Source organism: Taudactylus pleione, unplaced genomic scaffold (genome assembly GCF_031769625.1).
Source record: "Taudactylus pleione unplaced genomic scaffold, aTauple2 ptg000366l, whole genome shotgun sequence".
In the NCBI taxonomy this organism is placed as follows: domain Eukaryota; kingdom Metazoa; phylum Chordata; class Amphibia; order Anura; family Myobatrachidae; genus Taudactylus; species Taudactylus pleione.
Window position 1 is genome coordinate 3,580,908 of NW_028284767.1, and position 127,931 is coordinate 3,708,838.

General features: G+C 43.5%; 1 protein-coding gene across 1 annotated transcript; it reads left to right on the plus strand.

The window, feature by feature from the left end:
* Positions 1–16,982: 16,982 nt before the first annotated feature.
* Positions 16,983–105,926, plus strand: IZUMO1 (izumo sperm-oocyte fusion 1). Its single transcript, XM_088444475.1, has 12 exons — positions 16,983–17,217; positions 18,544–18,618; positions 43,017–43,100; positions 49,068–49,088; positions 60,889–60,903; positions 63,766–63,849; positions 69,372–69,422; positions 73,800–73,874; positions 86,459–86,559; positions 98,798–98,942; positions 103,581–103,752; positions 105,821–105,926. Exons 1-12 carry the CDS (start codon positions 16,983–16,985, stop codon positions 105,915–105,917), a joined length of 1,155 nt encoding a protein of 384 aa, XP_088300601.1. The 3' UTR covers positions 105,918–105,926.
* The last annotated feature ends 22,005 nt before the right edge of the window (positions 105,927–127,931 follow it).

The window sequence follows — 127,931 nt, forward strand, 5'->3', positions numbered from 1 at the left end:
ATAATAATTTGCAAGACTTCAAAAGCATTGGTAACATCGAGTACAATCTGAGCCTAATGCACATTTGCACAAGATCAGACCTTACTCAGAAATTGCTAACCTTCCAGTACGCAATGAGAGCTCAAGCTGCTTATGCCATCGCAGTGGATAATTTATGCACACCCCCGCAACGGCTTTCAAATGCACTGGCATGCTGCGTTTCTCTGACCATCCCCCGTCACCTCCCCCAAATGGTACTTCCTGTCAATCACTCTGCGATGGCTCTGTGCAGTCCCGATCGCAGTGACTGGTTTGTACACTGCGATGCATACACATGCACAGTACACAACAATCGGCTGTCTGCATACGCTGTTGCAGTTGCGATCCAACCTGAATCAGGCCCAATGTCAGGAGTGGTTGACAGAGAGGAGGCATGGCCAAACCAGGGAGGTGTGATCAGACCCCCTCCATGAAAAGATTAAATAAATAGCATCCTGGGCGCTGGTGTCCAGGGGGTGGGGGAGCAATCACGACCCCCCGCATATAACGCTGGGAGAGAGAGAGAACTTACTGACTGAGCCTTTCTCCCTAGCCCAGCACACAGTGTGACAGCAGCATGTGTGCTGGGCTGGGGAGAGAGGTTGCTGCAGCAGTAGCCACTCCTCCTCTCTCTCCCTGCTGAACTAAGTAGGGGCATCGAGGAAGGGAGCGGGGGGCTGGCAGCAGGACCCAGGCCCCTCCAACAGGCCCGTGTAAATAGTACCCGCTCACCTCCCTCTCAGCACCCCTGATTGGTACCTGTGGGCAATGAGTCCAATGTGCTGTGGTGTGTAGCTGGTGTGCAAAAGCAGTAGGTAGTGAGAACAGGAGGGAGGAGGGTACATTGCGCGTGCCATACACACTGCATGATATGGTATGTGGCGGTACTATGTATCTTTACATGCTGCATGTAACAGCACCACATCATTCATTGTATCGTCTCATCTGCCATGCAGAACAATAGATGGGACGATGTAATGAACAACTGACGTGAACAACAGATCCGGCACAGTATAAACACTGGCCCTGATTCAGAGCCGGACGCTCTGAATCAGGGCATTTTTTTTTTTTGGAGCGGCCTACCCACCTACCCACAGCTATTGCAAGCGGCCAGGATAATGGTTGCGATGGTCAAGACCATCGCAACCATCGGGATTGCGATGAGACCCTTGTGGTAGGGTCTCGTGGCCGCAAGCCCCAGAGAGCTTCTGGCTCTAATAGAGCCGGAAGCTCTCTCACTGACATCACTGGTGATGTCAGTGTGGCCGCCCACAAACGGCAGGCGTTCGCATGGGAACGCCTCCGTTTGTGAAGCCACCCCCACGCCACGCCTCCAAAACGGTGCGAGCTGTCGATCAAAATCGCCAGCCGCCCCCATTTGGTGCGGGACCCGGAGCAACTGAGCGCCTGTCGATAGCCGGGTCTCGCGCATGCGCACGTCAGAGCCGGCGTGCGCATGCGCAGTGGCCTAACATCGACCCGCTCGCAAGCGCATTGCGCTCCCGAGCGGGTCTGAATCAGGCCCACTATACGATGTGTACGATATATCGTAAAATACAAAATATAGTGTGTGCCCAGCTTTAGAATGTACAGGTTGCATCCCTTATGCTATTTGGATATATGAGGCTGCCTCATTATTTCTGTGTCCCTGTCAGCGCTGGTAGGCATTTATCCTGAATTAATTTAGGTGGCAGGAGTAGAACTCCATGTAAATGAGTGAAGAGTTTACACAAGTGTCTCTGCTATGGAGTTGCCTCCTCCAACTCTTCAGCTGCACCTCCGTCCCACCTTGAAGAATACCTTATAAAGGATGGTATAGGGGCTGGTATCTAGGCAGGCCCCCTTTTGCCAGGACCTCCCCCCCTATCCTTTGTCACCATTCCCTGCTGGGTCTATCGTGTCAGCACAGCTGTACTGGAGCCAATCTCCACCCCTCTGCTATACCGCATGCTCCAGCTTCAGCTCCCTCACATCGCCGCAGCTTCCTCTCTCAGGGGGCGGGCTCTACTCGAATCGCTTGATTCAGAGCCGGACGCTCTGACCAGAGCGCTCGCTCTGAATCAGGGGCTTCCTACCTAAAATTGGAGCGGCCTCTTGGACGCTCGCATAGCTGTGGGTTACCACCCACAGCTTATGCGAGCGTCCATGATGATGGTCGCGATGGTCAAGACCATCGCAACCATCGGGCTTGTGACGAGACCCTGCGGTAGGGTCTCGCTGCCGCAAGCACTGGAGTGGTTTTGGCTCTATCAGAGCCAAAATCACTCCCACTGACATCACTAGTGATGTCAGTGGGGCCGGACCCAGACGGGAGGCGTTCCCATGGGAACGCCTCCGTCTGGCAGCCACGCCCCCGGCACGCCCACCAAAGGGGGCGTGCTGTCACTCACCATCGACAGCACGCCCCCTTTGGTGTGAGACCCGGAGCAACAGCTTGGCTGTCGCTATCCGGGTCTCGCGCATGCGCACCATGGAGCTCCCTCCGTTGTGCGCATGCGCATTTGGGTACCATCGACCCGCTTGCGAGCGTCCTGCGCTCGCGAGCGGGTCTGAATGAGACCCTGAGTCCGTGTACAGAAGCGTGATCAGGTCGGATGGATCGGAAGTGTAGGGGGTGGAGCTGTCAGCGACTCACTCTGAGTCGCGCTGCTACTGCCAGAGCTCGGAGGAGTGCACTGACTCAGAAGAGTCAGTGCAGAACCTTGATCTGCAGTGCTGGGGGGCGGAGCTATCAGCGATTCATTCAGGATTCCCCGTCGCTCGCCGGGTCTCGCGCATGCGCACGACGGAGCTCCCTCCATCGTGTGCATGCGCACTTAGGCACCATCGACCCGCTTGCGAGCGTACAGCACTCGCGAGCGGGTCAGAATCAGGCCCTCAGTCCCTCTTCGCTGATCAGGAACACCTCTTCTGGTCTGGCGTTTCGGCACTGCTCTACCTCAGTGAGGGAGCGCACCCATAACTCTCTTCACTAACAGATACCTCCAGGGCCAAAACTAGGAGTTTTGTCACCCGGGGCAAGGCAGTATTTGTCATCCAATTGGCTTGCTACCAGCGCCACAAGCAGTCACATTATAATGACGGCAGATGGCGGGGTGTCTCTAAGGGGGAATCAGTATGGTTCAAATCCCAACGCCGGAGGCCCAGAAGTGAAGATCCCGACAGGGTAAGTAAATTAATTAACCCTAACCCTCTCTCCCCCCCCACCTAATCCTCCTTTAGGGGTGCCTAACCCTCCCTGTAAGTGCCTAAATCTAACCCTCCTGGGGGGGTGCCTAACCCTCCCCCCCCCAGGGTTGCCTAATCCTAACCCCCCCTTCCCATAGACTAACCCTCCCTGGGGGGTACCTGACCCTAAGACCGCCCCGGGAGCCCCTTACCTAACCCTCCCCCCCCCCCGCTGTTGTCCGCACCTGCTGCACGGCTTACCTTCATTCGGTATACCGGGCATTGGGATAATGATAGGTGTCGGGATTTTGATGCCTATCATTAGACCCATGCCAGGATTTGACAGTCGGGAAGCCGGCGGTCGGCATTTCGACCGTCGGCTTCCTGACTACATACCCTCTAAGGGCTGTGGGCAGCTGCAGGTGCAGTGGTGCAACTTCAAATCCACTCCTGCTTCAACTCGGCCTCCCTCGGCAGCACACGTGCCCCATTACATTCTTCGCCCAGGCACGTGCCCCCTTAGCTCCCCCCCTTAGTGGCTGCCCTGGATACCTCACCAACTGTAAACTGCCCACTGCCTGGCTTCCTGCTCAGTATTTTATAGCAGAGCGATGAGCCTGCTCTCTCCCACTCAGGGCTCATGGAAGTTATTTCTCACTGCACGCTGGGGTTTGTAGAAAAGTCTCTGTCACTTTCTCTGCTCAGGTCACTATAGTTTTGTTCATTTCTTATGTACAATGGCACCATAATACATTTAATATACAGTACAGTAGATGTCATTAAAATAAAAGACAATACATTTATATTATACCTAAATGTACTTTCTCTCTGCCTCTTTTCCATAACCCCTATTATGTGGATGGGGGTTACATTTGTTTGTATTATGAATTGATTTTATGCAAATCGCTACACAGTGGTAGTAAGCCTAATTAAAGATAGCTAGGACCATTATATATATACCCACCTCTATTCTATGTAGCTAGAGGGGACACAGACTGACTGTTCAAGGGGGAGGAGTCTTCTGAAACATGTAGCAAAGGAACTTCTTAGAGAGGTTATCCCTGATTAGCATATATAATAGTGGGACAGCCATAGAAGTACCCAAGGCTTTGTGCATATGTTACAGAATGTAGGGCCTGATTCACAGATGTGCTCTAATGCCGCCGCTGCTACTGCTGAGGAAAAATATGCAAATGCCGCAGCCGTCAGGATTTTTACTGGATTTACAGGATTTTTTGCAAGTCCAAGCATCTGCGTACAAAGACGCAGCATCAACTATAGATCTTTTGATTATCACGGTTCTCCATACTACTATGAACAGTGGCGGCTCCAGAGGTGGGGCTGCAGCACAGTCCAAAATTCAAATAGGGGAACTGCACCAACTGCCAGTGAGTCCCGGCCAGTGATGTTTGGCAGCGTTTGAAAAGGCAGTTGGTGTAACTCCCCTATTTGAATTTTGGACTGTGCTGCAGCCCCACCTCTGGAGCTGCCACTGCCTATGATTACTCAGAATAGCCGCAGGAAATGAGATGCAGGAGCCATATTTTACTGCATACAGGATCGCAAAAATGGGCTGTGACACGCCTCGAAAACTCATGCAACACGACTGCATTCTGTGCCACCGTTCCCCGATACCTTCCACACACGCTCCCTCTCTGTCAATTACACTGCGAGTATAAAAGGCGCTACGGGCAACTACGGTAATGTACCTTGACGAATGTGATGTACGATTTAGACACATGCGTAAATCACTGATAATCGCTCAACTACGCAAACATCGGCATTATGTACTTTTCTGAATCAGGCCCGTACTGTGATTTGCACTTCTGATAATCAGTAATCTTTTAAGTTGATATTTTGGAAACCCCCTGTCTTCCCTATCCAGCACACTCAATGTTTACGTACAAATATCAGAAATCTGAAAACCAGCTAAATGCAGAGAAGCAAAATGCATTTGAACCTACTGTACTGTATATCTCCCACATGTGAGACGGTGTAGTTCCTATGCCAGTGCAGCTGGACTGTCCTGTGCTTCCCACAATGCTGAGTTTGTGTAGTTTCTGCAGTGTGTGCACAGGGCCACCTGAGAGCGGGCTTGTGAGGGGTGACGGGTCTCTGTATGGGCTTGTGAGGGCCACAACCACACACCCCTCTAGTACACTACAGACATTGCCAAGTCCCATGAAGTGGCCCTGTCCCCAGTACCATGCCCCGCCCAGTGTCTTGGCCACCTGTGTCTGCGCTTAACTATTCATATATTTCTGTTATTTGAAAGGAGGTTAATTCTGAGTGAATTTATTAAGTCTTTGAGGTCGAGTAGACGAAAGCTGCTGTTAGCAGAACCCCTATGTACTAAACTCCGATAGAGCAAAGCTTTTCGGAGTTTAGCCCCTGTAGTTTACACCACTGCAGATTGTGTAAAGTGCTTTAAGACTATGGAGGCACCAGGGGCAGGAGAGAGATCTTTCAATCCCTCTTCTGCAGCCCCTGGCCGTCTCAGGAAGCTGACTCTGTGTGCATGCCATGTCAGCTTCCACCGGAGAAGTCTTTCACTTCTGTGAAAGACTTCCACATAATGCCGGGATATAATTAGCAGGGAAAGTGGTTACCGCAACCGCTGTCCCTGCGAGTTCCCCTTTGTACATACAGTAGTGGGGATATTTACATAAAAAATTACAATATCCCTTGCGAGATGGATACATAATTATCGTGACAGTACCGCGATTGTTAGTAAATAGACCCCGAATACTATTTATTTCTCTGTATACAATATTATTTGCCATATTTAAGTAAAACATATACTGTTTCTGTTCCATTTATATTGGGATACTGGAATTAGGTATAGAGCATGTTAAACACAAACTAGTTTAAACTTAACACATACTGTACCCAAACATTGCATAACCAACAAAAACCTTTGCATATTTATACAGAGGGATAGGATCCTTCTCTTCTGGCGTGTAACTACCGTGGGTGCAGGGGGCGTGGTTGCTATGGGGCCATAGCGCCTCCAAGGCCCGCCTCCCTCTGCAACCAGATCACCTTAGTGGAATTACAAGAAGAGAAGCCACTGATGATCTGTGCAGCAAACTGCCTTTTAGTAACAGGCACACTGCAGCCTGTGACTAGGAAGCAGGTAAATGCACGGATCATCAGCCCTGCCGGCCCCTCTCCTCTGATACATCTCTCACTCACAGAACAGATGCTGGGAGGAGGCGTGGATCCCCGGACCACGGCCACGCTTCCTCCCAGCTTCACTGAGAACTAGGGATGGACAGAGCGACTCACAGCACTGAGTTGAGACACATGGCTCAACTCAGTGAAGTGTCTCGAGACAGTGTCTCGAGACCCGCCTCTTTAGAGCTTTAGGAAGCAGAGGTGCCAGCGACTCTGAATGAATCGCTGATAGCTCCGCCCCCCAGCAGCCCAGCACTGCAGATCAAGGTTCTGCACTGACTCTTCTGAGTCATTGCACTCCTCCGAGCTCTGGCAGTAGCAGCGCGACTCAGAGTGAGTCGCTGACAGCTCCACCCCCTACACTTCCGATCCATCCGACCTGATCACGCTTCTGTACACGGACTCAGGGTCTCATTCAGACCCGCTCGCGAGCGCAGGACGCTCGCAAGCGGGTCGATGGTACCCAAATGCGCATGCGCACAACAGAGGGAGCTCCGTGGTGCGCATGCGCGAGACCCGGATAGCGACAGCCAAGCTGTCGCTCCGGGTCTCGCACCAAAGGGGGCGTGCTATCGATGGTGACTGACAGCACGCCCCCTTTGGTGGGTGTGCCGGGGGCGTGGCTGCCAGACAGAGGCGTTCCCATGGGAACGCCTACCGTCTGGGTCCGGCCCCACTGACATCACTAGTGATGTCAGTGGGAGTGATTTTGGCTCTGATAGAGCCAAAACCACTCCAGGGCTTGCGGCAGCGAGACCCTACCGCAGGGTCTCGTCGCAAGCCCGATGGTCGCGATGGTCTTGACCATCGCGACCATCATCATGGACGCTCGCATAAGCTGTGGGTGGTAACCCACAGCTATGCGAGCGTCCAAAAGGCCGCTCCAAATTTAAATAGGACGGCCCTGATTCAGAGCAAGCGCTCTGGTCAGAGCGTCCGGCTCTGAATCAGGGCCTCAGTGCAGAAGTATGGTCAGGTGGGTCGGATCAGTAGTGTAGGGGGTGGAGCTGCCACTGATTCAGGCTCCCACTGACAGAGAGGCTAGGGAGGTGGGTGTCTCGACACACCAAACAGTGAGTGACTCTAATCATTCGAACATCTGAATGATTCGAGTCATTGTGTTGAGACACTCACTCACTAGCCATCTCTAGTGAGAATAGATGGACTGGAGCGGTGCGCCGGGATCAGGAGGTAAGTATGCGGGGCTAAAGGGTGGGGCATGGGGCTGAATTGGGACGACGGGGGCATAGCTAGACCTATGGGTGCCCTGCGGAAATGTTGCTATGGGGCCCCCATACCTCTGTTTATGCTCCTGCTTATATTACCACTGCTAGCCATATACAGTACATTGGGATAGAAGGAGAGCGCTACCTCACTCCAGTAATTTAAGATATTTATCTTGCTGGACCAATGGTGAATGATAAGTCTAGTGCTAAACTAGAAGCTGGAGCTGTCGTAGAGCTAGGTTTTAGCAGATAAATTACAGCTAAATTAGTAACTTTATCAGCTAAATTGCAGCCCAGGAGCATCAGTGAGGGGTCCTGTATAATGTATATTGCTCAATAACAAGATAGATCAAGCCCCTTGTTTCCATTTTCTGTGACTGTGCAGTTATGTTTAATTACCTTTAGCCTCCTGACTGCTTTTCTGTCTACTAAAACATGTTCTGAAATGTGCAATGTCTGCATAATAATATATTAATAATTTAAGCTCATCAAACCTCAGATCCTATGCTATATCAGACTAATTGGAGTTTGGGCATATAAGGGTCTGGAAATGAACTTGCGTGCCAAATGCTGAATGTTCAAGAAATATAAAGAAACAATTGCTAATTATTTTTAACTAAAAAATTTTATTAAATTTGTTTCAAATTCAACTGTAGACAACAAATTATATAACAAACGAAAAAATAAATTGAATACATTTACAGGGTGCAGTGTATTTTGTCGACATTCATCATGTTCACATTGCTGTAATGTCGGCGTGCAGCATGTTGACATGCTTGGCATGTCGACATACATCATTGCTACACTGATAAAATGTTGTCGACAAAACACCCCTTGTGGTCTAGTGGTAACTTACCTGGTACGATGGGTTTAGTGGCTCCAGCAGTGTCTTCCAGGGCCAGTGGTGTTGTCCTTTATGACTTCTGGCATATCCTGTGGCACTTCTGGTGGGAAGTATGGCTAACCCTAAAGCTCCCCCTAGTACCTTACCATTACCATACCCTCCCCTCCCGGTGGCTAAACCTTAATCCTCCCCCTAGTGCCAACCGGAATCGGTATGAAATACTGCCGAACGCATGGCCGGCGGTTCAATTCCTGGCAGCGGCAGCCCGATACTGGAACAGATCCCGGCAGCGGCAGCCCGACAGCGCTGGAAATCCCGATCGTCGTAAGGTAAGTAATGACTAACCTAACCCCCCTAACCCTAACCCTCCTTAGGGGTGCCTAACCCTAATCCCCCCTGTAAGTGCCTAACCCTAACCCCCCCTTCCCCGCTGCCTAAACTAAGTCCGACGAGGGGGTGCCTAACCCTAACCCTCCCTCCCCCTAGCCTAACCCTAACCCTCCAGGGGGGGTGCCTAACCCTAAGTCCCCCCCTGGTGCACTAAACCTAACCCTCCCCCCCCCCGCAGCTGTCCGCTTGCGGCGCCCGCATCAGTGAAATGAGCGGCGTCTACATCTAGACACCGGGCATTTCACCCTCGCTGGGATATGACAGTTGGGAAGCCGGCTGTCGGTATAATGTCAGCCAGCTTCCCAATTGCATCCCGTGCCAACCATACCCTCACCTCCCGCAGGCTAATAATGCTCCCCCTAGTGCTTTACCCTCATCTCCTGCAGGTTAACCCTATTCCTCCCCCTAGTGCTTTACCATACCCTCACCTCCCGCAGGCTAACTCTAGCACTCCCTCTAGTGCCTTACCATACCATCACCTCCCGCAGGCTAACTCTAAACCTCCCCCTAGTGCCTTACCATACCCTCACCTCCTGCAGGCTAATGCAAATGCTCCCCCTAGTGCCTTACCATACCCTCACCTCCCACAGGCTAACTCTAATGCTCCCCCTAGTGCCTTACTAATACTATACCATCACCTCCAGCTGGAAAGAGAATTTGACCAATATAGAAAAAGAGATTTCAGAACTGACATCATTAATAAACCCCTACCGTGAGTCAAACGAATATAAGGAATTAGAGAGAGAAATGGATATTAGAATTATACGAAAAGAAAAAGAAATAATCCTAAGAAAACAGAATAAATATTTGAGAGATAGTAATTATCCCTCTGAACAAAAAGACCCAGAACTAGATGATCTGAGTGAGAAAAGTTATGAAGAAATTAGAACACCGCCTGTTTGCCCTATACACTTCCGAACCCCAATCTCAAAGAACATCAATAAAAGAAAAAGGTATAGGTCACCTAGGAGACATTCATATAATAATGGATCTGGACTAGTTTCAAATAGACAGACCCATTTTAGAGATAGGGACATAGTGAAATCCAGGTATCCCACATATTGGGAAAAGAACAGACATTTCGGTAATAAAATTGATCATTACAGAGAAGATAGGGGTCGTTTTTATCCTACACCTGAAAGAAGGAAAACTTATAATAGAGAAAGACAAGTGGGGAATGACCGATGGACTGGATCAAACAGATATGAAGTACTAAGGAATGAAGATTTTTTAGAATTGAGTGGGAGGAGACACAGGAAAAGATAAACATTGCCCCTACCAAAAAGAAAAGAACACATAGAGGTAAAAGAGGGAAGGGTTCTGGTAAACTTAAAAATAGGAATAAAAAGATTAACCAACGATAATAAATCAAAAGAGGAGACTACAAAAATATTTAATTTAAGTAGCCATCAGCTTGATGAAGATGAAAAGAACGTTTTGAGTAAAGGATTAAAATTTGCTCCGGTAAATAAACTTAATAAATTCAAAGCTTATATCGATATACAGAAATTTGTACGCAAACTGTCCTTGAAAAAATATTTTATTAGTCAAAAAAAAGAGTTCTTAGAGAAAGAGATTAATCACTTCAAACCTAAGTCGACCTTTTTTGCTTTTTTGAAAGACTCCATCCATTTTCTCCTGCATAATAACTTTTTCTGGTTTCAAGGTCAGTACTACATTCAAAACAAAGGGACTGCGATGGGGAGCAAATTTGCCCCATCGTATGCGAACCTTTTTATGGGATGGTGGGAGGACATATATGTATGGAATGATAATCCTTTTAAACAATTTTTATCTATATGGATACGTTTTATAGACGATATTTTTTTTTATATGGACTGGGCCAGAGGACATTTTAGAAGATTTCTGTGAAAAACTGAATAGTAATACTTTTAATATTTCATTAACTTTTTTTAAACATAAACAAGAGATTAATTTTTTAGACCTTACTATTTATAAAATTCAGGACAAGATTGCAACCAGGAACTACACGAAACCTACTGATAGTAACGCTTACATTAATTATAATAGTCATCATCACCCCAACTGGTTGAGAAATATTCCCAAAGGTCAGATACAACGTTTACGCAGAAATTGCACAACAGTGTTTGAGACACAAGCACAGGAATTAAAAAATAAATGTATTAAGAAGGGATATGATACAACACAAATTGAGGCTACTATAGAAAGCTTCAAAGATATATCACAAGATACCCTTTTAGAATACAAAAAAGATAGTAAGACAAATAATAACCCAGTACCTATGGCATTCATTACGACTTTTAATACCCATCACAAAAGTGTGGAGCACATTTTTAGACGGAATTGGCATATTTTAAAACAGGATCCTATTTAAAAAGAGATCATTCAAGAAAACCCAAGATTTATATATAGAAGAGCGCCAAATTTTAAAAATTGTCTGGTTAAAAGCGCAATACCTGATTAAAAGAGTGGCAGGATAAAAACGAAAGGGTTCCACAGATGTGGAATATGTAGTATTTGTAGGACTCACACAACCCAACCATCCAAAGTGGAAGAATATACTTCGAGAACGACCAAAAAGGTTTTTATGATTAACGAATTTATCACATGCAATACAACAAATTGTGTATATATAATAGAATGTGAGTGTGGTCTTCAATACATAGGGAGGATCACAAGAAAATTGAGAGAAAGATGGATGGAGCATTTAAGAAATATCAAAAAAGATTTTGAAAACCACTCCCTATCGCAACATTTCAAAGAAAAACATTCATGTTTAACTAGTGGTATTAGATCTATGATGGGTATTAAAAAAGTGGAGAACCACTGGAGATCAAAGGGTGTAGAAACTTCATTAGCAAAAACAGAAATGAAGTTAATATATGACATGAAAACCCTAATACCAGACGGTCTGAATAACGATTTCGAATTAAAATGGTTTCTTTAATAAAATATTTTTAGGAACCCCCTGTAGTATCCCAGTCAGTATGGCTTGATCGCCACTAGCGTTCCCGCAGGGTGACTAAGTTATCGATGATTAGGATCTGGAAGGGATATGTATAATAGAAGTCTGTTATTTATTTTTAGACGCCTGTATTTATTTATAGCTTATTTGCACATTGTATCATATTCTCCTTTTAAAAAAAATCTATTTATCCTATTTTTATATTGTTAACGTATTTGATATATTTATTTAGGTTTAAAAAGATGTTCTCATTCACTGGACATTATAACCTACAATAAATGCACTTTATAATGTTATTTACACAATAGAGGGACCATATAAATTGTTATTGATTTAGCTGCTTTATTACTTATAAGGTACCATTTCTGTTATGATACCCTCTGATCCTCTCTGTACTGAGTAGATCCATGCATAGAAACCAATGCAGTAATATTAGATATAAGAAATAATGATAAAAGAGACGCTGTTTGTACATTTGAAAAGGTGGAACGCATTTGCGGATGTCCACCTATTTGTGCGGGACCTCCTGGTAGCATCGAGTGGAACGCAACACGTATATCATGTTGAGACTTCTGGCGGCTTCAGCAGAAGTAATAGGGAGGTCGCCTTGTGACACTGCCTCCGGCGGAAACAGCGGCAATGCGTTCCATGATAATGGAATGCATAGCGTGTAAGGAGCCCTCAGTGCAGTAGGTTAATAAGGAGGTCATGACGTCACCTCCGGCGGAAGCAGCGGGCATGTGTTCCAAGTGAATGGAACGCATAGCCCCGTTTGTACACACCCACACAGACAATTAGTAAAAAATAAATGTTACTTTACTTCACATGGTGGAATCCATATTGTGATCTTTTTGAGGTGCTGTTATATGCTGAAGAAGTTCTTTTAAAGAAGCTATCCCGATAACTAGGAAAAGTTTTAATTGGAGGATCTAAGAAAGCAGTTTTCACTGTTCACTAAGGAATTTCAAAGAAACCAGTTTTCACTGTTCTTGGGAAACTGATATTTATATGTTATCTATGTGACTTTCTATTTAAAGTGTTCTTTACTACAGTAATTACATTCCCTATATCTCCTAAAGGGAGCGCTGGCATTTTCATTTACTTTCTAACGCTCCCCCTAGTGCAGGGATGGGGATCCTCAGACCTGGAGGCCAGATAAGGCCCCCGGAATCATTTGGTCTGGCCTTCTGAGCTTTTTTCTGCTAGCCTCATTTGGCTAGCAGGGTGCCTAGAATAGCACTACAGTATGCAGCAGTGCCGCCAGGAGCGTCCTTAGAACACTTCAAATGGTCACATCACTGCCCTTACAGCTCCTGAAGCATCCTCAGGATGCTCTGGGCATTGCTGTTTTCATCAGCGATTGTACCCCGCCCCTGTAACATCACACGCAGGGGGTGTGGCCTGCACCAGGCCAACAAATAATGTTATATATATATATATATCAAAATGGCCCTCAGCAGAAAAAAAAATCCCCACCCCTGCCCTAGTGCCTTACCATACCATCATCTCCAGCAGATTAACTCTAACTCTCCCCCTAGTGCCTTATCATACCCTCATCTCCCGCAGACTATCCCTAATTCTCCCCCTAGTGCCTTATCATACCCTCATCTCCCGCAGACTATCCCTAATTCTCCCCCTAGTGCCGTTCCATACCCTCATCTTCTGCAGACTATCTCTATTCCCCCTAGTGCCTTACCATACCATCACCTCCTGCAGACTAACCCTAATCCCCCTAGTGCCTTACCATACCATCACCTCCTGCAGACTAACCCTAATCCCCCTAGTGCCTTACCATACCATCACCTCCTGCAGACTAACCCTAATACCCCTAGTGCCTTACCATACCATCACCTCCTGCAGACTAACCCTAATCCCCCTAGTGCCTTACCATACCATCGCCTCCTGCAGACTAACCCTAATACCCCTAGTGCCTTACCATACCCTCATCTCCAGCAGGCTAACTCTAATGCTCCCCCTAGAGCCTTACTAATACTATACCATCACCTCCAGCAGGCTAACTTTAATGCTCCCCCTAGTGCCTTACCATACTATCACCTCCTGCAGACTAACCCTAATCCCCCTAGTGCCTTACCATACCCTCATCTCCAGCAGGCTAACTTTAACTCTCCCCTTAGTGCCTTATCATACTATCAACTCCTGCAGACTAACCCTATACCCTCATCTCCAGCAGGCTAACTCTAACACTCCCCCTAGTGCCTTACTAATACTATACCATCACCTCCAGCAAGCTAACTTTAACGTTCCCCCTAGTACCTTACCATACCATCACCTCCTGCAGACTAACCCTAATCCCCCTAGTGCTTTACCATACCATCACCTCCTGCAGACTAACCCTAATCCCCCTAGTGCCTTACCATACCATCACCTCCTGCAGACTAACCCTAATCCCCCTAGTGCCTTACCATACCATCACCTCCTGCAGACTAACCCTAATACCCCTAGTGCCTTACCATACCATCACCTCCTGCAGACTAACCCTAATCCCCCTAGTGCCTTACCATACCATCACCTCCTGCAGACTAACCCTAATCCCCCTAGTGCCTTACCATACCATCACCTCCTGCAGACTAACCCTAATACCCCTAGTGCCTTACCATACCATCACCTCCTGCAGACTAACCCTAATCCCCCTAGTGCCTTACCATACCATCACCTCCTGCAGACTAACCCTAATACCCCTAGTGCCTTACCATACCCTCATCTCCAGCAGGCTAACTCTAATGCTCCCCCTAGAGCCTTACTAATACTATACCATCACCTCCAGCAGGCTAACTTTAATGCTCCCCCTAGTGCCTTACCATACTATCACCTCCTGCAGACTAACCCTAATCCCCCTAGTGCCTTACCATACCCTCATCTCCAGCAGGCTAACTTTAACTCTCCCCTTAGTGCCTTATCATACTATCAACTCCTGCAGACTAACCCTATACCCTCATCTCCAGCAGGCTAACTCTAACACTCCCCCTAGTGCCTTACTAATACTATACCATCACCTCCAGCAAGCTAACTTTAACGTTCCCCCTAGTACCTTACCATACCATCACCTCCTGCAGACTAACCCTAATCCCCCTAGTGCTTTACCATACCATCACCTCCTGCAGACTAACCCTAATCCCCCTAGTGCCTTACCATACCCTCATCTCCAGCAGGATAACTCTAATGCTCCCCCTAGAGCCTTACTAATACTATACCATCACCTCCAGCAGGCTAACTTTAATGCTCCCCCTAGTGCCTTACCATACTATCACCTCCTGCAGACTAACCCTAATCCCCCTAGTGCCTTACCATACCCTCATCTCCAGCAGGCTAACTTTAACTCTCCCCTTAGTGCCTTATCATACTATCAACTCCTGCAGACTAACCCTATACCCTCATCTCCAGCAGGCTAACTCTAACGCTCCCCCTAGTGCCTTACTAATACTATGCCATCACCTCCAGCAAGCTAACTTTAACGTTCCCCCTAGTGCCTTACCATACTATCACCTCCTGCAGACTAACCCTAATCCCCCTAGTGCTTTACCATACCATCACCTCCTGCAGACTAACCCTAATCCCCCTAGTGCCTTACCATACCCTCATCTCCAGCAGACTAACCCTAATCCACCTAGTGCCTTACCATACCCTCATCTCCAGCAGGATAACTCTAATGCTCCCCCTAGTGCCTTACTAATACTATACCGTCACCTCCAGCAGGCTAACTTTAATTCTCCCCCTAGTGCCTTACCATACCCTCATATCCCGCAGACTATCCCTAAATCCCCCTAGTGAGTTACCTATACCATCACCTCCTGCAGACTAACCCTAATCCCCCTACTGCCTTACCATACCCTCATCTCCAGCAGGATACCTCTAACACTCCCCCTAGTGCCTTACCATACCCTCATCTCCCGCAGACTATCCCTAATTCTCCCCCTAGTGCCTAACCCTCCCCTCCTACATTATAACACTCAATTGCTGCTGCTTAATCCTAACCCTCTGGTCACTGCAGAATGTTGACATTTCACATGTCGAAATTGTGACTATATTGACATTCTGCAGATGCTGACATTTCAACATTATGAGTGTCCAGTGTCGGACTGGGGCATAAAGGACCCACCAGGGGAATGCAGTGATAGTGGACCATACTTATGGGTGTGGCCAGCCTTCAATGGGGGTGTGGCCAGCCTTCAAAGAGGCTTGGCTAACCATTAGAGAGTGCATGTGCTGGGCACCTTGTAAAAAAATAATAAAATATATATATATTAAATTCTGCTGGTGCATGCTAGATAATGTACCTAATTAATAACAGCAATGACCATAATCCTGTGCAGGAAAATGAAACATAAGTATAATGTATAATTCAAGTGCACAGTCTTGAACCTGATCCCTAGAGGAGAGGGGTGGGCCTTCAGGAGTGGGGCCCACCAGGGGTTTCCCCTGTACCCCTGTGGGCCAGTCCAACACTGTGAGTGTCAACATTGTGAATATCTCCATTTGTATTCTAAAGAACGTTTTATACAGGTTCTGTGTTATCAGACGGATGTAGTGTAGGGAGATCTTCTGTACTTTGGAGCACAATATTATTAAAATATACTAAAGTACATTTTGAATGTCCCTTGTCTTTCTCCACACACAATTCCTGGCATTCCCCTTTTTCTATATTGTTTAACATATTACCTCATAGGCATTGTATGCATAAACATGTGTTCATTATTTATGTGTGTGTGGGTGTGTGATTATCAAAGCTTAGTGAGAGATAAAGTGAAGATAGATAAAGTACCAACTAATTAGCTCCTACAGTAACTGTCATTTTCCAAACACAGCCTGGGAAATGACAGTTAGAAGCTCACTGATTAGCACTTTATCTCTTTTGGAAGTTTTGGGATAACATGTCTCAGAAGAAGAGATTTTATTTTATATACTATGAAAACATCTTTTAAATCCAATTGAAAAAATACTTTGCGGAAAAGAGAACTTGTGTACATTTATAACAGCTGTATCAGAAACAGAGAGCACGTTTGTGATGTAACAGTGATGTCACAAACATAGAATGCTTCCCACTAGACTGTACATTCTATTGTATTGGACACGAGGAATATGAAACAGTAACAGGATGATTTCATGTTCAACAACTGCCGTATCCGCAACATGCTGTCAGTGAAAACTAAACCCCGTCCGGAATATGGAAATACAGGAAACTGAATGAGCAAGGATGTCAGGAACATTACAGAAAATAACATGGAGCGCACTCCTTTTTCTGGTGCTCTTCTGTACTCAGAGTTTGTGCTGTTTGAAATGTGACAGTACAGCAAAAGGCATAATGCAAACCTTTAACTATATGGTGAAAAATGAACACGGGGAAGATGAAGAAGCATATATAAAACTTAAAAGATTTGTATCTGCTACTTCCAAAAAATTAATGGAAGAGATTGATGGAATGTTTCTAGGTAATTGGAATATTTTTGCATTGCCAAATGTATAGTGAACATGCTTTTACACATGTTCTCCAATGTGTGCCACCTTTTATTTTTATTACCGTAAATGGATTTGTGGTGATCAGATTGCAAATAGTTACTATTTTAAGCTTGTTTTATAAGGCATTTTAGAAGGCCACACTTCTGCCTTAAGCTGGGTACAGACCTATACAATTATCAGTCTGTTCACCCGATGATTGTACAGGTGTGTATGTAGGAGTGTTAGCTGATAATGGCTTAAAATGTTCATGCAGGATTTTTTCTGTCCCATGCGAGTTCTTTAGAGCACTGGTAAAGCTCTCCAGTATGACAGGAAAACACCATTTCTATAGCTACAGTATATGACTACATACAGGTCATCATTCAACAGTGCACTGCTAAACGCAGATCCCTGCTGATCGAGAATCTGCGCAGGCGCCTGACCCATTTTGCGCATGTGCAGAACGGGTCTGCGATCCCACACGGAGACTGTCAGCAGACTGTCGGTGATTGACAGTCTGCTGCCGTTTGTGGGTGGGGAGGGGGCGGCGATGACCTCCATTTCTCTAAACAAAGGCGTGTCGCCGCTGTTTGGAGGGATGGAAGAATCCAAGATCTCTGTCAGCAGAAGGAGATTTCCTGGCTTCTTCCTCTCATCTGCGGCGGCCGGCTGCATGACCCCATGGGTCACCTTAGCCGGCTGATGTTCCGCAGATTAATCGATGCTGTGTTGGACAACGCAGCTCGGGTAAGTAATGCAGCAGGAGGTGTGATGCTTCCTGTGCATTAGCATATCTGCACAGACGGAATTGCAAAGCTGCTTGCGAGCAGTTCCGTCTGAATCTGAATCAGGCCCACAGTACGCTATAGAATGCTATTTTTTCTGGCTGATAAAGAGCATGTTTGAGCCAACATGGAAAATTCTTATACCTATAGTATTTGGCACCTCATCTGCGCATGCAGCAAAGGTCCTACATGTCCTAATTCGGTTTTGCGTAGGATTTATTTGTACAATTTTTTTGATTTAGGCAATTTATTACAATTTAAAAAACGGTTTGTGACAAAGAACTGCAAATTGTTTCTTGCTCCAGAATATAGCATTAAGTTGTACACACTAAACAATACTTTTCTTTTCTCAGCGTAATTGTTGGTAGAAGAAGGAAAAAAATCTAAGTTTTGGGGGGCTAAGGGCCTTTGTCATTACTGGATGTTTTTCTCACACACACCAAATGGGAAAAACATTTGTCATTTTAAAAACTTTTCTGCCTTTTGTTACCAAATCAGTTTAACTTATCTTTTGCATTTCATATTTTTCCACAGATCAGCAGGCTATTTTTGAAATTACATCGGCATACAAACAGTGTGTGGAACTGATTGAATCCGGCAACTATAAAGGTATTTATATCTACATACTGTATGTTTATTTGTGACTGAGGAATTCGGCAATTCTTCTATTGTTATTTATAGCAGTGTGGAGAAGAGTCCCGGTGCTGGGACCAAGTATAGGAGCCCAACGCAGGAAGAGCAGCAACAGCGGCGGCATTGTATGGGGACACATCTCTGATCGGCACTGGGATGGAGCCTTGGGTCCTGATGCGGCGGCAGTTTAAATTTGTCACCGGTCGCCAGCCAATCCCGGCCATGTACCGGTTGCTAATCAAAAGAAGCTATTGTGTTTGACTCACTGCCGGTACCAAATTCAAAAGGATGCCACTGCTTATGATTGTCTGTAGGTCTGTGAGCCGCAGGCAGCACCAAATTCAAAAGGCTGCTTCTTTTGATCGGCTTCCATTCGGTAAGCCACGAAGTTTAAACTGCGGCCGCATCTGCCCTGGTGGCGGGACCTGATGCTCTGTCCCAGTGCCAAATGGAGTTGTATCCCCGCACAATGCTGCCACTGTTGCTGCATGGTGTGAAAGGTGCAGAGGGTGAGAGAGGGAAGAAGTTAGTGAGAGTTGCAGGGGGTGAGATAGGGAAGCAGGCAGTGAGAAGTGTGGGGAGATGAAAGAGGGAAGCAAACAGTGAGAGGTGCAGGGGGTGAGAGGGAAGCAGACAGTGAGAGGTGAGGGTGAAAGAGGGAAGTAGTAGGTGAAAGGTTCAGGGGGTGAGAGAGGGAAGCAGTAGGTGAAAGGTTCAGGGGGTGAGAGAGGGAAGCAGGCAGTGAGAGGTGCAGGAAGTGAGGGAAGCAGGCAGTGAGGGTGCAGGGGGTGAGAGGTGCAGGAAGTGAGGGAAGCAGGCAGTGAGGGTGCAGGGGGTGAGAGAGGGAAGCAGGCAGTGAGAGGTGCAGGAAGTGAGAGAAGCAGGCAGTGAGGGTGCAGGGGGTGAGAGAGGGAAGCAGGCAGTGAGAGGTGCAGGAAGTGAGGGTGCAGGAGGTGAGATGATAGCAGGCAGTGAGGGTGCAGGGGTGAGATGGAAGCAGGGGCTGAAAGGGTAGCACAGATTGAAAGGTGCAGGGGCTAATTAAAGGAAATAGAGACGCAGGTGATCAGACACAAAGGAGAGCATGTGGGCACTAAGAAGGTTACCAGGGATGAAGATATGGGCACATGAGGGGGCTGAGAGACAAAGGAAACAGATAAGAGGAAGTAGAAGACACATATGGAAGACATAAGAGAGGTGAGCAAAGCTTATTCTACTAAAAGCATTTAAAATGAATCTTCTATTATCATATCTCACTTTATCAAATTCCCTAAAGCTTCAGGGTGGTGGATTGATTCAGTTTTCCTTACTGCCACTTCTAAATTCCCCGTTTGAGAAGTGATTAATAGTAAAAATGTGTTCAAATTTCACATCAGGCAGTGGTTACACATACAGTACACATACAGGACTGGATGCACTATACTGAAAGTCAAACCTAGCCACAATCATAAACCCGGAAGACTGCAAAGGACAGCTCTTATCGGAAAAGCTCAAATGTACCTGCATACGACATTACTATATGTGATCAGTGGAGGGATACATCACATCCAAAGTGTGATGCTTGATGCATCCTGTCCAAAGTGTTATAATCCACTTATTCAATCCAATCCGATAATGTTTTTATTGTGTAATGAAATAATGTGTGTGGGTCATCCATATTGGACAAATGCATTAGGTGGAACATTTCCAGTATAACAATGATACAATTTCCCAGATTGCACAGGCACTGAAGAATATATTTCTATTGCTCTTTCATTTACATTTTTGTGATGTAATCATTTATTTTTTTATATTCATGATCTGTTTAAAACTAATCAGATTTAAAACAGTCCGGCTGTAACATGTGTTCCTCCATTGTATATGGAAGTCACTGTAAGGAGATGCAATATATACTGTATAACCAGCAGATGATAGATAATAATACAATAAAAAAGGGCAGGAAAGTGCGGGCCCATATTTTTGAAAGGCCACAGGAGCCAGGCCTGGGAAAACAGATTATCAAGGCTGGCACAGGGGTAACATTTTTTTATTATTATTTACAGATTAGAAGCTATTAACAGTGGTTTATGGGATAAAATTAGAGATGTGCGGGTTCCGTTGTACTCGGTTCTTTTCGCCAAAATTATCACAAGTTCTGATTAGTTCAGATTTATTTTATTGGCTATCCACAACACGTGATAGCCAATAGCCAATAAAATGCAGGTTTTGAGATCCGAACATATCTGAGTAAATCCGAGTAAAAACGTGTAAAACCGAACCCGCACATCTCTAGATAATATATCAAGTTACCTATGTTACACATTCCGGACACATTAAAGGTTTGTACTAAGGAGAGATGGGTTCCAGTCAGTGGATAGACATGTAAAAGGTCAACAATGTCTAGATAGACAACAGATGTTCCACAGGCAATAGGTCGACAGGGACAAAAAGGTGAACACAGAAAAGGTCAACATGGATGAAGGTCAGCAGGTACAAAAGACACGTTTGATTGTTTTTTTTAGGGTTAGGCACTTACCAGAGGGTTAGTGTAGGGCACTAGAAGGGACGATTAGGGTTAGGCATTTACCCTGACGGCTAGGGTTAGGCACCAGGAGGGAGGGTTATGGTTAGGCACCAAGGTAGTGGCAGATCCAGGGGGGGCGATCAGGGTGATCTCCCCCCTAACCGTAACAGAGAGTCACAGCCACCGCAGTGTAAGTCTTGTATTGATGCTGCAGTGGTGCAGCTTCGCCTCCGGGCAGATTGGTGAGCTGAGGCCAGCCGGCAACGTACAGTCAGCCCAGCATGAGGAACTGGCAGTGGCACCCGGCCGGAGCAGGACGACACCCCCCCATCCCAGCTCCTCAGTCTCTTGGAGGCGGACCCTGCACACAGAGGACCTCATTCAGAGTCGGTCGTTGCAGCCGTACGGTCATGTGGCCAACGACCGTAAACAAAGTGCCGCCCATTCGTTAGCACTGCACCTCCTCTAGCTACTGACTGATCTGATCGAACGAACGAAACAATCGTAGTCAGGCGCTGTCATTCGTTGTATGCTAATTATGTTCTGATGTTTGCGGCCGTATGTGTTGTTTGGATGGTCACATGTCATGTTTTCATGGACTATCGATCAGCTTGTTATGAGCTTGTTGTCAGTTATCTAATTAATAGTGTTTAACTCTTGCTGTTCTTTAAAACGAGTTTTTTATCATGTGTCAATAAACTTTATTGTTCATTTCGTTGTTGTTTTCTCCGTTCTCTTTTTTTTCACACAATTTTAAAAACAAAGTAAGATTTATTATCTGTGAGTGTACTGTTGATAAGTGTGTTATATTTAAAAATACATGTGCATTTTGCGTTAGGATCATTTGCACTCTTATGTTTGCAATTGCACACTGCGCGTTGTAGCCAATCAAATGTGACCTTATTTTTCGGGCCACATGATTAAAGGATTGGCCCATAGTGTTTTATTTAGGACACTGTAAATATTTTAGCCAATCATCTTTTTTGTACCCCATGTATATTTCATGTTTTCTGCAAAATCGGCCATTGCCATCATGAGAGCCGCGGCCTTTACCAGGAGAGAGTTGCTTGTCCTGGTAAATATCCTGGACAGGCGGATTACGAACGCTGTGCCGCCCATTTCCAACCTCATAAAGCGGGCGGCGTATGCGGAGGTGAAGCGAGCCCTCCGATCTGCGGGTTACCAGCGCAATATTGCGCAATTAGAAAGGCGCTGGTCTGACCTGCGCCGCCGGTCGCCTGCACTCCTGATGAATTTGCGGGTGCAACTATGCAGACGTAAGTATGCGTTTGTTTAACAGTAATCATTAGTGGACTGTTAAAAATGTATGTTCCTTTGCCAATTATTTTAGTCAATGTTAAAAAACCCTCCTGTATGTTGTCCCTATAGTCCTGAATGTGTAAAGTGTACTTGTATTGTGTAGCCGAAATTCAAAACTAATATTTCTTTTTTTTATGTTTACATTTTCTAAGCACAGCGGAGAAAGAGAAAGGCACGCAGAATGCAAAGAAATGCATGTGGCAACCTGCAGCCCTCACCTTCAGCATCTCCTCAACCCAGCCCTCCCTCCCCAGCACCATACTCCCCCAGTAACCCTTCCTCCCTCTTCCAATCCTCCCCGAGTATTCCTCCCTCCCCTGCCCACTCATCCCAAATTTCACAAATATCCCCTCCCTTGGATCTTCCCTGCTCCATTTCCCCTTCCACCATTCCCCCAATTCCCGAATATTCCCCTTCTCCGGAAGTATCTCCGCCGACATCTGTGGTTGTGTCCGACCACTCTGATGGTATGTTTTTGTTTTTTTTATTATATTTGTGAGTGTTGTTGTTATCCATGTATTTCTACAAATTTGTTACCGTTTATTTTTTTAAAAAAGAAATCAGTATGGGGGTCCAAATCATTGCGCAGTAATGCTGTTTTTCACAATTACGACCTTAGGTTTTGTGCCTGGGCCTTTTTTTTTTAGTGTGGACCACAAAAATATAGGTTTTGTGGCCTTAAAAAATGTTTTGTATTTTTAGTAAATAATGATTACATTAGGATTAGTATTTTACAATGTAAAAAAACATGTCACACAACTTGGCAAGGTGCTAGGAACCAGACTACCCTTGTTGATGTTGTGTACACTGTGTTTAAAATGTACTAACATGTAACTTCATTAGGAAAAGTGATGTTTGCCGTAGCAAACAAACACATTGTATTTTAGGATTATCAAGAACATTCTAGAAGTGAATACGTGCATTGTGTTTTAAGGATATGGCCATCATGACTTAAGAATACACCTCCCATTATTTTTAACATCATCATAGTGGTTTTTAGCTTATGCCACATAGTTAGGGTTTCAAATTATTTTAACAACATAAAAGTATAAACCTATTAATAATGTTGTGTGGCTGATACATTCAAACACACCGTAACATCATTGTGTTTAACCACTTTTTGGTACATTGAATAATGTGTAATGTTCAAATGTTTGTAATTTTAATGAAGTATTTAATCCAAACAAAAAAATTTTTGTCCACAGATCTAACCCACATCCTGAGGAAAATAAGGGAGGAGCTTAGAGACACATCTGGCTATTTAATGCAGGCCTACTGCTGCCTCCAAAGAATTGTGGGGCGTTTGGAGGATTTTTAGTTATTTTGTTTACATATTTTTGCATTTTTCTTAAAAAAAAAAAACATTAAAGTTTTTGTGTTTCAAACATTTGTCCTCTTTTTTGCCACACATTAAAGTGTGTAATTCTGCATTTTACAAACTTTTTTAACAAAGGTGGGTGCCTTTCCATAGTGTAAGAACTGCAAAAATGTATTAGTAAACCTTAAGAACATTTGCAGTAATGTTGTATATTTATTATTTAGGGGTTGGCATACATTATCCACCTCAAAATGGCTTTCATTTTGTTTTAAAAAAAAAACCACCATTTGTATTTAATTGAAAACATTTATTAAATAACAAACATGTTGCCAACAGGCTTTTACTCGTAAAAATAATTTCATAACAGATTCACACATAACAAATGTCCTCAGGGTTTGGCCAAATAAAACATCTGGCTTAGTCAAACATAAACAACTATAGTAAAAAACAAACAGATTTTTGAATGGGAAACATACAAATTGGTTGGTAGGAAAAGAAAACAAAAGAAAAAGGTACACATTAAAATACATTTGCAAAAAGTGTTTTGTTTTAAAAAAAAAAAATATTCCTACCTAAAAAAACGTGAAACAACATAATCGCGTCTAGACCCCCCGACAGCATCACAACACCTTCCTCCAAGGGGCCATCCTCTGGCAAGTTCTCCTCTGGCTGCATGGGTACTCGACTCCTTATTGCAATGTTGTGTAAAATCCCACACAGGACCACAATGCGAGAAACCATATCCGGCGAGTACATGAGTGCACCACCAGAGTGATGAAGACACCGGAACTGGCCCTTTAAAAGGCCGATAACAGTGCTCCACCACCTGCCTGGTGGCAGTAAACATGGCATTATAGTGAGCTTGGGGCCCTGGTGTGGGAGTCAAATAAGGAGTCAGCAGCCAGGGCGTGCAAGGATATCCACTGTCACCTGATGGAAATGGGACACCAAAAGATACATATATTTACCATGAAAACATGTTTACACTATTACTAGAGATACATACTGGATTTTTACTTACCAAGAATCCACGCGTCACCAGCTTGCAGTGTGCTTAATTTTGGCCAAATCCCTGAATGCTGGATCACATACGCATCATGGCTGTAGCCTGGGAATTTGGCATTCAGGGAGAGGATCTGGAGGGAGGCATCACAAGCACCATTACATTTAGGGAATTGAAATGTTTTCGGTTCCTATATATTTGTTCCCTGCATGCAGGGGGCTGAAGTGCTATGTGAGTGCCATCCACTACCCCTATGATGTGTGGAAAGCCTGCAATTTCAAAAAACTTCTGCTTTACCACATCAAGGGCTTACTAATAAAATGTGCTAGATGATTGAAAAATGCATCTAGCACATGCCTCAGGATCCGTAAAAATGAGGGCTGGGAGAGGCCACCCACCAGCCCCAAGTGGTTTAGAAGGACCCTGAGGTGCAGAAATGTAACACCGCCAACAACTGTGTAAGTGGTGAGATTGCTGTTGGAATGTGAATCTGACTTTCTAGATCATTCTTTATTATTGAAAGAGTGTCTAGGATAATATTTGGAGGCAGGCGATAAGTGGTTACAACCACATCATCAGGCATTCCAAAAAGGGTGACATGTGTTCTATATATCTTGGCCCTTGCACGCCTCCTATGCCTATGCCCAGGAGGAGGCTGAGGAAGGTTGGTGGGGGGCAACATGGCCACTATTAGCTGTCCAACATCGCTCTGTAAAGTTAAATTTATATTTAAAATTGGTTCTACAGAGTGTTTTGTGATTATTTGTTCAAAAATACTTAGCTTTATAATAATGGTGCATATTCTTACAGGGTTGGGCAGTGCCATCTTCGGAAATCCCTACATGTGTATTTATTGTATGGTTGTTTTTTTATGGAAGACAACATTTTTTGAAATTTTTTTAGTCCAAACAAATATTACTACTATTATTGTTAAAGCAAAGCTTAACTTTAAAATTGGGCAATATGAATTGTTTTTACATGTACGAATTTACATTTACCAAATAGAAAAAATAACATTATTACAATAAAAAAAATAAAAAAAACATAATTGTAGGTTTGAATAGACACTTACCTGATTCAAGTACAAAATGGACTGTTAAACACCTTTAATAAATTAAAAAAAAAAAAAATTAGTAACAAAATTTTTTATTTGTTTAGGATTGTAGAACAAAATGAAAATAAACCAAAAATGCAGTAGGCTGCCACACTTACTTGAGTCTTCTAATCAGGTTGTTTATTTAAGGCTACAAAAGCCCAGCCACCCAAACAGAACAAGTAGCCGGCTCAAACACAACAAGTAATGGGGTTTTTTAACTGTCTGCACCAACCAAAATTTAAAAAAAAAAACCACCACCAAAAAAAGAACACTATAAAAAAACCACCACCAAAAAAAGAACACTATAAAAAAACCACCACCAAAAATAAAGGAACACAAAAAACCCCCACCAAAAATAAAGGGAAAAAAAACACCCACCAAAAATAAAGGAACAAAAAAAACACCCACCAAAAATAAAGGAACAAAAAAAAAACCCACAACCAAAAGAAATTACCAAAAAAAAAAAACAACAACCAACACACAAACAACACACACAAGCAACACTCAAACAACTCACAAGCACCTCTCAAACAACTCACACGAGCAACACTCAAACAACTCACACAAGCAACACTCAAACAACTCACACAAGCACCTCTCAAACAACTCACACAAGCACCTCTTAAACAGCTCACGCAAGCACCTCTCAAACAACTCACACAAGCACCTCTCAAACAACTCACACAAGCACCTCTTAAACAACTCACACAAGCACCTCTCAAACAACTCCAAACAATGTAACCACTAACAATCCCATCCTGTACAACAAAACACTCCAACTACAACCCACAAGTAAGGGAACATTTGGCTGCTTTGCCTTAAATAAAGAAATGAAACACCAATTATTGAATCATTTAGGAAAGGTGTGCATTTGTAGTTAGGCAAATAAGGATGCACGGGTAACCAATCCAGGGATGCGCTCACATCTAGCACAACCCACACAGTAATTATGGAATGCAGGAAAGGTGTGCATTTGTAGTTAGGCAAATAAGGGTGCATGGGTAACCCATCCAGGGATGCGATCACATCTAGCACAATCCACGTAGTAATTACGGAATGCAGGAAAGGTGTGCATTTGTAGTTAGGCAAATAAGGATGCACGGGTAACCAATCCAGGGATGCGATCACATCTATTAAAAAGTCTGCACAAGCAGTATTCTTCATACTCTCTCACAGGTTAGCAGAATGTCAAGCAAGGAGCATGGCGAGCAGAGGCCAACTGAGCCAGGTAAGTGCGAATCACATTTTTTCGACAACACAAGAACTGTTCATATTTCCCTTAAAAAATGTTTATTATTTTATCTAATTGAAACAATGTTCTAGGTGCTGGAAATCAAATTCCACCAGTAGAGGAGGAGGAGGTGGGCCCAAGCAGGCCAAGGCCAAGAAACCCTCAGTTTTCACGGATCGAGCTTGAGACATTGGTGACCATGACAATGGAGAACCTTGTCAATGCCCCAAGAAATATGGGGGCTGGAGCCAAAGACAGGATTTGGGAGGAGATATCCAGGGCTGTTAATGCTGTGGGGACAACCTATAGAACCATGAAAGTCATATGATATTGTGAGTGTACTGAAGTCAAAAACGAGATCTTAATTAAATAAACTAACCCTTAAAAAATGCAACATCACATTGTCACATGGACCGATTTCAATTACCAGTTGAAGAGGAAGCTACGGAGTAGGGTGGACCATGCTGTGGGGACAGGTGGTGGTCCCATCCCTGAGGAGCTGACGTTGACGAGGTTGGAGAAGTTGGCTCAGGGATGTGTGACGGAAGAGGAGATAGTCGGCGTGTCCACTATGGACACTGACATGGCCGACTTCAACGCTCCACATGTACAAGAAGGTAAATATTTTTTGGAAGCAAAAAAGTATAAAGCTCAAACGTGTATGCATTTTTTTTTTGTAAAAAATACTAATGTTTTTTTTATATAATTCCAGACTCAGAGGAGGTAGTGCCTGCTCCTGAGGTCAGGTCTGGGTCCAGCACAGAGGGAGACTAAGCAGGGGAGGATCCAAGTACTCCATCTGGGGACCCTGTGGAGTCTACTCCAGGGCAACCATCAGACCGAGCAGTGCCTCTCCTCACCAGGTTGGTCTCCTAAACTCAGGAGAACAGATGTGTTCTTCTGAGGATGGAGACCACTCTGGTGAGGGTGGCGGTGGCCCTGGACACCATTGCTGGGGCCCTAGATCGTTTAGCCAATACCCAGGAGCAGGCCAACCCACCTGCCATGATGGAGCGAGGCTCCCTTCCTCCCAGGACCACCACCTCTGGCAGCCCAACAGCCACCCCCGCAAGTATGGAGAGCCCTATGCCTAGGCCAGAGGAAATCCCATCTACCTCTGGCAAGGCCAGCCGGCGTGTTACACGCCGGTCGGCTGTCCGTAGCTTACCTCTTCCTCCGAGCCGGGCCAAACGATGAAAGTAGCAGTGGATATCTCCTCCCTCACCTGTTGTCCAGTCCCCATATTTCTTGTCACCAATGTCCGCTCTTTTTTTTTTTTTTTTTAATAAAATTATGTTTTTTTTTTATTATTATTTAATTATATACAAATGTTGCTGTAACAATTATTTTAAAAATTGTGCTGAAAGGCAAATTTCCAAAAAATAAATAAAATTTATACCAAAAATGTCTATCTTTAACTATATCAATGTATAAAAGGTTTAAAAAGTGTGGTATCTGAAAAGGCTGCAACGCAAAACACAATGCTAGATGTTTTAAAAACTGTTTTACAAAAAAAAGGTTTAAAAAGCACAAATAAACATCTGTGTTACGAATTTCCAAATGCACACGCAAGTGAAATGAGTTACAAGGTAATTAGCAGTGTTAATAGTTACAATGCAGCAATCTTAGCTGCTTGGTTTGTGTGGTTCCAAATCGAAACATCGCAGGTAACATCAGATTAACGATTGTACTGTTGTGGCTTACGGACGCTTCTTGCCTACCTTAGCCTGGACAATCATCCTGTTCGTAGAGTGACGTTTTCATGCATCCGCAATTCTTGGTCGTACGAAGCAGGTAATTTATGCACTCCCCTAAAACACCTGGAAACGCTGAAGAACGCCTCAGTTTGCAGACCACCACCCCCGTATACTCCCACAAATGGTCTTACCTGTCAATCAACTTTAGCAATCCACTTCCATGTCGGAAGCCCTACGACCGTCAGTATTTTTTATCGGTAGACCTCGTACGCACATGCGCACTGCTAGCCATGCGCAGGCGCAGAAAGAAAAACATCGTATGCATACGACCTTGCGGCCGCAACAACCGACTCTGAATGAGGTCCAGAATCTCTGGAAGGTGGGAACAGCACAGGAAGAGTGGCTGCCGGATGGGCTGGCCAGGTAGCTGGTGGCAGTAGCTAGATGTCACTCACCCCCAAATGCTCTGTTACACTGCAGTCGCAGCATACGGCGGACGCCGGGCGAACGCTCTGTTAGGCTGCGCAATGCTGGTTGGTTAATGGCTCCGGCCATCCACCAATCACAGTGGTGGGATGTATTCACACACTGATTGGTGCATGTCTGGAAGTATCCACCAATCAGAATGCAGGAGCTGTAGGCATCAAGACTCAAGAGCAACACTCAAGATGGCCACACACATAGCGATATTTTACCCAATCTGTCCGATTCCAACACATTGGAACAACAGATCGTGTAAAATATGGCCAAATCTTGAGTAAATCGTGAGTCCCCACTCACGATCACGATACAATGCGCGTACCCACTGGTCGCACATCGCATCGTCAGATCTGCCGTGCAGTAGGGCAGATCTGACAATCTAGGACACGATGCACTGTGAGACTGGATGCAGGAGAGATCGTATGAAGATTGGACACCAAATTGTGTGCAGATCGTGTTCCGAGCTGCCGGGGAGAGTTTTAAGGGAAATCGTACACATCGGCTGATCGTGTGCAGATCGCTATGTATGTGGGCACCTTGAGAGATGGTGGGTCTAACCAAAAGCAGCCAGGTGAGGATTAGCGATTTAAACATTCTGATATTTAACAAGAGGTGAGGAGAAAGTGCAGGGTTTTTAATCAGTGAGTGGGGATATTGCATATTTGGGTTATGTTTTTCAATGATGGATGATAAATTTAGGGTATGATTTTTATGAGTGAGTGGGTACTGGGGAGGCAGATCTATGGTATACATTTTAATAAGGGAGATGAACTCTGATTTGGGGTGTGATTTCTATTGTGGGAACATGGGTATGTGTGTGTGTGTATATATATATATATATATATATATATATATATATAATATAATGTGTTATATAGCTTAAGGGCATATATATGGAAACCCCTCCCTACAAAAGCTGCATTTGCCCCTGGGTAGCTTTGCCTTCCTCTCCCTCTCCTGCCGGAGTCCTACTGCGCCCATTCCAGCTCCTCTCAGTGAGGGGAGCGAAGAGCAGGAATGGGCGCAGCAGGACTCCAGTAGCAGAGTGAGAGGTAGGCTTTCTTTCCCGGCCAGGTTGTTGAGGTAATTCAGAGCTGTCCCTGACACCGCCATGCAGTAAAAGCTGCCAAGTCCTCCAAATTGTCGAAACTAGATTATTGGCTGTGACAAGATCAGTTTAAAATTGAATCGCAGCGACACCACCTTGCGACTGCCCACAAGACGCCATTTTGCCAAATGGCCGCCTAAGCGCCATTTTAGATAAACTCACACTTTAGTACATGTGGCGATAATACTATTAGCATCATGCAAATGCATCTCTGACCATCGCCATAAGTTACGGCGATTCACCAGAAGCCTATTTCATTACTTTACATATTATAAAGGATATATATTTCAGAAATGGCTTTACAGTATGCCAAAATTGATTGCATTAGCTGAATAAAGCAAATGGCTACATGACAACTAGCTTGTGTAGATAAGCTTCCTGGACAGTATCTGCCCTCACTACAGGTGGTCTGGCTCGAATACACACCTACATTAGCAGGCTTCCTGCAAGGACATGATTTCAAAGACTAGAGTGTCATCTTAGGTCTGTCGCTTGTAGCTGGGCTATTTGCATTTCACACAAGAGACTGGGAGAATAAAGAGTTTTTCTTTTGAAGCCTGGGACAGGTAGGGGGGACTGCTGACAGAGTGGGCATGTGGAACTATCTGGCTCAGCGTGTCACACTGCTAAGATGTTCACTTAGTGAGAGTTAAGTGCACCCTTCCTCATACACACATTAATACGTCTTTATATCAAACCCCGAATACTCACACATTACATATTCACACATAAGGTTTAATAAGCTTTAAAGTATATGATTTAAGTTGGTTCAGTTAGTTTAAATGCTGAGAAATAAAGATATTTGATAACTAAGGTTTTATACATGCTAAACAAGTCGTGTTTGGTTTCGTACTGATGCGTACTCTTTTTACAGTATTCCGGTGTTATCGGTGGGGAGATCGCATCATGCATTCCCAACTTATGGACCGCAGAGGCTACAAGCAACAAAATGTATATTTCATGAACTGTTAGGATGTTACAGGGGTCGGGAAGGGAAAGACCCCCAGCTGTTAGAGGCAGGGAGAGTCTATTTGAACCAGCCTTTTAAATGCTCTGTAACAGATGCTTCTCCCCTGGGAACCAATGACATCAGCAACAAACTTCTCTATTGTCCTGTCTATTCTTGGGGGGTATAAATATGTGTGCTCAAATGCTGGGTTCTTAGTCTTCCTGCTGAATGCTGAATGACGAGGGGTCTCTTGCTGATGCCTATGTTCGGGTCCGGAAGCGCTGCGTATGTATACTGTACTTGGGTCTGTATAATTCCTTTTGCACCTAAATTGTGTCTGGATCAATTGCGTGTAACTGTCTGAACTTTTACTTGAATAACACTTGGGCTTTGGAACCACAGGTTCAAGGTCTAAGTCTTTATTTACTGTATGACTGCGTACGCAAATTAGCGTCATCCTTAGAGGTTTATAGGAAGGATTTTAGAAGGTACAGGCAGGGGTATATAGAGGTTCATTTTAATATCGTTAAAATATTGATGATATGACTGAACGTAACATCTTTAGGGGTCTATGGGCCTAATTCAGACACGCTAGTGAGTGCTGAGCTCCGTCATGCGCATGCGCGAGACCCGCATAGCGACAGCCAAGCTGTCGCTATGGGTCTCACACCAAAGGGGGCGTGCTGTCGATGGTGAGTGACAGCACGCTCCCTTTGGTGTTCGTGCCGGGGGCGTTGCTGCCCAGACGGAGGCGTTCCCATGGGAACGCCTACCGTCTGGGACCGGCCCACTGACATCACTAGTGATGTCAGTGGGAGTGCTTTGGCTCTGATAGAGCCAAAAGCACTCCTGGGCTTGCGGCAGCGAGACCCTACCGCAGGGTCTCGCCGCAAGCCCGATGGTCGCGATGGTCTTGACCATCGCGACCATCTTTTTGGCCGCTCGCATAAGCTGTGGGCGGTCACCCACAGCTATGCGAGCGGCCAGGAGGCCGCTCCATTTTTAGGTAGGAGGGCCCTGATTCAGAGCGAGCTCTCTGGTCAGAGCGTCCGGCTCTGAATCAGGCCCTATGTACTAAGCAGTGATAAGAGACCGAGTGAAAAGTGATAAGTCAGTGATAAGGTGCCAGCCAATCAGCTCCCAACTGCCATCTCACAGGTTGCGTTTGAAAAATTACAGTTGGGAGCTGATTGGCTGGCACCTTATCACTTTCTTATCACTTTTCACTCTGTCTCCTAACACTGCCTAGTACATAGACCCCTTAGTGAGACACAAAAGGACACACACAGAACAACTATACAGTATGTTTTATATAAGAATTATCGCGTGCTGATGGGATAAGAAACATGAGGATGTTCCCACGATAGATGTACTGATGTTGTATAAGCTTCATCCCTCTCCACAATAGATGATACAAATTTCTGTACCCCAGTGAGGACAAAAATAAGAACTGAGTTAAGCAGAATGGTGACAGCCTAGAATGAGTAGTCTGGGAGAGTTGGGACTCAATATCGGAGGGGGCAAGACTGGAAGTGAGAGGAGATATGAGTAGAGAGTGTAGGAGCCAGGATTAATTTCTAAACTGCCCCCCCTAAAAAAAATGTCTAGATCCGCCCCTGCACCAAGGGGAGGGTTAGAGTAAAGCTTAGGGTAAGAAAAAAAAACAACGTGTCGACCTTTTCTGTGTCAATCTTTTGTCCCTGTAGACCTATTGCCTGTCAAATATCTGTTGTTTATCTGTTATACCAAACCCAGAGGCATATACCTAAAAGAGCAAACAGGGACTATGGGGCAGTTCTGAAATTTGGCCTATGAGAGCAAAACATGTGAATCCAGGTCTGGTAGTAGTGTGCCCCCAATGGGCCAGTCTGAGGCAATGGCCTCTGGTAGCAGACTTTGGAGAGCAGTACAATATGCTGTAGGGAACATTATTAAACATGTAGATTAAAGTGAAAATATAGGTTTTTTGTTACTTAATAATTCTTGTATACAGTTGGTTGCATAATGCATGGACAATGTGCCATTTTCACAAGTCTCATAGATTTTGGACCAATTTGGTTTAAATCATCCAAATTCTGTGACAAAGTGACACTTTTAGACTGCACCTCGACCCGGGTCGAGCCGCCTCAACACAGCAATTACCCGGGTTATTTTGGAGATGTGAAAGGGGCATAAGAGAGACGGCTAGTAACTGGAAAGCTGGTGCTATTCCTCAGGTGCACTCAGCAACTACTGAGTACAGTATACATGGGTTGTTAATAAATAAGATCAGTATCAATATATATATATATATATATATATAAATATATATATATAAGGACAGTCAATTCTCAGTGAAGTGTTTTATATATATATATATATATATATATATATATATTTTTTTTTTTTTTTTTTTTTGACACTCTGTTCTGCAGAGCATACAACATGCATTGCATCTAGGGGTGAGCGGGTTCGGATTTCTGAAATCCGAACCCCCCCGATCTGAGGCCGATCCGAATCAGGCTCGACTTTTCCCGCCTGACTCGGATCTGAAATCGAGGCAAAACGTCATCATCCCGCCTTCCGGGTCTCGCGGTTTTGGATCCTATATAAGGTACCCGCGTCGGCGCCATTTTCTCACTCGGCTGTGGACAGTGAAGAGGGAGGGTGGGAGTTAGGGCTGGCTAGGCTGTGTAGTGTAGTATTGTAGTGTAGTGTAGTGTTGTGCTGTGCTGTGTTGCGCTGTGCTGCTGTTGTCCATAGGGGATGTTGATTGACAGCACGCCCCCTTTGGTGGGCGTGCCGGGGGCGTGCCTGCCAGACGGAGGCATTCCCAAGGGAACGCCTACCGTCAGAAGCCGGCCCTACTGACATCACTAGTGATGTCAGTGGGAGTGATTTTGGCTCTGATAGAGCCAAAATCACTCCTGGCCTTGCCTTTGAGAAACTCAACCGCAGGCTTCTGCTCGCAGTGGCGATGGTCGCGATGGTCAAGACCATCGCGACCATCATCCTGCATGCTCATATATGCTGTGGGTGGTGACCCACAGCTATTTGAGCGTCCAGGAGGACGCTCCATATTTATGGAGGTGGGCCCTGATTCAGAGAGAGCGCTCTGGTCAGAGCGTCCGGCTCTGAATCAGGGCCTGTGTGCGCAGTAGCGGCACGTGCATCAACAAAGTAGTGCCAAGCGTGCGGCTGTGTCATAAGTAAAGGGCCGGCTGGCTTGACCGTTAAAGGGTCCTGTAACCCCCAAAGTACACTCCAAACAAAATAAAAAAATATTTTCTGTGTTTGTGAATTGTGTGCGCAGTAGCCGCACATGCATCAACAAAGTAGTGCCAAGCGTGCGCCTGTGTCATAAGTAAAGGGCCGGCTGGCTTGACCCGTGAAAGGGTGCTGTAACCCCCAAAGTACACTCCAAACAAAATAAAAAAATATTTTCTGTGTTTGTGAATTGTGTGCGCAGTAGCCGCACGTGCATCAACAAAGTAGTGCCAAGCGTGCGCCTGTGTCATAAGTAAAGGGCCGGCTGGCTTGTCCGTTAAAGGGTGCAGTAACCCCCAAAGTACACTCCAAACAAAATAAAAAAATATTTTCTGCGTTTGTGTGCGCCTTAGCCGCACGTATATATCAATATAACATAAATGGAGGACCAAACTTTCTTCGATATAAATAAAATAGGGAAAGAATAAGAACCACTTCCTCCTAGTGCTGTTGCTGCTGCTCTGGAGTTGTTCAAAATCCCAGAGAGGAAGTAGGAACACCACTACTTTTACTAAACAATTGACCCTCCAACAGTCCCTAGCGAGGAGGATGAAGTACGACAGCAGTCATCCTGCAGCAAAATGTATAACTGAGGCTTTGACTGCTATGTTGGTGTTAGACGTGCGTCCGGTATCCGCCATTAGTGCAGTGGGATTTAGACAATTGATGGAGGCAGTGTGTCCCCGGTACCAAATCCCGTCTAGATTCCACCTGCATCCTTAAAGCAGCAGCGACAAGCGTGTGTCTGTTAAAGGGTGGTGTAACTCTCAAAGTGCGCTCCACAAACAATAAAAAAATTCTTCTTTTTTTTCTGTCTTTGTGAATTGTATGGGCTGTAGCCGCACCTGCATCCTCAAAGCAGCAGCGACAAGCGTGCGTCTGTCTGTTAAAGGGTGGTGTAACCCTCAAAGTGTGCTCCACAAACAATAAAAAATTCTTTTTTTCCTGTCTTTGTGAATTGTGTGCACTGTAGCTGCACGTGCATCAACAAAGGAGCAGCGCCAAGCGTGCACCTGTGTCCCATAAGTCTGTTAAAGGGTGGTGTAACCCCCAAAGTGCTCCAAAAAATAAAAAACATTATTTTTTCTGTGTTTGTGACTTGTGTGTGATGTAACCGCACGTGCATCAACACAGTAGCAGCGCCAAGCGTGCGCCTGTGTCATAAGTCAAGGGCCGGTTTGGACATCTGGTCCGGACTGAAGGACGTGCCAACAATTTCTGACAAGTCTACTGTCACTGCATATGATACTGTCCTCAAAGCAGCAGCGACAAGCGTGCGTCTGTCTGTTAAAGGGTGGTGTTACCCCCAAAGTGCGCTCCAACAAAATAAAATAATATTTTTTTCTGTGTTTGTGTGTGAAATGTATGCGCAGTAGCCGCACCTGCATCCTCAAAGCAGCAGCGACAAGCGTGCATCTGTCTGTTAAAGGGTGGTGTAACCCTCAAAGTGCGCTCCACAAAAAATAAAAAATTCTTTTTTTTCTGTCTTTGTGAATTGTGTGGGCTGTAGCCGCACTTGCATCCTCAAAACAGCAACGACAAGCATGCGTCTGTCTGTTAAAGGATTACATCGGTGACAGCATCCAAGTAGGCATGTCAGACAGTCCGTACCTGTACTGGCAGGAAAAAGAGGCAATTTGGAGGTCCCTGTACAAACTGGCTCTATTTTACCTGAGTTACCCCCCCTCCAGTGTGTACTCCGAAAGAGTGTTTAGTGCAGCCGGGAACCTTGTCAGCGAAAGGCGTAGGAGGTTGCTTCCACAAAATGTGGAGATGATGTTCATAAAATGAATTATCAACTCTTCCAGGGAGACCAGCCTCCAGAACGTACAGAGGGACCTGTGGTTGTGGATTCCAGCGGGGAAGAATTAATACTCTGTGAGGATGAGGATGTACACAACACTGAAGAGAGTGAGGAATCGGTGGATGAGGAGGATGAGGACGACATCTTGCCTCCGTAGAGCCAGTTTGTGCAGGGACAGATTAATTGCCAGCTTGTTTTGTGGGGGCCCAAACGAACCAATCATTTCAGCCACAGTCATGTGGCAGACCCTGGCGCTGAAATGTTTGGTTTGTTAAAGTGTGCATGTCCTGTTTATACAACATAAGGGTGGGTGGGAGAGCCCAAGGACAATTCCATCTTGCACCTCTTTTTTTTCTTTGAATTATGTACTGTTTGGGGCCTAGTTTTTCAAACTGCCATCCTGTGTGCCACTGCAGTGTCACTCCTAGATGGACCACGTGTTTGTGCCGCCCACTCATATCTCTTAGCATAGTCATCCAGCTACCTCGGTGCAACCTTTTGGACATAAAAACACTATTGTGAGGTGTGAGGTGTTCAGAATAGACTGGAAATGAGTGGAAATTAAGGTTATTGAGGTTAATAATATCATAGGAGCAGAAAAACACACAAATTCTGTGATTTTAGCTGTTTTTTTGCTTTTTTTTAAAAAAATACAGATCCAAAACACAAAACCCAGAACCCAAAACACGGAAGGGTGGTTTTGGCAAAACCAATCCAGATCCAAAACACAAAGAAAGATCCGGATCCAAAACCAAAACAAAAAACACGAAAAGTGCCCGGTGCACACCCCTAATTGCATCTATCATACTCCGTTGGTATGTGGGATACTTGGGCCATTACTTGGGGTGTGAGTGGCCCCTGTGGGTCTCACAGTTGCTGCCTCTTGGCACCTGCATTTAGCACTGCTGCAGAGCTGCTTGGAGCATCCAGACTGCATCTTGCAGAGTCGCCCAGGGCGTCCAGCAGTGCTTTACTTCCTGGTGCCAGTGGCCCATAGAGCACTGCTCCGACACTGTTGAATGCTCTGTTGCATGATAAGATATGTACTTTTATTTTGTGGTTCCTTTATTTCAATTAATTTTATACATGTGGGTCTCATGATGAAGTGATTGTTGATAATAACCACTTCTCTTATTTATTGGGGGTCAGGGGAAGTAATAGTGAGGGTAGAACAAAGAAGTATTCACAATAAATTATTTACAGACCAATGTAAGTTATACACAGTTGTTTTGCGTTAATAAAATTATCTGATAAATTACAATATTAATATTTAATTCTAACAATTCAAATTCCATTAAATAATTTAATTACTCTCATTAACAACCTTTCTATTAGCCTAAGCCTTAAGAATAAATTGCATACACATTTAGTTCTTCATTATATTAAACTATTACTTTCAAATTAGGCCATGTTTTAGTCCAGAACAATCACCATTACTTTTCACTATTCATTGAACTATGGTTTGAAGGATAATGGCTCTAACTCTTGAGTCCATTTCCTAGCTATTTTGGAGTCGTACAATTGCTTTCATTGTCTTTACTATTTTCTAATTAATGTAAGTTATCTCTTTGCTTTTTCCACATGGGTGTCACCGAGGCCCTAACTAGGGGTGTGTGACCAGTGCCGCCGTACAGAGGGGCTGATTCAGACCCGTTGCGAGCGCTAAGCGCTCGCATGAGGGCCGATGTTTGCCCCCTGCGCATGCGCCGCCTCCGGTGTGCGCATGCGCGAGACCCGACCAGCGACGGGCGCTCCGTCACTACGGGTCTCGCACCAAAACGGGGCGGCTGTCGATTGTGATTGACAGCTCACCCCGTTTTGGAGGCGGGCAGGGGGGGTGGCTACACAAACGGAGGCGTTCCTGAAGGAACGCCTGCCGTTTGTACCAGTGATGTCAGTGGTGAGCTTCCTGCTCTGTTTAGAGCAGGAAGCTCACTGGGGCTTACAGGAATGAGACCCTACCACAAGGGTCTCGTCGCAAGCCCAGACCATCACCTGGCCGTTCGCAAAATCTGTGGGTGGTCACCCACAGCTTAGCGAGTGGCCAGGAGGCCGGCGCCATAAAAAAAAAACGCCCTGATTCAGAGCGAGCACTCTGAAAGAGCGTCCGGATCTGAATCAGGGCCAGAGTACAGTGGCACTGTTCGGTGGCACTGTTGTTGCCCCTTGCTGCCCCATGGCCCTTGCTTCTGGCTAGCAGGGTGCATGGAACGACATCCAGCAGCCAGTAACCCTGCAGATGCTACAGACAGGCACCCTATTGTGTATATAGCTGCAGCGCCATGCTTTTGGGTGCTGGCTGGCCCCGCCCCCTATGTGCAATGTCATGATGTCATGCGCAAAGGGGGTGGGGCAAGCACAGGGCACATTAAAGCCCTGGTATGGCACTGGGTGCCCCAATCCTACCTAAAGCTCTCTGTTCCTCACATCCAGCCTCTTTCCTAGGGGCATATTTATTAATTATCGAATTTTAAACTCAATAACTATAATTTCTTACTGCTGGAATTCACAAATTATGTAACTCCCAAATGTATTAAATTACGGTACACATGTAGGGACAGAAGCTCCGGAATGAGTCCGTCCTTGCGATGTGTAAGAAGTGAACGCTAATGTTGTCGTTTCTCTATAGGGATGCTGCTGCGCTTCTGCACATACATGGTCTGCTGACCACACATGCATGCTGGCCATTGCTGGGGAGGGTTCCTGCGGCCATCTGTAGCCCATAGTATACAGTGACTAGTGCCATCTGAAGACGGTGTTAGTCATCGGGACCTAGCTCTTGGAATGCATTCTGGAGCTTGGTAAATCCGTCTGCCTAGCAGCCTCTGCTGTTGGAAACGGGACCATGGCAGATTCTGGAGTATCTGCTGCAGTGCTTCCATGTTACATTTGGAGGATCCTGCGTAAACGGGTGTTTTGGGGGGATATCCCACATATATATTATTTGATAAATAGTCCTGTCACATCCACCTTTGACATAATGGCAAATATGCCCTATTCTTGCCCAAGATGCAACCAAATCTCTTATACATTCTTTCTTCATCTCACAATTTGACTATTACAGCCTCCTCTTACAGCCATTAACTTCACCCATCTATCCCTGCTTTAATCCACCTTAAATGTCACAGCAAGATTGAAATCCCTCTCGTGTCGCTTCACATCCCCACCCTTCTGCAAGTCTCTACACTGGGTCTCCGTGTCCTTCATAATCTAATTCAAAATAATCACTCTTACCTGGAAAGAACATAGCAACAACTCCTAAGTCTGTCCTCAAATGACCCTCCTCTGGCCTTCTTAAATCTACCTTTGACCAGTGTCATGCCTTGACTCTGGTAACCACCTTTGACTTTCATCTGCAAGACTTCTCCCATGATGCTAACCACTTATGGAATTCCCTATCACACCCACTTAGACTCTCCCACACCCTTCAAATCTTTAAATGCTTTCTGAAAACCCATCTCCTTATTAGAGCCTATCCTACTACCACCTGTACTAATGCACCCAATACATCTGTCCTGCTTTACAGGCAGAGTCACACTCACTCCTCTCTTCAGCCGGTATTTTCATGTCATAATAATAATAATAATAATAATAATAATAATATTCTGCCAAACATTTTTGTTAGCCTCTTCAGTCAGTTCATCGTTAGATTTCTTCACTGTGCTAATATAACAGATGTTTGGGCTAGAACCGAGGACACATAAACGTCTAGTCAGGGATAGAGGGGTTAATAAAGTTAAAGCTGTTTGTTTTTGTTTAACAGTGGGTGGGCAGATGTGATAGGATGAGAGGTTATTGGGCGTGTTATGTGAGAGGGTGTGGGGAATCTACTGTTGTAAAATCTGGCTCTTTGAATTTGATCTCCCACCCACCTTCCCCTATTGTGTCTTGTGTCAGCTTTATTTCATAGCAGGGAAAGACCGGCAATATTGAAGCGTCCTTCTTGCGGCAGAATGAGCGGTACGCACCCCTTCAATGCACTGGTTAGGCTGATTTCACCCTATTGGGGTCAGCGGCACCTCTCGACCGAGCAAGCTGTATGGTGCATCGGCATGGGTGTCGGAGGCACAGTTTAAAGCACATCTATGAAACATTGCTACACAGCAGTGGCAGAAATGAAAAGTAGTGCACCCACCCAGTGGGGTACGGCCAGCAGAATCACAGTACTTGTTTACATAGTGGGCTACAGCCCAAGGAGTCACAGTGCACAATCTTATTCACATTCCATCACATAGTGCCCCTGATTCACATTACACCATAAAGTAGTGTCTCTTATTTATGTTACGACACACAGTAGTGCCCCTTTTACACAATGCCCACAGTAGTGACCCTTTTACACAATGCCCACAGTAGTGACCCTTATACACAAAGCCCACAGTAGTAATGCCCCTTATACAATACCCACAGTAGTAGTGCCACTTATACAATGCCCCCAGCAGTGGTGTCCCTTACACAATGCCCCCAGTAGTGGTGCCCCCTATGCAGTCACCTTAGTAGTAGGGCCCCCTATGCAGTGCCCCAGTAGTAGTATGCCCCCCAGTATTATGCCCCCCATTAGCATGCCCCCAGTAGTATGCCCCCCAGTCGTATGCCCCCAGTAGCAGGCCCCCAGTAGTAGTGCCACCATTAGCAGGCCCCCAGTAGTAGTGCCCCCATTAGCAGGCCCCCAGTAGTAGTGCCCCCATTAGCAGGCCCCCATTAGCATGCCCCAAGTAGTATGCCCCCCAGTAGTATGCCACCCAGTAGCAGTGCCCCCAGTAGTAGTGCCCCCATTAACATGCCCCCAGTAGTAGTGCCCCCATTAGCATGCCCCCAGTAGTGGTATGCCACCCATTAGCAGGCCCCCAGTAGTAGTATGCCCCCCATGGCAGGCCCCCAGTAGTAGTATGCTCCCCCTTAGCAGGCCCCCAGTAGTAGTATGTCCTCCATTAGCAGGCCCCCAGTAGTAGTATGCCCCCCCTTAGCAGGCCCCCAGTAGTAGTAGTGCACCCATTAGCAGGCCCCCAGTAGTAGTATGCCCCCCCTTAGCCGGCCCCAAGTAATAGTATACCACCCGCTAGCAGGCCCCCAGTAGTAGTAGTGCCCCCCCTTAGCAGGCCCCCAGTAGTAGTATGCCCCCCATTAGCAGGCCCCCACTTAGCAGGCCCCCAGTAGTAGTAGTATGACCCCCAGTAATGCCCCCTTACACACACACACATAAAAAAAAAAATCTTACCTGACTCCCCGCCACCGTCCGCTCTGCTCTGCTGTATAACGTGCGAAGGGAGCCGGAAGATGGAGCTCATGAGTGAGCTCCAACCGGTTCCCTCCGTGCAGCAGCCAATGAGAGTCTGTGTGACTCTCATTGGCTGCTATTACAAACACACAGCTGCCGCTGGCGGCTGTGTGTTTGATCTTTGTAGGGCAGACCGCTATCACAGCAGTCTGCCCTACACTAGTGGAGCCCTGACGTCGGATTCTCTTGCGAGAATCCGACATCAGGAGACTGTGGCTCGGCCTCGAACAGGGATCCGAGTCAGGCATCCCCGAACATTGGGGACTCGGATCCCCAATGTTCGGAGCGGTTCGGATTCCACAGAATCCGAACCACTCATCTCTACTTGCTTTGAAACGGATAGTTGGCCCTTGCGAGTTTTAAGATCACACTTGCCCTTGTCTGGGATAGTTGGCCCTTGTAAGTTGTGATATCCTTTTGGCCTAAGACAAGTGAACGCTTGTTGTTTGCCGGTCATTCTACTGCCACCATACCTACCATTGTAACTAAAATAAGCTGACCACTTATTTTTAAAAGGCATAACTTGGTCTCGTGTGTTTATTTTAGTTACATTTTGTTTAAGTTTATGGGTCACATCTATTATCTGACGATAGAAAGTTTAATTACTAATCATTGAATGCTCTCATCTCTTTACCCTCATATTATTTTATAGCAAACATAACTCACTTGTTTTCACACCCCGATAAGGTGCTATCAAAAATAAGCGAATATCATTATATAAACATCACAGGAAAATAACGTTTGAAATTACTACCAGGATAGTGTCAGACTGGGGCGTGAAGGGCCCACCAGGAAAATGCAATGGGGTGGGCCCACTGGAGGTCAGATTCAATCCTATAATGCAGGGGACAGGGGTCTGCTTGTCAGACAAGTTTAGCAGCAGGGCAGTAACTAGCTATGGGTGGCCGATGCCACCACATAGAGCGCAGAGCTCTGTGGGTGGCACTGCCGCTCACCCACGGTCCCTGTATCTGGCTAGCAGGATGCCTGGATCTGTACCCTACAGCTAGAATCGCAGCTACAGTGCCACTCGGCATCCCGAGGATGCTCTGGGCAGCGCTGGTGTTCCGGTTGCTGGGTGCCCCGTCCCACCCCATGGCATGATTGTCATGACGTCATGCGCTGAGGAGGCGTGCCCGGCACCAGACGCCATGCCTCAAAGTTGCAGCGCTGTTCAGCAGCATTTCCTGGTGCCGTTATCAGTGGGCTCCATTCTCAAAATTTTAATACAGTTATTAGAATGGATATTCCACCCACTGACCACCAATGATTCTTATTACACTGCCTACAGAGATGTACACTATGGCTGATGACCTTTTAAAATATCATCTTTTGTGATTCTAGGTGCCCAATTTATGAGCATAATAGGAACACAGTTCAAGCGACTTAAAGAAAAATTCACAGGTATTCTTGCAAAGTTCAGTAAAAGTAAGTGAGACATTAATATACCAAAACATTGTGGAATTAAACATTATAGTAGTATCTTGCTTTTATTTAGATAGCACATTTCCTTGTTAGAACTTAAATAATATTAAATTATTGCAAAGGGCGAGTCAACCAGTTGCTGCTCTGGGTGTGGTATGAAAAGTCAACATTCCGATTGTCGACATGGACATTAGGTCAACAAATAATGTGACGACATTCACAAATGTCGACCTGATCAAAATGTTGGCATTTAACCAGAATGTCACCATATCGTTTTTTTCATAAATACGGTTTGCATGGAAACCGAACACGCACATCTCTAATTTTAACCTTGTTCACTTTTGTGAATGCTGACATTTTGCTTGTCGACCTTTGCTTGTTGACAATCTGACTGTTGACATTCAGAACCTGTTGACATTCTAGTATCGACATTACAACTGTTGACATTCTGAACGGATACCGCTGTTCTATGTAATCATTCAAAATAGTCCTTGTCACCTCTCTGTGGGGTCTATTTACTAAGCAGTGTTAGGAGACAGAGGGGCCTATTTACTAAGCAGTGTTAGGAGACAATCAGCTTCCAACTGTCATATCACAGGCTGTGTTTGAAAAATGACAATTGGGAGCTGATTGGCTGGCACCTTATTACTTCCTTATAACTTTTCACTCTGTCTCCTAACACTGCTTAGTAAATAGACCCAGAGTGAAAAGTGATAAAGTGCCAGGCAATCAGATCCCAACTGTAATTCTTCAAACACAGCCTGTGAGATGGCACTTAGGAGTGGATTGGCTGGTACCTTATCTCATTTCACTTTGTCTCCTAACACTGCTTAGTAAATAGACCCCTGTATGTTTTTGAACTGTTTGAGAAAAATGGAATACTCAAAGAAAAACCACAGAATCATGGAGAGAGCACACAAACTCCACACAGATAGGTCCCTGGTTGGAATTGAATCCCCGACCCTAGCATAAGACAGCAATGGTAACCAATGTCATACGCGCACGCAAGGGGGGGTTCTGAGTACCCAGAAACCCCCCCTGCCCGCTGATCAGTAAGTGTAGTGCGCACCGCAGTTTGAGTGGTCCGCACTACACAGTAACGGGCACACCGCCGCCAGCGACGGGTAGTACACTCGTACTACCCGGTGGCTTTGTGTTTATTTTAGCAGCCAATGAGATTCAGGCAGACTCTCATTGGCTGCTGCTTCCACTGCCGGACATGGCCTGGAGTTCACTCATGAGCTCCGCCTTCCGGCTCCCGTAGTGGGTGATGGGAGAGCTGTCATTATGTCTCTCCCATAGTGCAGAGTGGGCCGGGAGGACAGAGGAGCGGACAGTGGCAGGCGCTGGGATTCAGGTAAGTATTTTTTTCTTTTTTTTTTCTTTGTCCTATATATGTGAGGGGCACTGCATAGGACAGCCATTGTTGGACTGATACAGGAAGGGCCCACTAGGGAATGCAGTGGTAGGGGCCCAAGTTAAGGGGTATGGCCAGCCACAAGAGGAGCTGTGGCCAGGAACAACAGAGTGACTTGGACCTCCATTAGAGAGCACATGCAAAGAATAGAGCCCCTTCATAAAAGAGGGGACAGGGGTTTGGCAGGAAGGCTAATCTTGGTGTAGTTTCCTTAGAAAAAAAAACAAGCACTTAAGTTCTTCCATGATCTAGCCCCACCCCTAGAAAGAGGTGGGTCCTTCAGGCAGTGGTGCCCACTGGGGATTTTCCCTGTACCCCTGTGGGCCAGTCCAACCTTGGGGGGCACTACTGGTGGCACTGTATAAGGGGCACCACTGGGGGCACTGCATAGAGGGGACCACTACTGGGGGCACTGCATAGGGGGAACCACTACTGGGGGCACTGTATACGGGCCACTACTGGGGGCACAGCATAGGGGGACCACTACTGGTGACACTACATAGGGGGGCACTGTATATGGGGCACTGCATAAAGGGGCACTACTGGGGGCACTGTATAAGGGGCACTACTGGGGCACTGTATAAGGGGCACTACTGGGGGCACTGTAAAGGAGGCACTTGGGGCACTGCATAGGGGGACCAGTACTAGGGGCATTGTATAAAGGGCACTACTGGGGGAGGGGAGTCTTTAATAAATCATGCGGCCTGTATTTATTTGCCTGCTGCAATCATGTTTTTTAGTGACAGAGGTGCGTGTGTGTCTGTGTGTGTCAGTCAGTGTGTGTGTACCACGTCATGGGCTGAGTGGTTTATTTAACTATAGTGGTCCTGAATCCTTTGTAAGCTGTTTCTATCTATCTACTGTGTATATATATATATCATATGTACTTTGGTCTGATGAGTCCAAATTTGAGATTTTTGGTTCCAGCCACCGTGTCTTTGTGAGACGCAGAGAAGGTGAGTGGATGGCTTCTGCATGTGTGGTTACCACTGTGAAGCATGGAGAAGGAGGTGTGATGGTGTGGGGGGTGCTTTGTTGGTGACACTGTTGGTGATTTATTCAAAATTCAAGGCACACTTAACCAGCATGGTTACCACAGCATTCTGCAGCGCCGTGCCATCCCATCTGGTTTGCGCTTACTGGGATCATCATTTGTTTTTCAACAAGACAATGACCCCAAACACAGGCTATGTAAGGGCTACTTGACCAAGAAGGAAAGTGATGGAGTGCTGCGTCAGATGACCTGGCCTCCACAATTACCCGAACTAATCCCAATTGAGCTGGTATGGGATAAGTTGGACCGCAGAGTGAAGGAAAAGCAGCCAACAAGTGCTCAGCACCTCTGGGGACTCCTTCAAGACTGTTGGAAAACCATTCCAGGAGACTACCTCATGAAGCTGATTGAGAGAATGCCAAGAGTGTGCAAAGCTGTCATCCAAGCAAAAGGGGGCTACTTTGAGGAATCTATAATACAAAACCTATTTTAATTTGTTTAACACTTTTTTGTTTACAACATAATTCCATATGTGTTCTTTTACAATTTTAATATATTCAGTATTCATCTACTATGTTGAAAATAATTTACATAAAAAAAAACCATTGAATGAGAAGGTGTTTCCAAACTTTTGACTGGTACTATATATATATATATATATATATATATATATACATATATATACAGTCAGGTGCATAAATATTGGGACATTGACAGAATTTTCACATTTTGGCCTCTATTCACCACCACAATGGCTTTGAAATGAAACAAACAAGATGTGCTTTAACTGCAGACTTTCAGATTTAATTTGAGGGTAATTACATCCAAATCAGGTGAACGGTGCAGGAATTACAATGGTTTCTATATGTGCCTCCCACTTTTTAAGGGGCCAAAAGTAATGGGACAAACTAAACAATCCTAAATCTAACTTTCACTTTTTAATACTTTGTTGCAAATCCTTTGCAGGCAATTATAGCCTGAAGTCTGGAATGCATAGACATCACCAGATGCTGGGTTTCATCCCTGGTGATGCTCTGCCAGGCCTCTACTACAAATGTCTTAAGTTCCTGCTTGTTCTTGGGGCATTTTCCCTTCAGTTTTGTCTTCATCAAGTGAAATGCATGCTCAATCGGATTCAGGTCAGGGGATTGACTTGGCCATTGCATAACATTCCACTTTTTTGCCTTAAAAAATGCTTTGGTTGCTTTTGCAGTATGCTTCGGGTCATTGTCCATCTGCACTGTGAAGCAGCGTCCAATGAGTTCTGAAGCATTTGACTGAATATGAACATATAATATTGCCCGAAACACTTCAGAATTCATTCTGCTGCTTTTGTCAGCAGTCACATCATCAATAAATACAAGGGAACCAGTTCCATTGGCAGCCATACATGCCCACACCATGACACTACCACCACCATGCTTCACTGATGAGGTGGTATGTTTTGGATCATGAGCAGTTCCTTTCCTTCTCCATAATCTTCTCTTCCCATCACTCTGGTACAAGTTGATCTTTGTCTCATCTGTCCATAGGATGTTGTTCCAGAACTGTAATGGCTTTTTTAGATGTTGTTTGGTAAACTCTAATCTGGTCTTCCTTCCAATGGTTTACATCTTGTGGTGGACCCTCTATATTCAATCTTGTGAAGTCTTCTCTTGATTGTTGACTTTGACACATATACACCTACCTCCTGGAGAGTGTTCTTGATTTGGCCAACTGTTGTGAAGGGGTTTTTCTTCACCAGGGATATAATTCTTCTGTCATCAACCACAGTTGTTTTCCGTGGTCTTCCGGGTCTTTTGGTGTTGCTGAGCTCTACGGCGCATTCTTTCTTTTTAAGAATGTTCCAAACAGTTGATTTGGCCACACCTAATGTTTTTGTTATCTCTCTGATGGGTCTGTTTTGATTTTTCAGCCTAATGATGGCTTGCTTCACTGATAGTGACAGCTCTTTGGATCTCATATTGAGAATCGACAGCAACTGATTTCAAATGCAAATGTCACACCTAGAATCAACCCCAGACCTTTTACCTGCTTAATTGATAATGAAATAATGAGGGAATAGCCCACACCTGTCCATGAAATAGCTTTTGAGTTGATAGTCCCATTACTTTTGGCCCCTTAAAAAGTGGGAGGCACATATAGAAACTGTTGTAAATCCTACACCGTTCACCTGAATTGGATGTAATTACCCTCAACTTAAATCTGAAAGTCTGCAGTTAAAGCACATCTTGTTTGTTTCATTTCAAAGCCATTGTGGTGGTGAATAGAGGCCAAAATCTGAGAATTCTGTCAATGTCCCAATATTTATGCACCTGACTGTATATATATGTATATAGAACAAAGGTGCGGCACTCGAGGCATTAATAAATAATTCAATCACAGGCCATTGGCTATATCAATGTTTCAGTTGTTGTCAACATTTTTTCCTGACGACAGTTTACAACAACTTGATATAGCCAATGGCCTGTGATTGAATTATTTATTAATGCCTCGAGTGCCGCACCTTTGTTCTATATGTACTTATCTCTGTGAGGGCACCAGCTCCGGGTTGCTTTCTTCTTTTTTGGAGTGCCAAACCTTTAGTTTATATATATATATATATATATATATATATATACACACCATATATATATATATATAATTATATTACATTGTATATGTGTTTTTGGTCACATTGTATTTGTGTTATTTGGTAACCGTGGTGATTACCATGGTAACTGTTGAATGGGAGGATGTGATGTCACTACTGGCTCTGTGGACTTCCGGGTTGGAGCCAGGAAGTGATGTCGCGGTGCAGCATGGTATCTAACTGCTCTATATATGTTTGGTAAGTGTAACATGTTTGTATGTGTTTTATGCTTGAAAAAAGCGCTAATAAAAGGCGCTGAAACGTTGCAGACAGCATCTTCTCACATTTGGTCGTCTTTTACACGGAGTGCCGCCCTGTGGAGAATATATATATATATATATATGTATTTATATATTTTTTTTTTTGTGGCTAGATGTTTTTTATTGGTTCGGTAACCAGGGATTTGGAAACCCTCCAGCAATCACAGAATGTAGAGATTGCATTGGCAGAACTTTCAGTTTATGTAAAACAACCAGTTATGCAGCAATATTTGTTTTATCTAATGCAACTTTGTTCATCACTAGCAACATCCTTGGCACAAACGCTACCTTACTCCCACCCTAAAGTAACCACCTACAATTACCTCAACTGCCAAACTGCAATCAGGTCGCTGTTCCTGGTAACTAGAGATGTCTTTTGGTTTTGGATCCGGATTCTTCTTTGTGTTTTGGTTTAGATTTTGGTTCTATATTTAAAAACAACCAAACAGCTAAAGTGATGTAATTTTGATATGTAAACATGGAATCCAAAACCCGAGTTCTGTTTTAAAATCTGAGTTCCAAACCGCGGGAATATCCAAACCGGGACTCTGTGCCCCTAAATTCAGTTGTTGATGAATCTCTGGGAACCGAACCCGCACATCTCTATTAGTAACATATATGTTTCTGTACTCTATTGTTTTTCTAATGGTATTGCATTCCTTTTTAGGAGTCTGTCCAAACAAGAAAGGTAGGCTTACATACTGTAGACATTGTTAGTTTAGTACATGTTTCAGCAAAATTCTGTTTTAATTCTTTTTTTGGGTGATTGTTGGTCAGAAGTAGATTTGTTTTAGTAATTATTTAAGGGACTAATGTTGAGTTTGAATGCATTTATGAAACACGATCACTACAGTTTATGTACACTAGTATATGCAAGACAGGTACAGGCCTGCACCAGTAGCATATGTACCAGGTTTACATCAGGCACTTCTCAGATACACTTACTGTACAGTATATACCCATTGTTTTTATTTTTTTACAGAGAAATAAGCAGTTGGTTATATGTTTCAATAAAAAAAAAAATTACAAATGCAAAAAATATAATTTTCCTGTACAAAAAAATTCTTGCTAAAAGAAGCTGCCAACATCATTTAATATATGCACGGCAGCACGGTCAATGAAAAATAGCACCTACAGTATTAGCTTTAGCAGTTAATCCTCAATTAGCCAATCAGAAGTGGTTATCTAGTGCTGGCAACTGTCCTTATCCTTCTTAGCATGTATCTGCAGCAGCCCTCGGGTACCCGCAATTGGTACTGCTTGGCAGGCATATGTACGTTTCTATGTAGGTCTGTATCTATTCGCAGTTATGTGAAGACACAGTTACTGTACTCTGCCCATGATAGAGCATTCCTTCCCTCCTCTGTTCTGCCTCTACAGTTGCAAGCAAGTGCAAGCATCAGATGCGAGCAAATCTGCATACATACATATATGTGTGACCTGTTTTGTTGGCATGCACAGTCGCAGAACCAGTTTGGGTATTTAACATTTCACAGCCTGACGTATGTCCAACTCAGCATCAATCCCCCCTAAGGGTCTGATTTGGAGCTGCATTCAAGTCTATTTTGTGGGTGGATCTTGTGATTTTTTTCGCTGAATGCATGCGTCCAAACTAAGTATACACAACATAGAGCAACTACCTGTGATTGAAGTGTTGTGAGGGTGTGTTGTGAGCATGCGAGGGGGAATTGCAGGCTATTCAGAGGTGAGCATACACAGAGATCTGTCTGAAGGATCTTTCGCACAAAGGATAGGGCTTGTACAAATGTACTGTACACTGGGCCAGATTCAGAGCCGCTCGTTCGCTCCGGATGATGTTCGCACAACTGCGCATGCATATGGGTCGTAATGCGCATGCGCCAACCAGTCAGTGCGATCGGAAATCGAGCACTCGCCAAATAGCGAGTGCCTGCTAATTTGAGTGACAGGATGAGGCGTTTGTGGGTGGTAACAGGGGAAGGTGCTCGAAAACGTGGAGTGGAGATCCGAACGCAGGCGTGCCAAACGGTCAAAACGGGCGTTTTAGGGTGTGAATAATTAACAAAGCAGCGTCATCGACCACGTCACTTGGTTGTCTCTTAGCCTGAACTGTTCGCATGATTGCGGTAGGATAAACCTACCACAAGCACTGCGAGCAGTTCAGATGCCTTTCGATGTACTCGATTAATCAAATAAATAGCGGAGATGACGTAGGATGCGAGCGGCCAGGGGGCGTCTTTACAAAATAGCGAGCGCATGTTTCGTTCGCTCGCTCAGACATAGAGACGTCAACAGACCGCAAAGAGCGAGCGCTCAATTTAAATAGCCGGCCCCTTTTTCTGACTGAGCGAGCGCAAATAGCGTCCGGCTCTGAATCAGGCCCACTGATCGCTATTTTCACAAGAGGATGTACAGTATAGGGGTGGTTGAGCCGCATAGATGCAGCCAGCTCTGAATACGGCAAAATATCTACATTTATTGTTAGAGGTGCGCTCTGAGCTGCCTTTGTTTACTTAGAGTAGCTGCCAGACACTAGGACCCAGCGGCCCTCCATTGAGGAACGACCTTCCGAAATGCGCTTTCTGTGCATTTTCATTCCTCTGGCATCCTGAGTGTACAGATGTGCCCATGAGTATCCCATATAACGGGAAGCCTCACGGAGACCCTAACTCCACTGTATCACCACCGCAGTACATTATATAGACCCCGCTCCTGCCATCACTGTGAATAAGACAGTAAACAGTGTGCACATACCCAGCACACCACAATACCCAGCATAACCCTAAAGCTCCTGGCTGCAACTGGGAACCCCTTAGAACCTGTACCTGCTGTTAACCCTGTGTTATCCTGCTACCTGTTTCTACCTGGTTAATAAACCACCCTCTGGTTAAGTCACCTGCAGTGTGGACTAACCTCCATTTGCACACAGCTGCCACCTTCCACGGTAGTGTTTGCCAAGAATTAATGCCCAGCGTGCAAGTCGGCCACACATGCAGCCGGCTTGTGAGCAGCTGGAAATCATGCCATAAGTCGTGAGGTGCAGCATTCACACATTCCACCAAATAAATGTAATTAGCAGTAAATATGTATTATTATAAAATAGTCTACACTAGATCACATATAGATCAGGCTGCTTAGCTATTTTCTTGTTGCAAGCATTCTTCAACTACTGAGTTTGTCATTTGTCATCGGTCTTATTTAATCTCTCTGGTAAATGATGTACAATACAATAATATGATAGAAGAACAACAACAAAAGTAAGGGAAGCAGCCATTATAATCACCATAACCTTCTAAAGAACGTTATTACCAAACTTAAATCTGTGAAAATACTTAGCACTATCTTGACACAATGGGGCCTCCTTATAGTTTCTTCCTGTAAGTGGCAAAGACAAGTAAGCATAAACAAAACATAGAAAAAAAAGAGAAAGATCGAACAGCGCTAATAGTAATAATAGAATTAATACCAATCTAAATATACTGAGTAGCTCCAAATCTAATGAGAATACACTTAGATGTTATACATACTGAAATATAACAAATGATATAGTATAAGTAACTCCCTTAATTAGAATCCAATACGGCTTGGTTCATAATATAAACATTTAATAATAATAATAAAATAGTGCATAAAAATAATAATAACAATCACAAAGTGTTAAAAAACAGCAGCACATAGAGTAATGATATTCCGGCATAAAAATGGATGAGTTAACTCAATTCATAAGAGTCTCTGGTCCATGTAATCCATTAAAAATGTGGGAATCAAATAGTATTATCACAATGTCACAAAAGAAATAGCAACCTGCATGGAAAGAAACGGAGTCAAGGTAGGGGCAATCCGGACGATTATCCAGCAATGTTTGATATATTACCAGCCCGCAGAGATGATCCTGTTTGTGGCTTATCCAGTTAGCCAAAAGGGGCCGCAGCTTTAATGGAAAACGGTGGTAAAGATGTATGGTGCTGGTCCGGAACTTCCCAAATACGTTTCCAATTCGATCCTGATATTCTGAGGTGCTAATAGGTCCTGGGGTGCTAAACACGTTTCGTTGTGGAAACCCCCCACAACTTCGTCAGGAGCTCAATAAGGCAATCCTCTCAGTATGGGGTTTAAATACCCTATTAGTGATTGCAAAATTAGTGCAGCTGTACACACCCTATTTGGTCTGAACCAAGCCGTATATAGATTCATATAGATTACTATGCACATAATCTAGGAGAACTTGAATAAACATAGAGAGCATATTTCGTTCTTATTATACAAAAGTAATATAATTCTTACAAAGTCAATTGCATACGTGCGCTCCAATACTTCCGGGTCACGTGACTCAGATGTTAAAATGTAGTCACGGGAACCACCGAAAGTAATAGCCAATGATTTAGGCATGTCAGCTGTCACATGGTGCAAACACACTCGGCGTACGTCTGCATCAGGACTGCCAGATGGTGGCAGTCACGTGATGTAAACATACCAACGTCATTAGCTGCATCAGCGGTCACGTGTCTCCACATGCCGCTCGGCATCTATCTATCTCGGGGACCACCCAGTTGCCCGCGGTCATGTGATATCAACACACCTGACGTCATGAATTCATGTATTAGTTCTAAAGAAAAATCCACTAATAAATTACTTTTCTTATCCATTATTCTAAATAAGAGGGAAACCAATTCAATGCCCTATTACTCAATAATGGTAAACTATCCATTCATAAAGAAGATCGGAACCGGCTAAATAACATATCCCCCTAAAAATATTAACATACAGAGGTGATTCCTATTTATAACGAACCCATGTAATAAATAAATAAATAAATAAATAAATTAAGTTATTAAACATATAACAATTTAAAGAAACCTGATAATCTAAATAAATATTAATAATGGGTGGGTTAGTTCTACTCCTGCATAGACATAAATATAGGGTCTTGAATAAGGAATGATGTGAAATACAGGTGAAAAGAGAGATGGAAATCGGTGATGGACACCCTGTCTGTCTGTTCAAACTCATTGGTTAAGCAGGAACTAAAAGATGGAATTAAATTCCACTGATTCATTTAAACCACCCGGGTATAGTGAATTCAGTTTAAACATCCAGTAGACCTCTTGTCTACATAATATCCTAAATCTGTCTCCACCCCTAGACGTTGTATTAATGGACTCGAGTCCAACTATCATTAAAGTCTGAGGATCTCTATTATGCTTATTTAAGAAATGTCAAGTTAAACTGTGTGTTCTCACACCTTTAATGATATTACGACAATGTTCCATGAACCTCGTTTTAAGTGATCTCGTGGTGCGGCCCACATATTTCAGACCGCAACCACAGGTAATGAGATAAACAATATAAGATGTATCACAGTTCATAAAACTAACCAGCGTGTAAGTGTCCTGGTCTGTGCCTAAAGGGATAGTGGTTGTTTTCTTATGTGTATGTGTACACATCGTACATCTCCCTTTTCCACACCGGTGGAAACCCGGAGGTCTAATTGGTAGCCACTGTTCTCTATGTTCAGAGAACTGAGTCTCTGATATATTCTTTTTATCGGTCTTTAAATAACTAGGGGCTAGAATACATTTTAGGGATTTGTTCTTCCTGTATATCACAGCCGGTTTAGAGGGTAAAACATTCCTTAGGATGTTATCTTGTTGTAAAATTCTATAGTTTCTGAAGATAATCTCCCTAATTTCCTTATGCTTGTTGTTAAATTTGCATATAAACGGTACATTACTTCTGTTGAATGACTTTTCTTTATTACAATACGAATCTTTTTCATTAGGGTATAGTAGATATAATCTCTCTAGCTTCGAGACTTCTCTAAGGCTTTCTTCAAGATATGTGGGGGGTAACCCCTTCTCTCAAAGGAGGTAACCATTTCGGATGCTTGTGTTTGAAAAGCTTCCAAAGTGGAGCAATTTCTCCGTAGGCGCATCAGCTGCCCCTTGGGGATGTTACTTTTCCAAGGCTGGTAGTAAGCGCTTTTAAAATGTAGGTATGATTGTGTATCCACTTGTTTGGTAAAGTTGGAAGTATGAATAATACCATCACGGACCTCAAGGGTCACATCCAGGAAGTCCATACGTGACGGATGATATTGATAAGTGAAGGAAAGATTAAAGTGATTAGTATTGAGAGACAAAGCAAAATCAGAAGCAGAAGATAGATCCCCATCCCAAATAAAAAATAGATCGTCAATGTAACGGCCATAGAAAACCAGGTTTGCAGCAAACCCGCTCCCCCACACAAGGTGGTCCTCGAACTCTCCCATGTATAGGTTCGCGTAGCTCGGTGCAAACCTGGTCCCCATGGCCGTCCCCATGACTTGAAGATAAAAAGTGTTTTGAAACAAAAAATAATTGTGAGAAAGAATAAAGGAAATGGAATCTAAGATAAAGTCCCTATGGTACGGTAATAGGTCGTCATCTCGGGACAAGCAGGCAGAAATATTGGCAATGCCAAACTGATGTGGAATATGCGTATAAAGAGCCTTAACATCCATAGTTAGGAAGGCATAGGAAGACTTCCATTGAAAAGACTGAATGCGTTGGAGAAAATGAGTCGTGTCCCGAAGATGCGAACAAAGAGCCGGAACATAGGGCTGAAGAAAGGTGTCAATGTAAAATGATAAATTTGAGGTAAGTGAGTTAATGCCCGAAATGATGGGGCGTCCTGGAGGTGAATCAAGAGTTTTATGAATTTTGGGGAGGTGGTAATAGATAGAGATCACCGGGTGTGGATTGAAAATAAACCGATGGACTTCCCTAGATATGACCCCATTGGTCAGCGCTGCATCCAGAAGGATCTTAATCTCCGAGAGAAAAGCAGTGGTCAGGTTGTAGGAGAGGACCTCATAAAATGAACGGTCGCCCAACTGATTAAGGGCCTCCTTCAAATAATCGGCCCTATCCTTTACAACCAACCCCCCCCTTGTCTGCCTTTTTGATGACAATGGAGGTATCCTCAGTAAGTATCTTGAGGGCTCTTCTTTCCTTTCTAGAGAGATTTGATGGTGGTCTAGTAGTCAGAGATCTTGAACATAATGATTTATAAACAAAACATAGTCTAGCAATTCTAAATGGTACTGATACTCTGGTGCTTTCCAAAATCTGCAACAAGAGTCCCCATCGACATATGGAAGATATATCGGTCACCTTCACGCCCTCCTGTTGCAATTCTTACTAGATTACCGAGGTCTTAGGGTCCATAACAGATTCTTTGTCAGCATGGTAATTACTTGCATTACTTCTCCCGATTCTGTCTTTGCTGTACCAAGAAAAGAGATGGACTGATAGTGTAGCTCTGTTTGACATCCAAAACAACGGTTTATCCCAATTGCACTCACATACAATTCTTAAAATATAAGCAAGTAAACATGACATAATAAAAGTCCTGTACTAGATTCAGAGATGGACGCTCTAGCATAGGTGCTGCATCTTTGTACGCTGCAACTGTGTTAAAATATGCAAAAGCCGCAGGTGGCGTCTTAAGTTAAAAGACACCCACTGCCAGCTTCTCTGAACTATTGCTGCATCTGAAGATGCAGCCATCGGATCAACTGCAGGAACATCGGACATCTTAGTGACTCAGGACGTCTGGCAAATTTAGGCTACTGGGGCCAGTGAAGCTTCATCCAAGGACGCAACCACTGGCTTCGGCATGCAGAGAAAATGGGGCCAACACTCCCCCGATTTCTGGAATGCTCCCTGTCACCACTCCGTCACCGAGCCCAAGTGCCAGCAACATGTCCATCATCCTGTGGCTTTGGGGTGCTGAGACAGATGTCGCAGAAAGTGATTTTCACCTGCGCAGTGCGGCTTCTGCATATGCGCAGATCTGCAAACATCAGAGAACTACATAAATATCTGAATTAGGCTCTACGATACCAGAGCTACTACCAGATCCAGCAAAGAAAAGGAGCCTCCATGAATAGTAAGTGCAGGTCTCAGACAGGAGTACTGCGAGGATGACTCCCGTTTCTGGATGGTATTTTTCTGATTATGGAATTGGCAACAAATGGATAATCAGGTCCCATCACGCTCAGTGCGTTTCAATTTTGTTCTTCAGAAGTGAATATCAGCTCCTAAAATGAACCATGTGTTGATTCAATGCTTTTGGATGGGAAGTGCTGTACCTGTAACTTTGCAATTAGCTTCATAGACTTCCAATCTCGTGCCCATGTGCAGAGCCCTACACACCTCACAGAGGTTTCCTAGACCACATTGATAGTATCTGTGCCCTGGTTTATGCAGAGTGTATTTGCACCTGCTATCTGGATTTCCATTTGTTGAAATTCCATTAGATTTAGATTTTGAAAATGACCAGTCAGTCAATGAATCCAACTGAGTAACAAACAGTTTTAACAAGAGAAAGTACAAAACCCGTTGCTCAGACTACAGTGAGGGGACTGAGTAGGCCCAGAGGCGGATTTAGACCTCATGGGGCCCTAAGCAAGACACCAGTTTGGGACTCCCCTTCCTCAAACAATCCCTAACACTGTATTTTTGTTTCCAATTTATTCCCTTTACATTATTTGTCATCTTTCTTCCTTATACTCAGCTTTCTAAAAATGTTCCCAATTCACCAAGACCCTAGTTTAGCAATTGTAGAGGATTAGATAGTGGTCACTGTAGGATTTTTTTAGGGCAGGGGCGCTGAATACAGAGGAAGACACATCTGTGCACACCAAAGCAAAACCATAATTACACATTTAGGTGCCCTGTGTACATAAAGAGCATTGGTGCCCCCATCCACAATTAAAGAAGGGAGAGCGTGCGCCAAAGCCATGCGCCGAAACCCCCCCAAAAACACAGGCGTGATCTCGCTGGGAAGGGCCGTGACCACACAATAGCACCACCAATTAAAAATATGCCACACATTAGTGCCCCTCACATTACACCACGCAGTAGTGGCCCTTAGTCACATTACACTGCATAGTAGTGGCCCTTAGTCACATTACACTGCACAGTAGTGTCCCTTAGTCACATTACACCACGCAGTAGTGGCCCTTAGTCACATTACACCACACAGTAGTGGCCCTTAGTCACATTACACTGCACAGTAGTGTCCCTTAGTCACATTACACCACACAGTGGTGTCCCTTATTCACGTTACGGCATACAGTAGTACCCCTTATTCACATTACACCACATAGTAGTGTCCATTCATGTTATGCCCCCAACGGCGGCAACATGTCTCCTTTTTGGGAAATGAAGGCTGTCGCAGCCCTGTCCACACCAACAGGCACAAGAAGACTGTCAATCACTGACAGTCAGCTGACCCTCTGTATACGATCATGCAGGACCTGTGCACTGCTGAATGAGGGCCTCTGACAAAGTGTGAAAGCTACAAAGTGTTTCTAAGTGGCATTTTTAAGAAGCTTTTCACTTTTAAATCATAATTTATAATGAAAGTACAACAACACAGCTTTTTGCTGCTAGAGTTACCAATGACAAAGGCAGACAAAATCCAATACAAATTGTCTTTACAATGATATCCTCATTACACAATCTCCCAGTCAAGGGCATCTTAAGAGAGGAGGGGGCCTGTGTGCATTCCTCTCTCCCCGGCGGCCGGCAGATGACTGACGCGGCTGTCCGGCCACTGCAGCATCAGTAGACTCTGGGCACCAGAGTGTGCCCAGAGTCTACTGCGCATGTACAGATTGCCGGGGAAATGCCATGGCCTCCATTTCCCAGCGATTTCCTCACTGCACATGCACAAAACGCCGGAAAAATATGGCCATTTTCCATCATTTTGAGTAGCGCTGAGAACCCCGACACGGTGATTGCATGCTGAACAATAAAGATTACTACCCAGCAAGTAGGATGGGTTACATCTTACATAGTTCTTGGTAAGACCCGCTTGGTAAGACCCGCTCTCCGCACAAACTACACTACCACTAACCCTGCTCCCGCTCTCTGCTTACACTGCACCACCACCATACCTCACAACTGTCTCGCATGCCCCGCAGTGGGGGGAAGTTGGGGAGAGCACAAACCGCTGCTCTGCACAGCAGAGCAGCGGGTGTGCAGGAGGAGAACAGCTGCCGTGCGCATGCATACGGCATCTGTTTTCTTGTTAACGGACTGCCTCGGGGCTGCCCAGTGTCTCAGAGAGTGCTGGGCATGCCCCCAAAGTGGCGAAAACGGGGAAGCCGCAAGGCTCCGCCCCGGTTTCAGTAGGCTCCACCCCTTTTGCACAAGTGCTATGTCCCATTCCTTGGGAGGTTAAAATGTTGGGAGGCATGCTACCACTAACCCTACTCCCGCTCCCACCACACTCTAAACTACCCTTACCCTGCTCTGGCTCCAAGCTCCAACTACACTACTCCTAACCTTACTACCACTAACCCTGCTCTGGCTGCCTCCACACACACTACCACTAACCATGCTCCCTCTTCCCGCTCACAGTACACTACCCCTAACCCTGCTCCCACTCTCTGCACACACTATACTACCCCTAACCCTCCTCCTGCTTCCCGCTCACATGACACTACCCCTAACCCTGCTGCTACCACTCTCTACACTACCCCTAAACCTGCTCCCTCTCCCGCACACACTACATCTAACCCTACTCCCCCTCCCTACACACACTACACTACCCCTAACCATGTTCCCACTCCCCACTCACACAATACACCTACTCCTGCTATTTTATTTCAATAAGTGCCCCTCCTCGCAACCGACCCCCTGTTTAATCAGTGGAAGTACAGTATTTGGAGGTTGAGGTGGAAGAAGTAACAGGAAGTGAGAGGTCTTGAAATTAGGTTACACCACCAACCTGTTAACAGAGCTGGGTTAGAAAGCACATAAAAGAGGGATATATGTACCAGAGGATAGTTTCAGCTAGGGTGGGCGTGAGGAGAGGGGAGAGGGGGGCTGTGGGGGGGGGGTGATCGGCCGCAAGGAGGGGAGAGGGGAGGCCACAGGATTGGCCGTGAGGGGGGGGTGATGACACAGGGCTTACCTTTTATTTCCACAATGTGTCCTCTCTGGTCACACCCACCTTGCCTTCTAGCTTACATCTCAGCTCCTCCTTTCCTCTGTGCGTAAGACGTCACACGCAGCACACAGTGCAGAGGAGAGGACACAGTGAGCCATCAGACAGAGTGGCATCCTGCTGCTGTCAAACGTGCTGACAGTCAGCCGGTGCTAGTAATTTATAATGCAGGCCTCTATTAGATAACCCTATCAGCGGGCCCCCTGGGACCCGCCGGGCCCTAAACAGCCGCGGAAACCTGATTTACTAACCTATACTAATGCCAGACCATAGGACTAATGTGTACATTTACCCTTGTGAATAGAGTGCCTGGTTCAGAGTTGTACGCTGTTGCCGCTGTTGCTGCGTCTGTCTACGCAGCTGAGGAATGTATTGAGACGCCCACCTGCAGCTTTGCAAATTCAAGCATCTCTGTACAAAGACGCAGCATCGGTCCATTCAATTATCGCAGTTCTGCGTAACCTATGGCTACTCAGAATGGACATGGGAACTCAGACGCCGGACCAATTTTTCTTCTGTATCAGATCGCAGCCGCAGGACGTGACATGCCCCCCAAAATGCTCGCGACATGCCTGCGTTCCTTGCTACCACTTCTATCACACTGCAAGTAAAAAGTCACAGTGAGCGACTATGGTAATGTACATTGACACAAGTGCAGTGTGACTTAGACGCATGTGCGGTTTAATGATAATCGCTCAACCCTGTAAATATCAGCATAGCATACATCTCTGTATCAGACCCTCTGTCTAGAGCAGTGATTCCCAACCTCAGTCCTCAAGGCACACTAACAGTCCTGGTTTTAGTGATATCCATGATGAAGCACAGATGGTTAAATCAAATAACTAAGGTACTAATTAAGTCACCTGTGCTCAACTATGGCTATCCTAAAAACCTGGACTGTTAGTGTGCCTTGAGGACCGTGGTTGGGAATCCCTGGTCTAGAGCACAGATTTTCAAAATCGGTCCTCAGGACCCCAACAGTGCATGTTTTCCAGATCTCCTTACAGAATCACAAGTGAAATAATTAGCTACATTTGTGGATCTTTAAAAATGTGTCAGTGAGTAATGATTACACCTGTGCACCTGCTGGGTGATCTGCAAAATGTGACCTGTGTTGGGTCCTGACTGAGGACCGAGTTGACAACCACTGTGCTAGACCATCAAGTCTGTTTGCATAACTCATATGTCTTTTGCATAACATTTTATATGAAATATGTATATTTTGCATTTAGTGCTAATACTGTTAATATACATTTGTATGCCTGACTTAGAAATACCTCTATGCTTTGAGTTGGATGTATCTTGAGATCTATGAGACACAATACAAGTTTTGTAACAGAATATTTAGGCTTACTTTCGGGGCACAATAAGAATCAACCTCTAAAGCCAGAGAACTGTATCTAATTATGTATTTTTGCCTGCAACAGTATTATAGTAACAAAATACACACAGTCAAAGGTTAGCTGATCACTGAGCTGATTTCTGTAACCATTTTTGTGTTTTTTTCCTAGGTGAAGTTAATTGTGGTAAGTCTACCTTTCTAAACTTTTAATTTGCATCATAATGCAATGGCCAAATGAACTCTGGCATAGGAGAAATGGCACAATCAGATGCAAGAGAGTGGGACAGCTCCAGTTATGTCTGTTTCTAACATATCCCATAGCCCAAATAATTCCAGCACCACTTTTTTCAGAATGTCAGGCTCATTGCCGGCTGGGCTCTCTGGGCCTGATTCAGCAAGGATCACAACTGCGATTACTCCAGCAATCGGCCGATTGTTGCCTTCTGTGCATGCATCGCAGTGCGTGTGCGCGAACACTCCGCTGAGATCGGGACTGTGATCGCAGTGACTACGCAGACCCATCGCAAAGTGATTGACAGGAATGCTATTTGGGGGTGGTGACGGGGTAGTGGTTGGCGAAACGCAGGTGTGCCAGTGTGTTTGAACGCCGTTACAGGGGCTTGCATAAATTAGCCACTACGATGGTATATGCAGCTTGGGCTTTCACTGCGTGTGATGCGGTTAGCAATTCCTGAGCAAGGTCAGACCTTGTGCAAGTGTGCGTGAGGCTCCGATGGTACTCGATGTTACCGATGTTTTCACAGTCTTGCAAGGTATTACGGATGTGTGTAAGTTAAGGTGGGTGTCCTTATGTTGTCCTGCATTAGTGATCACTGGATTAGCATATCTTTGCAGTGAGAGTGCGTGCGTAATCGCAGCCACGATCGCAGTTGCAATCCGTACTGAATCAGGCCCCCTGTGAGGTCACAATGCATACATTACTTTGCATTTAGATTTCCACATTGTCTCTAGTAGATTGCCATGTATTACCTTGTTATATCTCATACAGACCTACATGAAGGGGAACATTCTATTCTGAGTCCAATCCAAGTCATGGCTAATACAGTAAGTGAAATATAAGTGCACACCTCATCACATTGTTTACCCAGGTCATCCACTAATTAATTACATGTGGATCACACTGAGGGCCTGATTCAGAGGTGGTCTACTGGCCCTCTCCAAGTAACCACCCAGAAAAGCCCATCACTTTCCCGCCCCATATCTGATACCATCTGCCCCACTTGCAATGTTGCGTGTACACTCAGTGTAACTCATTCATCGTAGGTTTTCCAGATTTTCCGTGCATGAGCGGTTGCAAATAATCGCTTATCTACTTGCATTGCATGCTCCTCTGAGTCAGGCCCCGAGTACTGTCACAGATATTACAGCTCAGAGACTGCTACTGTATAAATGCAGGGTAGGATTCCAGTTGCTGGTAGCCGAGGGGTTAAACAGAGCTGGAATCAAAGTCAGGGATCTTTTTGCTGGACACCAAAGCTAAAGGGTTAATAAATATATTTTTAAGTGTTTTCACTCTCTCCTGCCACCGGCATCTTGCTTGAGCAAATACTACTTCTCTTTTTCCCTGCCATGAATCTGCCTCTTGGTTTAGCTTTCTGATGGTCTTCAGAGTCCAATGCAGGAGGAGTTATTGTCAGGTGCACTGAAGCATGAGCTATAGTAAGTGGGATAAAAAAGACACATGCTAGACTGGAGCTCTGACTATATCTGTCTGCGGACTCCGCACACATGCAGTGGAAGGTCTACCCAGTTCTCTCTGCTATGGGCAAGAATTCAGCATGTTCATGAATTCATCATATAACTTTTTTCCCGTTTCAGGAAGTTCTCCTTATTTCCCACACTGCAGAACCCAATTAGCCCTATTACGTCCTCTGACATGTCTAACATGTTTTATGACATTTTCTTCCATTTTGAAGTCCCAGTATGTTACATAAACACCAAAGGCCGAAACCCTGGTAAAGTGGTCAAATAGTTTCTCTTTCCTTAATCTCCATAGTAAAGTTTCTAACAAATTTCCAGTAGTCCTCACCCTTTGCTTCTCATGATCAATTAGTCAATATACTGTAGGAAGACTGTTTACCTTCATACCTATGGTATTTTATCAAGAAGTTCTATTAAATGTCCTGAACACTGTACTATTGATACAGTTCTCAACAAATGTCAGGAATTCCTATTGACTTCAAGTTCTATGATGCCAATAAGAAATGCCCAACATTCCATTAAGTCCTTTTCCCTTAATGAAGCGCCTTTTAGGTTCCAAAAAGTTGTATCTTTGTAAAAAGTACATTTTGAAGTCCTGTCTACTTATCCACAAATGTAATTAATCAGTGGATGACCTGGGTACACAAATTGATGAGGTGTACACTTATATTTCACTTACAGATCTGTCCTTATACACTCTTACACTCTGTGTAAGGACAACTGGAGGTTTGAGTTAACCCAATGTAATCGAACCTCAAGGTCTTTGTGTGCTTTGTAGCAGAGCAGTAACTAGACATTTTGGTGCCCTGTGTGAGAGAGAGCATTGGTGCCCCCCCCCCCCTCCCCCCAACCTCAACTGACTACCTAGAAAAAAATCACTAGCAAAAATGCCATCTACTTTTTCTTCTGGGATACTTTCTCATGAGAATTGGCCTCTGCTTCCCTCTTGTTTTTGATTGGCCACCGGTCCACGATTGTTTTAAGGCCGGTGACATATATATACTGTGGCTCCAGACCCGATACTCTTGAGAGGGCGGAATGAATTGCAGGGGCAAGGCTGCTGGCATGTGTCATGTCAGACTGTGGTGGGTGGCCTCCGCCCTCGGGACAGTGGCGCTCTGTGCAGTGACACCGGCCGCACCACCCTAGCTACAGCCCTGCTTTGTAGACCATGCAGAAATAATCATGCAAAAATTATTTTACAATGCTCATTGAAAGGGTTTATTAAATGAGACCCTGTGAAAGGATAACATAATATTTTTTCCATTTAATATGTTATACATTGTACAATATCTTGATATAATCTATATATTTTTTCTCTTAGGTATAATGATGCAAAAATTTACTGAATGCCACAGTTGCGAAGAAGAGAAACTGGTCTGTGTAGGAGGTCCATCAATGCTCCCAGGTATAACATGAGGAATGTACAGTATCACTGTGATACAAAATATCCACATGGTCTGAAGGTTCACATTCTCCATGTCAACATTACCAAAATTTCGACATTGTGAAGGTCGACAAGCAGCATGTAGACCATGCGGTTTTATATAGACATCTTAACTATCCCTAACGACAGCCTACCCCCAAACTTAACCCTAACATTGGCTAAAATCAGCTGTCGACACAATATTGGCATTCAGATCATGTCAACATTCTGAATGTTGACATGATGAACATATAGGTTTGTGTGTGTCTCTCCGGAGCTGGATATGACGTATATTTTCTCTAAGAAATAGTAGCAGAAATTAGTTAGACCAGCAATGATTGTGCTGTAGTTGTGGTCAGAATTATTCCCATAGAGTGGAGATCGAATCTCTCACTCATGTGATAATGAAATATCAATGCATAGTAAAGATCAGCCAATTGGATATTGAAATAATGAATTTTATTGAACCAAATAATAGAAGCACATACTGTATGTCTGGGGTGTTCATTCCTTCACTCCCAGAAACCTCTCTTTAACCCCTTGGGACTTTTTGGGGAAGTCCCTTATTCTCCCAGGCTGCAGGAGACTACACCTAACCCTTTTTAATGTATTAATTGTATTATTGTGTTTGGTATTATTCGGGTGGCGCCAGTCAGAACATCTGCCTCTATGGTGAATGTATACCCTCATCCTGTTAATTTCCTATTGTGCTTTATTTAAAAAAAAATACTAATAAATTATAGAATTAAAAATCATTTATAAATTTGCAATGTTAATGAAAATCAGTAGGTATAGTCACTTAGGTGTCCCGTTATAAATATGGTATTATGGCATTGCAGCAATTACTTATCAGCAATTATACATAATGCATTTTAATTCCCCATTACCTAAGCTGTTCGTATCCTCACAAAATTTTAATTTGCTGTATTTGACCATTTGTTTTTGACAGGATGCTTTTCATTACACAGAAAAATTGTATTTGCTTTTGTTCCGTATGTTTTATTCATTTATTTTTTTGTGGTCTATTCCCATTTGCACATTTCCCCCACATTTGTTATGTCTTGAATGCACAAAACTTATTTCTACAAAAACATACATACAGTAAATGGGGAGATTTATTAAAGCTAGAGAGATAAAGTACCAACCTATCAGCTTCTAACTGTCATTTTTCAAACACAGCCTGTAACATGACAGAAGCCGATTGGTTAGTACTTTATCTCTCTCCCAGCATTAATAAATCTCCCCCATAATCTGAAAATAAACTGAATTCCACTGTTCATGTTGCATTTCTAAGGACTCATATAGCCTTGAACTCATAGCCAGCTTTTAAGAGCAAAATTTTGCTTTGTTTTTTAATGCGTAAATATGACATATGACTCTCATATAGCGGCACTCAAAGGTCACTATTAAAACATATATTTTACTGGTTACTATGAAAATATGGTTCAACACAAAAAAAATAAACATTACTCACACAAAAAAGGGACAAATAAAATCTTTAAGGTTATAGGGTCTGATCAGAGGTGTACGCTAAATTAGCTAATGCCACTGCAGCTGAGAGTTTGTATGGAACTACTGTGCGAAATTATGCAAATGTCGCAGACGCTTTGGAATGCATTAAGACGCCCACCTGCGGCTTTGCAAATCTATGCATCTGCATCCAAAGATGCAGCATGCGTCGCAGATCCTTTGATATCGGCCTCCTGAGCAGGGCCGTCGCTAGGCTGGGCTGCGCCCAGCGCCGTATTCAGTTGCTGCCACTTCCCTCCTCCGCTCCCTCCCCCTGAGCTTAAATATTTCCTCTACCACTGGGAGGGTGGTGGGCATTTCCTGCGCCCTCCAGATACAGTGGCGCTCCGGGCGACGGACCGGCTTGCCTGTGCCTGGAGCCGCTACTGCTCCTGAGTAACCCTATGGTCACATAGATTAGCCTCATGTACTGAGATGCCTGAGCCATGTTTGCTGCATATGGGCAGAAAAGGGTGAACTATTTACCACAATAGTAGATAAGGAGACCAATAATACCATCAAAATAAAAACGTACACTGGCGGCAAGTGTAACGTCATGTCACATGACCTCCTCCAGCGCACAAACCCTAAAACACCTATTGACTGTTCTCACACTGTGAATCTAATTGCTTTCAGTGAGCTGTGTATGCACTCACAGTGGCTAATTTATGCATGCCCATGAAACAGACAGACAAAGTAATTGCAGAGTCAAAATGCATGATAACATTGGGCATCATTGCTCCAGTGGTAGAAACCACCCTGTGGGTGTCAGCTATGGTTGCTGCAGTAAAAAAAAAGATGGTTCAGTTCGCATCTTCATTGACCCTGTGCTTTTCAACAATGCTTTGATGAGGCCAATAACATCCCTTCAGAACTGGGGAGCAAGTAACAGCAGATAAGCTGAATGCAAAGATATTTACCACTCTGGATGCCAAATGTGGATTCTGGCAGAGCACATTGGACAAGGAATCATCCATGCTCACCATGTTCATGACAACTGTGAGCAGGTATGCCTTCCTCCAAATGCCCTATGGCATATGCACTGGCACTAAAGTATTCCAATGTTGCATGGACCATCTCTTCAAGGGTAACTCTTGTGATATCATTGTGGATGACTTCCTAGTTTGGGGCAGCGCCATAGAAGAATATGACATGGTCCTCCAAAGAAACTGTGAAATCAACATGCAGCAAAATCTTAATAAGTGTTGTTTCAGAATAAATGAGGTCCCATCTATGTACTATGTAAGGCGCTGCGGAACACTTGTGGCGCCATATAAATAAAGGATAATAATAATAATAATCTGTTGCCCACCAACTTCAGTGGGTGTTAAACTGAATCCTACCACAACACAGGCTATCCAGCACATGCCTACCCTCTCAGATAAGTTGAGTCTGTAGCATTTTATAGGTACGACCAACTACCTTTCTAAATATTTGTCACACTACACTGAGGTCACAGCCTGGATCCGATGTTGAATAATGTTGGTTGGACTGCCATGCTGCTGCTATTTCTCACCTCCAAATTATGCTCACTTCCAGCCCTGTTATCCAAATTTTTAATTTAAATGTTACTGTTGTGATCTCTGTTGATGCCTCCCAACATGGTCTTGGTACTATCTGCCATAACAAACTCATCGGTTTTGCTTTCAGGGCCCTCGCTTTACACTCAAATTGAAAAGGAACTGTTGGCTCTAGTCTTTTGCATGAGTTCATTTATGGATGTCCGGTGGTGGTTGAGGCAGACCACCAACCCCTGTTCACCATTCTTGGCAAACACCTGCATACTGCCTCTGCATAAATTCCAACGTTTCATGCTCAAGCTCCAAATGTACCCTCTGGATGTGATATACACACATGGCAAAGACCTTCATGTTGCTGATGCCTTATAACATGCTCAGTTTCCTTACTCAGGTGTCCCTGATGCTGATGTTATGGAGTTGGATGTCCTCTCATCCAGGCCCATGGAGAAGCTCTGTGATTCCACACTAAGGGATAACCTCTGCCAATGGTTGTCTCATGTTGTCCTGTATGGCTGGCATTCTTCCTCCAAGGAACTGCCTCATAACCTCAAGTCTATCTTTGTCTTCTGCAATGATATGACCCTCTCAGATAACATCCTCTTGCATGGTCAGCATTTAGTGATACCTCATGCCCTTCATTTCTTCTATGCTCAGCAGTCCCACCAGGGGCACCCAGGGTGTGAGGTTACCATATGGTGGGCTAAGGATGCCCTGTTTTAGCCTTCTATGGCTGCTGACATTGAGCAGGTTGTCTATACTTGCCCCCCACCCCTGAATGCTTTAGGGGGTCCATCATGCCAAGGAACCACTCACTTGTCATGAGATTCTTGACCTCCCTTGGTCCATGGTTTCTGCAGAACTCTTTGAATGGAGGGGGAAAGAGCACCTTGTGTTTGTGGATTCATTTTCCAGTTGGTTCGAGATAGATAGAAACTGACAAGTGCCACAGTCTACAACCAAATGGAAAGACACTTTTCTGCACATGGCATACCACACAAGCTACTTACTGACAATGTCATGCAGTTCATGAGTGGTGACTTCCAGACATTCACCAGTGAATGGGAGATCTCACATCACCAGCAGTCCTTGCTATCCTCAGTCCAAAGAACTAGCAGAAAGAGCAGTATGTTCTGCAAAGCACCTGCTAGATAAATGTTATAAGGATGGCTCTGATGTGCCGGGACTGTGCAGAGATCTACCAACAGGCCCAACACCAATATGGTGAATCTGACGGTACCTTGTATGAGTAACAGCCCACCTCCTAGGGGTATGTGAACCAAAACCTTCACCTCATCTGACACTGACTGAGAGTGCCAGAACACCAATCATCATGGACTATTAATCCCATGAAGAAACACCTATTGGTGTGCAGGGCAGTCCCATGCCCTTGCCCAATAGTGAGCCAATTCGGACACCGGCCTTACTATTAGCCCCTTTCTTTGTCACTAAATCTGGGAGGACTTCAAGGCCTAATTCAAAATTCTAGGACTATGTTACTTAATCTCCCAGTGTCCAGTTTATGTTTATTTTTTGTTGCACACATTACCTGCATCCAACATCTGTTACACTGTCTTACACCCAGACACGTTTGTTGTTTTTGTTATGTTTGAAAAGGAGGATGTACAAATATGCTGCATTGCTTTAATGTGGATGGCAGAAGTTGCATCACTGCCATCCACTTGTTATTCAGGAAGTCTGCAGCTATTGCTCAGCATGACTGCAGCTCTCCAGAGTCCTGTGGTGATTTGTACACAATCCACTTTATAGTTACCACTTCAGCAAAGAATCCCATTTAGCTAGCACCAGCAAACACTACTATAAAGCCTTTATAATTGAAGTGGAGCAGATTAAACCTTTTTATTCCTGTTTTCAAAACAAGATTTGTGTTTTGATTCTCCATATGAACTCCCTGGAGCACATCTCATCTTTATTTTTTTTATAATAATTTTTATTGCGTTGTACAAACATTTGTCCAATAAACAGAATAATCACAATAGTCATTATTGTTACAGAGAAAAATGTTCTTGACAAGGATTAAGAGGACGTTAGCTGAACACTGTAATTTTGATAAACGGTGCCTTGGACAATTTTTGCACATGTCATCTTTCAATCCTTCATGACCCAACTCTTCATGAGATCTACTCAATAGGTTCCTAATTCGCAAATGCTAACCTCAATCGTTATGTCCCACATGTATTACTTCCACTTTTAGATTGTAATGGTGTCACAGACTGGTCCCCGTTTACCCTATGTGCCGGTTGTAAGTATAAGAAAGATAAGATGTATATATGTCTGCTACTGTTCATATTTCTGCCAATTGTACAGCACCGTGGTATATAACTATATTTAGCACTTTATACATGAAGTATAATGATATAGAATGGCAGTGACAATAGATTATCTGTATTGGTAATATCAGTTTAGAGGTTAGACTATTGTAAATAATGCAAGTTCATATTCTTTTCTCTTTCACAGATTGGTTTGATAAATGCGGCTGTTATTGTACTTCTGAAAAATCGTGTCAGGGTAAGATACCAGCTCTTGTATACTTGTATAAACAAAACAATACAAGCCACAAAAAGACTCATTCTAATCAATTTTATATATTATATAAGCTGCCACATTATCAGCTGACAAAGGAAAAGACACTGAAGCCCCAACTTTATCTCACAACACGCAAAACAAATATCAACATAAAATTATTCCTGCCCATGATCCACCCAAACCCCATGCTGAACCCCTTCAAAATGTTGCCCACAAAGTTCTGGTCACGCCGCCAGCCATGAATCCTTTCCCATTGTGAGGTATGGCTGTGGGACTTGCATTTACATTAGGGTTATGTAAGGGCTGGCATTAAGACTGCTATTTTATTTGAAAAAGGAGTTTGTGTCACATTAGTCAGGCAACTTTATAGGATGACTTGGTGCTGATATAACAGTTCTGTTAAGACTATGGGGTCATTACTACAAAATCTAATGGAATAGAAAGCAAACAAATAATTCAAATTGTTTACAACATATCTAGCTCCATGTATTTTGTTACCTATTTTCTATGTTGCTAAAATAACTATCTTGAGTCTTTAAAATTAGGTGACTTTCAAAGAATTGAAAAATAAAATCAAAAGAATGAATGCAGAATAAGATTAGAATATAAACGCTCCATCTCCTCTCTACTGTATAGCCTGAGTATTTATGCAGTAGCTTGCCATCAGTTTATTTGCAAAAGGTCATAACACAACACTCACTTCTAATTGAATCACTCCCTCTAAGTTACATGCTACAAAAGATTTACAAATAAAAAATAATTTTAACATTTTTAAACTAGCTATTTTTTTTATTATGTTTTGTCACAATTAATATAAAATATTATAAAGAATTATCATATCAACCAAAGCAAATAAGATATTTATCGGATTATAAAATGGACATGTATAACAGATAAGTAAGGGATGTAGTCATTATAAATTTTATTCCAATTATTTAAATCACCACTACTGTATTCTTTATTTTAGAAAAATTAGACATTTAAAAGACAGATAATTATGGAAGGAAGTTCAAATAAATTTTAGTCCTATACAGGTTGAGTCTCCCATAGCCAAATATTCTGAAATATGGAATATTCCAAAATACAGAATTTTTTTAGCTTGACTGAGATAATGAAACTTTTGATTTTGATGGATCAATGTACACAAACTTTGTTTAAGGCACAAAACTCTTAAGAATATTGTATAAAATTACCTTCAGGCTTTGTGTATAAGGTCTATAAGAAACTTAAATTAATTTTATGTATGCACACAAACTTTGTTTGAGCCACAAAATAATTGAAAATATTGTATAAAATTACCTGCAGGCTGTGTGTATAAGGTGTTTATAAAACATAAATGCACTCTGTGTTTAGATTTGGGTCCCATTCCCAAGACATTTCATTATGGTATGCAAATATTCTAAAATACAGAATATTCCGATATCCAAAATAACCCTCGTCTCAAGCATTTTGGATATGGGAGACTCCACCTATAATATCAAACAGAGAAGTGGTATTTGTGAAAATATAAAAAAATAGGAGTTTAAAAAAAAGACAATTTTCAGGGGCATTTGCTAGAACCTAATCTAAAATAAAAAAATAGTATGAATAATATCAAAAGAAAAACCAAGTTGATACAATGTTTCTAACAGCTACTGTACATGTTTGTAGCAAGTCTGTTCAGATGAATTGTGGTTCATGTTTTAATATACAGTAGGTTTTTATGATACTAACATTTACTACAATAGACAGTCTGATGTTATGCTAACAATTATGTGCATTTTTTATGTTAATAAATTACTTTATATTGGTAATTCTACTCATCTTGTGTTCTTATAGGTTGTGTCAGCGCAGCAATCTTTTTTTGTTGTTATTTACTTGATAACAGCTGCAGACAGACCATAACAAATCTCACTACAATATATCACTATTCCAATATGTGTCATGTAAATGACACCTGCAAAGCTATACACTGTAATATAGCTAGTAAAGACAGGTATTATGCTATAGGATCTGTAAAAACTGTCAGGGAAATTATAAAATTGTACTGTTTACAAATGTAACACTGCACATCTTTGTGAGTGTAGCCGTGTAGGAGACATACAGTCATTATAAGAGGATTCTACTTTCATACTACCAGAGGAATGATTGTAAAACAGGACATGTGGGACAATTATATAGTTATGGCCATGTAATGGTGGCTGTTGCATTATGATTGGCTTATTGTTAATTTTTTAATGTTTGTGTTTGATGGCACCTGTTATTTACCGACCCACAGTTTTGCCATGGGGCCCAAGTTTACTCCAGGTTTTGCCAATCTATATATGGGTTAATTTGAAAATGAGTAAGTATGGAATGGACCCTTCTCCAATGGCAGATACTTAGAATTTTTTTTTATTTGGGTAGGTGATATACAATCAGTTACACTTTTTTTAGAGCGCCTAAATTCTAATAATTATTGTTTTATATCCAATAGCACTTGGCATCCTACTGTAATTGATTTTATGACTATTGCCCTCAGAATTCAAAATAATATTGTTAAAAAAACCTTTTGTAGAGTCCAATGGATTGTTGAACTATACCAACAACCATGATGGTCCTTGGAAATTTTGTATACCAAAGGATCAATTTATTAGGATCAAAATACATTTCTCAAATGAAAGGTACTTCTCAGATCAAGCTACTAATATTCTGGAATCAGAAAAGGCTATCAAAAAACCATCTTACAGAAAGCCCTTTTACAATCAAACTGCGCCTATTATAAGCTCCTCCTGAATCAGTTAAACCTTCTTATTTCATACACATTTAGAACAGGAAGCAAGGAGTTGTCCTGATTCCTTGCAATACAGACAGATTATTCCTGAACAAAGATATACAGTAACCTTCCTATTTGCATGGGCTCTTCAGGCAATGTTAGAGGAACAGGAAAGCAAGGAACAATTTTATAGGTGGTTCCTAGTTCAACTGTTTGTCAAAGAGATTTTTTGGCTACCTAGTTGTCCCCAAAAAATCGCATGTTATTGGGGTGTGCAATTTGTAGTCAAGTTTTGGAGGGCATTATGTAAGAATCTTAAGATTCCTCAAAATGTTTTCACAGCCTACCATCCTCAGTCCAATGGGCAGACCCAGTGCATCAACCAAGATCTAGAATCCTTTCTAAGGATGTACATTTCAGCCATTCAAATTGATTGGGTGGATCTGCTTCCCTGGGCCATGTTTGCCCATAACCATTATTATACTGCATCCAAAATGAACCAATAAAAAAGAGTTTCTGGAAAATGCCCAACTCATTCTCATCTATCCTCATCACCAAGTATTGATGTGCTTACTGCAGAAACAGTTTGAGAGTTTTACAGAAATTTGGAATACAGTTAGGTAGAATCTCTAATAAGCCTCCAAAAAGTATAATTTTTTTGCAGATTTTTTTAAGTTGGCCCCTAGATACATTGGACCCTATAAGATTATTTTGATCATCAATCCCATGGATTACCAGCTTCAACTTCCTCCAACACATCTGGTACCCAATACCTTCCATATAGCAAACCATACATTTTAAACTGCCTCTCTAAACCTGTTCAGAATTCTTCAGGAATCCAGAACTAAGAATATGAAGAGTTTGATATCCTACAAATCATGAATTCCAGTGTCTCATTAAAAATTAGAGTTTCTCATCAATTGAAAGAGATTTGGCCCAGAGGAGCGATCCACGATCAATGCATTTAAATTCAATACTCCTATACTGTTGAAGAGATTCCATCTTCTCTTTGGGTGTCCAGACCCCACCCTTAAAAGGGAGGTACTGTCACACTGCTCTGTGAGTTTCTCTTAGCTGGGGTTTGATGACCAGCTGCTGATGTGTCTCGATCTCTGGGTTCCTCTGGCATCCATCTGTGCTCTGGGTGCAGGCACCTTGGTGTATTTTGATTTGGTCTCTTCCTCTTGGTGCCATACTTATTTTGATTTGGACTCTTCCTCTTGGTGCCACAATCTTGGTGTGGCCCATGCTGATTAATATTTTGTCTCAACCACTGAGCGTAAGTACTCTAACCCTACCCCTAAACCTAACCGTACCCCCTGCAGCCTAAACCTAACCCACCCCCCCCCCCGCAGGCTAACCGTAAACCTAACCCTAATACCTACCATCACGATGGCAGCGGTCAGGATCTTGGAGCCAGGATTCTAACTGTTGTTGGGATTCCAGCCATGGCATTCTGAGTGCTGGCATCCTGACCATCAGGATGCCAACTTCATCCCATTTACACAAAACATCAAATTAAACCTGTTGAAACGTAGACTAACTATTGTATGTTGTCCAAAATCAAAACCTCACTGTGGGAAAATAATTCCTTCTTGAAAAATTTAAGTTTTTCTGTTTTTCAGATTTGCAAACCGGCGAAAGTTGTAGACCCTGTGAAAACTCTGATCATTACTTTAATTCAGCCTTATTATGTGGAGGTAAGATTCAGGAAAATAGTATAAAATTACAAACTTAGTAACCATCTTCAATAATTGTAAGGCATGAATATAATGCATTCTTAAAGGGTGATTTTGACTAAATGTAGGTTTTCTAATGATGCTTTTAGTGCTTTAAAATGTGGCATCCGAAATTTTGCTTCTGTAAATATACAGTATAAGCTTATATGTTTATAGCAATCCCCTGGAATGTTTATTCCTTGGATTATATCAGTTCAGGCACCTTGGGTTGACATTCTTGTGGTGAGTGCCCCTCTCTCTCTCTCTCTCTCTCTCTTCTATCTCTCTCTCTTCCATATCTGCTTAGGTGCCTTTCCAAAATGTATATACCCGCAAAGTGGACAGCACTCTAAGACTAGCAGCATAAAAAACAATCCAGACACAGGTCTGTATGAGTCAACATTTCAGGGCAGACTCCCTTTTATCAAGACTTGATAAAAGGAAATCTTCCCTGAAACGTTGGCTCATACAGACCTGTGCTTAGATTGTTTTTTATGCTGCTAGTCTTACCCTGCCGTCCACTTTGCGGAGAGATATATATATATATATATATATATTCTGTATATTATATTAAAATATATATATATATATATATATATATTAGGGGTGAGCGGGTTCGGATTTCTGAAATCCGAACCCCCCCGAGCCCCCCCGATCCGAGTCCGATCCGAGTCAGGCTCGACTTTTCCCGCCTGACTCGGATCTGACATCGAGGCAAAACGTCATCATCCCGCCTTCCGAGTCTCGCGGGTTTTGGATCCTATATAAGGTACCCGCGTCGGCGCCATTTTCTCACTCGGCTGTGGACAGTGAAGAGGGAGGGTGGGAGTTAGTGCTGTGTAGTGTAGTGTAGTGTAGTGCTGCTGTTGTCCACTACTTCAAAGTCCATAGGGGCTGGCTGTGTTGTGCTGTGCTGCTGTTGTTAATAGGGGCTGTGTCCACTACTTCAAAGTCCATAGGGGCTGGCTGGACTGTGTTGTGCAGTCAGTTCCAAAGTCCTGTGCAGTGTCCCAGTCCTAAAGGGGTGCTGTAGTGTTGTCCAGGGGGTGCTCTGTCCATCAGGGGTGCTCCCCCCAAGTGCTAAAAAAATAATATATTTTCTGTGTTTGTGAATTGTGTGCGCAGTAGCCGCACGTGCATCAACAAAGTAGTGCCAAGCGTGCGCCTGTGTCATAAGTAAAGGGCCGGCTGGCTTGACCGTTAAGGGTGCTGTAACCCCCGAAAGTACACTCCAGTCCAAACCAAAAAAAAAATTATTTTCTGTGTTTGTGAATTGTGTGCGCAGTAGCCGCACGTGCATCAACAAAGTAGTGCCAAGCGTGCGCCTGTGTCATAAGTAAAGGGCCGGCTGGCTTGACCGTTAAGGGTGCTGTAACCCCCGAAAGTACACTCCAGTCCAAACCTAAAAAAAAATTATTTTCTGTGTTTGTGAATTGTGTGCGCAGTAGCCGCACGTGCATCAACAAAGTAGTGCCAAGCGTGCGCCTGTGTCATAAGTAAAGGGCCGGCTGGCTTGACCGTTAAAGGGTGCTGTAACCCCCGAAAGTACACTCCAGTCCAAACCAAAAAAAAATTATTTTCTGTGTTTGTGAATTGTGTGCGCAGTAGCCGCACGTGCATCAACAAAGTAGTGCCAAGCGTGCGCCTGTGTCATAAGTAAAGGGCCGGCTGGCTTGACCGTTAAGGGTGCTGTAACTCCCGAAAGTACACTCCAGTCCAAACCAAAAAAAAAATTATTTTCTGTGTTTGTGAATTGTGTGCGCAGTAGCCGCACGTGCATCAACAAAGTAGTGCCAAGCGTGCGCCTGTGTCATAAGTAAAGGGCCGGCTGGCTTGACCGTTAAGGGTGCTGTAACCCCCGAAAGTACACTCCAGTCCAAACCAAAAAAAAAATTATTTTCTGTGTTTGTGAATTGTGTGCGCAGTAGCCGCACGTGCATCAACAAAGTAGTGCCAAGCGTGCGCCTGTGTCATAAGTAAAGGGCCGGCTGGCTTGACCGTTAAGGGTGCTGTAACCCCCGAAAGTACACTCCAGTCCAAACCTAAAAAAAAATTATTTTCTGTGTTTGTGAATTGTGTGCGCAGTAGCCGCACGTGCATCAACAAAGTAGTGCCAAGCGTGCGCCTGTGTCATAAGTAAAGGGCCGGCTGGCTTGACCGTTAAAGGGTGCTGTAACCCCCGAAAGTACACTCCAGTCCAAACCAAAAAAAAATTATTTTCTGTGTTTGTGAATTGTGTGCGCAGTAGCCGCACGTGCATCAACAAAGTAGTGCCAAGCGTGCGCCTGTGTCATAAGTAAAGGGCCGGCTGGCTTGACCGTTAAAGGGTGCTGTAACCCCCAAAGTACACTCCAGTCCAAACCAAAAAAAAATTTATTTTCTGTGTTTAGCCGCACGTATATATCAAATCGATATAACATAAATGGAGGACCAAACTTTCTCCGATAAAAATAAAATAGAGAAAGATCAAGAACCACTTCCTCCTAGTGCTGAAGCTGCTGCCACTAGTCATGACATAGACGATAACATGCCATCAACGTCGTCTGCCAAGGCCGATGCCCAATGTCATAGTAGAGGGCACATACAATCCCAAATGGCAAAGTTCAGGAAAATGACCTTGAAAAAGACATTTAAATCAGCTGAAGAGAAACGTAAACTTGCCAATATGCCATTTACGACACGGAGTGGCAAGGAACGGCTAAGGTCGATCCCTAGTATGTTCATGACTAGTGGTTCAGCTTCACATGACGATGGAAGCACTCCTCCCACTAAAAAAATCAAAAGAGTTAAGCTGGCAAAAGCACAGCGAAGAACTGTGCTTTCTAAGAAGATATCACAAATCCCCAAAGAGAGTCCAAGTGTGGTGGTGGTTGCGATGCCTGACCTTCCCAGCACTGGACGGGAAGAGGTGGCTCTTTCCACCATTTGCACGCCCCCTGCAAGTGCTGAAAGGAGCACCCACAGTCCACTTGCTGATATGCAAATTGAAGATGTCACTGTTGAAGTACAACAGGATGAGGATACTGGTGTAGCTGGCGCTGAGGAGGAAGTTGGCGAGGAGGATTCTGATGGTGATGTGGTTTGTTTAAATCAGGCTCCGGGGGAGACAGTTGTTGTCCGTGGGATGAAAAAGCCCATCACGGTCATGCCTGGGCAGAAGACCAAACATTCCACCTCTTTGGTCTGGCAATATTTCTATCCAAATCCGGACAACAACTGTCTTGCCATATGTACCATATGTAAAGGTGAAATAAGTAGGGGTAGGGACGTCAACCACCTAGGAACATCCTCCCTTATACGGCACCTGCAGCGCGTTCATAAAAAGTTACTGTCAAGTTCAGAAACTTTGGCTCAGACCGTAAGCAGTCCAGGGACACCTAAATCCCGTTGTCCTGTTGTATCCAAGCGCCTGCAAACCACACCGTCAACTCCCTCCTCGTCAATTTCCTCCTTAGTCAGGATCGGAAGTAGTCCTGCAGGCCATATCACTGGCATGACTGACTCTCCTATCCGGGATTCCTCCGGAGGATCCTGCATTGCTACGCCTACTGCTGCCGCTGCTGCTGTTGCTGCTGCTGCTGGGAGTCGTTCATCATCCCAGAGAGGAAGTAGGAACACCACTACTTTTACTAAACAATTGACCCTCCAACAGTCCTTAGCGAGGAGGATGAAGTACGACAGCAGTCATCCTGAAGCAAAACGTATAACTGAGGCCTTGACTGCTATGTTGGTGTTAGACGTGCGTCCGGTATCCGCCATTAGTGCAGTGGGATTTAGACAATTGATGGAGGTAGTGTGTCCCCGGTTCCAAATCCCGTCTAGATTCCACTTCACTAGGCAGGCGATACCGAGACTGTACAGAAACGTCAGAAAAAGTGTCCTCAGTGTCCTGAAAAATGCCGTTGTACACAATGTCCACTTAACCACGGACATGTGGACAAGTGGAACAGGGCAGACTAAGGACTATATGACTGTGACAGCCCACTGGGTAGATGTATCACCTTACGCAGCAACAGCAGCAGCGTCACCAGTAGCAGCATCTCAGAAACGCCAGCTCGTTACAAGGCAGGCTACGCTGTGTATCACCGGTTTCAGTAAGAGGCACACCGCCGACAACCTCTTAGAGAAACTGAGGGAAATCATCGCCCAGTGGCTTACCCCACTTAGACTCTCCTGGGGATTTGTGATATCTGACAACGCCACCAATATTGTGCGGGCATTACATCTGGGCAAATTCCAGCACGTCCCATGTTTTGCTCACACAATAAACTTGGTGGTGCAGAATTTTCTGAAAAGCGACAGGGGCGTGCAGGAGACGCTTTGGGTGGCCCGAAAAATTTCTGGCCACTTTCGCCATTCAGCGACTGCGTGCCGAAGACTGGAGCGCCAGCAAACACTCTTGAACCTGCCCCGCCATCACCTGAAGCAAGAGGTTGTGACGCGGTGGAACTCAACCCTCTATATGCTTCAGAGGATGGAGGAGCAGCAAAAGGCCATACAAGCCTATACATCCACCTATGACATAGGCAAAGGAGGGGGTATGCACCTGACTCAAGCGCAGTGGAGAATGATTTCCGTGTTGTGCAAGGTTCTTCAGCCCTTCGAACTTGCCACACGTGAAGTCAGTTCAGACACTGCCAGCTTGAGTCAGGTCATTCCCCTCATCAGGCTTTTGCAGAAGCAGCTGGAGAAAGTGAAGGAGGAGCTAAGACGGAGCGATTCCGCTCGGCATGTGGGACTTGTGGATGAAGCCCTTCATTCGCTTTGCCAGGATTCCAGGGTGGTCAATCTGTTGAAATCAGACCACTACATTTTGGCCACCGTGCTCGATCCTAGGTTTAAAGCCTATGTGGTGTCTCTCTTTCCGGCCGACACAAGCCTGCAGAGGTGCAAAGACCTGCTGGTGAACACACTGTCAGCTGAAGCGGAACGTGACACGTCAACGGCTCCTTCTTCATTTTCTCCCGCAACTGGGGCTGCCAGGAAAAAACTTAGGTATCCTAAGCAACCCGCTGGCGGTGATGCAGGGCAGGCAGGACCAAGTTTGGACATCTGGTCCGGACTGAAGGACCTGGCAACAATTTCTGACATGTCTACTGTCACTGCATATGATACTGTCACCATTGACAGAATGGTGGAGGATTACATCGGTGACAGCATCCAAGTAGGCATGTCAGACAGTCCATACCTGTACTGGCAGGAAAAAGAGGCAATTTGGAGGCCCCTGTACAAACTGGCTCTATTTTACCTGAGTTGCCCCCCCTCCAGTGTGTACTCCGAAAGAGTGTTTAGTGCAGCCGGGAACCTTGTCAGCGAAAGGCGTAGGAGGTTGCTTCCACAGAATGTGGAGAAGATGATGTTCATCAAAATGAATTATCAGCTCTTCCAGGGAGACCAGCCTCCAGAAGGTACAGAGGGACCTGTGGTGGTGGATTCAAGTGGGGACGAGTTAATACTTTGTGAGGATGAGGATGTACACACTGAAGAGGGTGAGGAATCGGTGGATGAGGAGGATGAGGATGACATCTTGCCTCCGTAGAGCCAGTTTGTGCAGGGACACATTAATTGCCAGCTTGTTTTGTGGGGGCCCAAACGAACCAATCATTTCAGCCACAGTTGTGTGGCAGACCCTGGCGCTGAAATGATTGATTTGTTAAAGTGTGCATGTCCTGTTTATACAACATAAGGGTGGGTGGGAGGGCCCAAGGACAATTCCATCTTGCACCTCTTTTTTTCTTTGCATTATGTACAGTTTGGGGCCTAGTTTTTCTAACTGCCATCCTGCCTGCCACTGCAGTGTCACTCCTAGATGGGTCACGTGTTTGTGCCGCCCACTCGTGTCGCTTAGCATAGTCATCCAGCTACCTCGGTGCAACCTTTTGGACATAAAAACACTATTGTGAGGTGTGAGGTGTTCAGAATAGACTGGAAATGAGTGGAAATTAAGGTTATTGAGGTTAATAATAGCATAGGAGCAGAAAAACCTACAAATTCTGTGATTTTAGCTGTTTTTATGCTTTTTTTCAAAAAAATACAGATCCAAAACACAAAACCCAGAACCCAAAACACGGAAGGGTGGTTTTGGCAAAACCAATCCAGATCCAAAACACGAAGAAAGATCCAGATCCAAAACCAAAACACAAAACACGAAAAGTGGCCGATGCACACCCCTAATATATATATATACATATACACAATGTAAATTCTGGACTCAGAGGATCATCAGTGTTTGCTTTTTACCGGGAGCCTTCCGTCTAGCAGCTCGTGCTGTGGAATAGATACATACAAGATAGCGACGGTACTCCTGTTTTGAAAAGAAGACTCAGAGCAATTTAACGTTAAGTCCAAATATTTTGCTCTGAGTCCTCTTTTGAAAACCAATATCTGTATGTATCAGGGGCGTATTAAGAGAGGAGGGGGCCCATGTGCAGTCTCCATCTGGGGCCCCCTCCTCTCTCTCAGAGTCTACTGCTCATGTACAGGTCACTGGGAAAATGGCGCTGCAACCATTTTCCTGGCGATTTCTTTACTGCGCATGCACAAATTGCGGAAAAATGGCACTGATAGCACCAACGTGTGACTCCAGAGAGGTAAGTATTAAAAATATGGATGAAGGGTGTGTGATGTAGGCCCCCCTGGACCCAGGCACACCTGCACCCATTATAGATACGTCCCTGGTACAGTATGTATCCATGGGATCTATTCATAAAGCACTGAAAAGTCCTATTTAGCTGGAAAACAGGGCTTTTCACTGCTTTCGGCAAATCATACAGGGGGTTACCGTGAAGAAGTTTCTTCTTTCTCTAGCGGCACCGCGCTTTGTGTATAAATTGCATCACCATACTTTTCTATGGTGAGTGCAATTCATAAAGGAACGGAAAGCTTAGCTTTCCGTTCCTCTGCTGCGTACAGACATCTATGGTTTGATTTCTTTGCATGTGTGGATTGCATGGGTTGTTGCTGACATTTCATGAAAATGTCATTACAATAGCCCCATTATATATATATTTACTGAGAAAAATGTTGATGTGTTTAATACTGATTTTACCCGCTGTATATATCAGCAGTGCCTACCCGTCATTACCAAGTAATTATTAATTTTATTCAATGACAAGGAGATTGCTTCTATTTTGACTCACCTGGCATGTGGAAAAAAAGGCAGGACGGAGTGAGAGAATTGCACAAATGTGGGATCACATGACCAGTAGAGCTGATAACTGCTGAGGGAGGTTGCTCCCATCTGGGCTCACCAGGCATGTAGAGGGCAATGATCGCACCCACCCTGAAAGCAATTTCATCCTACAGTCATGGCACCGGGGGATATGATGACTGAGATGGTGTTAGGGTGCTCTCATAGGGACATTTCTCAAGATTTTTGTCCCCGTCTGTATGTGGAGCATTGAGTAATGTGCTGGTCCTGTATAATAAATATAATAATAACATGCATAAAACCCACAGAACATGCATGGAACCTACATGTGTGTCCGTTGGAGGTGTCTGTGTATAGCCTATGTTACTCGGATTGCGGGGACATCTACTCTGAAAAACAGCTGTCCCCACGATTAGTAACACTGCTACAGAAGTAGCAGCGTCTCTTACCTGTCCCCGACCTGAGGTCACGCATGTGCAAAGGCCCCGGGGAGTCAGTGAGGAGGTGGCGGAGAAATCTGTCCGTATCCTTCTTTGCATCCCCAAAACTCCTTCCCATAGGAAGGAGCGGGGTAACGAGAACAAGCGTCATCTGAAGATGGCGCTTTTCCTCACAGACAAATAACAGGTGGTTCTCTCGGACTTCTGTTGATGAATGGTCCGTTAACTTAAATATGCGGAAAATAGCATTTCCGCACTGTTAAACTGTTAAAGGCCATTTAATAAATGGAAGAAAGACAAAACGATTGTGGGAGCGCTAGTTGATTGATAACTACAGTACACATAAAAATTAAAAAGATAATTTAAAACACATTTATTGTCTCTCTAACATTATATGCCTAAATAGTTTGAAAAAATATATATATAAATAGATGTACATCTAGTATAAATCAGCAAATATACTCAAATAAATACACAGCAAAGATTAATAAAAATTGATAAAAACGACAAAATATAAAAAAATGTGAATGTATGGGATACTGTGATATAAGTCCCTGAGTATGAAGGTATCAAAGATAGAACTGTAGAGTTCTCTAGACGAGAACTCTAGTTTAGAGTAGAACTGTACATAGATCATCCAACAATTGGAGACAGTAGCGACTTGATTTGGATCATAAATGTCTCACAGGTCTCATATGATGTGTAAAAAAAGGAGCTTGCACAACCAATTATTGAGAGGTTGTGCTAGCTTACTCACTGATTGAAGAAAAAAATCCTTCGGTATCTGGTGGTGGGGAGCAGTACACTGTGTATCAGTTGTGATATCCCGGCCGGGACTGAACCACCTTAGTGGATAGACAGGCAGTGCAGCTCGTGGTGATGCCGTAGTTTGTGGGTGGAGCGGCTGGGAAGAGAGTGTGCCGCTCTGGGAGTAAGCAGTGTCCCACTGAGTGGCAGAGTGCACTGGAGGTCACCTAAGTTCAGGTAAATATGCAGCCGTAGTGTAGAATCAGCATGTAGCTGTGCTGGATCATGCGTGTGGATAACGCCTCCGGAGATGGTCTCTCACTTGCCTGGCTGCCGTGGGATTGTGAAACAAAGTATTCTTGTTCATCAGATGGTAATAAGGAGCAACTAACGCGTTTCTCAGCTCTGGTATACTGGCCGTTTCCTCAGAGGTAAAAGCTCCCATTCTCATCACTTAGTCTTATAGTGATGGGTGATAATGATCAATTACAGGTGAGAACCACAACATTTAACTAACTAACACAACATTGAATTAACTCATTAGTGTCGCTTTAAAGTAACCCATTTGTTGGGGATTCTCCACCACTTGTGCATTAATGGAGATTTCTAGATTATCCTTCACATATATGAGCAGTATAAAAATGGGAATATCCATAAAACGATACATGTATATATATATACAATATTAACGTAACCATGTATACATTTTAGTGTGAAAAAATACATATAAAAAAGTATAAAAATATTGATAGAATAAGATAGGAGAAATAACAATAAGAAAAAAAGTAAATACATGATGGTAAATACACAGAAATATATATATATACAGGTTGAGTCTCCCATATCCAAAATGCTTGGGACCAAGGGTATTTTGGATATCGGAATATTCAGTATTTTGGAATATTTGCATACTATAATGAAATATCTTGGGTATAGGACCAAAAACTAAACACAGAATGCATTTATGTTCTATATACACCTTATGCACACAGTCTGCTTGTCATTTTATACAATATTTTTAATAATTTTGAGCATCAAAAAAAGTTTGTGTACATACATGAAATTAATTTATGTTTCATATACACCTTATACACACAGCCTGAAGGTTATTTTATACTGAATTTTAATGATTTTGTGCTTTAAAAAAAGTTTGTGTACATTGAACCATCAGAAAGCAAAGGTTTCACATTTCAGTCATACTAAAAATATTCTGCAATTCGGAATATTCCGTATTTTGGAATATTTGGATATGGGAGACTCAACCTGTACATGTGTATACACATAAGAATGCGTACACACATATGATCTAATAAGATGAGTGTCAATATAACAAATGTGTTGAAAAAAAGAGGATCATAAACCTAAAGAAAGACATAAGAAAACATAAAAAAGTGACATCTGATCTGACTAGTTAGTCTAATGAGCCCCAATATGCAAGAAGGGGGGAGGACAACAGAATCAATATTTTTATACTTTTTTATATGTATTTTTTCACACTAAAATGTATACGTGGTTACGTTAATATTGTATATATATATATACATGTATCGTTTTATGGATATTCCCATTTTTATACTGCTCATATATGTGAAGGATAATCTAGAAATCTCCATTAATGCACAAGTGCTGGAGAATCCCCAACAAATGGGTTACTTTAAAGTAGGGATGTGCAGGCTCGGATTTACTCGGTTCTTATCGCCTCTTTACCGCAAATTCGGATTTATTATATTGGCTATCCAAAACACATGATAGGCGATAGCCAATAAAATGCAGTTTTGAGATCCGAGTAAATCCGAGCCTGCACATCCCTACTTTAAAGCGACACTAATGAGTTAATTCACAAATGTTGTGGTTCTCACCTGTAATTGATCATTATCACCCATCACTATAAGACTAAGTGATGAGAATGGGAGCTTTTACCTCTGAGGAAACGGCCAGTATACCAGAGCTGAGAAACGCGTTGGTGGCTCCCTATTACCATCTGATGAACAAGACGTACTTTGTTTCACAATCCCACGGCAGCCAGGCAAGTGAGAGACCATCTCCGGAGGCGTTATCTACACGCACGTTCCAGCACAGCTACATGCTGATTCTACACTACGGCTGCATATTTACCTGAACTTAGGTAACCTCCAGTGCACTCTGCCACTCAGTGGGACACTGCTTACTCCCAGAGCGGCACACTCTCTTCCCAGCCGCTCCACCCACAAACTACGGCATCACCACGAGCTGCACTGCCCGTCTATCCACTAAGGTGGTTCAGTCCCGGCCGGGACATCACAACTGATACACAGTGTACTGCTCCCCACCACCAGATACCGAAGGATTTTTTTCTTCAATCAGTGAGTAAGCTAGCACAACCTCTCAATAATTGGTTGTGCAAGCTCCTTTTTTTACACATCATATGAGACCTGTGAGACATTTATGATCCAAATCAAGTCGCTACTGTCTCCAATTGTTGGATGATCTATGTACAGTTCTACGCTAAGTCTCTTTTGTTACCTTAGAAGCTATGAAGATTAACTTTGTTTGATACCTTCATACTTAGGGACTTATATCACAGTATCCCATACATTCACATTTTTTTATATTTTGTCGTTTTTATCAATTTTTATTAATCTTTGCTGTGTATTTATTTGAGTATATTTGCTGATTTATACTAGATGTACATCTATTTATATATATATATATATATATATATATATATATTTTCAACCTGTTTAGGTATTTTATGTTAGAGAGACAATAAATGTGTTTTAAATTATCTTTTTAATTTTTATGTGTACTGTAGTTATCAATCAACTAGCGCTCCCACAATGGTTTTGTCTTTCTTCCTCAAATTCTTTTGGGGTCTGCCTACCCCAATAGTGGTGAGCTGCATCTTGATTGTACTACTTAGTACTTCTGGAGCGCCTGAATTTTTGTTTGTGTATTTTTGCATTTAATTAATGATGAATAGGCCCCTAAATGACAACAAATATGCAAGAAAGCTTCCAGTGATATTTGTTATGCAGGCACATGTCTGCAATGTGGAGTTGGACACAACTGTTTATCACAGTATCACGCTATGTGCTTACTATGTTTTGTGATCTATACATGATTGTTACAGTCGTGATCTGTGGATGTTCAAGTTACCTCAGAAAAGCATAGTTTTTATTGCACTTTGGTAAGCAGGCACCTTTATTTGCTCACAGTAAATGTATGCATTTATCTGTACTACACTATATTGTTTTCTGTTGTTTTTTTTTTCTTTTGCTTCTTTTTACATTTTGATACAGCAGCACTTTATATACTGAACCTTGAATATCTTGATCACTTTATGTTGTATCATTATTACACCATACTGTATTGTTTTATCACCTCCTTTGGTTCCACATGTGATACTGGAAGTCAAAGCTGGAGGTCTAAAGAAATTGAGCAACTATAGTAGTAATAAGCTATATACAGTTCGTTTTAGCCAGTTTCTAGTATGTGTACATCTTTAAAATGCCTATTCTATGTGTTGCAACACTAGAGGGCACCATTTCTATACATAACTCACAAGCTCTGGTTTGTAGTTGAACACAGTGTAAATAATTTCATTCAATTCATCAAGGGGCCTATTCAACATCACTTAATTTTTACAAAAGCAGGTGAAAATGAAAATTTTCACCTGCAATTGTAAAAATTAAGTATTCGGGCCTTTCATCAATAAAGTAAAGCAGGATAAATCACAGATATCTCCTACTTACCTTCCTTTTGCGGAATGGGCCACTGTCCCCATACTAGTATGGGGACAGACTTAATCAAGCTCCGAAAATACAATACTTTCAGAGCTTGACTGCGGGACAGCTGATTTTGCATCAGCTGTCACCGCATCGGAGCAATGATGAATTGCTCTGGAATCCGGGGCGAGTTAGAATGTTAATTATCGGGGTCCGTTCGTACCCCAATAATTTAACAGCATGAATAGGCCCCCAAATCTCTAAATTAATTCTCAAGCTGGACACCATATATATACCATATATATATATATATATATATATATATATATAGGGCATAACTTCATTTGTGGATGAGCATATCTTTTATATTTCCTTAACATCACCTACAGTGTCTTTGGTATTCTAAGACTTGTAATACACTATTTACATTTACTAATTAGGCACTGTGAAGGGAACGTACGGTGAGTGCATAGCCTGTTTTGTGATCTGGTTAAAGTATGCATTATTTTATGTCTTTTTGTGTAGAGAGAACCATGGAAATTCAAGAAGACGATGATCTGATCTTGGACTGCACTTTAGTGTGGCATGCAAAATTGGAGGATAAATATCAATATGTGTTCTATAAGGTATTATAGCCACAAACAGTACTGATAGGAAGAGAAAGAAAGGTCTAGGGATTATCCTCCTGCTGCTTACTTTTATTCATTGATATTCTTAAGTCCCTCTCTTCCCACTTTTGAATTGTTTATGTTGTCTGTTGGAAGTGAATAGGATCAGTTTATATTGACTAAAAGAAGAGTACAAAATCAATTAAATGGAATTAATTAAATGCATTATAGATGACAGGACAGTAAAGTAAATGTAAGTTCACATTTATAAAGGCTGATGAAATGTGAGATCGACCACAGTGACACTAAATATGGGAATTTCTCTTGCAGCAAGGCTGGGGAACACTGGACAATGGGTTTGTAGGTTGGGGATGGAGCTGGCACTTAATGAAACTGTAGCTTTAAATCCTAAAATCCTCCCCCCTGCAATCCCACAATTCAAAGTGCTTCAAGAAGTAGGGAACATTTTGGAGGGCTGCTATGCAGGCTTTTGTTGTAGCTTTAGGTTTTTCTTTGAGTTTTTAGCTAGGTCCCTGTGTGCTGCTTTTAGCAGTGCACAGACCGAGCGAGGCGGCAGTGGCTCTGTGTGGTTGGTTGGGCAAGCAAGGGGGGGGCGCAGTGGGGACCCCCCCCCCACAGCACTCCGGTCTCTGATGACTTATTAGAGGGTGCGGACCCGGATGGCGGCCGCCATCTTGCCGGGTTTTTGCGGATGCTCCCCTCACAGACGAGCAGATGGTGCGCACGTGCTAACGGGCTGCCTGTGTGAGCCGGGCTTGACCTGAGTTTTCCCCACTACTGGGAAGTACTCCAGGTCTGGAGAGTGCGAAGATGGAGGGGGCGGAGCTTCCAGCGCTGCTCTCTCCCTCCTGCAGCGGCATGGGCTACAAGCCCTGCCTTCACCCACAGACTGCAGGGACTGCTAGTTCTACTGCACTTAATAGGAAGCTCAACTTGTCTCCCCTGTAGCTTTGGATGTTGCCTCCTGGAAGGCCATGTACTGCATACTTATAAATGTGTTAACAGCTTATGTCTGAGCAGCCTATGCCTGAGCAGGTTGGGTATGATATGCCGACGCTGGAAGCCCAATGGAGTGAAATCCTGACAGGGGCAGTAAATACCCTAACCCTTCCCCTCACTTGGTGGTGCCTAACCCAAACCGCCCGGGGGGTGCCTATACCTAACCTTGCCCTGGTGGTGCCCAACCCTAACCCCCCCTTCCCGTACCCTAAACCTAACCCTCCCAGGTGGGTGCCTAACCCTAACTTCCCCTCCCCACAGCTAATCCTAACCTTTCCCAGGAGGGTGCCTAACCCTAATCTCCCTCCAGGGGTGCCTAAACCTAACCCCCAGCCCCGGGCTAAGTATCATAATTACCGGTCTCCTTACATTTGGGTTGGTGGGGGGATTCTGTCCGCCGGCATATTCAATGTAGCCTGTCTGAGTTGCCTCTGTAGGCTATGTATTAGCTGCTTTTCATTTCTTCCTGCTAATTTGCCTTTAAGTAAATCACACCTGCTGGTTTTGGTTGCTATGGGCAGCACATACGGCGTAATGGTTAGTATTAATGCCTCACCGCACTGCGGTCGAGGGTTCGATTCCTGCTATAGCCCTAAATGTGTGGAGTTTGTATGCTGGGATTATTGTTACAGCCCTGTGTGGAGTTTGTGTGCTGGGATTATTGTTACAGTCCTAACTGTGTGGAGTTTGTATGCTGGGATTATCGTTGCAGCCCTAACTGTGTGGAGTTTGTATGCAGGGCTGTTACTGTGTTTTGGGCGATGTTGTCTCTCATGCACCGGGTAACATGCAGTTGCCCCTCGGGTGCCCTAGGTGTATAGGGTCCGATGACGAGCAGGCATCCGGTGTGCTGCATCCAATTGGGTCGGACCTGCATGTCCGCCCTGGTTGCTGGTTGCGCTTTACAGAGAGACCAAGTTCACACTTGGGTATTCCCTCATCTCTGTCGAAGGCCTATTCTCCTCTATAGGGTTAAGTTCCCAGCTACGGTATGTCCCGTTCGGACTCCGTGCTTTGTGGCGTCAGGATTTAAGACAGGTTCCTCTCTTTTGGCACGCTGTCTATAAGGGTGAGGATCTACTGTCCTTTTCGCCTCATTGCTGCTGTGTGCCACTCTCTAGGCAGTTTAGATATGGATTTCCAAGCTGTGACACTGGGTCTGTCCAAGTTGGCGACAGAAAGTCATTCCTTTCTCTTCGGCAAATCTCTCCGATTTCATCAGAGAGGTCTAGGAGACGTCCAATTAAGAGGTCTCCTCGCACATTTGCTTCCACAGATAAGGTATCCAAGTGGAAACACCTCCCATGGTTAATGCTGTGACACCTGTTTAGCTCAGTACATGCCCCTTCCTGTTTGGGGTTCAGCGTCCTTTTTTGCCCCGAAAGACCCTTGGTCTCTGTGATGCACATGCACATTGATTACAATATCTTCTGTTTGGTAAGGACTTTCTCTTTTAGCCAGAACTGGATACCATATTCCCCACTGGTCGGGAACGCACTTTTCTTCCGGAGGCTGTACCTCCCGGCAGGGTTCGTGTTTCCAGGGTTTTTATCTTCTTTTTGGGGTGGTGCATCCTTGGCAGGTCAGTCTGCCACAAGACAGACCTTCCTCAGCAGGGCTTCGGTTTCCAGGGGCAGTTTTTCTATTACCACTCGCCATTTTGGGGACACGTCTCCTGGAAAGCCTAGTGCCTAATGGGCTATCTATCTCTCTCTCTACCCAGTTTGCTTGCAAGTGGTAGGGCGGTTGCTCCAGTTCAAGGACCATTGAGGAAAGTCTTCAGACACCTGGGTGCAAGGCATCATTCAATATGGTTCTATCTTTGACCATGGAGGTCCGCCACCAGGGCGTTGTTTTTTTGTTTTTCAACATTGCTCTTCCCAGGAAGCGACGTACACAGTGCCATTGGACAGTGCTATCACTCCACTCCTCTCAGCCGGCAGTTTTTGCTCCAGTTCCACCGCAGGAATGGAAATTGGAGTTCTATCTCCTTCCTAGTCAAATTCTGACCCCTCATTATGGCTGATCTAGTCTCTTAGTGCCTTCTACACCAAGGGGTGGGTAGATCAGTTTCCATGAGCTCTCTAAGATCAGGGATCCACAGCACGGTAGTCAACAAATCCTCACTAGACATTTGAAACACGTAACTTCAGGTTCCATTTTGGAAAGGTCGTTGTTCTTCCTCGACGCTGGGCCTGATTCAGCAAGGAATGCACAGGACAGAACGCACGCACCCGGCTGCTGTGAGAATATGCTAATCAATGCATATACACTGAGACCGCAGCACAACATGCAGACACCCAGCCCTATATGAAGCCTCCCATCTCCCTTTACAGAGCCTGTTCAGTACACAAGATAGCGTAAACATTGCAAACATAGAGAGCCATCGACCACATTTGCATAATAGTGGTTGACGAGGCCTCGCGAAGGATCTTGGCAACTTCCTGTGTGCACTGAGTCTCATCACTGCATCTGTTGCTGCTTTGGCTTAATTATGGATGCCCCTAAAATGGCGTCCCAACGCACAGGCACGCCTGCATTCGCACGCCCACCCCGTCACCACCCAGAAATGGCACTTCCTGTCAATCATTATCTGTAATGGCCTGTGTACATGCTGCATGTAGTCTGCGTACGCTTACCCCATCACACTGGCTAGTTAGCGCATGCACAGTGCGATGCATATGCATGCACAGAACAAAACCATCGGCCAAGTGCGTGCATTCTCTCCTGTGCATTGCTTGCTGAATCAGGCCCTCTGTTACTTGTCTGTTCCGGGCCCTACCATTCGATGGAGCCCCAGCTCCGTGTGTTGCAACATAATAAGGTCGGTGCTGCCACACGTATTGTGAAGGATACTTCGGCTTCACAGTTACGGACATTCCTAGGTCGCTTGTTTCAAGCACTTTCAGAGCAGTGCTGTATCCTGACTTTTGCAAGGTCTCCCTTGTCTGCACCTTCAGTTCTGGAGGTGGCCTTCGACGCCTCTCTCCAGCAGCGTTTTTCTTGTGGTGAACAAGAGATGAACCCTACCGAACTTGGTCTTAAAAGGTCGGTCAGTGCCTCGTCCATCGACCTTGTGGAATTTTCAGTATTTGGGCATGATGGTCTCCACGTATGGACCGTCCAGTGGACCAGGTTCTACTCATGGGAGGTCCAGTGGGTAATTCTCCAAACTAGGAAGGGTTGCTTGACATCCCTCTCATCTTGGTTTCTCGTTTTGTTTGCATGCTCGTTACGCTTAATTTTTGGAGGGTTTCCATTCTTCTCCATGTTCAGTCCTCGGTCCTTCCAGGTTGGCTCATTGTGACCACTGGTGTGAGTCTCCTGGGGTGAGGTGCTGTGCTTTTTCGGCTCCGGGCCTTGGGTCACCATCCACAACAGCTCGGCAGAGCGATAGGCTCGAGCTCCAAGCCATCTTTCAGGCTCTTTTGGAGATCTTGACTGTCTTCATCAGCCGGCCGAACACAGTCTGTCGAACAATGACCCGGCAGTGGCATATGTACGTCATCCAGACAAGAGCATAGCGGCGATGGTGGAAGCAGCCAGAAGTCTTTCCTGGGCATAGACCTTTGTTCTGACTCTCTCAGCTGTGGTTATGTCGTTAGTGGGAATTTGGACGCCGGCTCCCTCAGAAGAACCACATTTCTCCCAGGGCAGTGCTTTCACCTTCCACTGGTCTTCCTACTGTTTGTTCAGATGTGAGGCCCTCCATGGGGGGCATCTCATGGCCTCTTCACAAGTTTTCCAGGCTCCAGAGTTTTGTGTGTGATCCGGTTATCCGCTGGCTACCACGGAGGATACTTTGACTATTCTGTGGAGTTTTTCATCTACAGCATCTGTTTCCGCTGGCCCCATGGTTCTCTCAGGCTTCACAAATGAGGGTAATACTATGGGCTCCAGGCTGGCTACACTGGTCATTGTAAGTGGTCATTCTCCTACGGTCAGTAGGTCCGGGGGGCATCTTCCACTTTGTCCAGACCTGCTGCAACAAGGCCCATTTTTTACAAGGGCACTTTCCTCGGTTTGTTTTCATGACCGGACTTGTGTGACCGAGCATAAGAAGCTGCAGATTTTTCTCTCTTGGTGGTCCATATCAGGCTGCGAGCCCCGACACCGTTTCCATCTCATACTCACCACAGAGTTTGAAAACTTTACCTCTTGTGGTGTAACCATTTCCCGTTTTCGCACCTCATGTTTCTTGGCCATCCTTCTGGAAGGTTTGGAGGCCAGTTGTGACTATACAGGTTTAGATCCTGTCATTTTCTTTCCAGCGGCATCTGGCTTTTCTTCCAAGGGTCCAAACCATATTTAAAAGGTGTGCTGCATATTCAGGCACTGTTTCATCTGCAGGTGGAGCCTAAATCTTAATCTAGTCATACTGCCTTTCATTCAGGCTCCATTGGAAGTCGTTGCGTTCTGTGTATCTTCAGCTAGTTGCTTGGAAGCCGGTCTTCCTTATGGCTGTTGCCTTCCCTCAGCATAGTTCCTTGTTTAGGGTTTGCAAGCCACCTTTTCTTGTCTTCCATGAAGATTGTGCAGTTCTCTGTACAGTTTGACGTTCCATTCGACACTTGTTTCGGCCTTGTGTTTGCACCAGGATATTGTCCGTCCAGTTCCTCCTTCTTCGGCAAATTCCCAGGAATGGGATGATCTGGCTTAGCTCTGCAGATTTCCTTGGACATGTCTTCTTTTGAGCATTGGATCAACTCGATCCTCACTTAAGCCTATTCCGGAGCAGGGTGACCGCCAACAGACTGGGTGTCAGCACCTTCCAATAAGGTGGTGGCAATCTCATGCGTTGATGCAGGACTTTATCAGCACAGGTCCGTTGTGCGGCTACCGGGTCCCCTATCTGCACGTTTGCTCTTTTTTCCATTTTCATGTGTTTTTGCTTACGACGGCTCCCACTTTGGGTGTACAGTTCTCTGGTCAGACAGCCTGAGCGTTCCCGCCCCTGGGGGCGGCTTTTGAACATCTCATTGTCCAGTATTCCCCTGCCTTGCTGTAAGAGAAAATAGGATTTTAGTCAGCTTACCGTTGAATCCTTTTCTCCGAAGCAAACTGGGGAACACTGTGATCCCTCCCTCATGCTCAGTTGTGCGAGGTTTTGGTTCTTGCTCATCTTTTTTTCCCTACTGGTTCGGTTGGTTGTTCTAAACAGTTTCACAAGGTTCCTGCTATTCCTCTCCGGACTTTTTTAACCACTTACCTAATGATTTTTTTTATAGGCAACATCGGTCAGAAATTGTCAGGGTTTTTTTATGTAAATAATACAGTTTAAAAAGTATTTTAAAAAATATATCTAAATATCTAATTGAAAAAATATATAGCTATGGGGAGTGTCTCACACCACCCGTGTCCAGGCCCCTATTATAAAGTCAGTTTGCACCCCTTTTTTTTTTTTTGAATGGGTATGTAATGCCAGCTGTCGGGATACCTCTTGTCAGAATAATGACAGCGGCATCCTGATGGTCGGGTAAGTATACTTACCCTCCTCCCCCTAACCCTCCCTTCTTGTAGCCTAACCCTCCGCACCCTAGCCCTCCCCGTTAGTGTCTAAACCTAACCATCCCCCTTTAGTTCCTAACCCTAAGCCTCCCAGTGGTGCCTAACCCTTGCGATTAAGATAGGTGTCAGTATTTCGATGCCTATCTTAAGTTCCGTGTCGGGATTTGGGTGTCGGTATTGAAACCGGCGGCATCGCAGCTGCCAGTCTCATAACTACATCCTGTTTTTACACCCTCCTCCCCCATCACTAGTGTCATTTTTTTATTATTCATTTATCCCCCCCCCCTTTCCAGATTATATCCATCCTTAACACTCCCTGGAACCAACCCTCCTTCCCCTGCACCTTCATGCAGAGCGCTATCTACCCCGGCGGCTGCTTGTCTCTGGAGCCTCCAGGTATAAACGGGGAGGGCAACGCTGACTTACACGGCGGCTCCAGAGATAAACACAGGGGAAGGGTGGCGGTAGTTTCCCCAGCAGCTGCTGCTCTCTGCAGCTACCGGGTCTAAACAGGAAGGACAGCGTGCCAATGGCTAGGCTCTTTGGAGCCGATGAGGTATATATGGGGGGAGATGGGGGAAGCGCTGGCTTCTCCGCCGGCTGCTCCTCCTTGCAGCCACAGAAAGGGGGGTGCCCCGGGCTGCCCAATCACTGCTGGCCACAGTGATTGGGACACACTGGGGGCGGAGTAACAGCTGCAGAGGGGCTGGGAGGTCCCACTGGGATTGGCTGCTAGGGGAAGATCATCTTCCCACAGCCACACAGTGGGCGTTTCTGACTGGTCACATCAGATGCGACCATGTCAGGGAAAGCCCAGCCTGGTGTGGTCGCATCTGATGCGACCATGCCAGGCAAGTGGTTAAAGAAGTACTGGAATTGTGGGATTGCAGGGGGGAGAAGCTTAGGATTTAAAGCTACAGTTTCATTAAGTGCTAGCTCCAGTCCCAACCTACAATCCCATTGTCCAGTGTTCCCCAGCCTGCTTAAGAGAATAGAATTAAACGGAAAGTTGACCAAAAATCCTATTATTAGTGTCAGCAGGGGCATAACTAGGTATTTGAAGGCCCCATAGCAAAAGTTTGTAAGGGCCCCTATGTACCACCCATTGGTGAAAATGTATATAACACAGATGTTCCCAAACTTGGTCCTCAAGGCACCCTAGCGGTCCAGGTTTTAAGGATAACCATGCTTGGGCACAGGTGACTTAATACCTTGGTCTTTTGCTTTAACCATATGTGCTCAACAATGGATATCCTTAAAACCTGGATTATTAGGGTGCCTTGAGGACCAAGTTTGGGGATCTCAAGGAAGATTGGCCCCCCTCACCTCTGGTCCCCATAACACATGCACCCCTTGCACCTATGGTAGATACGCCCATGAGTGTCAGCATACCAAAGCATAATTCTGCCACCTCTGGTCTGGATCTCAGCGTAGAGAGAGGAAAAAGATTATTTGTTTGAATCTGAAATTTGTACACAATTTTATTTATGTGAACCACCCCACCCCCTCCCCACACAAGCTAATGTCTATGGGGTCAGTGCCCAATGGAATCCTGTGGTGGAACCAACCAGGAATGGGGACTTGGTTACAAGGGAGCACTTGACACTCCTGAGTAGGAGAAAGTTGTTTATAAACACCTTTTTTTTGTTAAATAGTACAAAATATAGTTTAATTTTCAGTGATATACAGGTAGTAATAATGTACTATATGACCACAGTATACAGTCTGTTCACCATCTCTTAGCATACTTTTTGTTAGTTAAATAAATACTGCAATAGGTGTTTTAACTAATTGACTTAGTCAGGTCCATAAATATTGGGACATTGACAGAATTTTCAGATTTTGGCCTCTATTCACCACCACAATGGCTTTGAAATGAAACAAACAAGATGTGATTTAACTGCAGACTTTCAGATTTAATTTGAGGGTAATTACATCCAAATCAGGTGAACGGTGTAGGAATTACAACGGTTTCTATATGTGCCTCCCACTTTTTAAGTGGCCAAAAGTAATGGGACAAACTAAACAATCCTAAATCTAACTTTCACTTTTTAATACTTTGTTGCAAATCCTTTGCAGGCAATTACAGCCTGAAGTCTGGAACGCATAGACATCACCAGATGCTGGGTTCCATCCCTGGTGATGCTCTGCCAGGCCTCTACTGCAAATGTCTTCAGTTCCTGCTTGTTCTTGGGGCATTTTCCCTTCAGTTTTGTCTTCATCAAGTGAAATGCATGCTCAATTGGATTCAGATCAGGGGATTGACTTGGCCATTGCAAAACATTCCACTTTTTAGCCTTAAAAAACTCTGGTTGCTTTTGCAGTATGCTTCGGGTCATTGTCCATCTGCACTGTGAAGCGCTGTCCAATGAGTTCTGAAGCATTTGACTGAATATGAGCATATAATATTGCCCGAAACACTTCAGAATTCATTCTGCTGCTTTTGTCAGCAGTAACATAATCAATAAATACAAGGAAACCAGTTCCATTGGCATACATGCCCATGCCATGACACTACCACCACCATGCTTCACTGATGAGGTGGTATGTTTTGGATCATGAGCAGTTCCTTTCCTTCTCTTCTCTTCCCATCACTCTGGTACAAGTTGATCTTTGTCTCATCTGTCAATAGGATGTTTGTTCCAGAACTGTAATGGCTTTTTTAGATGTTGTTTGGCAAACTCTAATCTGGTCTTCCTGTTTTTGTGGCTCACCAATGGTTTGCATCTTGTGGTGAACCCTCTATATTCACTCGTTCACTCTTGTGAAGTCTTCTCTTGATTGTTGACTTTGACACATATACATCTACCTCCTGGAAAGTGTTCTTTATTTGGCCAACTGTTGTGAAGGGGTTTTTCTTCACCAGGGAAATAATTCTTTTGTCATCCACCACAGTTGTTTTCCGTGGTCTTCCGGGTCTTTTGGTGTTGCTGAGCTCTCCGATGCGTTTCTTTCTTTTTAAGAATGTTCCAAACAGTTGATTTGGCCACACCTAATGTTTTTGCTATCTCTCTGATGGGTTTGTTTTGATTATTCAGGCTAATGATGGCTTGCTTCACTGATAGTGACAGCTCTTTGGATCTCATATTGAGAGTTGACAGCAACTGATTCCAAATTCAAATGTCACACCTAGAATAAACTCCAGACCTTTTACCTGCTTAATTGATAATGAAATAACGAGGGAATAGCCCACACCTGTCCATGAAATAGCTTTTGAGTTGATAGTCCCATTACTTTTGGCCCCTTAAAAAGTGGGAGGCACATATTGAAACTGTTGTAATTCCTACACCGTTCACCCGATTTGGATGTAATTACCCTCAAATTAAATCTGAAAGTCTGCGGTTAAAGCACGTCTTGTTTGTTTCATTTCAAAGCCATTGTGGTGGTGAATAGAGGCCAAAATCTGAAAATTCTGTCAATGTCCCAATATTTATGGACCTGACTGTATACTTAAAGGAGATGTCTAGTTTTGTCCAATCATCCCCTTTTCTCACCTGCTACCATGTAATCATGCTATCATTCAAAAAAATTTAACCCTTATAGTATATTACCTAAAGCTAATGAGCAAACTGTGCAGGAAAATCAATCCATAAAATCAATCATATTCAATAGTGCTGAACATGGATAAATGACTATACAGAGCGTTCTTTATCTACTGTATGTTACCTACTTTATTCTTTTATTTCTTGAAGATGGATCTTGAATATGGTTTTGCGACTTTTATGAGACAATTTGGCACAATAAATTACTGAAGACTATACTAACTCATATGTATCCTCAGGGTCATCCTTAGAAATAATATATATGATTAGTAAAATGACACTATACTGCAAAATATGTACACCGATACTGATAAACTGCATGCTTCCCACTAATAGTGTACAAACCGTGTAGCTTCACAAGGCTGTGTTTGGGACTAACATGCATCCTAACCACAGGTTTAGGGCATTCGATTTAGTGTTACGGCTTGGGCTATTTATTTTAGGTAAGGACAATGGCCACAAACCGCTTAGAGCCTGGGCTGAGGTTATGAATTAGGCTAAAGACATCGATAGAATAAAGAACAGGACATTTATTTATATAGTACTAAAACATATTAAATACACAAAGAACTGAAATAAAATTACCCATCTTCAAGCAAAGGTTCTATCATCTAGATTCTAGAGCCTCCATTTCTAAGCAGCATGATCAATTCCTGGTTTACCTGGTAGCCACCGTCAAATGTCAATGTCACATTTTTATTAAAGTTGTTCTTAATTTGTATTATTTATTTTAAAGTAAGACTTTTTTGTTTTTTTGTTATATCTGTCCCCTGCAGGGGCATGTATACCCTCACATTTCCCAATAATGGATTTAAATCTAAAAGTTTAATTACATTTTCTTTTAAATAGCATACCTCACCCTAATCCACAGTAGCCATATGCTTGTTTGTATGACTGTTCCACTTTTTATTGTTTCTTTCTTTACTTTAATTGTTTTTAATTGTGTACAAAACCGGTTTCTGTTCCCTCCTTATGCTGGCCATACACGCTACCATTATCGGGACGATCTGCTAATTGTAGCGTGTGGGGGGGCGACCGAGGGTTAAATATTGCTCTGTCGGGCATGCTGGATTGTCCAGCATGCCCGTCCGATGCGATATTTCCCAGTAAACTGTCGGCCTCATCGGGCAGTGTATGCCCAGCGCAGCCGACAGACAGACATTTCCTGTGTTCCTTCCTACGGAAGGAACAGGGAAATGTCTCCTCCCCCGGGGGCGGAGCGCAGATGTCTGCCGAATACACTGTGGCAGCCGGCCAGATAAAATGTCTGTCGGTCTGACAGACATTTTATCTGGTAGTGTATGCCCAGCATTACACACTTCAGTTCTGCTCAGGTAAATCTATATTGGTTTTAACAGATAAAAAAATTATAGAGCTATAAAGGGAACATTCTTTTTTCTTGTCTTTCCATGCATCATCCTGTATTTTACCCCACAGCACAGATAAGATGGTTTATGAATAGTTGTTAAATTCCTCCAAGAATTTACCTGTACTGCTCCTGAACTCTGGAACTCTCTCCCCCTCCCTTTCAGACTCTCCACCTCTTTACAAAACTTCAAATCGGGATTTATCAAAGCCATCCAGCGCTCATCCTAACCCACTGCTCCATGCTCCTTGCTCACTGTCTCCCCCCTCTGTGTCTCCCTTGTCTGTCTGTGTCTCCCCTTTAGACTGCTAGGTCTCTTGAGCAGGGCCCTCTTCCATCATGTGCTTTTCCTCCCCTCACTTTTATCATCATCTTCTCCCCACTGCCTACAACAACACCTTTGGGTCCTGCAGCCCTGCTGCTTGTTTGGGTATTATGGGGTCTATTTACTAAGCAGTGTTAGGAGACAGAGTGAAAAGTGATAAGGTGCCAGCCAATCAGCTCCCAACTGTCATCTCACAGGCTGTGTTTAAAAAATGACAGTTGGGAGCTGATTGGCTGGCACCTTATCACTTTCTTATCACTTTTCACTCTGTCTCCTAACACAGCTTAGTAAATAGACCACTATGTGCTGATGCAGCAATGTTTATAAAACATCTCCTTGTCCTGCAATGTTGTGTACTGTAAGTCACTTTTTCCTTGTTTTGTTCATACTGTTTCTGTTTTTTGTACGTTGTAAGGTGCTGCAGGCCCCTTATGGCGCCATATAAGGATAATAATATAACACTATACAGTATTTACATTTACATTATTTTTCTAGAAGAGTGACCTATCTCCTATGCTAATGACAGAAGAGCCTTTCTTTGTGAAGAAAGAAGTGCAGATGAATGACTCTGACGTGTACATATGTCGTACACAATTATTGTCACGTATTCCAGTCAGCATCATTACATATAATGTAAAAGGTATGATCACTATGACAGTTCTGCAGAGTGCGTACAGAGCAGTGCAGGATTCACCTTTACTGTGCAAATAAGAGATTGAAGGACTGTTCACATAAGCCTGTACTATTAATATCACTTAGCTTTATGCTGTTTCATGAGATCTGTGTGATTTTACATTTTTTAAGAATTTATTGATGATTTTATATTTAAATATTGTGTATTAGGAAATTTATTAAAACTGACGTCTAGTGGTACAGTAATTACTACAGTCGGGCGTATTTATAATGGGTGCAGGGTGTGTGGTGCACATGGGCCCCTGAGTCCAGGGGGGCCCACGCCGCACACCCTGCACCCATATTTAGTTTATACTTACCCTTCCGCAGTCTTCAGAGTGCTGCTCTGTAGCGCCGGGCTGGCTCTGCAGATCAACAAAAATCACAGGGAAAATGGCGGTGGTCATTTTCCCGGGGACTCGCACATGCGCAGAAAAGATGTCCCCGGGAATAAGGCACAGACACCGTTTTCCCGGAGACCCGCGTATGCGCAGCAGATTCTTTCATGAAGCCAGAATCTACTGTGCTCTTTCTGCCAGAGAGTAGGGGGTCCAAACAGAGGCTGCACACATGCCCCCTCCTCTCTTAAACCGCCCCTGACTACAATATATCTGCAGGTGCAATCTGTTTTTTTTGTAGTTGTTTGGTGGAATACTAGTATACTAGTAGATTTACTCTGAGTGCAGCCAATATATATAGGTGTTTAATTTGAGTAATAGTCCAGTTTAAGTGCTTAAGGGCTCTATTTACTACAATCCGCATTGGCAATGAAGATTGTAGTGTGATATTACCGACTGAACTCGCATTGCGAATTCAGGCAATATCCAAGGGATTTACTAAAAATCCCTTGCAGGGACAGAGCTTGCAGTAAAGCTTTGTCCCTGCGAATCCCCTCCACAGCCTTATCACGGTTTTTTTGCAAAAAATACTGTGACAAGTGCCGACGTATGCGCCGACCGGCCGCCGCTGCTACCCCCAGCTGCGCTAAGCCCCGCCCCCGGCGCTAATCCTTGCCTCCCACGATTGCAGACTCCCCCACGCCACCCCCGCGACCCTCCCTCCTTTAATTGCACTTACCTGCATGATCCGGGCTCCGGTGATGTCCTCCATGCCTCCGGTCAGCTGACATCCCATACTGCACTGGGACCCGGTCACCTGATGACCGGGCCACAGTGCAGTATGGGAGACCAGCTGACCTGAGGGAGGACATCACCGGAGCCCCGAACTCCGGTTCCTGGACTCAGGTAAGTACATTTTTTTTTTACTATTTTTTTTTTTTTTGCAGTGTATCAGCGTGTGGTCTGTTTAGACTACACAGCTGATCACTGGGGCCGGCTCCGGGCTATGCTCTGCATGACAGAGTGGAGCAGGAGTCCGGTAACCGGGGGAGACCCTAGATAACACCACTTCCAGGTGGCGTTATTATCACAGGGCCTCCCCAGGTATTTTTTTCACAATTTATTTTTAGTAACTTGCACATAGATCGCATTTCCGATTACAATTATGGGAAATGCGTTCTGATTACTAAAATTAAGTGATACTTAGGGGTTGGAGAAGAATTTTATGAATTCTACTCCAACCAGTGCTCGAAGTGTGCCGGTATGCAATGGTATAGCATACCGGCACTTCCAGCACTAAAATTTATTTATTTTTTTCCAACTTGCAGGGACGGGTGGAGAGCCTCTGCCCGCTACTGTCAGTCACTGCCATCTCAGGAGGACAGCCCGTAAAGCCAGATGCACAAACATAACTGCGGATGGCTGTAGGGGCTGTGCTCCTGTGACAGCCTGTGAGCAGTCAGTGTGTGTCAGTCACTGTAAATGCCAGGCAGTATGGCGCCGCCCGCCCAGCCGTGCCTGTCCCCCCGCTTCTGCATGTCCCCTGCCCAGGGTCGTCCCTCATGATCGGCGACGTCCACCCTGCTTGCTGTCGTGGCGATAGCAGCCGCTACTCTCCGGCCCTGTAACAAGGTGGTGCCGCCGGCCGCCATCAAAGGGGAACTGCCGGGCCTGGAGTCCTGCGCCCATAGAGAGTGTGGGGCCCAGGTTTGAGCAGTGCAGATATGCACCATTAGCCAGTAAAAAACATCGCCGCTATTGGGATATCAAATATTTGGAGCTGACCGCAAGCCAATCAGAAGTGGCCACTCCTGATTGGCTGCCGGTCCATGAGGCGTTAGCTTGCAGCCGGCACCATATTTGACATCTAGACAGCGCTGTTTCTTACTGACTGCTGGTGCATATCTGCACCGCTCCCACCCGGGTCCCCAACTCCCTCCGGGCCTTCTGAAGAAACAAGGAAGTCAGGTACTGCTCTGCGTCCTTCCCTCCACCTAGTGCAAATAGTCTTCACTGCCCCCCCTTCCATCCAGCCTTTCCTGCCTCCCCTCTACTCCAGCCTGCTTTACCTTCCCTGACTCCCCCTCCCCAGTCCAGCCTACCCCTCCCCGCCGCCCCCTCCAGTCCAGCCAGCCTTTCCTGCCTCTGCAATCCCCGCTCTCAAGCCAGCCTTCCCTGCACTCCCCCCCCCCCCCCCAGTCAAGCCAACTGTCCCTGTGCCCCATTAAGGTCCAGCCTTCCATGCCCTGTGCCATCACCCCAGTCCAGCCTGCCCTGTGTCCTACCAGTCCAGCTTTCCTAGCCTTGTGCCCCCCATGTCCATCTTTCCCTGCACTGTGTACCCCCATTAAGGTCCGGGAGGGGGCCCTGCCTATTTTCTTAATACCGGTCCCCAGAATTTCTGATGGCAGCCCAACTGTAGCTGCGGCCGGTAACAGCCGCAAACCCCCGCTGCTGGCCAGCCGTCACCATCCCCAGACCCCCAGAGCATGCATTGCGGCTGCTGGCCAATAACAGATGCCACCCCCCATGGGCCATCAGCCCCCACTGCTGCCGCAGCCCCCCCCCTGCGCTAAGTCCGCTCAGCTGGGTGATGTGCTGCTCTTCCCTGTCAGTCCTGACTCCTGATAAAAGCAGAGGTAAGGTGGCACTTGCCGCAGCCTAATATTATGTCACAATGAACTTGTAAAAGAACATACTTTACTACATTGCTTTATACTGGTAGAGTGTTCAGTGGGCCTGATTCAGCACAGATCACAACTGCAACAGCGTACACAGACAGCCGATTGTTGCGTATAGTTCATGCACCGTAGTGCGCAACAGCAGCTTTATGATAACGCAGACTACAGAAAGCCATAGCAGAGTGAGTGACAGGTAGTCAGTGTTTGGGGGTGGTGACAGGGGAGTGGTCTGATAAACATGGGCGTGTCTATCCATATAAACACCTTTGCATGGGTGCATAAATTAGCTACTGTGACACCATACACAGCTTGTGTATTCACTCCGTGCGACGAGGTTAGCAATTTCTGAGTAAGGGCAGACCTTCTGTAATTGTGCGTGAGGGGATGATGTTTCCGATGTATACGCAGCACAGTATTATGGATGTGAGATGGGGTAGTGGGCGTATCTATGCTGGCCGTGTGACAGCTTGGCGATTGCAAACGTTAGCATATTTTTGCAGCAGACCTGCGTGTGCAATTGCAATAGCAATCCGTAGTGATCAGGCCAAGTGCAGGTGCAAACGGTGAGAGATGAAAGGATGGATGCATGACGCCCCCATTTTGAGTTGCCAGACCCCTCATGACACATAGCTATGCCCCTCATTATGCATGGCCATGCCCAATTTTTTTTTTTGCATCCCCATACCTCCACTTCAAAGTTCCCACTTCAACCACTGACTCCAACTGTAGTAACTTTAGGTGAAACTAAAATAATGTAAAAAGGGTGTGAAAACAGCCTTTTTCACTTTATTTTAGTAAAAATAATAATAATAATAAATAGAGCCCCAAGTCACCACTTTTCTATTGGAATCTGGTAACCAAAAAAGCTGACAGATTACATTATATAGAATTATTATAACATTATAAATAAGTTAGGCGTACCCTATAGATCGACACATGATTTGTCAGGAGCCAGCAACATATGATACCAGGCTCTCCAGCAGGAGAAGAAATCAGTGTCAAGGCCCCCATACATCAGAGATAGATTGCAGCAATTGTGCAATTTGCAATCGATTGTGTATAAAAATATTTCCCTTTTTCAATCGATTGTGGCAATTCTGCAATCGATTGAAAAAGGGAAAGATTCGGTACTTCCTCATCTTTGCGGTCCCCTGCTGGAGGTGCTAGTTACGCTACTTACGTATCTTCACTAGTCAGTGACGATACGTAAGTAGCATAAAGATGAGGAAATACCACTCGGCCCCTTGCGGGCACGGTGGCTCGCTTCGCTCGTCACAAGGATATATTCCCCCTCCGGATGGTAGGGAATGACGTTGGACACTGGCTGATCTTTAAGCTACTTACGTATCTTCACTGACTAGTGCAGATACGTAAGTAGAGTAACTAGCACCTCCAGCAGGGTGCCGCAAAGATGAGGAAGTACCAAAGATTTTTATACACAATCGATTGCAAATTGTACAATTGCTGCAATCAATCTCTGATGTATGGGGCCTTCAGACCACACCCTTAGGTGTTACTGCACACCTGGACTCCATCAGAATACACTGACACATGTTTTATTAACTTCTGTTATTCTCTTTCATGCAGTTGTGAAGATGGCAACTAAGGAGTACAAGCCCCGGCCAACATTGCCATACATTGCCCTTGTCACACCACATACAGCGGCTAGTTTGGATAGCGAGGAAATAATCAGCTCACGTGCCCAGATAGCAATTTTTGCCTGTGGCTTCTTCATCATCGTAGTCATTTCTGCCCTGAGGTATGTGCTGTATATCTAAAGCTAATTACAAATAATATAAATAGAGCTGTGAATTTAAATTTCTACACAAATTTCAGTCCTCACAGTGTTACTATGGGCTGGTAGTGAATTACCTATTGTTCACTACTCTGTTAGACAAAACACATACGGAATACAGTGGAGGTGACATCCATGTGCCACATGTTTTTACACTTTTTAAAAGCCGCCAACTGAAAATGAAAATGGCAATAAAATGGAATGCAAACCATGGCTGATTTTGTATTTAATATTATTGACTTTGCTGTGTTAAATCCTGTGGGCAAACCAACCAATGCTCAATTAAAGCTGCTGTGTACTGTTATGTGGCTTTAAGTCATAGCTTTACTTACTTCACATGTAATTTGTTCATTTAACTCTTTTGATGCCTCTATCAGAATCCTGAGGAAATTAATTGGCTTTTATATTGCAATTGGCAGCGTGCTATACATTTAAAGACGTATCAACCCTATTAATTACTTCAACTGTGATTTTCTTATGTGAATATATATTTGTAATGATTATTGCAGATATCATATGATATACATGAATGACACATATTCGTTAAATTGTTTAGGGTTCCCAAACTAGTTCCTCAAGTCATCCTAACAGCCAGGTTTTAGGGATATAAATGCTTGACCACAGGTGAATTAATTAGTACCTCAGTCAATTTGATTCAACCACCTGTGCTCAACCATGGATATCTCTAAAACCTGAACTGTTTGGGAGCCTAGAGGGCTGCGTTTGGGAACCTCTGTTGTAACTTAATTAGAGTGACGTGACATTCTATTTCTGCCATACCAATCAATGTGTACTTTGTATGAGCGCAATTTGCTATACATTCTTTTGTAATTGATTATATAGGAAAAATAGGCATTAAAAAGTAAAACCCAGGCCCTTACACAATTCTTACTTTTTATAGAATAGGTGTTGGCCCTAGAATGTTTACATACACTTTTAAAGGAATTACTGTACTGTAGCATTTCCCTGATTTCTTCTCTTCTAAATACTATAGGAGTAGCTTAACATGTTTCCTAAGCCATTATATTATTTCAGTGATGCTGCCTTTACAGAGGCTCAGTCAGATTCTGAACCACTAAGCCTGTCTAGCACTGATATGCTTTGTATAGAGCAGTGTTTCTGTAAGTGAGTGCATACAGTATATCAGCACTGGTTTGTGACATTTCCAGTATACCCACTGGATACAATATTTTCACCTGTGCTGCTCCCTACCTCTGGAACTCTCTACCTCTCCCTATCAGACTCTCCAACTCTCTACAAATCTTCAAACGGGCTCTCAAGGCTCACTACTTCAAAGCCTTCCAGCTCTCATCCTAACCTGCTGCTCCATGCTTCTTCCTCACAGTCTACCCTATCTTTGTCACCCCTGTCTTTCTGACCCTCCCCTTTAGAATGTAAGCTCTCATGAGCAGGGCCCTCTTCCCTCATGTGCTTCTCCTTCCCTCACTCATACGATCATCTACTCCAAACTCCCTACACTTGGTAGCTGATGCCCTGCTGCTTTTTTGAGTGTTAGGATCGTTATTGCAGCAATGTTTATAAACTATGTTCTTATCCTGTATTGTTTTGTACTGTAAGTCACTGTTTTCATGTTTGCTCATTTGTTTATGTACTTTGTGAGGCGCTGTGGAACCCTTGTGGTGTCATATAAATAAAGGTTAATAATAATAATATTAATAATAATAATAATAATAATAATAATAATAATAATAATAATATTGAAAAGTGTTGTCATGTAGATGTATTTTCCCACAAATATCTTGCCTGTTTAGGAATGGATAATGTGCCTGGTGCCACTGAGGGCTTTGGGGTTCCCCTAATACTGAAGGGTAACCTTGCCAAGCCATAGGCCATTTGAAGAAGCTCTGCAACATTTTGGGGGCATGGTTACTGTATGCCTGCCCAGCAAGCCTGAGCCCCAGAGAGTCTCGAGTACTGTACCCGCTCGACATCCTGCATATGCCTTTATGTAAACGTGACATTTATAATGTGGTAAATTAAACTATTGTTAACAATTTTTTTTCCCCCACAGTATCTATCTGTTCCAGAAGACGGAAATAATAAAAAAGAAAGATATGCAAAAACAGAAAGAATATATGGAAGAAATGCTACTATTATCCACCCAATAAATTAATTAAAACACACTTGGAAAATATTCTCCATAAGTGTGTTCATTTGTGTCCGGTATTACACATTTAGCTACTGATCTCTTTCCACATCAGCTGAATGTTTGGGTGGTTTGTGATATCATAATTGTGCATTACTTGTGTTTTGATGCCATCATATGACTAAAGGGGTTGGGTATGATATGTCGACAGTCATAATGTCAACATGGTCATAATGCCAACTTTGACCATGTCAACATTCATCAAGTAAACTGTGGTGAACTGTCAAAATGTTAGAATGCCGACATATCATCCCTGGTGGCCCAGCGGTGACTTACCTGCTCCCTGCAACGGCTCCAGTGGCATCTTCCGGTTTCCGGCGATTATGTGACTGTGACTCGGGCAGAACTATGGGAGACAATGGAGGCGTCTGCCGCCGGGCTACAGCTCTGAAGGGGCACCTCCTCCATTGTCCACAACATGTTCACCCCACTTAGGGTTGTAACTATGTACCCGGAGTGCACCGTCACGGCCGCCCAATACATGGCACCCCTTCCCGGCACCTGAGAAGCCACCATACACTAGTGGAGAGCTCCATGTTAGACCATCAGCTGCTGCCTTCATCCGTCTATATCCCATATGCATGCGTATTGCTACATTACAGTGTCAGCAGCTGTGACGGGGGCACCAAATTATAACTTGCCTCCGGGTGTCTGGGACGAACTCATGCCACTGCTGGGACTTCCGGGTCAGACTTCTGATCCTCTGGTGTGCAGGTGAGTATTTTTCCCCTAACACTATTCCCTGCCTCTAATCCCAACCCTGCCTCCAATGCCTAACCTTGACCTTCTCTTCCCCGCAGTCTAACCCTAACCTCCCCCCCCCCACAGCCTTCCCTCCCACCTGCTGCTCGAATGTAATGCCGACATTCTGACAACATTTTAATAGTCGACATAACTGACATTATAATTGTGATAATTGTCATTGTCAACCTTTTGACTACATCCCGACTGAAAATGTGGACTCTCAAGTACAGTACACGCTGGCTAGTCAAGATTTTGTAGACTGTAACCTGTCGTGGTGTCACTCTATCTACAAATGTAAGGATCAGTGGCTATGTATGGACAAATGACAATCATCCACAAAGTGTTCCTTGTGGTAAGATATTCTACATTTTAATATCTGTATTACAGGTCTGTAGGTTAAAACACCAGTGTGAACAACGTTTGTAAAGGTCATTGGGTGTAAGCTTTATAACTAGCCCAAAATTAGGTAAAATTCAACAAAAAATGTACAGAAGATTCCCCAGTCCTCTAATGTAGCCAATACTGTAAAATTCTGATTACTCTCATTAGACTAGTGTATTGTATCCTGCCTAACAGAAGGTGTGTACAGACACCTGTATTTATGTACTTGCTTGGTATAATGTTGGCTAGACCCATCACACAAAAAAGAAGAAGGAAATGTCCATTGCGGTGCACTAATCAAACAACATAACATAAAACATAACTTTTATTAATTAATGAATAATATAAGGACTAAAAAGCGAAATATTAAAAAGGGAATGGTGATATGTGTGTTATGAATGAGTGTATTAATAAAAAAGCGTGCGCTCCTTTTACACTATGTATCCTGATGTTGGTATTATTAGACTGGTTAGCAAGTGTAATCCAGGGTAGGTAAAAACCTTATCCTCTTCTTACTAGGATCCATATATGGGAATATTATATAATCTATATCATATAGGTTAATATTGGCGTGACATGTGGGATCTAGTTCCCTAGCAGATATTTGTTGAATTATCTACATTCCAATAAGGACTAAATTGTTCCCTTTATAGCAAGTAATATAATACTGTCCTTTTAATATCACAGCCTACGCTACCTGAATTGTATCATCAATTGGAGCATGTAAGGATTGCCATTTCACTGTTTTAAATGATGATAAGTGCAGAATAACTCTCTTATTGGTGTTTGTTCATAGATTATCACCCAATTCTAATAGAGTTCGTAAAACTTCCACTATTATAATATTACACACAAATATGGTGTTTTTACTTCTGATATTAACACTTAATTATCTCTGCACATTGGTGATGTGATTCTTCTCACTATCTTCCATTCTTATAGTGATAGGCTTCCATGCTTATATCCTCAATATTCAGCCACATTTAGTATCTTGGCTCTCAAAATAGATATATATATATCACCCACATAAATGTATTCAACTTTATTCAGTGTATTTTCATCATACAAATTTTCATCAATCTATATGCAAGTGTTGCTGGGAATTACTTTATGCAGATAGTGCATGTCTGTGATTCACACTATTGTGCTGTGTTCACATATCTCTCTGGTATGTCCGGGGGTTCCCTCTGTGACTCAGCACCGCACCAAACCAATGTGTCCTCAGTAATCAGAGTATTCCATTATATAGGCATGTTTTTCATTTTTTCATGCCTCTGATTTCAACAGATTCCACAGTCATGCCCACTTGCTATTCAATAGTGTGTACAGCCCTTAGCTAACAGACAGTCTCATGCAGGTAGCGCTGCCGTTTGTACATACATATTTCAGTTAAACATACATTATTTATCTTGCAGCATTTACTAACATGGTATCTTAATTAGACATAGTGGTATAAGGAGCGCCGCTGACCGATGCGGCGTTTCGCTAGGTAGCTTTATCAAGGTAAGCCGAGCTGCTTACCGGAAGTGTCTTAAATACCCTTCCAAGTTTCACATATCCAATCCAAAGCTCCTTAGACTGTGCTTCTCCAATCCAGTAGCTCCATGTTTCCTAATACCTCCCCTCTTCTATTAGATTGACAGACTCACTCCATTTCAGTGAATATTAATGAGTCTTATTCACGTATTTCAGACCAGATTAATCAAATCCTGATTGTTCAGTTCTTACATTTACTCATATAATTGTGTTGTAAAGAAGTTATTTCTATATGTATTATGATGACACTGAATGTCTCCAAACCTATTTATCTGCTATGGAAATCTCCATTATCAAATAAAAGTGGAAATATTAAGTACATGGAGTCTATCTCAGTATAGGGTCCATTCAGGTTGGTAAGGTGATTGCAGATACATGGATTTCATCATTCTCATAGGAGAATCTATAATACATCTATTCCTATGGTAATGAAATAATTTTTTATTATTTTTAATAATAAGATCAGGGAGTTTTTTAGCTTCTTTCCTACTTCATGTAATGATACTTTATCCTGTAAATTAGTTCATAACATTTCGATTTGATATCTCAATAAAATAGATAACTCATAATAAAATAATATAATTCCCATCCCATTATTTAATATAATATATCATTTATAATTTGAATTTTCTACACACCCATATAGATCAATATAAAGGTTCAATCGTATTTAGTAAGGTGATTATTAATCTCCATTTGTGATTTTAATTAATATATCCATCCACATCAACGTGTGTGAATTATTAGTGTCCATATATATACGTGTTCGGCCCATACCACATGTAAGTGTATATTACACATAAGTACGTACCTCTATAAATATAGGCATGCACAAATATATATATATTCCTGCTGCATATTACCCATTAAAGTGTCAAAAGTTTGTTAGAAAAATACCTATCTTAAATGTACTCATCTCTAAAACTTAAAAGTGTGAAAATGTGTAAGACCAAATCAATAAATAAGGAATAAATAAATAAAAAAGTGAAAGGATATTGATAACAAGACCCTAAATTAATAATTAGCCAAAAAGTGCCTAATGTTCGTAAGAGAGGAAAATCATAAATCATAAATCTTAAGTTCCTCATATATCTGGTGATGTAGATATACTCTTAAATCTAGAAATGTAGTCCCATTGATCTCATTATTGCAGATTCTAATTCCATGAACCAGTTTTTATCAATTAATTGATTCCATCATAGTTCTTACTACTGCCTCATATTCTAATGACATTCAAGTATCCTTTTTATATTTTACTCCCCCAGGAAAGGTATGTAGCTATTCTCTTCATTCAAACCCATAGGATTTAGTGTATTCATAAGAAAAATCAGACGAGTTTCTTGTTTCAATAATTCCCTATCCACATCCCCTCCTCTAATGTTCAAATTGATTTTCTTCATTCCGTATGCTCTTAATCCACTGGGGTTCCCCCCATGATATTTTAGGAAGTGTTTCGCTATTGGGGTCAAAGGTTTAAACAAATTTATTTCAAGAAAGGATCCCGCAAATGCGGAACATGTAAAGCCTGTCTAACTATGATACCAATGGAATCATATGTTGACAGGTTTAACAAGAAATGGTATATTAAGGATTACATTACTTGTAATACAACAGCTGTAATCTATAATCTGCAGTGCCCATGTCACAAAAGCTATATCGGAAAGACCAAAAGACCTTTCAAAAAGAGGATATTTGAACATCTAAACAGTATCAAGAATGCAGAAAGAGACCGTGGAATGTTTAAACCTTTGACCCCAATAGCGAAACACTTCCTAAAATATCATGGGGGGAACCCCAGTGGATTAAGAGCATACGGAATGAAGAAAATCAATTTGAACATTAGAGGAGGGGATGTGGATAGGGAATTATTGAAACAAGAAACTCGTCTGATTTTTCTTATGAATACACTAAATCCTATGGGTTTGAATGAAGAGAATAGCTACATACCTTTCCTGGGGGAGTAAAATATAAAAAGGATACTTGAATGTCATTAGAATATGAGGCAGTAGTAAGAACTATGATGGAATCAATTAATTGATAAAAACTGGTTCATGGAATTAGAATCTGCAATAATGAGATCAATGGGACTACATTTCTAGATTTAAGAGTATATCTACATCACCAGATATATGAGGAACTTAAGATTTATGATTTATGATTTTCCTCTCTTACGAACATTAGGCACTTTTTGGCTAATTATTAATTTAGGGTCTTGTTATCAATATCCTTTCACTTTTTTATTTATTTATTCCTTATTTATTGATTTGGTCTTACACATTTTCACACTTTTAAGTTTTAGAGATGAGTACATTTAAGATAGGTATTTTTCTAACAAACTTTTGACACTTTAATGGGTAATATGCAGCAGGAATATATATATATATTTGTGCATGCCTATATTTATAGAGGTACGTACTTATGTGTAATATACACTTACATGTGGTATGGGCCGAACACGTATATATATGGACACTAATAATTCACACACGTTGATGTGGATGGATATATTAATTAAAATCACAAATGGAGATTAATAATCACCTTACTAAATATGATTGAACCTTTATATTGATCTATAGGGGTGTGTAGAAAATTCAAATTATAAATGATATATTATATTAAATAATGGGATGGGAATTATATTATTTTATTATGAGTTATCTATTTTATTGAGATATCAAATCGAAATGTTATGAACTAATTTACAGGATAAAGTATCATTACATGAAGTAGGAAAGAAGCTAAAAAACTCCCTGATCTTATTATTAAAAATAATAAAAAATTATTTCATTACCATAGGAATAGATGTATTATAGATTCTCCTATGAGAATGATGAAATCCATGTATCTGCAATCACCTTACCAACCTGAATGGACCCTATACTGAGATAGACTCCATGTACTTAATATTTCCACTTTTATTTGATAATGGAGATTTCCATAGCAGATAAATAGGTTTGGAGACATTCAGTGTCATCATAATACATATAGAAATAACTTCTTTACAACACAATTATATGAGTAAATGTAAGAACTGAACAATCAGGATTTGATTAATCTGGTCTGAAATACGTGAACAAGACTCATTAATATTCACTGAAATGGAGTGAGTCTGTCAATCTAATAGAAGAGGGGAGGTATTAGGAAACATGGAGCTACTGGATTGGAGAAGCACAGTCTAGGGAGCTTTGGATTGGATATGTGAAACTTGGAAGGGTATTTAAGACACTTCCGGTAAGCAGCTCGGCTTACCTTGATAAAGCTACCTAGCGAAACGCCGCGTCGGTCAGCGGCGCTCCTTATACCACTATGTCTAATTAAGATACCATGTTAGTAAATGCTGCAAGATAAATAATGTATGTTTAACTGAAATATGTATGTACAAACGGCAGCGCTACCTGCATGAGACTGTCTGTTAGCTAAGGGCTGTACACACTATTGAATAGCAAGTGGGCATGACTGTGGAATCTGTTGAAATCAGAGGCATGAAAAAATGAAAAACATGCCTATATAATGGAATACTCTGATTACTGAGGACACATTGGTTTGGTGCGGTGCTGAGTCACAGAGGGAACCCCCGGACATACCAGAGAGATATGTGAACACAGCACAATAGTGTGAATCACAGACATGCACTATCTGCATAAAGTAATTCCCAGCAACACTTGCATATAGATTGATGAAAATTTGTATGATGAAAATACACTGAATAAAGTTGAATACATTTATGTGGGTGATATATATATATCTATTTTGAGAGCCAAGATACTAAATGTGGCTGAATATTGAGGATATAAGCATGGAAGCCTATCACTATAAGAATGGAAGATAGTGAGAAGAATCACATCACCAATGTGCAGAGATAATTAAGTGTTAATATCAGAAGTAAAAACACCATATTTGTGTGTAATATTATAATAGTGGAAGTTTTACGAACTCTATTAGAATTGGGCGATAATCTATGAACAAACACCAATAAGAGAGTTATTCTGCACTTATCATCATTTAAAACAGTGAAATGGCAATCCTTACATGCTCCAATTGATGATACAATTCAGGTAGCGTAGGCTGTGATATTAAAAGGACAGTATTATATTACTTGCTATAAAGGGAACAATTTAGTCCTTATTGGAATGTAGATAATTCAACAAATATCTGCTAGGGAACTAGATCCCACATGTCACGCCAATATTAACCTATATGATATAGATTATATAATATTCCCATATATGGATCCTAGTAAGAAGAGGATAAGGTTTTTACTAGGGGTGTGCACCGGACACTTTTCGTGTTTTGTGTTTTGGTTTTGGATCTGGATCTTTCTTCGTGTTTTGGATCTGGATTGGTTTTGCCAAAACCACCCTTCCGTGTTTTGGGTTCTGGGTTTTGTGTTTTGGATCTGGATTTTTTCTTAAAAAATAAAAAAAAACCGCTAAAATCACATAAATGGGCCTTTTTTTGTTCCTACGCTATTAATAACCCCAATAACATTAATTTCCACTCATTTCCACTCTATTCTGAACACCTCACACCTCACAATATTGTTTTTAGGCCAAAAGGTTGTACCGAGGAAGCTGGATGACTATGCTAAGCGACACAAGGGGGCGGCACAAACACGTGGCCCATCTAGGAGTGGCACTGCAGTGGCAGACAGGAAGCCAATCAGCGTTATGGTGCCCATTTGCATGTAGCACGAACCCGGGAGATCCGTGCTACATGCATCTGTGTGATTGGCACAGAGCAATGACAGGTCCGTGAGACCCGTCTGTGCTGCTGTGGTAAAAAAAAAAAAAAAAACCTGTGTAAAAAAAGAAAAAAATGGCGTGCACCCCCCCAAAAAAGAGCAACCAGCCCCGGGCATTAGTAACCCAGTGCTGGGTGTGCTTAAATACAGGGGACAAACGACGTAGGGGTCCCCTGTACTTAAGCACAACCAGCACCGGGCTAGTCAGAACCAGCGCTGGTTGCCAAAATACGGGGGACAAACGACGTAGGGGTCCCCTGTATTCTGCGCAACCAGCTCTGGGCTCTGATCCGGTCCTGGTTCTGGAAATATAGGGGACAAAAAATGAGTAGGGTTCCCCTGTATGTTCCAGAACCAGCACTGGACTTTTTCTAGCGGGGGGCTGATGCCACAGCCAGGGGAGCCCTTTCACCGGGCCCCCCAGCCGCAGCATCAACCCTGACCGCTAGTCAGCCCAGGCCGGGGATCCCTGGAGAGCTGGGGACCCCCCCAATAAAGGGGTCACCCTCTCCAGGGCACCCCAGGCCCAGGCTGATAGCCCGGGGCTATCCCCGCCACCCCTGGTGGCGGTGGGTGGCGGGTTGATTGTGTGGTGTGGTGTAAATAAAGAATATCAAACATTGTCTTTACAAGTAGAACTGCAAGTCCCAGCTAGCCTGCCCCGCATGCTGGTACTTGGAGAACCACAAGTACCAGCATGCAGGGCATTAAGGGCCCACTAGTACCTGTAGTTCACCTGTAAAAAAAATGTTTAAAAAAACACAGGACACACACACCGTGACAGTATAAGTTTATTAAACATACATACACACACACACATGTACACATACTCACCTATGTAACCTGTAGCATCGGTCCACTTGTCCGGTAAAGTATCCCTAGGGGACCTGTGAAAAAAAACATACTCACCATCTCCTATGCGAGGTTCTGTCCTCTTCGTTCCAAAGTAGGCATCCCCGGACTTGGCAAAAAAAAAAAACGAAAACGCGATCCACGAACTTAGTACCGTTCTATAGAACGGTACTTCCCGAATGAGAGCTTAGCGGCGGGGTATCACCATGGAAACCCCGCTGCTAAGCGTTCATTGGCTGAGAGAGGTCATCTCCCGTCTCTCAGCCAATGAACGGCTCCCTCCATTGTAGTCAATGGTGGGAACCGCAGGGTAAACTTTAATAACCTTGCGGCTCCCAGCATTGACTACAATGGAGGGAGCCGTTCATTGGCTGAGAGACGGGAGATGGCCTCTCTCAGCCAATGAACGCTTAGCAGCGGGGTTTCCATGGTGATACCCCGCCGCTAAGCTCTCATTCGGGAAGTACCGTTCTATAGAACGGTACTAAGTTCGTGGATCGCGTTTTCGTTTTTTTTTTTTGCCAAGTCCGGGGATGCCTACTTTGGAACGAAGAGGACAGAACCTCGCATAGGAGATGGTGAGTATGTTTTTTTTCACAGGTCCCCTATGGATACTTTACCGGACAAGTGGACCGATGCTACAGGGTTACATAGGTGAGTATGTGTACATGTGTGTGTGTGTGTGTGTGTGTGTATGTATGTTTAATAAACTTATACTGTCACGGTGTGTGTGTCCTGTGTTTTTTTTAAACATTTTTTTACAGGTGAACTACAGGTACTAGTGGGCCCTTAATGCCCTGCATGCTGGTACTTGTGGTTCTCCAAGTACCAGCATGCGGGGCAGGCTTGCTGGGACTTGCAGTTCTACTTGTAAAGACAATGTTTGATATTCTTTATTTACACCACACCACACAATCAACCCGCCACCCACCGCCACCAGGGGTGGCGGGGATAGCCCCGGGCTATCAGCCTGGGCCTGGGGTGCCCTGGAGAGGGTGACCCCTTTATTGGGGGGGTCCCCAGCTCTCCAGGGATCCCCGGCCTGGGCTGACTAGCGGTCAGGGCTGATGCTGCGGCTGGGGGGCCCGGTGAAAGGGCTCCCCTGGCTGTGGCATCAGCCCCCCGCTAGAAAAAGTCCAGTGCTGGTTCTGGAACATACAGGGGAACCCTACTCATTTTTTTCCCCTGTATTTCCAGAACCAGGACCGGATCAGAGCCCAGAGCTGGTTGCGCAGAATACGGGGGACCCCTACGTCGTTTGTCCCCCGTATTTTGGCAACCAGCTCTGGTTCTGACTAGCCCGGTGCTGGTTGTGTTTAAGTACAGGGGACCCCTATGTCGTTTGTCCCCTGTATTTAAGCACACCCAGCACTGGGTCACTAATGCCCGGGGCTGGTTGCTCTTTTTTTGGGGGGGGGGCACGCCATTTTTTTCTCTTTTTACACAGGTTTTTTTTTTTTTATTTACCACAGCAGCACAGACGGGTCTCACGGACCCGTTAGTGCTCTGTGTCAATGACACAGATGCAAGTAGCACGGATCTCCTGGTCCGTGCGTGCATCTGTGTCATTGAAATACACAGCAGCACAGACGGGTCTCACTGACCCATCTGTGCTCTGTGTCACTGTCAATCACACAGATGCATGTAGCACGGATCTCACGAGTCCGTGCTACATGCAAATGAGCACCATAATGCTGATTGGCTGAGAGCCGTGACAGACGGCTCTGTCAGCCAATCAGCACTTTGCCCATTAAAGGCAAAGGCATTTTTTTTTAAATGGCCGCTCGAGGCAAAACCTCGAGATCCGACAGCAGATCTCGAGGTTTTGCCTCGGGAGAGGGATCCGGGGCAGACAGGGAGATCCGAGCTTGGGCTCGGATCGCCCCGGATCCCCGAAGTTCGGGTGGGTTCGGTTCTCAGGGAACCGAACCCGCTCATCCCTAGTTTTTACCTACCCTGGATTACACTTGCTAACCAGTCTAATAATACCAACATCAGGATACATAGTGTAAAAGGAGCGCACGCTTTTTTATTAATACACTCATTCATAACACACATATCACCATTCCCTTTTTAATATTTCGCTTTTTAGTCCTTATATTATTCATTAATTAATAAAAGTTATGTTTTATGTTATGTTGTTTGATTAGTGCACCGCAATGGACATTTCCTTCTTCTTTTTTGTATTATTCTGTGGTTATATACGTTGTCCGTGGTAGCACCCCCACGTTTTCCAAACGAGAGATAGTGATATATGTGGGGTTTATGATATCAATTTATATAGGCATATATGGTATCTAGTGCAACAGGAAACTCTATTTGAAATTGTATTAGACCCATCACACCACACCTCTCCTTCTTTCTAGCTGACACATTCCCACGCCCTCTCATCTAATAGAATATTATTCATATTGATGGCATACAAAGACAAAGCAGGTTCCTTATATATGGTGAACTCTGGGCAGGGGAATCAATAAGATTAAAAATAAAATATAAATCTTCAGTGAGTTAGATTTTAAATTCTCAAATTGGGATCCTAAAAAGAGAAATATTAGAACTAATGGTGCACATCCACTAGGCGATATTAATGAGCGATTGAACGATAACGATATCGTTCAATCGCTCATGAATCTGGCACCAAAATGTTGGAAACGACCATCGATACGCGCTCCCGCTGGTCGTTTCCAACATCAATCATCGCCTGAACATGCTGGTCAATCTGCCGATAATGACAGATTGACCATGTTCAGGGATGAGGGAGGGTGCCTGCACTGAACGATATATCGTTCAGTGTGGGCACTGCATAGTTTAATGAACGATAACGATATCATTATCTAGTTCACTAGTCGCCTAGTGGATGTGCCCCTTGAGATCATGGAATGTGAACAAAATAGAATGGAACTACAACTACTGCTAGCCAATATCGGTACAGTATTAAGTAATATTCCTTTATCAATACCCCGCCTGGGGGGGGGGGGGTTATAAGTGTACTACTAGTGGTGTTACAATGTGTAGGGATATATTTAGGCTGGACACTGAAAAGAGCATCTATCAACAATGGTTTGATGTACTGTTTTCACAATAGTCAAACTAGGTAAATGCATTATTATAAAGTCAAACCGTGGATCGACAATCCTTGTATAGGGCCTTATTTTGAGTCAGTCTGGAATGTTATTTGCATATTGCACATGTGCAACTTTTCACAATATACTGTTTGTCTTTTTTTTGTTACAAACGTGACTGTGTGATTAGGGGGCCGGGTCTGGGGCAGGCTTTGGTGTGCAGTCACAGGAAGTGGACATGAGTGCAATCAGAGTGGGCATGCATTCGCAAAGTACATTTAGGGTGTGGTATAGTACAGGTATTTACAAATTAATACAAACTTGCAGTAGTTCAGATAAGTGTAAAATGCAGCCTACTTAAGGGTACTGAGTTGCGTGTGCTCTGACCAGGGCCGTAGCTAGGGTAGTACGGCCGGTGCCATCACACAGGGCACCACAGGTCAGGGGGCGCTGTTTGGGCCCGTCAAATATCTGTTTGTTATCATTCTAGCTTGTAACTTCCTCTTATTTCATCCCCAGCATCTCCTGGCCTCTCCTATCTCTTCCCTGGCCCCTCCCCATGATGCCATGGCCCTCTTTTGGGTGCATTATGTCCCTTTGAAAAATGAGGGGGGCACCAATGCTCTTTCTGGCACAGGGCACCAAAAAGTCTAGTTACGGCTCTGCCTCTGACCCTGCTGGAAGTGTAAAGTTGATAATGATGACTGCGTGTGATAATATGAGTAACTCCTCAAACGCAAATATCTGCTTCTGAAGAAGCTGAGAGTTACAAGCTAAGGACACATTACTTTGGTGAACCCCAGGACTGATTCCCCTGCACTGCACTTTATGCTGCCAGATTTATTTAATCTTCTGGTGATTGTATCCAGTAGAGGACTCCAGGGAAACTACACAAATTCTGCGAGGACTCCTTGCTAATACCTGATGGGACATATTATGGACTGGTAAAAACATTTCCATTTCACCATAAATAAATGGCAATTACTGACTTTACAAAAAGACTGTTTCCTTACAAGGAAGGACATTAAAACCTGCAGTCCTATATTTGGGGCTATATCCTGGGCCACCACTTATTTAACTACTGCTCATTAATCTTGCTGCTAATTTAGAAGCAGAATTATATGTTTTTTAATAAATGTGTATGGTATATTTATATATATTTTAATTTCTTATTTTTATTAAACTACAGTATTGTTGATATTATCAAGACACATGAATATCTTTTATTGATAGCACTGTAATAGTTTGTTTATATGTTTTTACCCTTTTGTTTATAAAAAGGTTCACGCCCTTCACATATACAGCTGCTATATTTTTAGTGATAAGCGCCAACAAAGGTTATCTTTAGGATATATTCACATTGCTGCATTCCTGTCTGTCTGTGTGCAGAGCTCAGCTGCATACTAACCTGTCATTAGGGAAGGCTCCCTGCAGGGATTGCTCTGATTGGTCCCTGCTGCTGTTAAGTTACAGCCAGCCCTACACTTAATACCGGTGATATTTTCTGATATCCAGGATATGTTTGTCCTGTGCTCAGAAGCCTGAGCTCCAGCCGGTATTACTTAGTTCTGCAGTTCTTGTGTACAGTGCCTGTCTGCCTGACCTGTATTTGCCTGTGTGTCATCTGCCATTCCATCTGTTCACATCCTAGCTGTTTGCACGTCCCGGAGCAGTGACTCCTGCAGTCGCAGCCTACTGTCTCCGCTGTCCATGGCATTTCCATACCACAGCCCAGTCAAGCCGTGTCAGTCTGTTTTCAACCGATTCAAGCCTACAGAGTTCACCTGTCTGCCATGTTCCTGTCGAACCCCGGCCCTCAAGACTGCATCATGTTGTTCCAGTCGCACCTCTGCCCTCAAAGGTGCTCCATCTTGTTCCTCCATCCTGTTCCAGTCGCACCTTGGCCCTCAAGGCCGCACCTCGGTCCTCAAGGCCACATCATGTTGTTCCAGTTGCACCTTGGCCCTCAAGGCCGCTCCGTCTTGCTCCATCTTGTTCCTCCATCCTATTCCAGTTGCACCTTGGCCCTCAAGGCCGCACCTCGGTCCTCAAGGCCACATCATGTTGTTCCAGTTGCACCTCGGCCCTAGGCCGCTCCGTCTTGTTCCTGTCACCTCCGTCCTGTTCCAGTCGTACCTTGGCCCTCAAGGCTGCTCCGTCTTGTTCCTGTCACCTCCGTCTTGTTCCAGTTGCACCTCGACCCTCAAGGCTGCATTGTGTTGTTCCAGTCTCACCTCGGCCCTCAAGGCCCCTCCGTCTTCTTCCTGTCACCTCCATCATGTTCAAGTCGCACCTCGGCCCTCAAGGCTGCACCTCTGCCCTCAAGGCCACGCCATGTTGTTCTTGTCACACCTTGGCCTGCAAGGCGGCACCTTGAACTTTGTCTGTTCCTTTAGCTTGTGGTCGTACCACATGATTGTGCATTGCCTGTCTTGTCTGTCAAGTCCTAGCCTGTATCTTGTCTGTCTAGTCCTTGTTTGATATCATGCAATATTTCAGTCCTGCCTTGAAGCTATACATTGTCTAACCACTCCTTGTTGGCGACTTAGCTGTACCATAGCCCCGAGACATATTTTAAACCATATTCATCTGCCGCTGCTTGTGTACTGTATCCATATATCTATCCTTGTACCATTCTCCTGCAGCCTCACTCCAGCTAGTCCTTGTTGTGGGACTATCTAATCCTTGCCTTGGTCAGCAGTTCGAGCTAACCGGGAGTGACTGACTCAGAACAGGTCACAGAGATACCAGTTGTTTTTAGGGGAACTTGGTGAGTCCATGTCAGACTGACTGTGAATAAGACCCATAGTAATATGTATTTTAAGTCATAATTCACTTTAATATCTCCATGTAATATAATCCTATCCTCAGCAATACACATCATAAGTAAAACATTTTTATCCCACAGTGAGCAGCTTATTATTGACATGTGACAGCATTTCTCTATGTCCCATCAGCTGTCAATTGTGTTGTATATTACTTCATAATTATCCCTGAGCTCATCTCACAAACCACCTGAGGGTACATTTTCTAAGCGGCGGCTTGCTTCTCATCATAGTTAACCTTGAAATTTAAATACCAGTGATATTAAAACCAAAACATGACAAATAGAGGTATAAACGTTTGTATGAAAATAACACTTTCAAACCCATTTTTGTGGGGCTCTGCCTATATTTTAATGCACTTTGGCTTAAAAAAAAAAAAAAGCAAACCAGTATTGATCTTGCTCATTGTTTGGCTCTAGTATATGTTTCTCACCTATGGTTTGGCTCTAGTGTTGTTCTGTGACTGTAGGAAAAATGAATTTGCCTGTGCTCCTCAGCAGCTACTGAGAGGGTTGAGAAGCACTGTGCGAGTAACTAATTGCATTTTTTCTAGTTTTGATGGAGTGAATATTAGTATTCATTTTGCGCAGTTGTCTTAATTTACAATTTATAATATTAATTTGGTAACATGGTCAAGATGGATTTATTTGCAAGGGTATAATAATAATAATAATACAAATAATAATTTTGTCCATTTTTTACATTAATGTACGGATTACTTTATGCCCTTTTCTTTCTTTTAATTTAAAATAAATTTTCTTTTTAAACATTTTTTATATACAGTATGTTAAAACATTTATATACATTTTATTTTGTTAAATCAATTATTATTATTGTAGCAAGTTTGGACTGTACTAAAATGTGTGCGTCTTTTATTACAGTCAATATAAAGTCTTAAACATTTGATCTTTTATCTTCTCCAATGATATTTAATATCAATTCAATTATTATAATAGTTAATATTATGATAGTTAATAAATAAACAATCATAAATTAAAGAGATACCAAATTAAACAGTGCACTTTTATTTATTTATTTATTTTTGTTTTACAATGATGTATTAATATTGAGGCATAAATTAGCAGCTCTATATTATTCAGCATTTCTTAACATAAAAAGCGTAATGTTGCATGACCATTACTTTTAATTAATTAGTGGTTCAATAGTGTCCACCAGTGGTTCTCTCTGTCTGTGGTATGAATGTTTCCAGTATAATATATGGAACAGACCTGTAAAGGTTATAATTTAACTGCAATTCCTACTGTTTGGGAATGGGTTAATGAGTAATTCAGGATCTTAGAAGAACAAAATACTACTGTATCCCAAACAAGATGTGCAGGCCTAAGAGACCACTGAGACTTATAATGTTCCACAGTATTATATGGGATCATCAGTAGCCGTCAGACTATATATTTTGGAATATTAAATACATTAATTTGGAAAATTTTGTACAGAAAATTATACAGCAAATATGTGTTTTACATTTAAAATTGTTTTACAATTCTCTGTCGGCAGCAAAGGAGCAACCTTTGCTTTACTAAAACTTTTTAATGAATACAGATCCTGAAAGATTGGTGGCACTTGTGTACATCGTTTCAGACGTTTTGGTTCAATTAACCACTCTGACACAAGCTTAGTCGGTAAAAGGAGCCATCTACATTACAGGAATCAGCGCCTGGCCGATCACAGCAGAGTTCCCGGCAGCAGAAGCCCGACAGCGCTGGAAATCCCAATCGTCGATAGGCATGTATTGACTAACCTAACCCCCTAACCCTCCTTAGGGGTGCCTAACCCTAACCTCCCCCCCAAGTGCCTGACCCTAACCCACCCCTTCCCCGCTGCCTAACCCTAAGTCCCCCCCGGGTGCCCTAAACCTAACCCTCCCCCACCCGCGGCTGTCCGCTCGCGGCGCCCGGCATCCCAATCGAAGGTCTCCCGGCGTCTGGGAAATGTCAGGAGTCTACAGCTAGACATCCGGCATTTCACCCTCGCCAGGATATGACAGTCGGGAAGCCGGCTGCCGGTATTAAAGCAGCCGGCTTCCCGATTGTATACCACATTACATGTACATATTTCACATAAACCACACCTTATGTATGGGTAGATCAATCATCCCTGTTAGGACTCTTCATGTTTTAATAATAAAAAAAAACATATTAGTCAATAAGAAAGAACCACCATCCATTCAGGGCCACCATTGGGATATTAAGTCTGCTGTCTGGCCATCGGGATGGTAGGTCCCATGAGAGTTTGACTTTCCAACTCTAAAATACTTGCATTTGGGTGCATCTATTGTAATTATAGCGATACATTGAGATACAGTAGACCCATCATAGCTTATTCCTATAAAGTCAGCATCACACTTTCAATACAATTCAGAATAGTTTATTTTCATTTATTTTTAAAAGTGGCCACAAGGCGTTGATGTGAAAGCATTATTAAACGCATATTAATATTACCCATGCACACACAGTTGTTTCACTATAACAACAATAGAAAATAAAAGAACTGTACTTGAAAAAAAATATTTTGCGTGGAATACAGTTAATATAAGAAACAAACAGTGGATGTGCACAAGGGCGGGGGGTGGGGTACTAATAAACCAGGCTTGTTGGACGGGCCCAGGTCTGACACCGATCCCTCCATTCCCTCTTACCTGTCAGCAGCCCAGTACACAAGCTGCTGTGTGCTGGGCTGCAGTGGGAGACCAGGAAGACAGCTTATTGCTGCCAGTAAGCAGTAGCAGTCTCCTCTCCTGATCGCGCCCCGCTCCCCGGATTTGCACCGTGCTTAGGGTCTCACAGCTTTGCTTCACTGCAAATAGAGGTTTTTTTTATTTATTTCTAAGAGGGTGTGGCCTCACCTCCAGCAATTAGGCCACGCCCCTTTGATAGTAATGGGCCCGGCTCTCTACAGCCCTGGATCCTGGATGTGCTGTTTGCATAGGGATATAGTCAAAAGTTCGACAATGACTGTCGACATTCATAATGTTGAAACCACAATTTTAATAGTTATGATGTCCACATGTCGATATTGTCAGAATGTTATAAGGGTGGGTTTTGTCAAGTGAGCAAAACAAAAAAGAAAAAAACTTTTTTGGGGGGCACTCTTATGTAGTTCCAATTTAAAATGATTATTTATTAGGTATGCATTAAAACATTATTAACATAGACACATAGAAAATACACATAAGATAAAAATGAAAAAAGAGCATAAAGAAAAAGGACTTTTATATATTGTCTTTCTCAAATAGACAGTAATATAACTATATATAGTGATAGTGGGAAGATATCCCAAGAGATTAGTCCTTAATGGTTGGGTGAAAATATTAGTTAAAAAACACCTCTGCTCAAAATGCAGGTGCTAACACAATATTAATAAAGGCACATATGATTAGATAAATAGAATGTATATTACAACTTGATTTCCACAGGTAACCAGAAAGAGAAAAATCATATATAGCCAAAAAAAGCCTGGGTAACAATTGAATGACCTCAGTCTGATAATATTATAGTGTCTAAACCAGAAAACCTGGTACTGCTATAACTGCAGACCTTCCGTACAATTGTGACACAGCATGTCAATATAGGCAGGTGTTTAAAGAGATTAACATTTAAAGACACGGTGACCATTTGCATAAACACAAAAAATTGGAAAACATGGCACTGTTACAAACGCAAATGTGATATTGTGTTATTATTGTGTGGCATTTGAGTTAAGATAGAGCCTGCTACCATAGACAGATACTTAGGAGACTATTCAAGTTTAACAATAGCTTGCATAGAATCTGCACTTAAAGATACAGTGACCATTTATAAAAACACAAAAATCGGAAAACCTGGTACTGTTATAAACCAGCCAAGTGTGAGTTCAAGTCATTATGTTGTGATATTTCCTTGTATCTCGCTTTGGATATCCGTGGAATCACAAGTGGCATCATTAAAAGATATATATCATTTGCTCATGCAGAATAAATCTAATGCTACCAGAAGTTTAAATCACTATCTGCCAGACAAAGATTTATGGTGGAGATCACTGCATTTATTATATAAATGCATGTAGGCAGATTTACATCATTATTACGCTGAACCTGCATGTTGCTTATATATATTTTGGTATTGGTTTAATATTGAAATTGTCATGTTCTATGTACTGTATGTCTATGGGCAGAGCAACACCTGACAGTATATTATCAGACTGAGGTCATTCAATTTGTTACCCAGGCTTTTTTTGGCTATATATAATTTTTCTCTTTCTGGTTACCTGTGGAAATCAAGTTGTAATATACATTCTATTTATCTAATCATATGTGCCTTTATTAATATTGTGTTAGCACCTGCATTTTGAGCAGAGGTGTTATTTAACTAATATTTTCGCCCAACCATTAAGGACTAATTTCTTGGGATATCTTCCCACTATCACTATAGATAGTTATATTACTGTCTATTTGAGAAAGACAATATATAAAAGTCCTTTTTCTTTATGCTCTTTTTTCATGTTTTTGTCTTATGTGTATTTTCTATGTGTCTACGTTAATAATTTTTTAATGCATACCTAATAAATAATCATTTTAAATTGGAACTACATAAGAGTGCCCCCAAAAATAGTTTTTTTCTTTTTTGTCTTGCTCACTTGACAAAACCCATCCTTATAATCTACTAATATAAGCCCTGGGGAGCACCACCAACAATTAAATACACAACCTGGCATTGTTCCATTAAAAATCATTAAGTTATGTTGGTAAACAATATATTAAATAATCAGTATTGATCGTATGGAAAATAAGAAGTTTGGTGCAGGTATTTTCTTTGTTCTTTATATTGTCAGAATGTTGACAGATGTAAATTCAACATTGTCAGAATGTTGACATTAGGGTTAGGCTGCGAGGGTAGGTTAGGGTTAGTCACTAGGGTGGAGGTCAAGGATAGGGAAGAAGTATTCATCCGAAAGCCATAGGAACACAGCTCTGATCTGGAAGTCACAGTCATATGACCACCGGGATCCGAAAGATACCACTGCTGTTGACTTTATTACTGTTGACATATCATACCAATCGCTATAGCAATCCCATCCATACGTTTAGTACAGTAGCTAGACATATTTACATGCTGGGCACGAGAAAGCTTTGCCACCTAGAACAAAACTATAGTAATGCCTTTTCTTCCTGATGGGTGGACATATAACTGAGTGTTCTGTTACACTGCACTGAGACAGATTGGGTGGTGAGTTTATTATTTCAAGGTGAACTTCAATATAGGGGTGCATAGAAGGATAAATACTCTCTGTGTGGCGAATAATATTCCTGTAATCTGTGCTGTTGCTCAAACCATCAGCTACACTAGGACAATAGTACAAGCCTGGAGATATTATTCAACAGGAGCTACTTTTGAAGGGGCATGTAGAGGGGTCATATGGCACATAAGGGTCATCTAGAGGGGGCTTATGGCACATAGAGGACATGTGGGGGGCTTTGGTAACATAAAGGTGATGTGGGGAGATTTGAGGGGAATGTGGAGAGTTAAATTCCAAATAAAACAAATTAACAGGAGCATATACTGTACACTCTGTTTGCCAGGGAGGAAATTGTGTCATCCAGCCATCGGACCGCCCACATCACTGGGGAAGTGAGCGATCTCCAGAGGTAATTCTGCTCTCCTGGGAGTCCTGGAGGACTCAATGACATTCTGGAATCTCCAAGACAGTCCAGGAGGGTAGGCATGTATTGTGAGTAACTGCAATTTTGTAATATTACATCATTGAACTGTACCCAAAACTTAATTTCTAGAATTGGGTGGACTAATCCTTTTATTTAGAATTAGGTTTCTTCCAGAGTACCCAGCTGTAGTGAAATAAATATGAATTTTCACTTGTTACACAAGTTAAAAAAAAGACTACGTAAATCTCTTTGAAAGGAATGCACATTTTATTCTATGCTTTCCTTAATAGGACAAATTACATTAATTTTAAATAGGGCTGGATCATTCTTGCCATGAAAGCTGCAATAAACAGACAATGTTTGCACTGCTGTCAACTTACAACACATAAAAAATGGCCTCTTTGGTAATGTGGAGGTAAAAATACTTTTGCATGTTCCTTTGGGTTGAACTCTTAGTGCATCCTGCAGCTTAACGCTATAAAGTTTGCAAACGTAGCCATTGTGAGCTCAGTTACACATATAGACCACTTCTACCTTTTGAGATTTTTTTAAATTTACCAAAACATAGTGGTTGTTCTACTGTCATTTTATTACACACATCATGATACAAGGGGCCATCTGGGCTTCATTAGTTTCAGTGGTTCAAATCTTATTTTTTTTTTTACTCAAAGGGGACAATTCAAATGTGTTGCACGCCTCCTGCTGGGCGTCTATAAAGGTGCCAGAAGGAGGAATTTAATTGTTTATCCGTTTAGGCGCCCATTAGTATTTAATGCAGCTAAAAGCACTGGGTTTAGCCGCGCAAAGTGGTTAAACCCATCTAAACAAGTGGTTAGGGCGCCCAAAAGAACAGACTTTGCACACATTTCTTCTCACACCTCAGGAGACTGCGAGAAGAAATGTGCCCACCGCAGCTTTAGGCGTCCGAACAGAGCAACAATTTAATTGCTCCGTCTGGTGCCTAATCCAAATGATGCCCAGCGTGGGGCATCCAAAACAATAGAATGTTCCCTATAATTGCCTAACTGAGAACTTTAATATTACTGTAGCTAATCTGCCTAAATGGTCTAGCACTTAATACATTTAATGCCGCTTTTGCAAATCAACCTTCAAGTTTGCCCTATGTCCTTGGCTAGAAGCGCATTACACTATATTTTCAATGCAGAAACACAATCTTTGTAGCATTACCCATGCACAGCCCTTTACACAATTGTGATTAGATCATAAACCATGAAAATATCCTGATTCTAAAAGTCATCTTTCAGAGTAAAAAATATACCTCTTGCCAAAGACGCCACATTTGCGCAAAGACGTTACAACACCCTTTAGTGCTCTGTTGCTGTATTTTGTTCTCTTTTTTTGTGCTTCAGAAAGAGTCACTGAATTTAAATTTATTTTGGACAACTCTTATTTTCGGGTGTTTACATAACTGCAGTTATAGTTATTCATATTGACTTATTTTCTCAATGATAAATATCCTCACAGCAAATGCTTTTATTAAAGCACATGTTTAATCATATGCATAGTTGCTAAATACACCTTTTTTTTTTATATGGGTGACTTTTGTAAATAATGTAATTCCAAAAAGTATAATCATGTTCATTAAATCCTGAGTACCCTTTAATAAAATTGTGGAAAAATGTTTCTACACCAAGCAACCCAACTTAGTTCCAGAACAACCTTAGGTTATCTGGTATCTTCACATTTATTTGATGGTCCAAGAAGTTACTTCTGCAACTTTTGGCTACAAAAGTCTCATATAACACTCATTTTCTCTCTCCTTTAAGAAGCCACACATCCAACTACATTAGCACAACAACTGTAGGGGGGGGCAGTTTCACGTCTCCTTTTCCCAAATATCATACATAACCGACATGTTTTATCTATATGTGATCTCTCTGCACTTATTTTTATCAGTGTACCATGCGGCATTGTTATAATCTGGTTCTGAGCAGTAAAAATAATAAATAATGCATAATATACCTATAAAAGATTCATATATTGTGCTGTTGCAGTTTGTTCACAAAAACTGGACTTTCTCCCAGAAATCGGCCACATACAGCGTCTCTTTTGTTGTCTGGCCACTACTGATTCCTCAGATCAAAATACATTACAGTACCTGGAAAATTGCATTTTATATACTGCCAAAAATAAAACTAATATCTGCAATTGAATT

Coding starts and splice junctions, on each gene's coding strand:
- IZUMO1 (XM_088444475.1), top strand. CDS start 16,983: ATGTCAGGAACATTACAGAAAATAACATGGAGCGCACTCCTTTTTCTG. Junction 17,218..18,543: donor GATTGATGGAATGTTTCTAG/GTAATTGGAATA, acceptor ATTTTTCCACAG/ATCAGCAGGCTATTTTTGAA. Junction 18,619..43,016: donor TGAATCCGGCAACTATAAAG/GTATTTATATCT, acceptor TTGTGATTCTAG/GTGCCCAATTTATGAGCATA.